Source organism: Cavia porcellus, unplaced genomic scaffold, assembly GCF_034190915.1.
Source record: "Cavia porcellus strain 051 isolate PalLab524CR breed Dunkin Hartley unplaced genomic scaffold, mCavPor4.1 scaffold_21, whole genome shotgun sequence".
NCBI classification, from domain to species: Eukaryota; Metazoa; Chordata; class Mammalia; order Rodentia; family Caviidae; genus Cavia; species Cavia porcellus.
Window position 1 is genome coordinate 1,330,108 of NW_026947504.1, and position 144,179 is coordinate 1,474,286.

The following is a 144,179-nucleotide window of genomic DNA, read 5'->3' on the forward strand; positions in this document are numbered from 1 at the left end:
TGAATGTAATGTAACACACACCCATACAATGCGCACCACGCCGTGATGATTTTCTCACTGCTACTAGTGAATCTAATGTAACACACACCCATACAATGCGCACCACCCCGCGATGTTTTTCAGAAACCTATCCTACATTGCCACTGCATGTTCCCTGACCTCCCCATGCTGACCACCCCCGGGGCTTTTCTCCATCCTACATTGCCACTCTCTGCCTATCCTAATTCAGACCCTCCGATTCACACCACCCCGTGATGTTTTTCTCACTCCTACTAGTGAATGTAATGTAATACACACCCATACAATGCGCACCACCCCGTGATGTTTTTCTCACTCCTACTAGTGAATGTAATGTAACACACACCCATACAATGCGCACCACCCCGTGATATTTTTGTCACTCCTACTAGTGAATCTAATGTAACACACACCCATACAATGCGCACCGCCCCGTGATGTTTTTCTCACTCCTACTAGTGAATGTAATGTAACACACACCCATACAATGCGCACCACCCCGTGATGTTTTTCTCACTCCTACTAGTGAATGTAATGTAACACCAATCCATACAATGCGCACTACCCCGTGATGTTTTTCTCACTCCTACTAGTGAATGTAATGTAACACACACCCATACAATGCGCACCACCCCGTGATGTTTTTCTCACTCCTACTAGTGAATGTAATGTAACACACACCCATACAATGCGCACCACCCCGTGATGTTTTTCTCACTCCTACTAGTGAATGTAATGTAACACACACCCATACAATGCGCACCACCCCGTGATGTTTTTCTCACTGCTACTAGTGAATGTAATGAAACACCAATCCATACAATGCGCACCACCCCGTGATGTTTTTCTCACTCCTACTAGTGAATGTAATGTAACACACACCCATACAATGCGCACCACCCCATGATGTTTTTCTCACTCCTACTAGTGAATGTAATGTAACACACACCCATACATTGCGCACCACCCCGTGATGTTTTTCTCACTCGTACTAGTGAATGTAATGTAACACACACCCATACAATGCGCACCACCCGGTGATGTTTTTCTCACTCCTACTCGTGAATGTAATGTAACACACACCCATACAATGCGCACCACCCCGTGATGTTTTTCTCACTCCTACTCGTGAATGTAATGTAACACACACCCATACAATGCGCACCACCCCGTGATGTTTTTCTCACTCCTACTAGTGAATGTAATGTAACACACACCCATACAATGCGCACCACCCCGTGATGTTTTTCGCACTCCTACTAGTGAATATAATGTAACACACACCCATAGAATGCGCACCACCCCGCGATGTTTTTCAGAAACCTATCCTACATTGCCACTGCATGTTCCCTGACCTCCCCATGTTGACCACCCCTCGGTGCTTTTCTCCATGATACATTGCCACTCAATGCCTATCCTAATTCAGACCCTCCGATTCACACCACCCCGTGATGTTTTTCTCACTCCTAGTAGTGAATGTAATGTAACACACACCCATACAATGCGCACCACCCCGTGATGTTTTTCTCACTCCTAGTAGTGAATGTAATGTAACACACATCCATACAATGCGCACCACCCCGTGATGTTTTTCTCACTCCTACTAGTGAATGTAATGTAACACACACCCATACAATGCGCACCACCCCGTGATGTTTTTCTCACTCCTAATAGTGAATGTAATGTAACACACACCCATACAATGCGCACCACCCCGTGATGTTTTTCTCACTCTTACTAGTGAATGTAATGTAACACACACCCATACAATGCGCACCACCCCATGATGATTTCTCACTCCTACTAGTGAATGTAATGTAACACACACCCATACAATGCGCACCACCGCATGATGTTTTACTCACTCATACTAGTGAATGTAATGTAACACACACCCATGCAATGCGCACCACCCCGTGATGTTTTTCTCACTCCTACTAGTGAATGTAATGTAACACACACCCATACAATGCGCACCACCCAGTGATGTTTTTCTCACTCCTACTAGTGAATGTAATGTAACACACACCCATACAATGCGCACCACCCCGTGATGTTTTTCTCACTCCTACTAGTGAATGTAATGTAACACCAATCCATACAATGCGCACCACCCCGTGATGTTTTTCTCACTCCTACTAGTGAATGTAATGTAACACACACCCATACAAAGCGCACCACCCCATGATGTTTTTCTCACTCCTACTAGTGAATGTAATGTAACACACACCCATACAATGCGCACCACCCCGTGATGTTTTTCTCACTCGTACTCGTGAATGTAATGTAACACACACCCATAGAATGCGCACCGCCCCGTGATGTTTTTCTCACTCCTACTAGTGAATGTAATGTAACACACACCCATACAATGCGCACCACCCCGTGATGTTTTTCTCACTCCTACTGGTGAATGTAATGTAACACACACCCATACAATGCGCACCACCCCGTGATGTTTTTCTCACTCCTACTAGTGAATATAATGTAACACACACCCATACAATGCGCACCACCCCGTGATGTTTTTCTCACTCCTACTTGTGAATGTAATGTAACACACACCCATACAATGCGCACCACCTCGTGATGTTTTTCTCACTCCTACTAGTGAATGTAATGTAACACACAGCCATACAATGAGGACCAACCCGTGATGTTTTTCTCACTCCTACTAGTGAATGTAATGTAACACACACCCATAAAATGCGCACCACCCCGTGATGTTTTTCTCACTCCTACTAGTGAATGTAATGTAACACACACCCATACAATGCGCACCACCCCGTGATGTTTTTCTCACTCCTACTAGTGAATGTAATGTAACACACACCCATACAATGCGCACCAGCCCGTGATGTTTTTCTCAATCCTACTACTGAATGTAATGTAACACACACCCTTACAATGCGCACCACCCCGTGATGTTTTTCTCACTCCTACTAGTGAATGTAATGTAGCACACACCCATACAATGCGCACCACCCCGTGATGTTTTTCTCACTCCTACTAGTGAATGTAATGTAACACACACCCATACAATGCGCACCACCCCGTGATGTTTTTCTCACTGCTACTAGTGAGTGTAATGTAACACACACCCATACAATGCGCACCACCCCGTGATGTTTTTCTCACTCCTACTAGTGAATGTAATGTAACACACACCCATACAATGCGCACCACCACGTGATGTTTTTCTCACTCCTACTAGTGAATGTAATGTAACACACACCCATACAATGCGCACCACCCCGTGATGTTTTTCTCACTCCTACTAGTGAATGTAATGTAACACACACCCATACAATGCGCACCACCCCGTGATATTTTTGTCACTCCTACTAGTGAATCTAATGTAACACAAACCCATACAATGCGCACCGCCCCGTGATGTTTTTCTCACTCCTACTAGTGAATGTAATGTAACACACACCCATACAATGCGCACCACCCCGTGATGTTTTTCTCATTCCTACTAGTGAATGTAATGTAACACACACCCATACAATGCGCACCACCCCGTGATGTTTTTCTCACTCCTACTAGTGAATGTAATGTAACACACACCCATACAATGCGCACCACCCCGTGATGTTTTTCTCACTCCTACTAGTGAATGTAATGTAACACACACCCATACAATGCGCACCACCTCGTGATGTTTTTCTCACTCCTACTAGTGAATGTAATGTAACACACAGCCATACAATGCGGACCACCCCGTGATGTTTTTCTCACTCCTACTAGTGAATTTAATGTAACACACACCCAAACAATGCGCACCACCCCGTGATGTTTTTCTCACTCCAACTAGTGAATGTAATGTAACACACACCCATACAATGCGCACCACCCCGTGATGTTTTTCTCACTCCTACTAGTGAATGTAATGTAACACTCACCCATATAATGCGCACCACCTCGTGATGTTTTTCTCACTCGTACTAGTGAATGTAATCTAACACACACACATACAATGCGCACCACCCCGTGATGTTTTTCTCACTCCTACTAGTGAATGTAATGTAACACACACCCATACAATGAGCACCACCCCGTGATGTTTTTCCCACTCCTACTAGTGAATCTAATGTAACACACACCCATACAATGCGAACCACCCCGTGATGTTTTTCTCAGTCCTACTAGTGAATGTAATGTAACACAAACCCATACAATGCGCACCACCCCGTGATGTTTTTCTCACTCCTACTACTGAATGTAATGTAACACACACCCATACAATGAGCACCAGCCCGTGATGTTTTTCTCACTCCTACTAGTGAATGTAATGTAACACACACCCATACAATGCGCACCACCCCGTGATGTTTTTCTCACTCCTACTAGTGAATGTAATGTAACACACACCCATACAATGCGCACCACCCCGTGATGTTTTTCTCACTCCTACTAGTGAATGTAATGTAACACACACGCATACAATGTGCACCACCCCGCGATGTTTTTCAGAAACCTATCCTACATTGCCACTGCATGTTCCCTGACCTCCCCATGCTGACCACCCCGCGGTGCTTTTCTCCATCCTACATTGCCACTCACTGCCTATCCTAATTCAGACCCTCCGATTCACACCACCCCGTGATGTTTCTCTCACTCCTAATAGTGAATGTAATGTAACACACACCCATACAATGCGCACCACCGCGTGATGTTTTTCTCACTCCTATTAGTGAATGTAATGTAACACACACCCATACAATGCGCACCACCCCGTGATGTTTTTCTCACTCCTCCTAGTGAATGTAATGTAACACACACCCATACAATTCGCACCACCCCTTGATGTTTTTCTCACTCCTACTAGTGAATGTAATGTAACACACACCCATACAATGCGCACCACCCCGTGATGATTTTCTCACTCCTAGTAGTGATTCTAATGTAACACACACCCATACAATGCGCACCACCCCGCGATGTTTTTCAGAAACCTATCTTGCATTGCCACTGCATGTTCCCTGACCTCCCCATGCTGACCACCCCGAGGTGCTTTACTCCATCCTACATTGCCACTCACTGCCTATGCTAATTCAGACCCTCCGATTCACACCACCCCGTGATGTTTTTCTCACTCCTACTAGTGAATGTAATGTAACACACACCCGTACAATGCGCACCACCCCGTGATGTTTTTCTCACTCCTACTAGTGAATGTAATGTAACACACACCCATACAATGCGCACCACCCCGTGATGTTTTTCTCACTCCTACTAGTGAATGTAATGTAACACACACCCATACAATGCGCATCAGCCCGTGATGTTTTTCTCACTCCTACTACTGAATGTAATGTAACAAACACCCTTACAATGCGCACCACCCCGTGATGTTTTTCTCACTCCTACTAGTGAATGTAATGTAGCACACACCCATACAATGCGCACCACCCCGTGATGTTTTTCTCACTCCTACTAGTGAATGTAATGTAACACACACCCATACAATGCGCACCACCCCGTGATGTTTTTGTCACTGCTTCTAGTGAATGTAATGTAACACACACCCATACAATGCGCACCACCCCGTGATGTTTTTCTCACTCCTACTAGTGAATGTAATGTAACACACACCCATACAATGCGCACCACCCCGTGATGTTTTTCTCACTCCTACTAGTGAATGTAATGTAACACACACCCATACAATGCGCACCACCCCGTGATGTTTTTCTCACTCCTACTAGTGAATGTAATGTAACACACACCCATACAATGCGCACCACGCCGTGATGTTTTTCTCACTGCTACTAGTGAATCTAATGTAACACACACCCATACAATGCGCACCACCCCGCGATGTTTTTCAGAAACCTATCCTACATTGCCACTGCATGTTCCCTGACCTCCCCATGCTGACCACCCCGCGGTGCTTTTCTCCATCCTACATTGCCACTCACTGCCTATCCTAATTCAGACCCTTCGATTCACACCACCCCGTGATGTTTTTCTCACTCCTACTAGTGAATGTAATGTAATACACACCCATACAATGCGCACCACCCCGTGATGTTTTTCTCACTCCTACTAGTGAATGTAATGTAACACACACCCATACAATGCGCACCACCCCGTGATATTTTTGTCACTCCTACTAGTGAATCTAATGTAACACACACCCATACAATGCGCACCGCCCCGTGATGTTTTTCTCACTCCTACTAGTGAATGTAATGTAACACACACCCATACAATGCGCACCACCCCGTGATGTTTTTCTCACTCCTACTAGTGAATGTAATGTAACACACACCCATACAATGCGCACCACCCCGTGATGTTTTTCTCACTCCTACTAGTGAATGTAATGTAACACACACCCATACAATGCGCACCACCCCGTGATGTTTTTCTCACTCCTACTAGTGAATGTAATGTAACACACACCCATACAATGCGCACCACCCCGTGATGTTTTTCTCACTCCTACTAGTGAATGTAATGTAACACAAACCCATACAATGCGCACCACCCCGTGATGTTTTTCTCACTCCTACTAGTGAATGTAATGTAACACACACCCATACAATGCGCACCACCCCGTGATGTTTTTCTCACTCCTACTAGTGAATGTAATGTAACACACACCCATACAATGCGCACCACCCTGTGATGTTTTTCTCACTCCTACTAGTGAATGTAATGTAACACACACCCATACAATGCGCACCACCCCGTGATGTTTTTCTCACTCCTACTAGTGAATGTAATGTAACACACACCCATACAATGCGCACCACCCCGTGATGTTTTTCTCACTCCTACTACTGAATGTAATGTAACACACACCCATACAATGCGCACCACCCCGTGATGTTTTTCGCACTCCTACTAGTGAATGTAATGTAACACACACCCATACAATGCGCACCACCCCGCGATGTTTTTCAGAAACCTATCCTACATTGCCACTGCATGTTCCCTGACCTCCCCATGTTGACCAACCCGCGGTGCTTTTCTCCATGCTACATTGCCACTCACTGCCTATCCTAATTCAGACCCTCCGATTCACACCACCCCGTGATGTTTTTCTCACTCCTAGTAGTGAATGTAATGTAACACACACCCATACAATGCGCACCACACCGTGATGTTTTTCTCAGTCCTACTAGTGAATGTAATGTAACACACACCCATCCAATGCGCACCACCCCGTGGTGTTTTTCTCACTCCTACTAGTGAATGTAATGTAACACACACCCATACAATGCGCACCACCCCGTGATGTTTTTCTCACTCCTACTAGTGAATGTAATGTAACACACACCCATAAAATGCGCACCACCCCGTGATGTTTTTCTCACTCTTACTAGTCAATGTAATGTAACACACACCCATACAATGCGCACCACCCCGTGATGATTTCTCACTCCTACTAGTGAATGTAATGTAACACACACCCATACAATGCGCACCACCGCATGATGTTTTACTCAATCATACTAGTGAATGTAATGTAACACACACCCATACAATGCGCACCACCCCGTGATGTTTTTCTCACTCGTACTCGTGAATGTAATGTAACACACACCCATAGAATGCGCACCACCCCGTGATGTTTTTCTCACTCCTACTAGTGAATGTAATGTAAAACACACCCATACAATGCGCACCACCCCGTGATGATTTTCTCACTCCTAGTAGTGATTCTAATGTAACACACACCCATACAATGCGCACCAACCCGCGATATTTTTCAGAAACCTATCCTGCATTGCCACTGCATGTTCCCTGACCTCCCCATGCTGACCACCCCGAGGTGCTTTTCTCCATCCTACATTGCCACTCACTGCCTATCCTAATTCAGACCCTCCGATTCACACCACCCCATGATGTTTTTCTCACTCCTACTAGTGAATGTAATGTAATACACACCCATACAATGCGCACCACCCCGTGGTGTTTTTCTCACTCCTACTAGTGAATGTAATGTAACACACACCCATACAATGCGCACCACCCCGTGATGTTTTTCTCACTCCTACTAGTGAATGTAATGTAACACACACCCATACAATGCGCACCACCCCGTGATGTTTTTCTCACTCCAACTAGTGAATGTAATGTAACACACACCCATACAATGCGCACCACCCCGTGATGTTTTTCTCACTCCTACTAGTGAATGTAATGTAACACACACCCATATAATGCGCACCACCTCGTGATGTTTTTCTCACTCCTACTAGTGAATGTAATGTAACACACACCCATACAATGCGCACCACCCCGTGATGTTTTTCTCACTCCTACTAGTGAATGTAATGTAACACACACCCATACAATGCGCACCACCCCGTGATGTTTTTCTCACTCCAACTAGTGAATGTAATCTAACACACACACATACAATGCGCACCACCCCGTGATGTTTTTCTCACTCCTACTAGTGAATGTAATGTAACACACACCCATACAATGAGCACCACCCCGTGATGTTTTTCCCACTCCTACTAGTGAATCTAATGTAACACACACCCATACAATGCGCACCACCCCGTGATGTTTTTCTCACTCCTACTAGTGAATGTAATGTAACACACACCCATACAATGCGCACCACCCCGTGATGTTTTTCTCACTCCTACTACTGAATGTAATGTAACACACACCCATACAATGAGCACCAGCCCGTGATGTTTTTCTCACTCCTACTAGTGAATGTAATGTAACACACACCCATACAATGCGCACCACCCCGTGATGTTTTTCTCACTCCTACTAGTGAATGTAATGTAACACACACCCTTACAATGCGCACCACCCCGTGATGTTTTTCTCACTCCTACTAGTGAATGTAATGTAACACACACGCATACAATGTGCACCACCCCGCGATGTTTTTCAGAATCCTATCCTACATTGCCACTGCATGTTCCCTGACCTCCCCATGCTGACCACCCCGCGGTGCTTTTCTCCATCCTACATTGCCACTCACTGCATATCCTAATTCAGACCCTCCGATTCACACCACCCCGTGATGTTTTTCTCACTCCTAATAGTGAATGTAATGTAACACACACCCATACAATGCGCACCACCCCGTGATGTTTTTCTCACTCCTATTAGTGAATGTAATGTAACACACACCCATACAATGCGCACCACCCCGTGATGTTTTTCTCACTCCTCCTAGTGAATGTAATGTAACACACACCCATACAATTCGCACCACCCCGTGATGTTTTTCTCACTCCTACTAGTGAATGTAATGTAACACACACCCATACAATGCGCACCACCCCGTGATGATTTTCTCACTCCTAGTAGTGATTCTAATGTAACACACACCCATACAATGCGCACCACCCCGCGATGTTTTTCAGAAACCTATCCTGCATTGCCACTGCATGTTCCCTGACCTCCCCATGCTGACCACCCCGAGGTGCTTTACTCCATCCTACATTGCCACTCACTGCCTATGCTAATTCAGACCCTCCGATTCACACCACCCCGTGATGTTTTTCTCACTCCTACTAGTGAATGTAATGTAACACACACCCGTACAATGCGCACCACCCCGTGATGTTTTTCTCACTCCTACTAGTGAATGTAATGTAACACACACCCATACAATGCGCACCACCCCGTGATGTTTTTCTCACTCCTACTAGTGAATGTAATGTAACACACACCCATACAATGCGCACCAGCCCGTGATGTTTTTCTCACTCCTACTACTGAATGTAATGTAACAAACACCCTTACAATGCGCACCACCCCGTGATGTTTTTCTCACTCCTACTAGTGAATGTAATGTAGCACACACCCATACAATGCGCACCACCCCGTGATGTTTTTCTCACTCCTACTAGTGAATGTAATGTAACACACACCCATACAATGCGCACCACCCCGTGATGTTTTTGTCACTGCTTCTAGTGAATGTAATGTAACACACACCCATACAATGCGCACCACCCCGTGATGTTTTTCTCACTCCTACTAGTGAATGTAATGTAACACACACCCATACAATGCGCACCACCCCGTGATGTTTTTCTCACTCCTACTAGTGAATGTAATGTAACACACACCCATACAATGCGCACCACCCCGTGATGTTTTTCTCACTCCTACTAGTGAATGTAATGTAACACACACCCATACAATGCGCACCACGCCGTGATGTTTTTCTCACTGCTACTAGTGAATCTAATGTAACACACACCCATACAATGCGCACCACCCCGCGATGTTTTTCAGAAACCTATCCTACATTGCCACTGCATGTTCCCTGACCTCCCCATGCTGACCACCCCGCGGTGCTTTTCTCCATCCTACATTGCCACTCACTGCCTATCCTAATTCAGACCCTTCGATTCACACCACCCCGTGATGTTTTTCTCACTCCTACTAGTGAATGTAATGTAATACACACCCATACAATGCGCACCACCCCGTGATGTTTTTCTCACTCCTACTAGTGAATGTAATGTAACACACACCCATACAATGCGCACCACCCCGTGATATTTTTGTCACTCCTACTAGTGAATCTAATGTAACACACACCCATACAATGCGCACCGCCCCGTGATGTTTTTCTCACTCCTACTAGTGAATGTAATGTAACACACACCCATACAATGCGCACCACCCCGTGATGTTTTTCTCACTCCTACTAGTGAATGTAATGTAACACACACCCATACAATGCGCACCACCCCGTGATGTTTTTCTCACTCCTACTAGTGAATGTAATGTAACACACACCCATACAATGCGCACCACCCCGTGATGTTTTTCTCACTCCTACTAGTGAATGTAATGTAACACACACCCATACAATGCGCACCACCCCGTGATGTTTTTCTCACTCCTACTAGTGAATGTAATGTAACACAAACCCATACAATGCGCACCACCCCGTGATGTTTTTCTCACTCCTACTAGTGAATGTAATGTAACACACACCCATACAATGCGCACCACCCCGTGATGTTTTTCTCACTCCTACTAGTGAATGTAATGTAACACACACCCATACAATGCGCACCACCCTGTGACGTTTTTCTCACTCCTACTAGTGAATGTAATGTAACACACACCCATACAATGCGCACCACCCCGTGATGTTTTTCTCACTCCTACTAGTGAATGTAATGTAACACACACCCATACAATGCGCACCACCCCGTGATGTTTTTCTCACTCCTACTACTGAATGTAATGTAACACACACCCATACAATGCGCACCACCCCGTGATGTTTTTCGCACTCCTACTAGTGAATGTAATGTAACACACACCCATACAATGCGCACCACCCCGCGATGTTTTTCAGAAACCTATCCTACATTGCCACTGCATGTTCCCTGACCTCCCCATGTTGACCAACCCGCGGTGCTTTTCTCCATGCTACATTGCCACTCACTGCCTATCCTAATTCAGACCCTCCGATTCACACCACCCCGTGATGTTTTTCTCACTCCTAGTAGTGAATGTAATGTAACACACACCCATACAATGCGCACCACCCCGTGATGTTTTTCTCAGTCCTACTAGTGAATGTAATGTAACACACACCCAACCAATGCGCACCACCCCGTGGTGTTTTTCTCACTCCTACTAGTGAATGTAATGTAACACACACCCATACAATGCGCACCACCCCGTGATGTTTTTCTCACTCCTACTAGTGAATGTAATGTAACACCCACCCATAAAATGCGCACCACCCCGTGATGTTTTTCTCACTCTTACTAGTGAATGTAATGTAACACACACCCATACAATGCGCACCACCCCGTGATGATTTCTCACTCCTACTAGTGAATGTAATGTAACACACACCCATACAATGCGCACCACCGCATGATGTTTTACTCACTCATACTAGTGAATGTAATGTAACACACACCCATACAATGCGCACCACCCCGTGATGTTTTTCTCACTCGTACTCGTGAATGTAATGTAACACACACCCATAGAATGCGCACCACCCCGTGATGTTTTTCTCACTCCTACTAGTGAATGTAATGTAAAACACACCCATACAATGCGCACCACCCCGTGATGATTTTCTCACTCCTAGTAGTGATTCTAATGTAACACACACCCATACAATGCGCACCAACCCGCGATATTTTTCAGAAACCTATCCTGCATTGCCACTGCATGTTCCCTGACCTCCCCATGCTGACCACCCCGAGGTGCTTTTCTCCATCCTACATTGCCACTCACTGCCTATCCTAATTCAGACCCTCCGATTCACACCACCCCATGATGTTTTTCTCACTCCTACTAGTGAATGTAATGTAATACACACCCATACAATGCGCACCACCCCGTGATGTTTTTCTCACTCCTACTAGTGAATGTAATGTAACACACACCCATACAATGCGCACCACCCCGTGATGTTTTTCTCACTCCTATTAGTGAATGTAATGTAACACACAACCATACAATGCGCACCACCCCGTGATGTTTTTCTCACTCCTACTAGTGAATGTAATGTAACACACACCCGTACAATGCGCACCAGCCCGTGATGTTTTTCTCACTCCTACTACTGAATGTAATGTAACACACACCCATACAATGCGCACCACCCCGTGATGTTTTTCTCACTCCTACTAGTGAATGTAATGTAGCACACACCCATACAATGCGCACCACCCCGTGATGTTTTTCTCACTCCTACTAGTGAATGTAATGTAACACACACCCATACAATGCGCACCACCCCGTGATGTTTTTCTCACTGCTACTAGTGAATGTAATGTAACACACACCCATACAATGCGCACCACCCCGTGATGTTTTTCTCACTCCTACTAGTGAATGTAATGTAACACACACCCATACAATGCGCACCACCCCGTGATGTTTTTCTCACTCCTACTAGTGAATGTAATGTAACACACACCCATACAATGCGCACCACCCCGTGATGTTTTTCTCACTCGTACTAGTGAATGTAATGTAACACACACCCATACAATGCGCACCACGCCGTGATGTTTTTCTCACTGCTACTAGTGAATCTAATGTAACACACACCCATACAATGCGCACCACCCCGTGATATTTTTCTCACTCCTACTAGTGAATCTAATGTAACACACACCCATACAATGCGCACCACCCCCCGATGTTTTTCAGAAACCTATCCTACATTGCCACTGCATGTTCCCTGACCTCCCCATGGTGACCACCCCGAGGTGCTTTTCTCCATCCTACATTGTCACTCACTGCCTATCCTAATTCAGACCTTCCGATTCACACCACCCCATGATGTTTTTCTCACTCCTACTAGTGAATGTAATGTAATACACAGCCATACAATGCGCACCACCCCGTGATGTTTTTCTCACTCCTACTAGTGAATGTAATGTAACACACAACCATACAATGCGCACCACCCCGTGATATTTTTGTCACTCCTACTAGTGAATCTAATGTAACACACACCCATACAATGCGCACCGCCCCGTGATGTTTTTCTCACTCCTACTAGTGAATGTAATGTAACACACACCCATACAATGCGCACCACCCCGTGATGTTTTTCTCACTCCTACTAGTAAATGTAATGTAACACACACCAATACAATGCGCACCACCCCGTGATGTTTTTCTCACTCCTACTAGTGAATGTAATGTAACACAAACCCATACAATGCGCACCACCCCGTGATGTTTTTCTCACTCCTACTAGTGAATGTAATGTAACACACACCCATACAATGCGCACCACCCCGTGATGTTTTTCTCACTCCTACTAGTGAATGTAATGTAACACACACCCATAGAATGCGCACCACCCCGTGATGTTTTTCTCACTCGTACTCGTGAATGTAATGTAACACACACCCATAGAATGCGCACCACCCCGTGATGTTTTTCTCACTCCTACTAGTGAATGTAATGTAACACACACCCATACAATGCGCACCACCCCGTGATGATTTTCTCACTCCTAGTAGTGATTCTAATGTAACACACACCCATACAATGCGCACCACCCCGCGATGTTTTTCAGAAACCTATCCTGCATTGCCACTGCATGTTCCCTGACCTCCCCATGCTGACCACCCCGAGGTGCTTTTCTCCATCCTACATTGCCACTCACTGCCTATCCTAATTCAGACCCTCCGATTCACACCACCCCGTGATGTTTTTCTCACTCCTACTAGTGAATGTAATCTAATACACACCCATACAATGCGCACCACCCCGTGATGTTTTTCTCACTCCTACTAGTGAATGTAATGTAACACACACCCATACAATGCGCACCACCCCGTGATGTTTTTCTCACTCCTATTAGTGAATGTAATGTAACACACAACCATACAATGCGCACCACCCCGTGATGTTTTTCTCACTCCTACTAGTGAATGTAATGTAACACACACCCATACAATGCGCACCAGCCCGTGATGTTTTTCTCACTCCTACTAGTGAATGTAATGTAACACACACCCTTACAATGCGCACCACCCCGTGATGTTTTTCTCACTCCTACTAGTGAATGTAATGTAGCACACACCCATACAATGCGCACCACCCCGTGATGTTTTTCTCACTCCTACTAGTGAATGTAATGTAACACACACCCTTACAATGCGCACCACCCCGTGATGTTTTTCTCACTCCTACTAGTGAATGTAATGTAGCACACACCCATACAATGCGCACCACCCCGTGATGTTTTTCTCACTCCTACTAGTGAATGTAATGTAACACACACCCATACAATGCGCACCACCCCGTGATGTTTTTCTCACTCGTACTAGTGAATGTAATGTAACACACACCCATACAATGCGCACCACGCCGTGATGTTTTTCTCACTGCTACTAGTGAATCTAATGTAACACACATCCATACAATGCGCACCACCCCCCGATGTTTTTCAGAAACCTATCCTACATTGCCACTGCATGTTCCCTGACCTCCCCATACTGACCACCCCGCGGTGCTTTTCTCCATCCTACATTGCCACTCACTGCCTATCCTAATTCAGACCTTCCGATTCACACCACCCCGTGATGTTTTTCTCACTCCTACTAGTGAATGTAATGTAATACACACCCATACAATGCGCACCACCCCGTGATGTTTTTCTCACTCCTACTAGTGAATGTAATGTAACACACAACCATACAATGCGCACCACCCCGTGATATTTTTGTCACTCCTACTAGTGAATCTAATGTAACACACACCCATACAATGCGCACCGCCCCGTGATGTTTTTCTCACTCCTACTAGTGAATGTAATGTAACACACACCCATACAATGCGCACCACCCCTTGATGTTTTTCTCACTCCTACTAGTGAATGTAATGTAACACACACACATACGATGCGCACCACAGCATGATGTTTTACTCACTCCTACTAGTGAATGTAATGTAACACACACCCATACAATGCGCACCACCCCGTGATGTTTTTCTCACTCCTACTAGTGAATGTAATGTAACACACACGCATACAATGTGCACCACCCCGCGATGTTTTTCAGAATCCTATCCTACATTGCCACTGCATGTTCCCTGACCTCCCCATGCTGACCACCCCGCGGTGCTTTTCTCCATCCTACATTGCCACTCACTGCATATCCTAATTCAGACCCTCCGATTCACACCACCCCGTGATGTTTTTCTCACTCCTAATAGTGAATGTAATGTAACACACACCCATACAATGCGCACCACCCCGTGATGTTTTTCTCACTCCTATTAGTGAATGTAATGTAACACACACCCATACAATGCGCACCACCCCGTGATGTTTTTCTCACTCCTCCTAGTGAATGTAATGTAACACACACCCATACAATTCGCACCACCCCGTGATGTTTTTCTCACTCCTACTAGTGAATGTAATGTAACACACACCCATACAATGCGCACCACCCCGTGATGATTTTCTCACTCCTAGTAGTGATTCTAATGTAACACACACCCATACAATGCGCACCACCCCGCGATGTTTTTCAGAAACCTATCCTGCATTGCCACTGCATGTTCCCTGACCTCCCCATGCTGACCACCCCGAGGTGCTTTACTCCATCCTACATTGCCACTCACTGCCTATGCTAATTCAGACCCTCCGATTCACACCACCCCGTGATGTTTTTCTCACTCCTACTAGTGAATGTAATGTAACACACACCCGTACAATGCGCACCACCCCGTGATGTTTTTCTCACTCCTACTAGTGAATGTAATGTAACACACACCCATACAATGCGCACCACCCCGTGATGTTTTTCTCACTCCTACTAGTGAATGTAATGTAACACACACCCATACAATGCGCACCAGCCCGTGATGTTTTTCTCACTCCTACTACTGAATGTAATGTAACAAACACCCTTACAATGCGCACCACCCCGTGATGTTTTTCTCACTCCTACTAGTGAATGTAATGTAGCACACACCCATACAATGCGCACCACCCCGTGATGTTTTTCTCACTCCTACTAGTGAATGTAATGTAACACACACCCATACAATGCGCACCACCCCGTGATGTTTTTGTCACTGCTTCTAGTGAATGTAATGTAACACACACCCATACAATGCGCACCACCCCGTGATGTTTTTCTCACTCCTACTAGTGAATGTAATGTAACACACACCCATACAATGCGCACCACCCCGTGATGTTTTTCTCACTCCTACTAGTGAATGTAATGTAACACACACCCATACAATGCGCACCACCCCGTGATGTTTTTCTCACTCCTACTAGTGAATGTAATGTAACACACACCCATACAATGCGCACCACGCCGTGATGTTTTTCTCACTGCTACTAGTGAATCTAATGTAACACACACCCATACAATGCGCACCACCCCGCGATGTTTTTCAGAAACCTATCCTACATTGCCACTGCATGTTCCCTGACCTCCCCATGCTGACCACCCCGCGGTGCTTTTCTCCATCCTACATTGCCACTCACTGCCTATCCTAATTCAGACCCTTCGATTCACACCACCCCGTGATGTTTTTCTCACTCCTACTAGTGAATGTAATGTAATACACACCCATACAATGCGCACCACCCCGTGATGTTTTTCTCACTCCTACTAGTGAATGTAATGTAACACACACCCATACAATGCGCACCACCCCGTGATATTTTTGTCACTCCTACTAGTGAATCTAATGTAACACACACCCATACAATGCGCACCGCCCCGTGATGTTTTTCTCACTCCTACTAGTGAATGTAATGTAACACACACCCATACAATGCGCACCACCCCGTGATGTTTTTCTCACTCCTACTAGTGAATGTAATGTAACACACACCCATACAATGCGCACCACCCCGTGATGTTTTTCTCACTCCTACTAGTGAATGTAATGTAACACACACCCATACAATGCGCACCACCCCGTGATGTTTTTCTCACTCCTACTAGTGAATGTAATGTAACACACACCCATACAATGCGCACCACCCCGTGATGTTTTTCTCACTCCTACTAGTGAATGTAATGTAACACAAACCCATACAATGCGCACCACCCCGTGATGTTTTTCTCACTCCTACTAGTGAATGTAATGTAACACACACCCATACAATGCGCACCACCCCGTGATGTTTTTCTCACTCCTACTAGTGAATGTAATGTAACACACACCCATACAATGCGCACCACCCTGTGACGTTTTTCTCACTCCTACTAGTGAATGTAATGTAACACACACCCATACAATGCGCACCACCCCGTGATGTTTTTCTCACTCCTACTAGTGAATGTAATGTAACACACACCCATACAATGCGCACCACCCCGTGATGTTTTTCTCACTCCTACTACTGAATGTAATGTAACACACACCCATACAATGCGCACCACCCCGTGATGTTTTTCGCACTCCTACTAGTGAATGTAATGTAACACACACCCATACAATGCGCACCACCCCGCGATGTTTTTCAGAAACCTATCCTACATTGCCACTGCATGTTCCCTGACCTCCCCATGTTGACCAACCCGCGGTGCTTTTCTCCATGCTACATTGCCACTCACTGCCTATCCTAATTCAGACCCTCCGATTCACACCACCCCGTGATGTTTTTCTCACTCCTAGTAGTGAATGTAATGTAACACACACCCATACAATGCGCACCACCCCGTGATGTTTTTCTCAGTCCTACTAGTGAATGTAATGTAACACACACCCAACCAATGCGCACCACCCCGTGGTGTTTTTCTCACTCCTACTAGTGAATGTAATGTAACACACACCCATACAATGCGCACCACCCCGTGATGTTTTTCTCACTCCTACTAGTGAATGTAATGTAACACCCACCCATAAAATGCGCACCACCCCGTGATGTTTTTCTCACTCTTACTAGTGAATGTAATGTAACACACACCCATACAATGCGCACCACCCCGTGATGATTTCTCACTCCTACTAGTGAATGTAATGTAACACACACCCATACAATGCGCACCACCGCATGATGTTTTACTCACTCATACTAGTGAATGTAATGTAACACACACCCATACAATGCGCACCACCCCGTGATGTTTTTCTCACTCGTACTCGTGAATGTAATGTAACACACACCCATAGAATGCGCACCACCCCGTGATGTTTTTCTCACTCCTACTAGTGAATGTAATGTAAAACACACCCATACAATGCGCACCACCCCGTGATGATTTTCTCACTCCTAGTAGTGATTCTAATGTAACACACACCCATACAATGCGCACCAACCCGCGATATTTTTCAGAAACCTATCCTGCATTGCCACTGCATGTTCCCTGACCTCCCCATGCTGACCACCCCGAGGTGCTTTTCTCCATCCTACATTGCCACTCACTGCCTATCCTAATTCAGACCCTCCGATTCACACCACCCCATGATGTTTTTCTCACTCCTACTAGTGAATGTAATGTAATACACACCCATACAATGCGCACCACCCCGTGATGTTTTTCTCACTCCTACTAGTGAATGTAATGTAACACACACCCATACAATGCGCACCACCCCGTGATGTTTTTCTCACTCCTATTAGTGAATGTAATGTAACACACAACCATACAATGCGCACCACCCCGTGATGTTTTTCTCACTCCTACTAGTGAATGTAATGTAACACACACCCGTACAATGCGCACCAGCCCGTGATGTTTTTCTCACTCCTACTACTGAATGTAATGTAACACACACCCATACAATGCGCACCACCCCGTGATGTTTTTCTCACTCCTACTAGTGAATGTAATGTAGCACACACCCATACAATGCGCACCACCCCGTGATGTTTTTCTCACTCCTACTAGTGAATGTAATGTAACACACACCCATACAATGCGCACCACCCCGTGATGTTTTTCTCACTGCTACTAGTGAATGTAATGTAACACACACCCATACAATGCGCACCACCCCGTGATGTTTTTCTCACTCCTACTAGTGAATGTAATGTAACACACACCCATACAATGCGCACCACCCCGTGATGTTTTTCTCACTCCTACTAGTGAATGTAATGTAACACACACCCATACAATGCGCACCACCCCGTGATGTTTTTCTCACTCGTACTAGTGAATGTAATGTAACACACACCCATACAATGCGCACCACGCCGTGATGTTTTTCTCACTGCTACTAGTGAATCTAATGTAACACACACCCATACAATGCGCACCACCCCGTGATATTTTTCTCACTCCTACTAGTGAATCTAATGTAACACACACCCATACAATGCGCACCACCCCCCGATGTTTTTCAGAAACCTATCCTACATTGCCACTGCATGTTCCCTGACCTCCCCATGGTGACCACCCCGAGGTGCTTTTCTCCATCCTACATTGTCACTCACTGCCTATCCTAATTCAGACCTTCCGATTCACACCACCCCATGATGTTTTTCTCACTCCTACTAGTGAATGTAATGTAATACACAGCCATACAATGCGCACCACCCCGTGATGTTTTTCTCACTCCTACTAGTGAATGTAATGTAACACACAACCATACAATGCGCACCACCCCGTGATATTTTTGTCACTCCTACTAGTGAATCTAATGTAACACACACCCATACAATGCGCACCGCCCCGTGATGTTTTTCTCACTCCTACTAGTGAATGTAATGTAACACACACCCATACAATGCGCACCACCCCGTGATGTTTTTCTCACTCCTACTAGTAAATGTAATGTAACACACACCAATACAATGCGCACCACCCCGTGATGTTTTTCTCACTCCTACTAGTGAATGTAATGTAACACAAACCCATACAATGCGCACCACCCCGTGATGTTTTTCTCACTCCTACTAGTGAATGTAATGTAACACACACCCATACAATGCGCACCACCCCGTGATGTTTTTCTCACTCCTACTAGTGAATGTAATGTAACACACACCCATAGAATGCGCACCACCCCGTGATGTTTTTCTCACTCGTACTCGTGAATGTAATGTAACACACACCCATAGAATGCGCACCACCCCGTGATGTTTTTCTCACTCCTACTAGTGAATGTAATGTAACACACACCCATACAATGCGCACCACCCCGTGATGATTTTCTCACTCCTAGTAGTGATTCTAATGTAACACACACCCATACAATGCGCACCACCCCGCGATGTTTTTCAGAAACCTATCCTGCATTGCCACTGCATGTTCCCTGACCTCCCCATGCTGACCACCCCGAGGTGCTTTTCTCCATCCTACATTGCCACTCACTGCCTATCCTAATTCAGACCCTCCGATTCACACCACCCCGTGATGTTTTTCTCACTCCTACTAGTGAATGTAATCTAATACACACCCATACAATGCGCACCACCCCGTGATGTTTTTCTCACTCCTACTAGTGAATGTAATGTAACACACACCCATACAATGCGCACCACCCCGTGATGTTTTTCTCACTCCTATTAGTGAATGTAATGTAACACACAACCATACAATGCGCACCACCCCGTGATGTTTTTCTCACTCCTACTAGTGAATGTAATGTAACACACACCCATACAATGCGCACCAGCCCGTGATGTTTTTCTCACTCCTACTAGTGAATGTAATGTAACACACACCCTTACAATGCGCACCACCCCGTGATGTTTTTCTCACTCCTACTAGTGAATGTAATGTAGCACACACCCATACAATGCGCACCACCCCGTGATGTTTTTCTCACTCCTACTAGTGAATGTAATGTAACACACACCCTTACAATGCGCACCACCCCGTGATGTTTTTCTCACTCCTACTAGTGAATGTAATGTAGCACACACCCATACAATGCGCACCACCCCGTGATGTTTTTCTCACTCCTACTAGTGAATGTAATGTAACACACACCCATACAATGCGCACCACCCCGTGATGTTTTTCTCACTCGTACTAGTGAATGTAATGTAACACACACCCATACAATGCGCACCACGCCGTGATGTTTTTCTCACTGCTACTAGTGAATCTAATGTAACACACATCCATACAATGCGCACCACCCCCCGATGTTTTTCAGAAACCTATCCTACATTGCCACTGCATGTTCCCTGACCTCCCCATACTGACCACCCCGCGGTGCTTTTCTCCATCCTACATTGCCACTCACTGCCTATCCTAATTCAGACCTTCCGATTCACACCACCCCGTGATGTTTTTCTCACTCCTACTAGTGAATGTAATGTAATACACACCCATACAATGCGCACCACCCCGTGATGTTTTTCTCACTCCTACTAGTGAATGTAATGTAACACACAACCATACAATGCGCACCACCCCGTGATATTTTTGTCACTCCTACTAGTGAATCTAATGTAACACACACCCATACAATGCGCACCGCCCCGTGATGTTTTTCTCACTCCTACTAGTGAATGTAATGTAACACACACCCATACAATGCGCACCACCCCTTGATGTTTTTCTCACTCCTACTAGTGAATGTAATGTAACACACACACATACGATGCGCACCACCGCATGATGTTTTACTCACTCCTACTAGTGAATGTAATGTAACACACACCCATACAATGCGCACCACCCCGTGATTTTTTTCGCACTCCTACTAGTGAATGTAATGTAACACACACCCATACAATGCGCACCACCCCGTGATGATTTCTCACTCCTACTAGTGAATGTAATGTAACACACACCCATACAATGCGCACCACCGCATGATGTTTTACTCACTCATACTAGTGAATGTAATGTAACACACACCCATACAATGCGCACCACCCCGTGATGTTTTTCTCACTCGTACTCGTGAATGTAATGTAACACACACCCATAGAATGCGCACCACCCCGTGATGTTTTTCTCACTCCTACTGGTGAATGTAATGTAACACACACCCATACAATGCGCACCACCCCGTGATGTTTTTCTCACTCCTACTGGTGAATGTAATGTAACACACACCCATACAATGCGCAGCACCCCGTGATGTTTTTCTCACTCCTACTGGTGAATGTAATGTAACACACACCCATACCATGCGCACCACCCCGTGATGTTTTTCTCACTCCTACTGGTGAATGTAATGTAACACACACCCATACAATGCGCACCACCCCGTGATGTTTTTCTCACTCCTACTGGTGAATGTAATGTAACACACACCCATACAATGCGCACCACCCCGTGATGTTTTTCTCACTCCTACTAGTGAATGTAATGTAACACACACCCATACAATGCGCACCACCTCGTGATATTTTTCTCACTCCTACTAGTGAATGTAATGTAACACACACCCATACAATGCGGACCACCCCGTGATGTTTTTCTCACTCCTGCTAGTGAATGTAATGTAACACACACCCATACAATGCGCACCACCCCATGATGTTTTTCTCACTCCAACTAGTGAATGTAATGTAACACACACCCATACAATGCGCACCACCCCGTGATGTATTTCTCACTCCTACTAGTGAATGTAATGTAACACACACCCATACAATGCGCACCACCTCGTGATGTTTTTCTCACTCGTACTAGTGAATGTAAAGTAACACACACACATACAATGCGCACCACCCCGTGATGTTTTTCTCACTCCTACTAGTGAAAGTAATGTAACACACACCCATACAATGCGCTCCACCCCGTGATGTTTTTCTCACTCCTACTAGTGAATGTAATGTAACACACACCCATACAATGCGCACCACCCCGTGATGTTTTTCTCACTCCTACTGGTGAATGTAATGTAACACACACCCATACAATGCGCACCACCCCGTGATGTTTTTCTCACTCCTACTAGTGAATGTAATGTAACACACACCCATACAATGCGCACCACCCCGTGATGTTTTTCTCACTCCTACTAGTGAATGTAATGTAACACACACCCATACAATGCGCACCACCTCGTGATATTCTTCTCACTCCTACTAGTGAATGTAATGTAACACACACCCATACAATGCGGACCACCCCGTGATGTTTTTCTCACTCCTACTAGTGAATGTAATGTAACACACACCCATACAATGCGCACCACCCCATGATGTTTTTCTCACTCCAACTAGTGAATGTAATGTAACACACACCCATACAATGCGCACCACCCCGTGATGTATTTCTCAATCCTACTAGTGAATGTAATGTAACACACACCCATACAATGCGCACCACCTCGTGATGTTTTTCTCACTCGTACTAGTGAATGTAAAGTAACACACACACATACAATGCGCACCACCCCGTGATGTTTTTCTCACTCCTACTAGTGAATGTAATGTAACACACACCCATACAATGCGCACCACCCCGTGATGTTTTTCTCACTCCTACTGGTGAATGTAATGTAACACACACCCATACAATGCGCACCACCCCGTGATGTTTTTCTCACTCCTACTAGTGAATGTAATGTAACACACACCCATACAATGCGCACCACCCCGTGATGTTTTTCTCACTCCTACTAGTGAATGTAATGTAACACACACCCATACAATGCGCACCACCTCGTGATATTTTTCTCACTCCTACTAGTGAATGTAATGTAACACACACCCATACAATGCGGACCACCCCGTGATGTTTTTCTCACTCCTACTAGTGAATGTAATGTAACACACACCCATACAATGCGCACCACCCCATGATGTTTTTCTCACTCCAACTAGTGAATGTAATGTAACACACACCAATACAATGCGCACCACCCCGTGATGTATTTCTCACTCCTACTAGTGAATGTAATGTAACACACACCCATACAATGCGCACCACCTCGTGATGTTTTTCTCACTCGTACTAGTGAATGTAAAGTAACACACACACACATACAATGCGCACCACCCCGTGATGTTTTTCTCACTCCTACTAGTGAATGTAATGTAACACACACCCATACAATGCGCACCACCCCGTGATGTTTTTCTCACTCCTACTAGTGAATGTAATGTAACACACACCCATACAATGCGCACCACCCCGTGATGTTTTTCTCACTCCTACTAGTGAATGTAATGTAACACATACCCATACAATGCGCACCACCCCGTGATGTTTTTCTCACTCCTACTAGTGAATGTAATGTAACACACACCCATACAATGCGCACCACCCCGTGATGTTTTCCTCACTCCTACTAGTGAATGTAATGTAACACACACCCATACAATGCGCACCACCTCGTGATATTTTTCTCACTCCTACTAGTGAATGTAATGTAACACACACCCATACAATGCGGACCACCCCGTGATGTTTTTCTCACTCCTACTAGTGAATGTAATGTAACACACACCCATACAATGCGCACCACCCCATGATGTTTTTCTCACTCCAACTAGTGAATGTAATGTAACACACACCCATACACTGCGCACCACCCCGTGATGTATTTCTCACTCCTACTAGTGAATGTAATGTAACACACACCCATACAATGCGCACCACCTCGTGATGTTTTTCTCACTCGTACTAGTGAATGTAAAGTAACACACGCACATACAATGCGCACCACCCCGTGATGTTTTTATCACTCCTACTAGTGAATGTAATGTAGCACACACCCTTACAATGCGCACCACCCCGTGATGTTTTTCTCACTCCTACTAGTGAATGTAATGTAGCACACATCCATACAATGCGCACCACCCCATGATGTTTTTCTCACTCCTACTAGTGAATGTAATGTAACACACACCAATACAATGCGCACCACCGCATGATGTTTTACTCACTCCTACTAGTGAATGTAATGTAACACACACCCATACAATGCGCACCACCCCGTGATGTTTTTCGCACTCCTACTAGTGAATGTAATGTAACACACACCCATACAATGCGCACCACCCCGTGATGATTTCTCACTCCTACTAGTGAATGTAATGTAACACACACCCATACAATGCGCACCACCGCATGATGTTTTACTCACTCATACTAGTGAATGTAATGTAACACACACCCATTCAATGCGCACCACCCCGTGATGTTTTTCTCACTCGTACTCGTGAATGTAATGTAACACACACCCATAGAATGCGCACCACCCCGTGATGTTTTTCTCACTCCTACTGGTGAATGTAATGTAACACACACCCATACAATGCGCACCACCCCGTGATGTTTTTCTCACTCCTACTGGTGAATGTAATGTAAAACACACCCATACAATGCGCACCACCCCGTGATGTTTTTCTCACTCCTACTGGTGAATGTAATGTAACACACACCCATACCATGCGCACCACCCCGTGATGTTTTTCTCACTCCTACTGGTGAATGTAATGTAACACACACCCATACAATGCGCACCACCCCGTGATGTTTTTCTCACTCCTACTAGTGAATGTAATGTAACACACACCCATACAATGCGCACCACCTCGTGATATTTTTCTCACTCCTACTAGTGAATGTAATGTAACACACTCCCATACAATGCGGACCACCCCGTGATGTTTTTCTCACTCCTACTAGTGAATGTAATGTAACACACACCCATACAATGCGCAATACCCCATGATGTTTTTCTCACTCCAACTAGTGAATGTAATGTAACACACACCCATACAATGCGCACCACCCCGTGATGTATTTCTCACTCCTACTAGTGAATGTAATGTAACACACACCCATACAATGCGCACCACCTCGTGATGTTTTTCTCACTCGTACTAGTGAATGTAAAGTAACATACACACATACAATGCGCACCACCCCGTGATGTTTTTCTCACTCCTACTAGTGAATGTAATGTAACACACACCCATACAATGCGCACCACCCCGTGATGTTTTTCTCACTCCTACTAGTGAATGTAATGTAACACACACCCATACAATGCGCACCACCCCGTGATGTTTTTCTCACTCCTACTAGTGAATGTAATGTAACACACACCCATACAATGCGCACCAGCCGTGATGTTTTTCTCACTCCTACTAGTGAATGTAATGTAACACACACCCATACAATGCGCACTACCCCGTGATGTTTTTCTCACTCCTACTAGTGAATGTAATGTAACACACACCCATACAATGCGCACCACCACGTGATGTTTTTCTCCCTCCTATTAGTGAATGTAATGTAACACACACCCATACAATGCGCACCACCCCGTGATGTTTTTCTCACTCCTACTAGTGAATGTAATATAACACACACCCATACAATGCGCACCACCCCGTGATGTTTTTCTCACTCCTACTAGTGAATGTAATGTAACACACACCCATACAATGCGCACCACCCCGTGATGTATTTCTCACTCCTACTAGTGAATGTAATGTAACACACACCCATACAATGCGCACCACCTCGTGATGTTTTTCTCACTCGTACTAGTGAATGTAAAGTAACACACACACATACAATGCGCACCACCCCGTGATGTTTTTCTCACTCCTACTAGTGAATGTAATGTAGCACACACCCTTACAATGCGCACCACCCCGTGATGTTTTTCTCACTCCTACTAGTGAATGTAATGTAGCACACATCCATACAATGCGCACCACCCCATGATGTTTTTCTCACTCCTACTAGTGAATGTAATGTAACACACACCAATACAATGCGCACCACCGCATGATGTTTTACTCACTCCTACTAGTGAATGTAATGTAACACACACCCATACAATGCGCACCACCCCGTGATGTTTTTCGCACTCCTACTAGTGAATGTAATGTAACACACACCCATACAATGCGCACCACCCCGTGATGTTTTTCTCACTCGTACTCGTGAATGTAATGTAACACACACCCATACAATGCGCACCACCCCGTGATGTTTTCCTCACTCCTACTAGTGAATGTAATGTAACACACACCCATACAATGCGCACCACCTCGTGATATTTTTCTCACTCCTACTAGTGAATGTAATGTAACACACACCCATACAATGCGGACCACCCCGTGATGTTTTTCTCACTCCTACTAGTGAATGTAATGTAACACACACCCATACAATGCGCACCACCCCATGATGTTTTTCTCACTCCAACTAGTGAATGTAATGTAACACACACCCATACACTGCGCACCACCCCGTGATGTATTTCTCACTCCTACTAGTGAATGTAATGTAACACACACCCATACAATGCGCACCACCTCGTGATGTTTTTCTCACTCGTACTAGTGAATGTAAAGTAACACACGCACATACAATGCGCACCACCCCGTGATGTTTTTATCACTCCTACTAGTGAATGTAATGTAGCACACACCCTTACAATGCGCACCACCCCGTGATGTTTTTCTCACTCCTACTAGTGAATGTAATGTAGCACACATCCATACAATGCGCACCACCCCATGATGTTTTTCTCACTCCTACTAGTGAATGTAATGTAACACACACCAATACAATGCGCACCACCGCATGATGTTTTACTCACTCCTACTAGTGAATGTAATGTAACACACACCCATACAATGCGCACCACCCCGTGATGTTTTTCGCACTCCTACTAGTGAATGTAATGTAACACACACCCATACAATGCGCACCACCCCGTGATGATTTCTCACTCCTACTAGTGAATGTAATGTAACACACACCCATACAATGCGCACCACCGCATGATGTTTTACTCACTCATACTAGTGAATGTAATGTAACACACACCCATTCAATGCGCACCACCCCGTGATGTTTTTCTCACTCGTACTCGTGAATGTAATGTAACACACACCCATAGAATGCGCACCACCCCGTGATGTTTTTCTCACTCCTACTGGTGAATGTAATGTAACACACACCCATACAATGCGCACCACCCCGTGATGTTTTTCTCACTCCTACTGGTGAATGTAATGTAAAACACACCCATACAATGCGAAGCACCCCGTGATGTTTTTCTCACTCCTACTGGTGAATGTAATGTAACACACACCCATACCATGCGCACCACCCCGTGATGTTTTTCTCACTCCTACTGGTGAATGTAATGTAACACACACCCATACAATGCGCACCACCCCGTGATGTTTTTCTCACTCCTACTAGTGAATGTAATGTAACACACACCCATACAATGCGCACCACCTCGTGATATTTTTCTCACTCCTACTAGTGAATGTAATGTAACACACTCCCATACAATGCGGACCACCCCGTGATGTTTTTCTCACTCCTACTAGTGAATGTAATGTAACACACACCCATACAATGCGCAATACCCCATGATGTTTTTCTCACTCCAACTAGTGAATGTAATGTAACACACACCCATACAATGCGCACCACCCCGTGATGTATTTCTCACTCCTACTAGTGAATGTAATGTAACACACACCCATACAATGCGCACCACCTCGTGATGTTTTTCTCACTCGTACTAGTGAATGTAAAGTAACATACACACATACAATGCGCACCACCCCGTGATGTTTTTCTCACTCCTACTAGTGAATGTAATGTAACACACACCCATACAATGCGCACCACCCCGTGATGTTTTTCTCACTCCTACTAGTGAATGTAATGTAACACACACCCATACAATGCGCACCACCCCGTGATGTTTTTCTCACTCCTACTAGTGAATGTAATGTAACACACACCCATACAATGCGCACCAGCCGTGATGTTTTTCTCACTCCTACTAGTGAATGTAATGTAACACACACCCATACAATGCGCACTACCCCGTGATGTTTTTCTCACTCCTACTAGTGAATGTAATGTAACACACACCCATACAATGCGCACCACCACGTGATGTTTTTCTCCCTCCTATTAGTGAATGTAATGTAACACACACCCATACAATGCGCACCACCCCGTGATGTTTTTCTCACTCCTACTAGTGAATGTAATATAACACACACCCATACAATGCGCACCACCCCGTGATGTTTTTCTCACTCCTACTAGTGAATGTAATGTAACACACACCCATACAATGCGCACCACCCCGTGATGTATTTCTCACTCCTACTAGTGAATGTAATGTAACACACACCCATACAATGCGCACCAGCCGTGATGTTTTTCTCACTCCTACTGGTGAATGTAATGTAACACACACCCATACCATGCGCACCACCCCGTGATGTTTTTCTCACTCCTACTGGTGAATGTAATGTAACACACACCCATACAATGCGCACCACCCCGTGATGTTTTTCTCACTCCTACTGGTGAATGTAATGTAACACACACCCATACAATGCGCACCACCCCGTGATGTTTTTCTCACTCCTACTAGTGAATGTAATGTAACACACACCCATACAATGCGCACCACCTCGTGATATTTTTCTCACTCCTACTAGTGAATGTAATGTAACACACACCCATACAATGCGGACCACCCCGTGATGTTTTTCTCACTCCTGCTAGTGAATGTAATGTAACACACACCCATACAATGCGCACCACCCCATGATGTTTTTCTCACTCCAACTAGTGAATGTAATGTAACACACACCCATACAATGCGCACCACCCCGTGATGTATTTCTCACTCCTACTAGTGAATGTAATGTAACACACACCCATACAATGCGCACCACCTCGTGATGTTTTTCTCACTCGTACTAGTGAATGTAAAGTAACACACACACATACAATGCGCACCACCCCGTGATGTTTTTCTCACTCCTACTAGTGAAAGTAATGTAACACACACCCATACAATGCGCACCACCCCGTGATGTTTTTCTCACTCCTACTAGTGAATGTAATGTAACACACACCCATACAATGCGCACCACCCCGTGATGTTTTTCTCACTCCTACTGGTGAATGTAATGTAACACACACCCATACAATGCGCACCACCCCGTGATGTTTTTCTCACTCCTACTAGTGAATGTAATGTAACACACACCCATACAATGCGCACCACCCCGTGATGTTTTTCTCACTCCTACTAGTGAATGTAATGTAACACACACCCATACAATGCGCACCACCTCGTGATATTCTTCTCACTCCTACTAGTGAATGTAATGTAACACACACCCATACAATGCGGACCACCCCGTGATGTTTTTCTCACTCCTACTAGTGAATGTAATGTAACACACACCCATACAATGCGCACCACCCCATGATGTTTTTCTCACTCCAACTAGTGAATGTAATGTAACACACACCCATACAATGCGCACCACCCCGTGATGTATTTCTCAATCCTACTAGTGAATGTAATGTAACACACACCCATACAATGCGCACCACCTCGTGATGTTTTTCTCACTCGTACTAGTGAATGTAAAGTAACACACACACATACAATGCGCACCACCCCGTGATGTTTTTCTCACTCCTACTAGTGAATGTAATGTAACACACACCCATACAATGCGCACCACCCCGTGATGTTTTTCTCACTCCTACTGGTGAATGTAATGTAACACACACCCATACAATGCGCACCACCCCGTGATGTTTTTCTCACTCCTACTAGTGAATGTAATGTAACACACACCCATACAATGCGCACCACCCCGTGATGTTTTTCTCACTCCTACTAGTGAATGTAATGTAACACACACCCATACAATGCGCACCACCTCGTGATATTTTTCTCACTCCTACTAGTGAATGTAATGTAACACACACCCATACAATGCGGACCACCCCGTGATGTTTTTCTCACTCCTACTAGTGAATGTAATGTAACACACACCCATAAAATGCGCACCACCCCATGATGTTTTTCTCACTCCAACTAGTGAATGTAATGTAACACACACCAATACAATGCGCACCACCCCGTGATGTATTTCTCACTCCTACTAGTGAATGTAATGTAACACACACCCATACAATGCGCACCACCTCGTGATGTTTTTCTCACTCGTACTAGTGAATGTAAAGTAACACACACACACATACAATGCGCACCACCCCGTGATGTTTTTCTCACTCCTACTAGTGAATGTAATGTAACACACACCCATACAATGCGCACCACCCCGTGATGTTTTTCTCACTCCTACTAGTGAATGTAATGTAACACACACCCATACAATGCGCACCACCCCGTGATGTTTTTCTCACTCCTACTAGTGAATGTAATGTAACACACACCCATACAATGCGCACCACCCCGTGATGTTTTTCTCACTCCTACTAGTGAATGTAATGTAACACACACCCATACAATGCGCACCACCCCGTGATGTTTTCCTCACTCCTACTAGTGAATGTAATGTAACACACACCCATACAATGCGCACCACCTCGTGATATTTTTCTCACTCCTACTAGTGAATGTAATGTAACACACACCCATACAATGCGGACCACCCCGTGATGTTTTTCTCACTCCTACTAGTGAATGTAATGTAACACACACCCATACAATGCGCACCACCCCATGATGTTTTTCTCACTCCAACTAGTGAATGTAATGTAACACACACCCATACACTGCGCACCACCCCGTGATGTATTTCTCACTCCTACTAGTGAATGTAATGTAACACACACCCATACAATGCGCACCACCTCGTGATGTTTTTCTCACTCGTACTAGTGAATGTAAAGTAACACACGCACATACAATGCGCACCACCCCGTGATGTTTTTATCACTCCTACTAGTGAATGTAATGTAGCACACACCCTTACAATGCGCACCACCCCGTGATGTTTTTCTCACTCCTACTAGTGAATGTAATGTAGCACACATCCATACAATGCGCACCACCCCATGATGTTTTTCTCACTCCTACTAGTGAATGTAATGTAACACACACCAATACAATGCGCACCACCGCATGATGTTTTACTCACTCCTACTAGTGAATGTAATGTAACACACACCCATACAATGCGCACCACCCCGTGATGTTTTTCGCACTCCTACTAGTGAATGTAATGTAACACACACCCATACAATGCGCACCACCCCGTGATGATTTCTCACTCCTACTAGTGAATGTAATGTAACACACACCCATACAATGCGCACCACCGCATGATGTTTTACTCACTCATACTAGTGAATGTAATGTAACACACACCCATTCAATGCGCACCACCCCGTGATGTTTTTCTCACTCGTACTCGTGAATGTAATGTAACACACACCCATAGAATGCGCACCACCCCGTGATGTTTTTCTCACTCCTACTGGTGAATGTAATGTAACACACACCCATACAATGCGCACCACCCCGTGATGTTTTTCTCACTCCTACTGGTGAATGTAATGTAAAACACACCCATACAATGCGCACCACCCCGTGATGTTTTTCTCACTCCTACTGGTGAATGTAATGTAACACACACCCATACCATGCGCACCACCCCGTGATGTTTTTCTCACTCCTACTGGTGAATGTAATGTAACACACACCCATACAATGCGCACCACCCCGTGATGTTTTTCTCACTCCTACTAGTGAATGTAATGTAACACACACCCATACAATGCGCACCACCTCGTGATATTTTTCTCACTCCTACTAGTGAATGTAATGTAACACACTCCCATACAATGCGGACCACCCCGTGATGTTTTTCTCACTCCTACTAGTGAATGTAATGTAACACACACCCATACAATGCGCAATACCCCATGATGTTTTTCTCACTCCAACTAGTGAATGTAATGTAACACACACCCATACAATGCGCACCACCCCGTGATGTATTTCTCACTCCTACTAGTGAATGTAATGTAACACACACCCATACAATGCGCACCACCTCGTGATGTTTTTCTCACTCGTACTAGTGAATGTAAAGTAACATACACACATACAATGCGCACCACCCCGTGATGTTTTTCTCACTCCTACTAGTGAATGTAATGTAACACACACCCATACAATGCGCACCACCCCGTGATGTTTTTCTCACTCCTACTAGTGAATGTAATGTAACACACACCCATACAATGCGCACCACCCCGTGATGTTTTTCTCACTCCTACTAGTGAATGTAATGTAACACACACCCATACAATGCGCACCAGCCGTGATGTTTTTCTCACTCCTACTAGTGAATGTAATGTAACACACACCCATACAATGCGCACTACCCCGTGATGTTTTTCTCACTCCTACTAGTGAATGTAATGTAACACACACCCATACAATGCGCACCACCACGTGATGTTTTTCTCCCTCCTATTAGTGAATGTAATGTAACACACACCCATACAATGCGCACCACCCCGTGATGTTTTTCTCACTCCTACTAGTGAATGTAATATAACACACACCCATACAATGCGCACCACCCCGTGATGTTTTTCTCACTCCTACTAGTGAATGTAATGTAACACACACCCATACAATGCGCACCACCCCGTGATGTATTTCTCACTCCTACTAGTGAATGTAATGTAACACACACCCATACAATGCGCACCACCTCGTGATGTTTTTCTCACTCGTACTAGTGAATGTAAAGTAACACACACACATACAATGCGCACCACCCCGTGATGTTTTTCTCACTCCTACTAGTGAATGTAATGTAGCACACACCCTTACAATGCGCACCACCCCGTGATGTTTTTCTCACTCCTACTAGTGAATGTAATGTAGCACACATCCATACAATGCGCACCACCCCATGATGTTTTTCTCACTCCTACTAGTGAATGTAATGTAACACACACCAATACAATGCGCACCACCGCATGATGTTTTACTCACTCCTACTAGTGAATGTAATGTAACACACACCCATACAATGCGCACCACCCCGTGATGTTTTTCGCACTCCTACTAGTGAATGTAATGTAACACACACCCATACAATGCGCACCACCCCGTGATGTTTTTCTCACTCGTACTCGTGAATGTAATGTAACACACACCCATACAATGCGCACCACCCCGTGATGTTTTCCTCACTCCTACTAGTGAATGTAATGTAACACACACCCATACAATGCGCACCACCTCGTGATATTTTTCTCACTCCTACTAGTGAATGTAATGTAACACACACCCATACAATGCGGACCACCCCGTGATGTTTTTCTCACTCCTACTAGTGAATGTAATGTAACACACACCCATACAATGCGCACCACCCCATGATGTTTTTCTCACTCCAACTAGTGAATGTAATGTAACACACACCCATACACTGCGCACCACCCCGTGATGTATTTCTCACTCCTACTAGTGAATGTAATGTAACACACACCCATACAATGCGCACCACCTCGTGATGTTTTTCTCACTCGTACTAGTGAATGTAAAGTAACACACGCACATACAATGCGCACCACCCCGTGATGTTTTTATCACTCCTACTAGTGAATGTAATGTAGCACACACCCTTACAATGCGCACCACCCCGTGATGTTTTTCTCACTCCTACTAGTGAATGTAATGTAGCACACATCCATACAATGCGCACCACCCCATGATGTTTTTCTCACTCCTACTAGTGAATGTAATGTAACACACACCAATACAATGCGCACCACCGCATGATGTTTTACTCACTCCTACTAGTGAATGTAATGTAACACACACCCATACAATGCGCACCACCCCGTGATGTTTTTCGCACTCCTACTAGTGAATGTAATGTAACACACACCCATACAATGCGCACCACCCCGTGATGATTTCTCACTCCTACTAGTGAATGTAATGTAACACACACCCATACAATGCGCACCACCGCATGATGTTTTACTCACTCATACTAGTGAATGTAATGTAACACACACCCATTCAATGCGCACCACCCCGTGATGTTTTTCTCACTCGTACTCGTGAATGTAATGTAACACACACCCATAGAATGCGCACCACCCCGTGATGTTTTTCTCACTCCTACTGGTGAATGTAATGTAACACACACCCATACAATGCGCACCACCCCGTGATGTTTTTCTCACTCCTACTGGTGAATGTAATGTAAAACACACCCATACAATGCGAAGCACCCCGTGATGTTTTTCTCACTCCTACTGGTGAATGTAATGTAACACACACCCATACCATGCGCACCACCCCGTGATGTTTTTCTCACTCCTACTGGTGAATGTAATGTAACACACACCCATACAATGCGCACCACCCCGTGATGTTTTTCTCACTCCTACTAGTGAATGTAATGTAACACACACCCATACAATGCGCACCACCTCGTGATATTTTTCTCACTCCTACTAGTGAATGTAATGTAACACACTCCCATACAATGCGGACCACCCCGTGATGTTTTTCTCACTCCTACTAGTGAATGTAATGTAACACACACCCATACAATGCGCAATACCCCATGATGTTTTTCTCACTCCAACTAGTGAATGTAATGTAACACACACCCATACAATGCGCACCACCCCGTGATGTATTTCTCACTCCTACTAGTGAATGTAATGTAACACACACCCATACAATGCGCACCACCTCGTGATGTTTTTCTCACTCGTACTAGTGAATGTAAAGTAACATACACACATACAATGCGCACCACCCCGTGATGTTTTTCTCACTCCTACTAGTGAATGTAATGTAACACACACCCATACAATGCGCACCACCCCGTGATGTTTTTCTCACTCCTACTAGTGAATGTAATGTAACACACACCCATACAATGCGCACCACCCCGTGATGTTTTTCTCACTCCTACTAGTGAATGTAATGTAACACACACCCATACAATGCGCACCAGCCGTGATGTTTTTCTCACTCCTACTAGTGAATGTAATGTAACACACACCCATACAATGCGCACTACCCCGTGATGTTTTTCTCACTCCTACTAGTGAATGTAATGTAACACACACCCATACAATGCGCACCACCACGTGATGTTTTTCTCCCTCCTATTAGTGAATGTAATGTAACACACACCCATACAATGCGCACCACCCCGTGATGTTTTTCTCACTCCTACTAGTGAATGTAATATAACACACACCCATACAATGCGCACCACCCCGTGATGTTTTTCTCACTCCTACTAGTGAATGTAATGTAACACACACCCATACAATGCGCACCACCCCGTGATGTATTTCTCACTCCTACTAGTGAATGTAATGTAACACACACCCATACAATGCGCACCACCTCGTGATGTTTTTCTCACTCGTACTAGTGAATGTAAAGTAACACACACACATACAATGCGCACCACCCCGTGATGTTTTTCTCACTCCTACTAGTGAATGTAATGTAGCACACACCCTTACAATGCGCACCACCCCGTGATGTTTTTCTCACTCCTACTAGTGAATGTAATGTAGCACACATCCATACAATGCGCACCACCCCATGATGTTTTTCTCACTCCTACTAGTGAATGTAATGTAACACACACCAATACAATGCGCACCACCGCATGATGTTTTACTCACTCCTACTAGTGAATGTAATGTAACACACACCCATACAATGCGCACCACCCCGTGATGTTTTTCGCACTCCTACTAGTGAATGTAATGTAACACACACCCATACAATGCGCACCACCCCGTGATGATTTCTCACTCCTACTAGTGAATGTAATGTAACACACACCCATACAATGCGCACCACCGCATGATGTGTTACTCACTCATACTAGTGAATGTAATGTAACACACACCCATACAATGCGCACCACCCCGTGATGTTTTTCTCACTCGTACTCGTGAATGTAATGTAACACACACCCATAGAATGCGCACCACCCCGTAATGTTTTTCTCACTCCTACTGGTGAATGTAATGTAACACACACCCATACAATGCGCACCACCCCGTGATGTTTTTCTCACTCCTACTGGTGAATGTAATGTAACACACACCCATACAATGCGCAGCACCCCGTGATGTTTTTCTCACTCCTACTGGTGAATGTAATGTAACACACACCCATACCATGCGCACCACCCCGTGATGTTTTTCTCACTCCTACTGGTGAATGTAATGTAACACACACCCATACAATGCGCACCCCCCCGTGATGTTTTTCTCACTCCTACTGGTGAATGTAATGTAACACACACCCATACAATGCGCACCACCCCGTGATGTTTTTCTCACTCCTACTAGTGAATGTAATGTAACACACACCCATACAATGCGCACCACCCCGTGATGTTTTTCTCACTCCTACTAGTGAATGTAATGTAACACACACCCATACAATGCGCACCACCTCGTGATATTTTTCTCACTCCTACTAGTGAATGTAATGTAACACACACCCATACAATGCGCACCACCCCGTGATGTTTTTCTCACTCCTGCTAGTGAATGTAATGTAACACACACCAATACAATGCGCACCACCCCGTGATGTTTTTCTCACTCCAACTAGTGAATGTAATGTAACACACACCCATACAATGCGCACCACCCCGTGATGTATTTCTCACTCCTACTAGTGAATGTAATGTAACACACACACATACAATGCGCACCACCTCGTGATGTTTTTCTCACTCGTACTAGTGAATGTAAAGTAACACACACACATACAGTGCGCACCACCCCGTGATGTTTTTCTCACTCCTACTAGTGAATGTAATGTAACACACACCCATACAATGCGCACCACCCCGTGATGTTTTTCTCACTCCTACTAGTGAATGTAATGTAACACACACCCATACAATGCGCACCACCCCGTGATGTTTTTCTCACTCCTACTGGTGAATGTAATGTAACACACACCCATACAATGCGCACCACCCCGTGATGTTTTTCTCACTCCTACTAGTGAATGTAATGTAACACACACCCATACAATGCGCACCACCCCGTGATGTTTTTCTCACTCCTACTAGTGAATGTAATGTAACACACACCCATACAATGCGCACCACCTCGTGATGTTTTTCTCACTCCTACTAGTGAATGTAATGTAACACACACCCATACAATGCGGACCACCCCGTGATATTTTTCTCACTCCTACTAGTGAATGTAATGTAACACACACCCATACAATGCGCACCACCCCATGATGTTTTTCTCACTCCAACTAGTGAATGTAATGTAACACACACCCATACAATGCGCACCACCCCGTGATGTATTTCTCACTCCTACTAGTGAATGTAATGTAACACACACCCATACAATGCGCACCACCTCGTGATGTTTTTCTCACTCGTACTAGTGAATGTAAAGTAACACACACACATACAATGCGCACCACCCCGTGATGTTTTTCTCACTCCTACTAGTGAATGTAATGTAACACACACCCATACAATGCGCACCACCTCGTGATATTTTTCTCACTCCTACTAGTGAATGTAATGTAACACACACCCATACAATGCGCACCAGCCGTGATGTTTTTCTCACTCCTACTAGTGAATGTAATGTAACACACACCCATACAATGCGCACTACCCCGTGATGTTTTTCTCACTCCTACTAGTGAATGTAATGTAACACACACCCATACAATGCGCACCACCACGTGATGTTTTTCTCCCTCCTATTAGTGAATGTAATGTAACACACACCCATACAATGCGCACCACCCCGTGATGTTTTTCTCACTCCTACTAGTGAATGTAATGTAACACACACCCATACAATGCGCACTACCCCGTGATGTTTTTCTCACTCCTACTAGTGAATGTAATGTAACACACACCCATACAATGCGCACCACCACGTGATGTTTTTCTCCCTCCTATTAGTGAATGTAATGTAACACACACCCATACAATGCGCACCAGCTGTGATGTTTTTCTCACTCCTACTAGTGAATGTAATGTAACACACACCCATACAATGCGCGCCAGCCGTGATGTTTTTCTCACTCCTACTAGTGAATGTAATGTAACACACACCCATACAATGCGCACTACCCCGTGATGTTTTCTCACTCCTACTAGTGAATGTAATGTAACACACACCCATACAATGCGCACCACCACGTGATGTTTTTCTCCCTCCTATTAGTGAATGTAATGTAAAAAACACCCATACAATGCGCACCACCCCGTGATGTTTTTCTCACTCCTACTAGTGAATGTAATGTTACACACACCCATACAATGCGCACCACCCCGTGATGTATTTCTCACTCCTACTAGTGAATGTAATGTAACACACACCCATACAATGCGCACCACCTCGTGATGTTTTTCTCACTCGTACTAGTGAATGTAAAGTAACACACACACATACAATGCGCACCACCCCGTGATGTTTTTCTCACTCCTACTAGTGAATGTAATGTAGCACACACCCTTACAATGCGCACCACCCCGTGATGTTTTTCTCACTCCTACTAGTGAATGTAATGTAGCACACATCCATACAATGCGCACCACCCCATGATGTTTTTCTCACTCCTACTAGTGAATGTAATGTAACACACACCAATACAATGCGCACCACCGCATGATGTTTTACTCACTCCTACTAGTGAATGTAATGTAACACACACCCATACAATGCGCACCACCCCGTGATGTTTTTCGCACTCCTACTAGTGAATGTAATGTAACACACACCCATACAATGCGCACCACCCCGTGATGATTTCTCACTCCTACTAGTGAATGTAATGTAACACACACCCATACAATGCGCACCACCGCATGATGTTTTACTCACTCATACTAGTGAATGTAATGTAACACACACCCATACAATGCGCACCACCCCGTGATGTTTTTCTCACTCGTACTCGTGAATGTAATGTAACACACACCCATAGAATGCGCACCACCCCGTGATGTTTTTCTCACTCCTACTGGTGAATGTAATGTAACACACACCCATACAATGCGCACCACCCCGTGATGTTTTTCTCACTCCTACTGGTGAATGTAATGTAACACACACCCATACAATGCGCAGCACCCCGTGATGTTTTTCTCACTCCTACTGGTGAATGTAATGTAACACACACCCATACCATGCGCACCACCCCGTGATGTTTTTCTCACTCCTACTGGTGAATGTAATGTAACACACACCCATACAATGCGCACCCCCCCGTGATGTTTTTCTCACTCCTACTGGTGAATGTAATGTAACACACACCCATACAATGCGCACCACCCCGTGATGTTTTTCTCACTCCTACTAGTGAATGTAATGTAACACACACCCATACAATGCGCACCACCCCGTGATGTTTTTCTCACTCCTACTAGTGAATGTAATGTAACACACACCCATACAATGCGCACCACCTCGTGATATTTTTCTCACTCCTACTAGTGAATGTAATGTAACACACACCCATACAATGCGCACCACCCCGTGATGTTTTTCTCACTCCTGCTAGTGAATGTAATGTAACACACACCCATACAATGCGCACCACCCCGTGATGTTTTTCTCACTCCAACTAGTGAATGTAATGTAACACACACCCATACAATGCGCACCACCCCGTGATGTATTTCTCACTCCTACTAGTGAATGTAATGTAACACACACACATACAATGCGCACCACCTCGTGATGTTTTTCTCACTCGTACTAGTGAATGTAAAGTAACACACACACATACAGTGCGCACCACCCCGTGATGTTTTTCTCACTCCTACTAGTGAATGTAATGTAACACACACCCATACAATGCGCACCACCCCGTGATGTTTTTCTCACTCCTACTAGTGAATGTAATGTAACACACACCCATACAATGCGCACCACCCCGTGATGTTTTTCTCACTCCTACTGGTGAATGTAATGTAACACACACCCATACAATGCGCACCACCCCGTGATGTTTTTCTCACTCCTACTAGTGAATGTAATGTAACACACACCCATACAATGCGCACCACCCCGTGATGTTTTTCTCACTCCTACTAGTGAATGTAATGTAACACACACCCATACAATGCGCACCACCTCGTGATGTTTTTCTCACTCCTACTAGTGAATGTAATGTAACACACACCCATACAATGCGGACCACCCCGTGATGTTTTTCTCACTCCTACTAGTGAATGTAATGTAACACACACCCATACAATGCGCACCACCCCGTGATGTTTTTCTCACTCCAACTAGTGAATGTAATGTAACACACACCCATACAATGCGCACCACCCCGTGATGTATTTCTCACTCCTACTAGTGAATGTAATGTAACACACACCCATACAATGCGCACCACCTCGTGATGTTTTTCTCACTCGTACTAGTGAATGTAAAGTAACACACACACATACAATGCGCACCACCCCGTGATGTTTTTCTCACTCCTACTAGTGAATGTAATGTAACACACACCCATACAATGCGCACCACCTCGTGATATTTTTCTCACTCCTACTAGTGAATGTAATGTAACACACACCCATACAATGCGCACCAGCCGTGATGTTTTTCTCACTCCTACTAGTGAATGTAATGTAACACACACCCATACAATGCGCACTACCCCGTGATGTTTTTCTCACTCCTACTAGTGAATGTAATGTAACACACACCCATACAATGCGCACCACCACGTGATGTTTTTCTCCCTCCTATTAGTGAATGTAATGTAACACACACCCATACAATGCGCACCACCCCGTGATGTTTTTCTCACTCCTACTAGTGAATGTAATGTAACACACACCCATACAATGCGCACTACCCCGTGATGTTTTTCTCACTCCTACTAGTGAATGTAATGTAACACACACCCATACAATGCGCACCACCACGTGATGTTTTTCTCTCTCCTATTAGTGAATGTAATGTAACACACACCCATACAATGCGCACCAGCCGTGATGTTTTTCTCACTCCTACTAGTGAATGTAATGTAACACACACCCATACAATGCGCACCACCCCGTGATGTTTTTCTCACTCCTACTAGTGAATGTAATGTAACACACACCCATACAATGCGCACCACCCCGTGATGTTTTTCGCACTCCTACTAGTGAATGTAATGTAACACACACCCATACAATGCGCACCACCCCGTGATGATTTCTCACTCCTACTAGTGAATGTAATGTAACACACACCCATACAATGCGCACCACCGCATGATGTTTTACTCACTCATACTAGTGAATGTAATGTAACACACACCCATACAATGCGCACCACCCCGTGATGTTTTTCTCACTCGTACTCGTGAATGTAATGTAACACACACCCATAGAATGCGCACCACCCCGTGATGTTTTTCTCACTCCTACTGGTGAATGTAATGTAACACACACCCATACAATGCGCACCACCCCGTGATGTTTTTCTCACTCCTACTGGTGAATGTAATGTAACACACACCCATACAATGCGCAGCACCCCGTGATGTTTTTCTCACTCCTACTGGTGAATGTAATGTAACACACACCCATACCATGCGCACCACCCCGTGATGTTTTTCTCACTCCTACTGGTGAATGTAATGTAACACACACCCATACAATGCGCACCCCCCCGTGATGTTTTTCTCACTCCTACTGGTGAATGTAATGTAACACACACCCATACAATGCGCACCACCCCGTGATGTTTTTCTCACTCCTACTAGTGAATGTAATGTAACACACACCCATACAATGCGCACCACCCCGTGATGTTTTTCTCACTCTTACTAGTGAATGTAATGTAACACACACCCATACAATGCGCACCACCTCGTGATATTTTTCTCACTCCTACTAGTGAATGTAATGTAACACACACCCATACAATGCGCACCACCCCGTGATGTTTTTCTCACTCCTGCTAGTGAATGTAATGTAACACACACCCATACAATGCGCACCACCCCGTGATGTTTTTCTCACTCCAACTAGTGAATGTAATGTAACACACACCCATACAATGCGCACCACCCCGTGATGTATTTCTCACTCCTACTAGTGAATGTAATGTAACACACACACATACAATGCGCACCACCTCGTGATGTTTTTCTCACTCGTACTAGTGAATGTAAAGTAACACACACACATACAGTGCGCACCACCCCGTGATGTTTTTCTCACTCCTACTAGTGAATGTAATGTAACACACACCCATACAATGCGCACCACCCCGTGATGTTTTTCTCACTCCTACTAGTGAATGTAATGTAACACACACCCATACAATGCGCACCACCCCGTGATGTTTTTCTCACTCCTACTGGTGAATGTAATGTAACACACACCCATACAATGCGCACCACCCCGTGATGTTTTTCTCACTCCTACTAGTGAATGTAATGTAACACACACCCATACAATGCGCACCACCCCGTGATGTTTTTCTCACTCCTACTAGTGAATGTAATGTAACACACACCCATACAATGCGCACCACCTCGTGATATTTTTCTCACTCCTACTAGTGAATGTAATGTAACACACACCCATACAATGCGGACCACCCCGTGATGTTTTTCTCACTCCTACTAGTGAATGTAATGTAACACACACCCATACAATGCGCACCACCCCATGATGTTTTTCTCACTCCAACTAGTGAATGTAATGTAACACACACCCATACAATGCGCACCACCCCATGATGTATTTCTCACTCCTACTAGTGAATGTAATGTAACACACACCCATACAATGCGCACCACCTCGTGATGTTTTTCTCACTCGTACTAGTGAATGTAAAGTAACACACACACATACAATGCGCACCACCCCGTGATGTTTTTCTCACTCCTACTAGTGAATGTAATGTAACACACACCCATACAATGCGCACCACCCCGTGATGTTTTTCTCACTCCTACTGGTGAATGTAATGTAACACACACCCATACAATGCGCACCACCCCGTGATGTTTTTCTCACTCCTACTAGTGAATGTAATGTGACACACACCCATACAATGCGCACCAAACCGTGATGTTTTTCTCACTCCTACTAGTGAATGTAATGTAACACACACCCATACAATGCGCACCACCTCGTGATATTTTTCTCACTCCTACTAGTGAATGTAATGTAACACACACCCATACAATGCGGACCACCCCGTGATGTTTTTCTCACTCCTACTAGTGAATGTAATGTAACACACACCCATACAATGCGCACCACCCCATGATGTTTTTCTCACTCCAACTAGTGAATGTAATGTAACACACACCCATACAATGCGCACCACCCCGTGATGTATTTCTCACTCCTACTAGTGAATGTAATGTAACACACACCCATACAATGCGCACCACCTCGTGATGTTTTTCTCACTCGTACTAGTGAATGTAAAGTAACACACACACATACAATGCGCACCACCCCGTGATGTTTTTCTCACTCCTACTAGTGAATGTAATGTAACACACACCCATACAATGCGCACCACCCCGTGATGTTTTTCTCACTCCTACTAGTGAATGTAATGTAACACACACCCATACAATGCGCACCACCCCGTGATGTTTTTCTCACTCCTACTAGTGAATGTAATGTAACACACACCCATACAATGCGCACCACCCCGTGATGTTTTTCTCACTCCTACTAGTGAATGTAATGTAACACACACCCATACAATGCGCACCACCTCGTGATATTTTTCTCACTCCTACTAGTGAATGTAATGTAACACACACCCATACAATGCGGACCACCCCGTGATGTTTTTCTCACTCCTACTAGTGAATGTAATGTAACACACACCCATACAATGCGCACCACCCCATGATGTTTTTCTCACTCCAACTAGTGAATGTAATGTAACACACACCCATACAATGCGCACCACCCCGTGATGTTTTTCTCACTCCTACTAGTGAATGTAATGTAACACACACCCATACAATGCGCACCACCCCGTGATGTATTTCTCACTCCTACTAGTGAATGTAATGTAACACACACCCATACAATGCGCACCACCTCGTGATGTTTTTCTCACTCGTACTAGTGAATGTAAAGTAACACACACACATACAATGCGCACCACCCCGTGATGTTTTTCTCACTCCTACTAGTGAATGTAATGTAGCACACACCCTTACAATGCGCACCACCCCGTGATGTTTTTCTCACTCCTACTAGTGAAAGTAATGTAGCACACATCCATACAATGCGCACCACCCCATGATGTTTTTCTCACTCCTACTAGTGAATGTAATGTAACACACACCAATACAATGCGCACCACCGCATGATGTTTTACTCACTCCTACTAGTGAATGTAATGTAACACACACCCATACAATGCGCACCACCCCGTGATGTTTTTCGCACTCCTACTAGTGAATGTAATGTAACACACACCCATACAATGCGCACCACCCCGTGATGATTTCTCACTCCTACTAGTGAATGTAATGTAACACACACCCATACAATGCGCACCACCGCATGATGTTTTACTCACTCATACTAGTGAATGTAATGTAACACACACCCATACAATGCGCACCACCCCGTGATGTTTTTCTCACTCGTACTCGTGAATGTAATGTAACACACACCCATAGAATGCGCACCACCCCGTGATGTTTTTCTCACTCCTACTGGTGAATGTAATGTAACACACACCCATACAATGCGCACCACCCCGTGATGTTTTTCTCACTCCTACTGGTGAATGTAATGTAACACACACCCATACAATGCACAGCACCCCGTGATGTTTTTCTCACTCCTACTGTTGAATGTAATGTAACACACACCCATACCATGCGCACCACCCCGTGATGTTTTTCTCACTCCTACTGGTGAATGTAATGTAACACACACCCATACAATGCGCACCCCCCCGTGATGTTTTTCTCACTCCTACTGGTGAATGTAATGTAACACACACCCATACAATGCGCAGCACCCCGTGATGTTTTTCTCACTCCTACTAGTGAATGTAATGTAACACACACCCATACAATGCGCACCACCCCGTGATGTTTTTCTCACTCCTACTAGTGAATGTAATGTAACACACACCCATACAATGCGCACCACCTCGTGATATTTTTCTCACTCCTACTAGTGAATGTAATGTAACACACACCCATACAATGCGCACCACCCCGTGATGTTTTTCTCACTCCTGCTAGTGAATGTAATGTAACACACACCCATACAATGCGCACCACCCCGTGATGTTTTTCTCACTCCAACTAGTGAATGTAATGTAACACACACCCATACAATGCGCACCACCCCGTGATGTATTTCTCACTCCTACTAGTGAATGTAATGTAACACACACACATACAATGCGCACCACCTCGTGATGTTTTTCTCACTCGTACTAGTGAATGTAAAGTAACACACACACATACAGTGCGCACCACCCCGTGATGTTTTTCTCACTCCTACTAGTGAATGTAATGTAACACACACCCATACAATGCGCACCACCCCGTGATGTTTTTCTCACTCCTACTATTGAATGTAATGTAACACACACCCATACAATGCGCACCACCCCGTGATGTTTTTCTCACTCCTACTGGTGAATGTAATGTAACACACACCCATACAATGCGCACCACCCCGTGATGTTTTTCTCACTCCTACTAGTGAATGTAATGTAACACACACCCATACAATGCGCACCACCCCGTGATGTTTTTCTCACTCCTACTAGTGAATGTAATGTAACACACACCCATACAATGCGCACCACCTCGTGATATTTTTCTCACTCCTACTAGTGAATGTAATGTAACACACACCGATACAATGCGGACCACCCCGTGATGTTTTTCTCACTCCTACTAGTGAATGTAATGTAACACACACCCATACAATGCGCACCACCCCATGATGTTTTTCTCACTCCAACTAGTGAATGTAATGTAACACACACCCATACAATGCGCACCACCCCGTGATGTATTTCTCACTCCTACTAGTGAATGTAATGTAACACACACCCATACAATGCGCACCACCTCGTGATGTTTTTCTCACTCGTACTAGTGAATGTAAAGTAACACACACACATACAATGCGCACCACCCCGTGATGTTTTTCTCACTCCTACTAGTGAATGTAATGTAACACACACCTATACAATGCGCACCACCCCGTGATGTTTTTCTCACTCCTACTGGTGAATGTAATGTAACACACACCCATACAATGCGCACCACCCCGTGATGTTTTTCTCACTCCTACTAGTGAATGTAATGTAACACACACCCATACAATGCGCACCAAACCGTGATGTTTTTCTCACTCCTACTAGTGAATGTAATGTAACACACACCCATACAATGCGCACCACCTCGTGATATTTTTCTCACTCCTACTAGTGAATGTAATGTAACACACACCCATACAATGCGGACCACCCCGTGATGTTTTTCTCACTCCTACTAGTGAATGTAATGTAACACACACCCATACAATGCGCACCACCCCATGATGTTTTTCTCACTCCAACTAGTGAATGTAATGTAACACACACCCATACAATGCGCACCACCCCGTGATGTATTTCTCACTCCTACTAGTGAATGTAATGTAACACACACCCATACAATGCGCACCACCTCGTGATGTTTTTCTCACTCGTACTAGTGAATGTAAAGTAACACACACACATACAATGCGCACCACCCCGTGATGTTTTTCTCACTCCTACTAGTGAATGTAATGTAACACACACCCATACAATGCGCACCACCGCGTGATGTTTTTCTCACTCCTACTAGTGAATGTAATGTAACACACACCCATACAATGCGCACCACCCCGTGATGTTTTTCTCACTCCTACTAGTGAATGTAATGTAACACACACCCATACAATGCGCACCACCCCGTGATGTTTTTCTCACTCCTACTAGTGAATGTAATGTAACACACACCCATACAATGCGCACCACCTCGTGATATTTTTCTCACTCCTACTAGTGAATGTCATGTAACACACACCCGTACAATGCGGACCACCCCGTGATGTTTTTCTCACTCCTACTAGTGAATGTAATGTAACACACACCCATACAATGCGCACCACCCCATGATGTTTTTCTCACTCCAACTAGTGAATGTAATGTAACACACACCCATACAATGCGCACCACCCCGTGATGTTTTTCTCACTCCTACTAGTGAATGTAATGTAACACACACCCATACAATGCGCACCACCTCGTGATATTTTTCTCACTCCTACTAGTGAATGTAATGTAACACACACCCATACAATGCGGACCACCCCGTGATGTTTTTCTCACTCCTACTAGTGAATGTAATGTAACACACACCCATACAATGCGCACCACCCCATGATGTTTTTCTCACTCCAACTAGTGAATGTAATGTAACACACACCCATACAATGCGCACCACCCCGTGATGTATTTCTCACTCCTACTAGTGAATGTAATGTAACACACACCCATACAATGCGCACCACCTCGTGATGTTTTTCTCACTCGTACTAGTGAATGTAAAGTAACACACACACATACAATGCGCACCACCCCGTGATGTTTTTATCACTCCTACTAGTGAATGTAATGTAGCACACACCCTTACAATGCGCACCACCCCGTGATGTTTTTCTCACTCCTACTAGTGAATGTAATGTAGCACACATCCATACAATGCGCACCACCCCATGATGTTTTTCTCACTCCTACTAGTGAATGTAATGTAACACACACCAATACAATGCGCACCACCGCATGATGTTTTACTCACTCCTACTAGTGAATGTAATGTAACACACACCCATACAATGCGCACCACCCCGTGATGTTTTTCGCACTCCTACTAGTGAATGTAATGTAACACACACCCATACAATGCGCACCACCCCGTGATGATTTCTCACTCCTACTAGTGAATGTAATGTAACACACACCCATACAATGCGCACCACCGCATGATGTTTTACTCACTCATACTAGTGAATGTAATGTAACACACACCCATACAATGCGCACCACCCCGTGATGTTTTTCTCACTCGTACTCGTGAATGTAATGTAACACACACCCATAGAATGCGCACCACCCCGTGATGTTTTTCTCACTCCTACTGGTGAATGTAATGTAACACACACCCATACAATGCGCACCACCCCGTGATGTTTTTCTCACTCCTACTGGTGAATGTAATGTAACACACACCCATACAATGCGCAGCACCCCGTGATGTTTTTCTCACTCCTACTGGTGAATGTAATGTAACACACACCCATACCATGCGCACCACCCCGTGATGTTTTTCTCACTCCTACTGGTGAATGTAATGTAACACACACCCATACAATGTGCACCCCCCCGTGATGTTTTTCTCACTCCTACTGGTGAATGTAATGTAACACACACCCATACAATGCGCACCACCCCGTGATGTTTTTCTCACTCCTACTAGTGAATGTAATGTAACACACACCCATACAATGCGCACCACCCCGTGATGTTTTTCTCACTCCTACTAGTGAATGTAATGTAACACACACCCATACAATGCGCACCACCTCGTGATATTTTTCTCACTCCTACTAGTGAATGTAATGTAACACACACCCATACAATGCGCACCACCCCGTGATGTTTTTCTCACTCCTGCTAGTGAATGTAATGTAACACACACCCATACAATGCGCACCACCCCGTGATGTTTTTCTCACTCCAACTAGTGAATGTAATGTAACACACACCCATACAATGCGCACCACCCCGTGATGTATTTCTCACTCCTACTAGTGAATGTAATGTAACACACACACATACAATGCGCACCACCTCGTGATGTTTTTCTCACTCGTACTAGTGAATGTAAAGTAACACACACACATACAGTGCGCACCACCCCGTGATGTTTTTCTCACTCCTACTAGTGAATGTAATGTAACACACACCCATACAATGCGCACCACCCCGTGATGTTTTTCTCACTCCTACTAGTGAATGTAATGTAACACACACCCATACAATGCGCACCACCCCGTGATGTTTTTCTCACTCCTACTGGTGAATGTAATGTAACACACACCCATACAATGCGCACCACCCCGTGATGTTTTTCTCACTCCTACTAGTGAATGTAATGTAACACACACCCATACAATGCGCACCACCCCGTGATGTTTTTCTCACTCCTACTAGTGAATGTAATGTAACACACACCCATACAATGCGCACCACCTCGTGATATTTTTCTCACTCCTACTAGTGAATGTAATGTAACACACACCGATACAATGCGGACCACCCCGTGATGTTTTTCTCACTCCTACTAGTGAATGTAATGTAACACACACCCATACAATGCGCACCACCCCATGATGTTTTTCTCACTCCAACTAGTGAATGTAATGTAACACACACCCATACAATGCGCACCACCCCGTGATGTATTTCTCACTCCTACTAGTGAATGTAATGTAACACACACCCATACAATGCGCACCACCTCGTGATGTTTTTCTCACTCGTACTAGTGAATGTAAAGTAACACACACACATACAATGCGCACCACCCCGTGATGTTTTTCTCACTCCTACTAGTGAATGTAATGTAACACACACCTATACAATGCGCACCACCCCGTGATGTTTTTCTCACTCCTACTGGTGAATGTAATGTAACACACACCCATACAATGCGCACCACCCCGTGATGTTTTTCTCACTCCTACTAGTGAATGTAATGTAACACACACCCATACAATGCGCACCAAACCGTGATGTTTTTCTCACTCCTACTAGTGAATGTAATGTAACACACACCCATACAATGCGCACCACCTCGTGATATTTTTCTCACTCCTACTAGTGAATGTAATGTAACACACACCCATACAATGCGGACCACCCCGTGATGTTTTTCTCACTCCTACTAGTGAATGTAATGTAACACACACCCATACAATGCGCACCACCCCATGATGTTTTTCTCACTCCAACTAGTGAATGTAATGTAACACACACCCATACAATGCGCACCACCCCGTGATGTATTTCTCACTCCTACTAGTGAATGTAATGTAACACACACCCATACAATGCGCACCACCTCGTGATGTTTTTCTCACTCGTACTAGTGAATGTAAAGTAACACACACACATACAATGCGCACCACCCCGTGATGTTTTTCTCACTCCTACTAGTGAATGTAATGTAACACACACCCATACAATGCGCACCACCCCGTGATGTTTTTCTCACTCCTACTAGTGAATGTAATGTAACACACACCCATACAATGCGCACCACCCCGTGATGTTTTTCTCACTCCTACTAGTGAATGTAATGTAACACACACCCATACAATGCGCACCACCCCGTGATGTTTTTCTCACTCCTACTAGTGAATGTAATGTAACACACACCCATACAATGCGCACCACCTCGTGATATTTTTCTCACTCCTACTAGTGAATGTCATGTAACACACACCCATACAATGCGGACCACCCCGTGATGTTTTTCTCACTCCTACTAGTGAATGTAATGTAACACACACCCATACAATGCGCACCACCCCATGATGTTTTTCTCACTCCAACTAGTGAATGTAATGTAACACACACCCATACAATGCGCACCACCCCGTGATGTTTTTCTCACTCCTACTAGTGAATGTAATGTAACACACACCCATACAATGCGCACCACCTCGTGATATTTTTCTCACTCCTACTAGTGAATGTAATGTAACACACACCCATACAATGCGGACCACCCCGTGATGTTTTTCTCACTCCTACTAGTGAATGTAATGTAACACACACCCATACAATGCGCACCACCCCATGATGTTTTTCTCACTCCAACTAGTGAATGTAATGTAACACACACCCATACAATGCGCACCACCCCGTGATGTATTTCTCACTCCTACTAGTGAATGTAATGTAACACACACCCATACAATGCGCACCACCTCGTGATGTTTTTCTCACTCGTACTAGTGAATGTAAAGTAACACACACACATACAATGCGCACCACCCCGTGATGTTTTTATCACTCCTACTAGTGAATGTAATGTAGCACACACCCTTACAATGCGCACCACCCCGTGATGTTTTTCTCACTCCTACTAGTGAATGTAATGTAGCACACATCCATACAATGCGCACCACCCCATGATGTTTTTCTCACTCCTACTAGTGAATGTAATGTAACACACACCAATACAATGCGCACCACCGCATGATGTTTTACTCACTCCTACTAGTGAATGTAATGTAACACACACCCATACAATGCGCACCACCCCGTGATGTTTTTCGCACTCCTACTAGTGAATGTAATGTAACACACACCCATACAATGCGCACCACCCCGTGATGATTTCTCACTCCTACTAGTGAATGTAATGTAACACACACCCATACAATGCGCACCACCGCATGATGTTTTACTCACTCATACTAGTGAATGTAATGTAACACACACCCATACAATGCGCACCACCCCGTGATGTTTTTCTCACTCGTACTCGTGAATGTAATGTAACACACACCCATAGAATGCGCACCACCCCGTGATGTTTTTCTCACTCCTACTGGTGAATGTAATGTAACACACACCCATACATTGCGCACCACCCCGTGATGTTTTTCTCACTCCTACTGGTGAATGTAATGTAAAACACACCCATACAATGCGAAGCACCCCGTGATGTTTTTCTCACTCCTACTGGTGAATGTAATGTAACACACACCCATACCATGCGCACCACCCCGTGATGTTTTTCTCACTCCTACTGGTGAATGTAATGTAACACACACCCATACAATGCGCACCACCCCGTGATGTTTTTCTCACTCCTACTAGTGAATGTAATGTAACACACACCCATACAATGCGCACCACCTCGTGATATTTTTCTCACTCCTACTAGTGAATGTAATGTAACACACTCCCATACAATGCGGACCACCCCGTGATGTTTTTCTCACTCCTACTAGTGAATGTAATGTAACACACACCCATACAATGCGCACCACCCCATGATGTTTTTCTCACTCCAACTAGTGAATGTAATGTAACACACACCCATACAATGCGCACCACCCCGTGATGTATTTCTCACTCCTACTAGTGAATGTAATGTAACACACACCCATACAATGCGCACCACCTCGTGATGTTTTTCTCACTCGTACTAGTGAATGTAAAGTAACACACACACATACAATGCGCACCACCCCGTGATGTTTTTCTCACTCCTACTAGTGAATGTAATGTAACACACACCCATACAATGCGCACCACCCCGTGATGTTTTTCTCACTCCTACTAGTGAATGTAATGTAACACACACCCATACAATGCGCACCAGCCCTGATGTTTTTCTCACTCCTACTAGTGAATGTAATGTAACACACACCCATACAATGCGCACTACCCCGTGATGTTTTTCTCACTCCTACTAGTGAATGTAATGTAACACACACCCATACAATGCGCACCACCACGTGATGTTTTTCTCCCTCCTATTAGTGAATGTAATGTAACACACACCCATACAATGCGCACCACCCCGTGATGTTTTTCGCACTCCTACTAGTGAATGTAATGTAACACACACCCATACAATGCGCACCACCCCGCGATGTTTTTCAGAAACCTATCCTACATTTCAACTGCATGTTCCCTGACCTCCCCATGTTGACCACCCCGCGGGGCTTTTCTCCATGCTACATTGCCACTCACTGCCTATCCTAATTCAGACCCTCCGATTCACACCACCCCGTGATGTTTTTCTCACTCCTAGTAGTGAATGTAATGTAACACACACCCATACAATGCGCACCACCCCGTGATGTTTTTCTCACTCCTACTAGTGAATGCAATGTAACACACACCCATCCAATGCGCACCACCCCGTGATGTTTTTCTCACTCCTACTAGTGAATGTAATGTAACACACACCCATACAATGCGCACCACCCCGTGATGTTTTTCTCACTCGTACTCGTGAATGTAATGTAACACACACCCATAGAATGCGCACCACCCCGTGATGTTTTTCTCACTCCTACTAGTGAATGTAATGTAACACACACCCATACAATGCGCACCACCCCGTGATGATTTCTCACTCCTACTAGTGAATGTAATGTAACACACACCCATACAATGCGCACCACCGCATGATGTTTTACTCACTCATACTAGTGAATGTAATGTAACACACACCCATACAATGCGCACCACCCCGTGATGTTTTTCTCACTCGTACTCGTGAATGTAATGTAACACACACCCATAGAATGCGCACCACCCCGTGATGTTTTTCTCACTCCTACTGGTGAATGTAATGTAACACACACCCATACAATGCGCACCACCCCGTGATGTTTTTCTCACTCCTACTGGTGAATGTAATGTAACACACACCCATACAATGCGCAGCACCCCGTGATGTTTTTCTCACTCCTACTGGTGAATGTAATGTAACACACACCCATACAATGCGCACCACCCCGTGATGTTTTTCTCACTCCTACTGGTGAATGTAATGTAACACACACCCATACAATGCGCACCACCCCGTGATGTTTTTCTCACTCCTACTAGTGAATGTAATGTAACACACACCCATACAATGCGCACCACCCCGTGATGTTTTTCTCACTCCTACTGGTGAATGTAATGTAACACACACCCATACAATGTGCACCACCCCGTGATGTTTTTCCACTCCTACTGGTGAATGTAATGTAACACACACCCATACAATGCGCACCACCCCGTGATGTTTTTCTCACTCCTACGGGTGAATGTAATGTAACACACTCCCATACAATGCGCAGCACCCCGTGATGTTTTTCTCACTCCTACTGGTGAATGTAATGTAACACACACCCATACAATGCGCACCACCCCGTGATGATTTCTCACTCCTACTAGTGAATGTAATGTAACACACACCCATACAATGCGCACCACCGCATGATGTTTTTCTCACTCGTACTAGTGAATGTAATGTAACACACACCCATACAATGCGCACCACCCCGTGATGTTTTTCTCACTCGTACTCGTGAATGTAATTTAACACACACCCATAGAATGCGCAATACCCCGTGATGTTTTTCTCACTCCTACTGGTGAATGTAATGTAACACACACCCATACAATGCGCACCACCCCGTTATGTTTTTCTCACTCCTACTGGTGAATGTAATGTAACACACACCCATACAATGCGCAGCACCCCATGATGTTTTTCTCACTCCTACTGGTGAATGTAATGTAACACACACCCATACCATGCGCACCACCCCGTGATGTTTTTCTCACTCCTACTGGTGAATGTAATGTAACACACACCCATACAATGCGCACCACCCCGTGATGTTTTTCTCACTCCTACTAGTGAATGTAATGTAACACACACCCATACAATGCGCACCACCCCGTGATGTTTTTCTCACTCCTACTAGTGAATGTAATGTAACACACACCCATACAATGCGCACCAGCCGTGATGTTTTTCTCACTCCTACTAGTGAATGTAATGTAACACACACCCATACAATGCGCACTACCCCGTGATGTTTTTCTCACTCCTAGTAGTGAATGTAATGTAACACACACCCATACAATGCGCACCACCACGTGATGTTTTTCTCCCTCCTACTAGTGAATGTAATGTAACACACACCCATACAATGCGCACCACCCCGTGATGTTTTTCTCACTCCTACTAGTGAATGTAATGTAACACACACCCATACAATGCGCACCACCGCATGATGTTTTACTCACTCATACTAGTGAATGTAATGTAACACACACCCATACAATGCGCACCACCCCGTGATGTTTTTCTCACTCGTACTCGTGAATGTAATGTAACACACACCCATAGAATGCGCAATACCCCGTGATGTTTTTCTCACTCCTACTGGTGAATGTAATGTAACACACACCTATACAATGCGCACCACCCCGTTATGTTTTTCTCACTCCTACTGGTGAATGTAATATAACACACACCCATACAATGCGCAGCACCCCGTGATGTTTTTCTCACTCTTACTGGTGAATGTAATGTAACACACACCCATACCATGCGCACCACCCCGTGATGTTTTTCTCACTCCTACTCGTGAATGTAATGTAACACACACCCATACAATGCGCACCACCCCGTGATGTTTTTCTCACTCCTACTGGTGAATGTAATGTAACACACACCCATACAATGCGCACCACCCCGTGATGTTTTTCTCACTCCTACTAGTGAATGTAATGTAACACACACCCATACAATGCGCACCACCCCGTGATGTTTTTCTCACTCCTACTAGTGAATGTAATGTAACACACACCCATACAATGCGCACCACCCCGTGATGTTTTTCTCACTCCTACTAGTGAATGTAATGTAACACACACCCATACAATGCGCACCACCTCGTGATGTTTTTCTCACTCCTACTAGTGAATGTAATGTAACACACACCCATACAATGCGCACCACCCCGTGATGTTTTTCTCACTCCAACTAGTGAATGTAATGTAACACACACCCATACAATGCGCACCACCCCGTGATGTATTTCTCACTCCTACTAGTGAATGTAATGTAACACACACCCATACAATGCGCACCACCTCGTGATGTTTTTCTCACTCGTACTAGTGAATGTAAAGTAACACACACACATACAATGCGCAGCACCCCGTGATGTTTTTCTCACTCCTACTAGTGAATGTAATGTAACACACACCCATACAATGCGCACCACCCCGTGATGTTTTTCTCACTCCTACTAGTGAATGTAATGTAACACACACCCATACAATGCGCACCACCCCGTGATGTTTTTCTCACTCCTACTAGTGAATGTAATGTAACACACACCCATACAATGCGCACCACCCCGTGATGTTTTTCTCACTCGTACTCGTGAATGTAATGTAACACACACCCATAGAATGCGCACCACCCCGTGATGTTTTTCTCACTCCTACTGGTGAATGTAATGTAACACACACCCATACAATGCGCACCACCCCGTGATGTTTTTCTCACTCCTACTGGTGAACGTAATGTAACACACACCCATACAATGCGCACCACCTCGTGATGTTTTTCTCACTCGTAGTAGTGAATGTAAAGTAACACACACACATACAATGCGCAGCACCCCGTGATGTTTTTCTCACTCCTACTAGTGAATGTAATGTAACACACACCCATACAATGCGCACCACCCCGTGATGTTTTTCTCACTCCTACTAGTGAATGTAATGTAACACACACCCATACAATGCGCACCACCCCGTGATGTTTTTCTCACTCCTACTAGTGAATGTAATGTAACACACACCCATACAATGCGCACCACCCCGTGATGTTTTTCTCACTCGTACTCGTGAATGTAATGTAACACACACCCATAGAATGCGCACCACCCCGTGATGTTTTTCTCACTCCTACTGGTGAATGTAATGTAACACACACCCATACAATGCGCACCACCCCGTGATGTTTTTCTCACTCCTACTGGTGAACGTAATGTAACACACACCCATACAATGCGCAGCACCCCGTGATGTTTTTCTCACTCCTACTGGTGAATGTAATGTAACACACACCCATACCATGCGCACCACCCCGTGATGTTTTTCTCACTCCTACTCGTGAATGTAATGTAACAAACACCCATACAATGCGCACCACCCCGTGATGTTTTTCTCACTCCTACTAGTGAATGTAATGTAACACACACCCATACAATGCGCACCACCCCGTGATGTTTTTCTCACTCCTACTGGTGAATGTAATGTAACACACACCCATACAATGCGCACCACCCCGTAATGTTTTTCTCACTCCTACTATTGAATGTAATGTAACACACACCCATACAATGCGCACCACCCCGTGATGTTTTTCGCACTCCTACTAGTGAATGTAATGTAACACACACCCATACAATGCGCACCACCCCGTGATGATTTCTCACTCCTACTAGTGAATGTAATGTAACACACACCCATACAATGCGCACCACCGCATGATGTTTTACTCACTCATACTAGTGAATGTAATGTAACACACACCCATACAATGCGCACCACCCCGTGATGTTTTTCTCACTCGTACTCGTGAATGTAATGTAACACACACCCATAGAATGCGCACCACCCCGTGATGTTTTTCTCACTCCTACTGGTGAATGTAATGTAACACACACCCATACAATGCGCACCACCCCGTGATGTTTTTCTCACTCCTACTGGTGAATGTAATGTAACACACACCCATACAATGCGCAGCACCCCGTGATGTTTTTCTCACTCCTACTGGTGAATGTAATGTAACACACACCCATACAATGCGCACCACCCCGTGATGTTTTTCTCACTCCTACTGGTGAATGTAATGTAACACACACCCATACAATGCGCACCACCCCGTGATGTTTTTCTCACTCCTACTAGTGAATGTAATGTAACACACACCCATACAATGCGCACCACACCGTGATGTTTTTCTCACTCCTACTGGTGAATGTAATGTAACACACACCCATACAATGTGCACCACCCCGTGATGTTTTTCTCACTCCTACTAGTGAATGTAATGTAACACACACCCATACAATGCGCACCACCCCGTGATGTTTTTCTCACTCCTACTAGTGAATGTAATGTAACAGACACCCATACAATGCGCACCACCCCGTGATATTTTTCTCACTCCTACTAGTGAATGTAATGTAACACACACCCATACAATGCGGACCACCCCGTGATGTTTTTCTCACTCCTACTAGTGAATGTAATGTAACACACACCCATACAATGCGCACCACCCCGTGATGTTTTTCTCACTCCAACTAGTGAATGTAATGTAACACACACCCATACAATGCGCACCACCCCGTGATGTATTTCTCACTCCTACTAGTGAATGTAATGTAACACACACCCATACAATGCGCACCACCTCGTGATGTTTTTCTCACTCGTACTAGTGAATGTAAAGTAACACACACACATACAATGCGCACCACCCCGTGATGTTTTTCTCACTCCTACTAGTGAATGTAATGTAACACACACCCATACAATGCGCACCACCCCGTGATGTTTTTCTCACTCCTACTAGTGAATGTAATGTAACACACACCCATACAATGCGCACCACCACGTGATGTTTTTCTCAGTCCTACTAGTGAATGTAATGTAACACACACCCATACAATGCACACCAGCCGTGATGTTTTTCTCACTCCTACTAGTGAATGTAATGTAACACACACCCATACAATGCGCACTACCCCGTGATGTTTTTCTCACTCCTACTAGTGAATGTAATGTAACACACACCCATACAATGCGCACCACCACGTGATGTTTTTCTCCCTCCTATTAGTGAATGTAATGTAACACACACCCATACAATGCGCACCACCCCGTGATGTTTTTCGCACTCCTACTAGTGAATGTAATGTAACACACACCCATACAATGCGCACCACCCCGCGATGTTTTTCAGAAACCTATCCTACATTGCCACTGCATGTTCCCTGACCTCCCCATGTTGACCAACGCGCGGTGCTTTTCTCCATGCTACATTGCCACTCACTGCCTATCCTAATTCAGACCCTCCGATTCACACCACCCCGTGATGTTTTTCTCACTCCTAGTAGTGAATGTAATGTAACACACACCCATACAATGCGCACCACCCCGTGATGTTTTTCTCACTCCTACTAGTGAATGCAATGTAACACACACCCATCCAATGCGCACCACCCCGTGATGTTTTTCTCACTCCTACTAGTGAATGTAATGTAACACACACCCATACAATGCGCACCACCCCGTGATGTTTTTCTCACTCCTACTAGTGAATGTAATGTAACACACATCCATACAATGAGCACCACCCCGTGATGTTTTTCTCACTCTTACTAGTGAATGTAATGTAACACACACCCATAGAATGCGCACCACCCCGTGATGATTTCTCACTCCTACTAGTGAATGTAATGTAACACACACCCATACAATGCGCACCACCGCATGATGTTTTACTCACTCATACTAGTGAATGTAATGTAACACACACCCATACAATGCGCACCACCCCGTGATGTTTTTCTCACTCGTACTCGTGAATGTAATGTAACACACACCCATAGAATGCGCAATACCCTGTGATGTTTTTCTCACTCCTACTGGTGAATGTAATGTAACACACACCCATACAATGCGCACCACCCCGTTATGTTTTTCTCACTCCTACTGGTGAATGTAATGTAACACACACCCATACCATGCGCACCACCCCGTGATGTTTTTCTCACTCCTACTCGTGAATGTAATGTAACACACACCCATACAATGCGCACCACCCCGTGATGTTTTTCTCACACCTACTAGTGAATGTAATGTAACACAGACCCATACAATGCGCACCACCCCGTGATGTTTTTCTCACTCCTACTAGTGAATGTAATGTAACACACACCCATACAATGCGCACCACCGCATGATGTTTTACTCACTCATACTAGTGAATGTAATGTAACACACACCCATACAATGCGCACCACCCCGTGATGTTTTTCTCACTCGTACTCGTGAATGTAATGTAACACACACCCATAGAATGCGCAATACCCCGTGATGTTTTTCTCACTCCTACTGGTGAATGTAATGTAACACACACCTATACAATGCGCACTACCCCGTTATGTTTTTCTCACTCCTACTGGTGAATGTAATGTAACACACACCCATACAATGCGCAGCACCCCGTGATGTTTTTCTCACTCCTACTGGTGAATGTAATGTAACACACACCCATACCATGCGCACCACCCCGTGATGTTTTTCTCACTCCTACTCGTGAATGTAATGTAACACACACCCATACAATGCGCACCACCCCGTGATGTTTTTCTCACTCCTACTAGTGAATGTAATGTAACACACACCCATACAATGCGCACCACCCCGTGATGTTTTTCTCACTCCTACTAGTGAATGTAATGTAACACACACCCATACAATGCGCACCACCTCGTGATGTTTTTCTCACTCCTACTAGTGAATGTAATGTAACACACACCCATACAATGCGCACCACCCCGTGATGTTTTTCTCACTCCAACTAGTGAATGTAATGTAACACACACCCATACAATGCGCACCACCCCGTGATGTATTTCTCACTCCTACTAGTGAATGCAATGTAACACACACCCATACAATGCGCACCACCTCGTGATGTTTTTCTCACTCGTACTAGTGAATGTAAAGTAACACACACACATACAATGCGCAGCACCCCGTGATGTTTTTCTCACTCCTACTAGTGAATGTAATGTAACACACACCCATACAATGCGCACCACCCCGTGATGTTTTTCTCACTCCTACTAGTGAATGTAATGTAACACACACCCATACAATGCGCACAACCCCGTGATGTTTTTCTCACTCCTACTAGTGAATGTAATGTAACACACACCCATACAATGCGCACCACCCCGTGATGTTTTTCGCACTCCTACTAGTGAATGTAATGTAATACACACCCATACAATGCGCACCACCCCGCGATGTTTTTCAGAAACCTATCCTACATTGCCACTGCATGTTCCCTGACCTCCCCATGTTGACCACCCCGCGGTGCTTTTCTCCATGCTAAATTGCCACTCACTGCCTATCCTAATTCAGACCCTCCGATTCACACCACCCCGTGATGTTTTTCTCACTCCTAGTAGTGAATGTAATGTAACACACACCCATACAATGCGCACCACCCCGTGATGTTTTTCTCAGTCCTACTAGTGAATGTAATGTAACACACACCCATCCAATGCGCACCACCCCGTGATGTTTTTCTCACTCCTACTAGTGAATGTAATGTAACACACCCCCATACAATGCGCACCACCCCGTGATGTTTTTCTCACTCCTACTAGTGAATGTAATGTAACACACACCCTTACAATGCGCACCACCCCGTGATGTTTTTCTCACTCTTACTAGTGAATGTAATGTAACACACACCCATACAATGCGCACCACCCCGTGATGATTTCTCACTCCTACTAGTGAATGTAATGTAACACACACCCATACAATGCGCACCACCGCATGATGTTTTACTCACTCATACTAGTGAATGTAATGTAACACACACCCATACAATGCGCACCACCCCGTGATGTTTTTCTCACTCGTACTAGTGAATGTAAAGTAACACACACACATACAATGCGCACCACCCCGTGATGTTTTTCTCACTCCTACTAGTGTATGTAATGTAACACACACCCATACAATGCGCACCACCCCGTGATGTTTTTCTCACTCCTACTAGTGAATGTAATGTAACACACACCTATACAATGCGCACCACCCCGTGATGTTTTTCTCACTCCTACTAGTGAATGTAATGTAACACACACCCATACAATGCGCACCACCCCGTGATGTTTTTCGCACTCCTACTAGTGAATGAAATGTAACACACACCCATGCAATGCGCACCACCCCGCGATGTTTTTCAGAAACCTATCCTACATTGCCACTGCATGTTCCCTGACCTCCCCATGTTGACCACCCCGCGGTGCTTTTCTCCATGCTAAATTGCCACTCACTGCCTATCCTAATTCAGACCCTCCGATTCACACCACACCGTGATGTTTTTCTCACTCCTAGTAGTGAATGTAATGTAACACACACCCACACAATGCGCACCACCCCGTGATGTTTTTCTCAGTCCTACTAGTGAATGTAATGTAACACACACCCATCCAATGGGCACCACCCCGTGATGTTTTTCTCACTCGTACTAGTGAATGTAATGTAACACACACCCATACAATGCGCACCACCCCGTGATGTTTTTCTCACTCCTACTAGTGAATGTAATGTAACACACACCCATACAATGCGCACCACCCCGTGATGTTTTTCTCACTCTTACTAGTGAATGTAATGTAACACAGAACCATACAATGCGCACCACCCCGTGATGATTTCTCACTCCTACTAGTGAATGTAATGTAACACACACCCATACAATTCGCACCACCGCATGATGTTTTACTCACTCATACTAGTGAATGTAATGTAACACACACCCATACAATGCGCACCACCCCGTGATGTTTTTCTCACTCGTACTCGTGAATGTAATGTAACACACACCCATAGAATGCGCACCACCCCGTGATGTTTTTCTCACTCCTACTAGTGAATGTATTGTAACACACACCCATACAATGCGCACCACCCCGTGATAATTTTCTCACTCCTAGTAGTGATTCTAATTTAACACACACCCATACAATGCGCACCACCCCGCGATGTTTTTCAGAAACCTATCCTGCATTGCCACTGCATGTTCCCTGACCTCCCCGTGCTGACCACTCCGAGGTGCTTTTCTCCATCCTACATTGCCACTCACTGCCTATCCTAATTCAGACCCTCTGATTCACACCACCCCGTGATGTTTTTCTCACTCCTACTAGTGAATGTAATGTAACACACACCCATACAATGCGCACCACCCCGTGATGTTTTTCTCACTCCTATTAGTGAATGTAATGTAACACACACCCATACAATGCGCACCACCCCGTGATGTTTTTCTCACTCCTACTAGTGAATGTAATGTAACACACACCCATACAATGTGCACCAGCCCGTGATGTTTTTCTCACTCCTACTACTGAATGTAATGTAACACACACCCTTAGAATGCGCACCACCCCGTGATGTTTTTCTCACTCCTACTAGTGAATGTAATGTAGCACACACCCATACAATGCGCACCACCCCGTGATGTTTTTCTCACTCCTACTAGTGAATGTAATGTAACACACACCCATACAATGCGCACCACCCCGTGATGTTTTTCTCACTCCTACTAGTGAATGTAATGTAACACACACCCATACAATGCGCACCACCCCGTGATGTTTTTCTCACTCCTACTAGTGAATGTAATGTAACACACACCCATACAATGCGCACCACACCGTGATGTTTTTCTCACTGCCACTAGTGAATCTAATGTAACACACACCCATACAATGCGCACCACCCCGCGATGTTTTTCAGAAACCTATCCTACATTGCCACTGCATGTTCCCTGACCTCCCCATGCTGACCACCCCGCGGTGCTTTTCTCCATCCTACATTGCCACTCACTGCCTATCCTAATTCAGACCTTCCGATTCACACCACCCCGTGATGTTTTTCTCACTCCTACTAGTGAATGTAATGTAATACACACCCATACAATGCGCACCACCCCGTGATGTTTTTCTCACTCCTACTAGTGAATGTAATGTAACACACAACCATACAATGCGCACCACCCTGTGATATTTTTGTCACTCCTACTAGTGAATCTAATGTAAAACACACCCATACAATGCGCACCGCCCCGTGATGTTTTTCTCACTCCTACTAGTGAATGTAATGTAACACACACCCATACAATGCGCACCACCCCGTGATGTTTTTCTCACTCCTACTAGTGAATGTAATGTAACACACACCCATACAATGCGCACCACCCCGTGATGTTTTTCTCACTCCTACTAGTGAATGTAATGTAACACACACCCATACAATGCGCACCACCCCGTGATGTTTTTCTCACTCCTACTAGTGAATGTAATGTAACACACACCCATACAATGCACACCACCCCGTGATGTTTTTCTCACTCCTACTAGTGAATGTAATGTAACACAAACCCATACAATGCGCACCACCCCGTGATGTTTTTCTCACTCCTACTAGTGAATGTAATGTAACACACACCCATACAATGCGCACCACCCCGTGATGTTTTTCTCACTCCTACTGGTGAATGTAATGTAACACACACCCATACAATGCGCACCACCCCGTGATGTTTTTCTCACTCCTACTAGTGAATGTAATGTAACACACACACATACAATGCGCACCACCCCGTGATGTTTTTCTCACTCCTACTAGTGAATGTAATGTAACACACACCCATACAATGCGCACCACCCCGTGATGTTTTTCTCACTCCTACTAGTGAATGTAATGTAACACACACCCATACAATGCGCATCACCCCGTGATGTTTTTCTCACTCCTACTAGTGAATGTAATGTAACACACACCCATACAATGCGCACCACCCCGTGATGTTTTTCGCACTCCTACTAGTGAATGTAATGTAACACAAACCCATACAATGCGCACCACCCCGCGATGTTTTTCAGAAACCTATCCTACATTGCCACTGCATGTTTCCTGACCTCCCCATGTTGACCACCCCGCGGTGCTTTTCTCCATGCTACATTGCCACTCACTGCCTATCCTAATTCAGACCCTCCGATTCACACCACCCCGTGATGTTTTTCTCACTCCTAGTAGTGAATGTAATGTAACACACACCCATACAATGCGCACCACCCCGTGATGTTTTTCTCAGTCCTACTAGTGAATGCAATGTAACACACACCCATCCAATGCGCACCACCCCGTGATGTTTTTCTCACTCCTACTAGTGAATGTAATGTAACACACCCCCATACAATGCGCACCACCCCGTGATGTTTTTCTCACTCCTACTAGTGAATGTAATGTAACACACACCCATACAATGCGCACCACCCCGTGATGTTTTTCTCACTCTTACTAGTGAATGTAATGTAACACACACCCATACAATGCGCACCACCCCGTGATGTTTTTCTCACTCTTACTAGTGAATGTAATGTAACACACACCCATACAATGCGCACCACCCCGTGATGTTTTTCTCACTCCTACTAGTGAATGTAATGTAACACACAACCATACAATGCGCACCACCCCGTGATATTTTTGTCACTCCTACTAGTGAATCTAATGTAAAACACACCCATACAATGCACACCGCCCCGTGATGTTTTTCTCACTCCTACTAGTGAATGTAATGTAACACACACCCATACAATGCGCACCACCCCGTGATGTTTTTCTCACTCCTACTAGTGAATGTAATGTAACACACACCCATACAATGCGCACCACCCCGTGATGTTTTTCTCACTCCTACTAGTGAATGTAATGTAACACACACCCATACAATGCGCACCACCCCGTGATGTTTTTCTCACTCCTACTAGTGAATGTAACACACACCCATACAATGCGCACCACCCCGTGATGTTTTTCTCACTCCTACTAGTGAATGTAATGTAACACACACCCATACAATGCGCACCACCCCGTGATGTTTTTCTCACTCCTACTAGTGAATGTAATGTAACACACACCCATACAATGCGCACCACCCCGTGATGTTTTTCTCACTCCTACTAGTGAATGTAATGTAACACACACCCATACAATGCGCACCACCCCGTGATGTTTTTCTCACTCCTACTAGTGAATGTAATGTAACACACACCCATACAATGCGCACCACCCCGTGATGTTTTTCTCACTCCTACTAGTGAATGTAATGTAACACACACCCATACAATGCGCACCACCCCGTGATGTTTTTCTCACTCCTACTAGTGAATGTAATGTAACACACACCCATACAATGCGCACCACCCCGTGATGTTTTTCTCACTCCTACTAGTGAATGTAATGTAACACACACCCATACAATGCGCACCACCCCGTGATGTTTTTCTCACTCCTACTAGTGAATGTAATGTAACACACACCCATACAATGCGCACCACCCCGTGATGTTTTTCTCACTCCTACTAGTGAATGTAATGTAACACACACCCATACAATGCGCACCACCCCGTGATGTTTTTCTCACTCCTACTAGTGAATGTAATGTAACACACACCCATACAATGCGCACCACCCCGTGATGTTTTTCTCACTCCTACTAGTGAATGTAATGTAACACACACCCATACAATGCGCACCACCCCGTGATGTTTTTCTCACTCCTACTAGTGAATGTAATGTAACACACACCCATACAATGCGCATCACCCCGTGATGTTTTTCTCACTCCTACTAGTGAATGTAATGTAACACACACCCATACAATGCGCACCACCCCGTGATGTTTTTCGCACTCCTACTAGTGAATGTAATGTAACACAAACCCATACAATGCGCACCACCCCGCGATGTTTTTCAGAAACCTATCCTACATTGCCACTGCATGTTTCCTGACCTCCCCATGTTGACCACCCCGCGGTGCTTTTCTCCATGCTACATTGCCACTCACTGCCTATCCTAATTCAGACCCTCCGATTCACACCACCCCGTGATGTTTTTCTCACTCCTAGTAGTGAATGTAATGTAACACACACCCATACAATGCGCACCACCCCGTGATGTTTTTCTCAGTCCTACTAGTGAATGCAATGTAACACCCACCCATCCAATGCGCACCACCCCGTGATGTTTTTCTCACTCCTACTAGTGAATGTAATGTAACACACCCCCATACAATGCGCACCACCCCGTGATGTTTTTCTCACTCCTACTAGTGAATGTAATGTAACACACACCCATACAATGCGCACCACCCCTTGATGTTTTTCTCACTCTTACTAGTGAATGTAATGTAACACACACCCATACAATGCGCACCACCCCGTGATGTTTTTCTCACTCTTACTAGTGAATGTAATGTAACACACACCCATACAATGCGCACCACCCCGTGATGTTTTTCTCACTCCTACTAGTGAATGTAATGTAACACACAACCATACAATGCGCACCACCCCGTGATATTTTTGTCACTCCTACTAGTGAATCTAATGTAAAACACACCCATACAATGCACACCGCCCCGTGATGTTTTTCTCACTCCTACTAGTGAATGTAATGTAACACACACCCATACAATGCGCACCACCCCGTGATGTTTTTCTCACTCCTACTAGTGAATGTAATGTAACACACACCCATACAATGCGCACCACCCCGTGATGTTTTTCTCACTCCTACTAGTGAATGTAATGTAACACACACCCATACAATGCGCACCACCCCGTGATGTTTTTCTCACTCCTACTAGTGAATGTAATGTAACACACACCCATACAATGCGCACCACCCCGTGATGTTTTTCTCACTCCTACTAGTGAATGTAATGTAACACAAACCCATACAATGCGCACCACCCCGTGATGTTTTTCTCACTCCTACTAGTGAATGTAATGTAACACACACCCATACAATGCGCACCACCCCGTGATGTTTTTCTCACTCCTACTAGTGAATGTAATGTAACACACACCCATACAATGCGCACCACCCCGTGATGTTTTTCTCACTCCTACTAGTGAATGTAATGTAACACACACCCATACAATGCGCACCACCCCGTGATGTTTTTCTCACTCCTACTAGTGAATGTAATGTAACACACACTCATACAATGCGCACCACCCCGTGATGTTTTTCTCACTCCTACTAGTGAATGTAATGTAACACACACCCATACAATGCGCACCACCCCGTGATGTTTTTCTCACTCCTACTAGTGAATGTAATGTAACACACACCCATACAATGCGCACCACCCCGTGATGTTTTTCGCACTCCTACTAGTGAATGTAATGTAACACAAACCCATACAATGCGCACCACCCCGCGATGTTTTTCAGAAACCTATCCTACATTGCCACTGCATGTTTCCTGACCTCCCCATGTTGACCACCCCGCGGTGCTTTTCTCCATGCTACATTGCCACTCACTGCCTATCCTAATTCAGACCCTCCGATTCACACCACCCCGTGATGTTTTTCTCACTCCTAGTAGTGAATGTAATGTAACACACACCCATACAATGCGCACCACCCCGTGATGTTTTTCTCAGTCCTACTAGTGAATGCAATGTAACACACACCCATCCAATGCGCACCACCCCGTGATGTTTTTCTCACTCCTACTAGTGAATGTAATGTAACACACACCCATACAATGCGCACCACCCCGTGATGTTTTTCTCACTCCTACTAGTGAATGCAATGTAACACACACCCATCCAATGCGCACCACCCCGTGATGTTTTTCTCACTCCTACTAGTGAATGTAATGTAACACACACCCATACAATGCGCACCACCCCGTGATGTTTTTCTCACTCCTACTAGTGAATGTAATGTAACACACACCCATACAATGCGCACCACCCCGTGATGTTTTTCTCACTCCTACTAGTGAATGTAATGTAACACACACCCATACAATGAACACCACCCCGTGATGTTTTTCTCACTCCTACTAGTGAATGTAATGTAACACACACCCATACAATGCGCACCACCCCGTGATGTTTTTCTCACCCCTACTAGTGAATGTAATGTAACACACACCCATAAAATGCGCACCACCCCGTGATGTTTTTCTCACCCCTACTAGTGAATGTAATGTAACACACACCCATACAATGCGCACCACCCCGTGATGTTTTTCTCACTCGTACTAGTGAATGTAATGTAACACACACCCATGCAATGCGCACCACCCCGTGATGTTTTTCTCACTCCTACTAGTGAATGTAATGTAACACACACCAATACAATGAACACCACCCCGTGATGTTTTTCCCACTCCTACTAGTGAATCTAATGTAACACACACCCATACAATGCGCACCGCCCCGTGATGTTTTTCTCACTCCTACTAGTGAATGTAATGTAACACACACCCATACAATGCGCACCACCCCGTGATGTTTTTCTCACTCCTACTAGTGAATGTAATGTAACACACACCCATACAATGAGCACCACCCGTGGTGTTTTTCTCACTCCTACTAGTGAATGTAATGTAACACACACCAATACAATGCGCACCACCCCGTGATGTTTTTCTCAGTCCTACTAGTGAATGTAATGTAACACACACCCATACAATGCGCACCACCCCATGATGTTTTTCTCACTCCTACTAGTGAATCTAATGTAACACAAACCCATACAATGCGCACCACCCCGTGATGTTTTTCTCACTCCTACTAGTGAATGTAATGTAACACACACCCATACAATGCGCACCACCCCATGATGTTTTTCTCACTCCTACTAGTGAATGTAATGTAACACACACCCATACAATGCGCACCACCCCGTGATGTTTTTCTCACTCCTACTAGTGAATGTAATGTAACACACACCCATACAATGCGCACCACCCCGTAATGTTTTTCTCACTCCTACTAGTGAATGTAATGTAACACACACCCATACAATGCGCACCACCCCGTGATGTTTTTCTCACTCCTACTGGTGAATCTAATGTAACACACACCCATACAATGCGCACCACCCCGCGTTGTTTTTCAGAAACATATCCTACATTGCCACTGCATGTTCCCTGACCTCCCCATGCTGACCACCCCACGGTGCTTTTCTCCATGCTACATTGCCACTCACTGCCTATCCTAATTCAGACCCTCCGATTCACACCACCCCGTGATGTATTTCTCACTCCTACTAGTGAATGTAATGTAACACACAGCCATACAATGCGCACCACCCCTTGATGTTTTTCTCACTCGTACTAGTGAATGTAATGTAACACACACCCATACAATGCGCACCACCCCGTGATGTTTTTCTCACTCCTACTAGTGAATGTAATGTAACACACACCCATACAATGCGCACCACCCCGTGATGATTTCTCACTCCTACTAGTGAATGTAATGTAACACACACCCATACAATGCGCACCACCCCATGATGTTTTTCTCACTCCTACTAGTGAATGTAATGTAACACACACCCATAAAATGCGCACCACCCCGTGATGTTTTTCTCACTCGTACTAGTGAATGTAATGTAACACACACCCATACAATGCGCACCACCCCGTGATGTTTTTCTCACTCCTACTAGTGAATGTAATGTAACACACACCCATACAATGCGCACCACCCCGTGATGTTTTTTGCACTCCTACTAGTGAATGTAATGTAACACACACCCATACAATGCGCACCACCCCGTGATGTTTTTCTCACTCCTACTAGTGAATGTAATGTAACACACACCCATACAATGCGCACCACCCCGTGATGTTTTTCTCACTTCTACTAGTGAATGTAATGTAACACACATGCATACAACGTGCACCACCCCGCGATGTTTTTCAGAAACCTATCCTACATTGCCACTGCATGTTCCCTGACCTCCCCATGCTGACCACCCCTCAGTGCTTTTCTCCATCGTACATTGCCACTCACTGCCTATCCTATTCAGACCCTCCGATTCACACCACCCCGTGATGTTTTTCTCACTCCTAATAGTGAATGTAATGCAACACACACCCATACAATGCGCACCACACCGTGATGTTTTTCTCACTCCTACTAGTGAATGTAATGTAACACACACCCATACAATGCGCACCACCGCGTGATGTTTTTCTCACTCCTACTAGGGAATGTAATGTAACACACACCCATACAATGCGCACCACCGCGTGATGTTTTTCTCACTCCTACTAGTGAATGTAATGTAACACACACCCATACAATGCCCACCACCCCGTGATGTTTTTCTCACTCCTACTAGTGAATGTAATGTAACACACACCCATACAATGCGCACCACCCCGTGATGTTTTTCTCACTCCTACTGGTGAATGTAATGTAACACACACCCATACAATGCGCACCACCCCGTGATGTTTTTCAGAAACCTATCCTACATTGCCACTGCATGTTCCCTGACATCCCCATGCTGACCACCCCGCGGTGCTTTTCTCCATCCTACATTGCCAATCACTGCCTATCCTTATTCAGACCCTCCGATTCACACCACCCCGTGATGTTTTTCTCACTCCTACCAGTGAATGTAATGTAACACACACCCATGCAATGCGCACCACCCCGTGATGTTTTTCTCACTCCTACTAGTGAATGTAATGTAACACACACCCATACAATGCGCACCACCCCATGATGTTTTTCTCACTCCTACTAGTGAATCTAATGTAACACAAACCCATACAATGCGCACCACCCCGTGATGTTTTTCTCACTCCTACTAGTGAATGTAATGTAACACACACCCATACAATGCGCACCACCCCATGATGTTTTTCTCACTCCTACTAGTGAATGTAATGTAACACACACCCATACAATGCGCACCACCCCGTGATGTTTTTCTCACTCCTACTAGTGAATGTAATGTAACACACACCCATACAATGCGCACCACCCCGTAATGTTTTTCTCACTCCTACTAGTGAATGTAATGTAACACACACCCATACAATGCGCACCACCCCGTGATGTTTTTCTCACTCCTACTGGTGAATCTAATGTAACACACACCCATACAATGCGCACCACCCCGCGTTGTTTTTCAGAAACATATCCTACATTGCCACTGCATGTTCCCTGACCTCCCCATGCTGACCACCCCACGGTGCTTTTCTCCATGCTACATTGCCACTCACTGCCTATCCTAATTCAGACCCTCCGATTCACACCACCCCGTGATGTATTTCTCACTCCTACTAGTGAATGTAATGTAACACACAGCCATACAATGCGCACCACCCCTTGATGTTTTTCTCACTCGTACTAGTGAATGTAATGTAACACACACCCATACAATGCGCACCACCCCGTGATGTTTTTCTCACTCCTACTAGTGAATGTAATGTAACACACACCCATACAATGCGCACCACCCCGTGATGATTTCTCACTCCTACTAGTGAATGTAATGTAACACACACCCATACAATGCGCACCACCCCATGATGTTTTTCTCACTCCTACTAGTGAATGTAATGTAACACACACCCATACAATGCGCACCACCCCGTGATGTTTTTCTCACTCGTACTAGTGAATGTAATGTAACACACACCCATACAATGCGCACCACCCCGTGATGTTTTTCTCACTCCTACTAGTGAATGTAATGTAACACACACCCATACAATGCGCACCACCCCGTGATGTTTTTCGCACTCCTACTAGTGAATGTAATGTAACACACACCCATACAATGCGCACCACCCCGTGATGTTTTTCTCACTCCTACTAGTGAATGTAATGTAACACACACCCATACAATGCGCACCACCCCGTGATGTTTTTCTCACTTCTACTAGTGAATGTAATGTAACACACATGCATACAACGTGCACCACCCCGCGATGTTTTTCAGAAACCTATCCTACATTGCCACTGCATGTTCCCTGACCTCCCCATGCTGACCACCCCTCAGTGCTTTTCTCCATCGTACATTGCCACTCACTGCCTATCCTAATTCAGACCCTCCGATTCACACCACCCCGTGATGTTTTTCTCACTCCTAATAGTGAATGTAATGCAACACACACCCATACAATGCGCACCACACCGTGATGTTTTTCTCACTCCTACTAGTGAATGTAATGTAACACACACCCATACAATGCGCACCACCGCGTGATGTTTTTCTCACTCCTACTAGGGAATGTAATGTAACACACACCCATACAATGCACACCACCGCGTGATGTTTTTCTCACTCCTACTAGTGAATGTAATGTAACACACACCCATACAATGCCCACCACCCCGTGATGTTTTTCTCACTCCTACTAGTGAATGTAATGTAACACACACCCATACAATGCGCACCACCCCGTGATGTTTTTCTCACTCCTACTGGAGAATGTAATGTAACACACACCCATACAATGCGCACCACCCCGTGATGTTTTTCAGAAACCTATCCTACATTGCCACTGCATGTTCCCTGACATCCCCATGCTGACCACCCCGCGGTGCTTTTCTCCATCCTACATTGCCAATCACTGCCTATCCTTATTCAGACCCTCCGATTCACACCACCCCGTGATGTTTTTCTCACTCCTACCAGTGAATGTAATGTAACACACACCCATGCAATGCGCACCACCCCGTGATGTTTTTCTCACTCCTACTAGTGAATGTAATGTAACACACACCCCTGCAATGCGCACCACCCCGTGATGTTTTTCTCACTCCTACTAGTGAATGTAATGTAACACACAGCCATGCAATGCGCACCACCCCGTGATGTTTTTCTCACTCCTACTGGTGAATGTAATGTAACACACATCCATACAATGCGCACCACCCCGTGATGTTTTTCTCACTCCTACTGGTGAATGTAATGTAACACACACCCATACAATGCGCACCACCCCGTGATGTTTTTCTCACTACTACTGGTGAATGTAATGTAACACACACCCATACAATGCGCACCACCCCGTGATGTTTTTCTCACTCCTACTGGTGAATGTAATGTAACACACACCCATACAATGCGCACCACCCCGTGATGTTTTTCTCACTCCTACTGGTGAATGTAATGTAACACACACCCATACAATGCGCACCACCCCGTGATGTTTTTCTCACTCCTACTAGTGAATGTAATGTAACACACACCCATACAATGCGCACCACCCCGTGATGTTTTTCTCACTCCTATTAGTGAATGTAATGTAACACACACCCATACAATGCGCACCACCCCGTGATGTTTTTACTCCTACTAGTGAATGTAATGTAACACACACCCATACAATGAACACCACCCCGTGATGTTTTTCTCACTCCTACTAGTGAATGTAATGTAACACACACCCATACAATGCGCACCACCCCGTGATGTTTTTCTCACTCCTACTAGTGAATGTAATGTAACACAAACCCATACAATGCGCACCACCCCGTGATGTTTTTCTCACTCCTACTAGTGAATGTAATGTAACACACATCCATACAATGCGCACCACCCCGTGATGTTTTTCTCACTCCTACTAGTGAATGTAATGTAACACACACCCATACAATGCGCACCACCCCGTGATGTTTTTCTCACTCCTACTAGTGAATGTAATGTAACACACACCCATACAATGCGCACCACCCCGTGATGTTTTTCTCACTCCTACTAGTGAATGTAATGTAACACACACCCATACAATGCGCACCACCCCGTGATGTTTTTCTCACTCTTACTAGTGAATGTAATGTAACACACACCCATACAATGCGCACCACCCCGTGATGTTTTTCTCACTCCTACTAGTGAATGTAATGTAACACACAACCATACAATGCGCACCACCCCGTGATATTTTTGTCACTCCTACTAGTGAATCTAATGTAAAACACACCCATACAATGCACACCGCCCCGTGATGTTTTTCTCACTCGTACTAGTGAATGTAATGTAACACACACCCATACAATGCGCACCACCCCGTGATGTTTTTCTCACTCCTACTAGTGAATGTAATGTAACACACACCCATACAATGCGCACCAGCCCGTGATGTTTTTCTCACTCCTACTAGTGAATGTAATGTAACACACACCCATACAATGCGCACCACCCCGTGATGTTTTTCTCACTCCTACTAGTGAATGTAATGTAACACACACCCATACAATGCGCACCACCCCGTGATGTTTTTCTCACTCCTACTAGTGAATGTAATGTAACACACACTCATACAATGCGCACCACCCCGTGATGTTTTTCTCACTCCTACTAGTGAATGTAATGTAACACACACCCATACAATGCGCACCACCCCGTGATGTTTTTCTCACTCCTACTAGTGAATGTAATGTAACACACACCCATACAATGCGCACCACCCCGTGATGTTTTTCTCACTCCTACTAGTGAATGTAATGTAACACACACCCATACAATGCGCACCACCCCGTGATGTTTTTCGCACTCCTACTAGTGAATGTAATGTAACACAAACCCATACAATGCGCACCACCCCGCGATGTTTTTCAGAAACCTATCCTACATTGCCACTGCATGTTTCCTGACCTCCCCATGTTGACCACCCCGCGGTGCTTTTCTCCATGCTACATTGCCACTCACTGCCTATCCTAATTCAGACCCTCCGATTCACACCACCCCGTGATGTTTTTCTCACTCCTAGTAGTGAATGTAATGTAACACACACCCATACAATGCGCACCACCCCGTGATGTTTTTCTCAGTCCTACTAGTGAATGCAATGTAACACACACCCATCCAATGCGCACCACCCCGTGATGTTTTTCTCACTCCTACTAGTGAATGTAATGTAACACACACCCATACAATGCGCACCACCCCGTGATGTTTTTCTCAGTCCTACTAGTGAATGCAATGTAACACACACCCATCCAATGCGCACCACCCCGTGATGTTTTTCTCACTCCTACTAGTGAATGTAATGTAACACACACCCATACAATGCGCACCACCCCGTGATGTTTTCTCACTCCTACTAGTGAATGTAATGTAACACACACCCATACAATGCGCACCACCCCGTGATGTTTTTCTCACTCCTACTAGTGAATGTAATGTAACACACACCCATACAATGAACACCACCCCGTGATGTTTTTCTCACTCCTACTAGTGAATGTAATGTAACACACACCCATACAATGCGCACCACCCCGTGATGTTTTTCTCACCCCTACTAGTGAATGTAATGTAACACACACCCATAAAATGCGCACCACCCCGTGATATTTTTCTCACCCCTACTAGTGAATGTAATGTAACACACACCCATACAATGCGCACCACCCCGTGATGTTTTTCTCACTCGTACTAGTGAATGTAATGTAACACACACCCATGCAATGCGCACCACCCCGTGATGTTTTTCTCACTCCTACTAGTGAATGTAATGTAACACACACCAATACAATGAACACGACCCCGTGATGTTTTTCCCACTCCTACTAGTGAATCTAATGTAACACACACCCATACAATGCGCACCGCCCCGTGATGTTTTTCTCACTCCTACTAGTGAATGTAATGTAACACACACCCATACAATGCGCACCACCCCGTGATGTTTTTCTCACTCCTACTAGTGAATGTAATGTAACACACACCCATACAATGAGCACCACCCCGTGATGTTTTTCTCACTCCTACTAGTGAATGTAATGTAACACACACCAATACAATGCGCACCACCCCGTGATGTTTTTCTCACTCCTACTAGTGAATGTAATGTAACACACACCCATACAATGCGCACCACCCCATGATGTTTTTCTCACTCCTACTAGTGAATCTAATGTAACACAAACCCATACAATGCGCACCACCCCGTGATGTTTTTCTCACTCCTACTAGTGAATGTAATGTAACACACACCCATACAATGCGCACCACCCCATGATGTTTTTCTCACTCCTACTAGTGAATGTAATGTAACACACACCCATACAATGCGCACCACCCCGTGATGTTTTTCTCACTCCTACTAGTGAATGTAATGTAACACACACCCATACAATGCGCACCACCCCGTAATGTTTTTCTCACTCCTACTAGTGAATGTAATGTAACACACACCCATACAATGCGCACCACCCCGTGATGTTTTTCTCACTCCTACTGGTGAATCTAATGTAACACACAGCCATACAATGCGCACCACCCCGCGTTGTTTTTCAGAAACATATCCTACATTGCCACTGCATGTTCCCTGACCTCCCCATGCTGACCACCCCACGGTGCTTTTCTCCATGCTACATTGCCACTCACTGCCTATCCTAATTCAGACCCTCCGATTCACACCACCCCGTGATGTATTTCTCACTCCTACTAGTGAATGTAATGTAACACACAGCCATACAATGCGCACCACACCTTGATGTTTTTCTCACTCGTACTAGTGAATGTAATGTAACACACACCCATACAATGCGCACCACCCTGTGATGTTTTTCTCACTCCTACTAGTGAATGTAATGTAACACACACCCATACAATGCGCACCACCCCGTGATGATTTCTCACTCCTACTAGTGAATGTAATGTAACACACACCCATACAATGCGCACCACCCCATGATGTTTTTCTCACTCCTACTAGTGAATGTAATGTAACACACACCCATACAATGCGCACCACCCCGTGATGTTTTTCTCACTCGTACTAGTGAATGTAAAGTAACACACACCCATACAATGCGCACCACCCCGTGATGTTTTTCTCACTCCTACTAGTGAATGTAATGTAACACACACCCATACAATGCGCACCACCCCATGATGTTTTTCGCACTCCTAATAGTGAATGTAATGTAACACACACCCATACAATGCGCACCACCCCGTGATGTTTTTCTCACTCCTACTAGTGAATGTAATGTAACACACACCCATACAATGCGCACCACCCCGTGATGTTTTTCTCACTTCTACTAGTGAATGTAATGTAACACACATGCATACAACGTGCACCACCCCGCGATGTTTTTCAGAAACCTATCCTACATTGCCACTGCATGTTCCCTGACCTCCCCATGCTGACCACCCCTCAGTGCTTTTCTCCATCCTACATTGCCACTCACTGCCTATCCTAATTCAGACCCTCCGATTCACACCACCCCGTGATGTTTTTCTCACTCCTAATAGTGAATGTAATGCAACACACACCCATACAATGCGCACCACCCCGTGATGTTTTTCTCACTCCTACTAGTGAATGTAATGTAACACACACCCATACAATGCGCACCACCCCGTGATGTTTTTCGCACTCCTACTAGTGAATGTAATGTAACACACACCCATACAATGCGCACCACCCCGTGATGTTTTTCTCACTCCTACTAGTGAATGTAATGTAACACACACCCATACAATGCGCACCACCCCGTGATGTTTTTCTCACTTCTACTAGTGAATGTAATGTAACACACATGCATACAACGTGCACCACCCCGCGATGTTTTTCAGAAACCTATCCTACATTGCCACTGCATGTTCCCTGACCTCCCCATGCTGACCACCCCTCAGTGCTTTTCTCCATCCTACATTGCCACTCACTGCCTATCCTAATTCAGACCCTCCGATTCACACCTCCCCGTGATGTTTTTCTCACTCCTAATAGTGAATGTAATGCAACACACACCCATACAATGCGCACCACACCGTGATGTTTTTCTCACTCCTACTAGTGAATGTAATGTAACACACACCCATACAATGCGCACCACCGCGTGATGTTTTTCTCACTCCTACTAGGGAATGTAATGTAACACACACCCATACAATGCGCACCACCGCGTGATGTTTTTCTCACTCCTACTAGTGAATGTAATGTAACACACACACATACAATGCCCACCACCCCGTGATGTTTTTCTCACTCCTACTAGTGAATGTAATGTAACACACACCCATACAATGCGCACCACCCCGTGATGTTTTTCTCACTCCTACTGGTGAATGTAATGTAACACACACCCATACAATGCGCACCACCCCGTGATGTTTTTCAGAAACCTATCCTACATTGCCACTGCATGTTCCCTGACATCCCCATGCTGACCACCCCTCAGTGCTTTTCTCCATCCTACATTGCCAATCACTGCCTATCCTTATTCAGACCCTCCGATTCACACAACCACGTGATGTTTTTCTCACTCCTACCAGTGAATGTAATGTAACACACACCCATGCAATGCGCACCACCCCGTGATGTTTTTCTCACTCCTACTAGTGAATGTAATGTAACACACACCCCTGCAATGCGCACCACCCCGTGATGTTTTTCTCACTCCTACTAGTGAATGTAATGTAACACACAGCCATGCAATGCGCACCACCCCGTGATGTTTTTCTCACTCCTACTGGTGAATGTAATGTAACACACACCCATACAATGCGCACCACCCCGTGATGTTTTTCTCACTCCTACTGGTGAATGTAATGTAACACACACCCATACAATGCGCACCACCCCGTGATGTTTTTCTCACTACTACTGGTGAATGTAATGTAACACACACCCATACAATGCGCACCACCCCGTGATGTTTTTCTCACTCCTACTGGTGAATGTAATGTAACACACACCCATACAATGCGCACCACCCCGTGATGTTTTTCTCACTCCTACTGGTGAATGTAATGTAACACACACCCATACAATGCGCACCACCCCGTGATGTTTTTCTCACTCCTACTAGTGAATGTAATGTAACACACACCCATACAATGCGCACCACCCCGTGATGTTTTTCTCACTCCTAGTAGTGAATGTAATGTAACACACACCCATACAATGCGCACCACCCCGTGATGTTTTTACTCCTACTAGTGAATGTAATGTAACACACACCCATACAATGAACACCACCCCGTGATGTTTTTCTCACTCCTACTAGTGAATGTAATGTAACACACACCCATACAATGCGCACCACCCCGTGATGTTTTTCTCACCCCTACTAGTGAATGTAATGTAACACACACCCATAAAATGCGCACTACCCCGTGATGTTTTTCTCACCCCTACTAGTGAATGTAATGTAACACACACCCATACAATGCGCACCACCCCGTGATGTTTTTCTCACTCGTACTAGTGAATGTAATGTAACACACACACATACAATGCGCACCACCCCGTGATGTTTTTCTCACTCCTACTAGTGAATGTAATGTAACACACACCAATACAATGAACACCACCCCGTGATGTTTTTCCCACTCCTACTAGTGAATCTAATGTAACACACACCCATACAATGCGCACCGCCCCGTGATGTTTTTCTCACTCCTACTAGTGAATGTAATGTAACACACACCCATACAATGCGCACCACCCCGTGATGTTTTTCTCACTCCTACTAGTGAATGTAATGTAACACACACCCATACAATGAGCAGCACCCCGTGATGTTTTTCTCACTCCTACTAGTGAATGTAATGTAACACACACCAATACAATGCGCACCACCCCGTGATGTTTTTCTCACTCCTACTAGTGAATGTAATGTAACACACACCCATACAATGCGCACCACCCCGTGATGTTTTTCTCACTCCTACTAGTGAATGTAATGTAACACACACCCATACAATGCGCACCACCCCATGATGTTTTTCTCACTCCTACTAGTGAATGTAATGTAACACACACCCATACAATGCGCACCACCCTGTGATGTTTTTCTCACTCCTACTAGTGAATGTAATGTAACACACACCCATACAATGCGCACCACCCCGTAATGTTTTTCTCACTCCTACTAGTGAATGTAATGTAACACACACCCATAAAATGCGCACCACCCTGTGATGTTTTTCTCACTCCTACTAGTGAATGTAATGTAACACACACCCATACAATCCACACCACCCCGTGATGTTTTTCTCACTCCTACTGGTGAATGTAATGTAACACACACCCATACAATGCGCACCACCCCTCGATGTTTTTCAGAAACCTATCCTACATTGCCACTGCATGTTCCCTGACCTCCCCATGCAGACCAACCCGCGGTGCTTTTCTCCATCCTACATTGCCAATCACTGCCTATTCTTATTCAGACCCTCCGATTCACACCACCCCGTGATGTTTTTCTCACTCCTACCAGTGAATGTAATGTAACACACACCCATGCAATGCGCACCACCCCGTGATGTTTTTCTCACTCCTACTAGTGAATGTAATGTAACACACACCCATGCAATGCGCACCACCCCGTGATGTTTTTCTCACTCCTACTAGTGAATATAATGTAACACACACCCATGCAATGCGCACCACCCCGTGATGTTTTTCTCACTCCTACTAGTGAATGTAATGTAACACACACCAATACAATGAACACCACCCCGTGATGTTTTTCCCACTCCTACTAGTGAATCTAATGTAACACACACCCATACAATGCGCACCGCCCCGTGATGTTTTTCTCACTCCTACTAGTGAATGTAATGTAACACACACCCATACAATGCGCACCACCCCGTGATGTTTTTCTCACTCCTACTAGTGAATGTAATGTAACACACACCCATACAATGAGCAGCACCCCGTGATGTTTTTCTCACTCCTACTAGTGAATGTAATGTAACACACACCAATACAATGCGCACCACCCCGTGATGTTTTTCTCACTCCTACTAGTGAATGTAATGTAACACACACCCATACAATGCGCACCACCCCGTGATGTTTTTCTCACTCCTACTAGTGAATGTAATGTAACACACACCCATACAATGCGCACCACCCCATGATGTTTTTCTCACTCCTACTAGTGAATGTAATGTAACACACACCCATACAATGCGCACCACCCTGTGATGTTTTTCTCACTCCTACTAGTGAATGTAATGTAACACACACCCATACAATGCGCACCACCCCGTAATGTTTTTCTCACTCCTACTAGTGAATGTAATGTAACACACACCCATAAAATGCGCACCACCCTGTGATGTTTTTCTCACTCCTACTAGTGAATGTAATGTAACACACACCCATACAATCCACACCACCCCGTGATGTTTTTCTCACTCCTACTGGTGAATGTAATGTAACACACACCCATACAATGCGCACCACCCCTCGATGTTTTTCAGAAACCTATCCTACATTGCCACTGCATGTTCCCTGACCTCCCCATGCAGACCAACCCGCGGTGCTTTTCTCCATCCTACATTGCCAATCACTGCCTATTCTTATTCAGACCCTCCGATTCACACCACCCCGTGATGTTTTTCTCACTCCTACCAGTGAATGTAATGTAACACACACCCATGCAATGCGCACCACCCCGTGATGTTTTTCTCACTCCTACTAGTGAATGTAATGTAACACACACCCATGCAATGCGCACCACCCCGTGATGTTTTTCTCACTCCTACTAGTGAATATAATGTAACACACACCCATGCAATGCGCACCACCCCGTGATGTTTTTCTCACTCCTACTAGTGAATGTAATGTAACACACACCCATGCAATGCGCACCACCCCGTGATGTTTTTCTCACTCCTACTAGTGAATATAATGTAACACACACCCATGCAATGCGCACCACCCCGTGATGTTTTTCTCACTCCTACTGGTGAATGTAATGTAACACACACCCATACAATGCGCACCACGCCGTGATGTTTTTCTCACTACTACTGGTGAATGTAATGTAACACACACCCATACAATGCGCACCACCCCGTGATGTTTTTCTCACTCCTACTGGTGAATGTAATGTAACACACACCCATACAATGCGCACCACCCCGTGATGTTTTTCTCACTCCTACTAGTGAATGTAATGTAACACACACCCATACAATGCGCACCTCCCGTGATGTTTTTCGCACTCCTACTAGTGAATGTAATGTAACACACACCCATACAATGCGCACAACACCGTGATGTTTTTCTCACTCCTACTAGTGAGTCTAATGTAACACACACCCATACAATGCGCACCACCTCGCGATGTTTTTCAGAAACCTATCCTACATTGCCACTGCATGTTCCCTGACCTCCCCATGCTGACCACCCCGCGGTGCTTTTCTCCATGCTACATTGCCACTCACTGCCTATCCTAATTCAGACCCTCCGATTCACACCAGACCGTGTTGTTTTTCTCACTCCTAGTAGTGAATGTAATGTAACACACACCCATACAATGCGCACCACCCCGTGATGTTTTTCTCACTCATACTAGTGAATGTAATGTAACACACACCCATCCAATGCGCACCACCCCGTGATGTTTTTCTCACTCCTACTAGTGAATGTAACGTAACACACACCCATACAATGGGCACCACCCCGTGATGTTTTTCTCACTCCTACTAGTGAATGTAACGTAACGCACACCCATACAATGCGCACCACCCCGTGATGTTTTTCTCACTCCTACTAGTGAGTCTAATGTAACACACACCCATACAATGCGCACCACCTCGCGATGTTTTTCAGAAACCTATCCTACATTGCCACTGCATGTTCCCTGACCTCCCCATGCTGACCACCCAGCGGTGCTTTTCTCCATGCTACATTGCCACTCACTGCCTATCCTAATTCTGACCCTCCGATTCACACCACCCCGTGATGTTTTTCTCACTCCTACTAGTGAATGTAATGTAACACACACCCATACAATGCGCACCACCCCGTGATGTTTTTCTCACTCCTACTAGTGAATGTAATGTAACACACACCCATACAATGCGCACCACCCCGTGATGTTTTTCTCACTTGTACTAGTGAATGTAATGTAACACACACACATAGAATGCGCACCACCCCGTGATGTTTTTCTCACTCCTACTAGTGAATGTAATGTAACACACACCAATACAATGAGCACCACCCCGTGATGTTTTTCCCACTCCTACTAGTGAATCTCATGTAACACACACCCATACAATGCGCACCGCCCCGTGATGTTTTTCTCACTCCTACTAGTGAATGTAATGTAACACACACCCATACAATGCGCACCACCCCGTGATGTTTTTCTCACTCCTACTAGTGAATGTAATGTAACACACACCCATACAATGAGCACCACCCCGTGATGTTTTTCTCACTCCTACTAGTGAATGTAATGTAACACACACCCATGCAATGCGCACCACCCCGTGATGTTTTTCTCACTCCTACTGGTGAATGTAATGTAACACACACCCATACAATGCGCACCACGCCGTGATGTTTTTCTCACTACTACTGGTGAATGTAATGTAACACACACCCATACAATGCGCACCACCCCGTGATGTTTTTCTCACTCCTACTGGTGAATGTAATGTAACACACACCCATACAATGCGCACCACCCCGTGATGTTTTTCTCACTCCTACTAGTGAATGTAATGTAACACACACCCATGCAATGCGCACCACCCCGTGATGTTTTTCTCACTCCTACTAGTGAATGTAATGTAACACACACCCATGCAATGCGCACCACCCCGTGATGTTTTTCTCACTCCTACTAGTGAATATAATGTAACACACACCCATGCAATGCGCACCACCCCGTGATGTTTTTCTCACTCCTACTGGTGAATGTAATGTAACACACACCCATACAATGCGCACCACGCCGTGATGTTTTTCTCACTACTACTGGTGAATGTAATGTAACACACACCCATACAATGCGCACCACCCCGTGATGTTTTTCTCACTCCTACTGGTGAATGTAATGTAACACACACCCATACAATGCGCACCACCCCGTGATGTTTTTCTCACTCCTACTAGTGAATGTAATGTAACACACACCCATACAATGCGCACCTCCCGTGATGTTTTTCGCACTCCTACTAGTGAATGTAATGTAACACACACCCATACAATGCGCACAACACCGTGATGTTTTTCTCACTCCTACTAGTGAGTCTAATGTAACACACACCCATACAATGCGCACCACCTCGCGATGTTTTTCAGAAACCTATCCTACATTGCCACTGCATGTTCCCTGACCTCCCCATGCTGACCACCCCGCGGTGCTTTTCTCCATGCTACATTGCCACTCACTGCCTATCCTAATTCAGACCCTCCGATTCACACCAGACCGTGTTGTTTTTCTCACTCCTAGTAGTGAATGTAATGTAACACACACCCATACAATGCGCACCACCCCGTGATGTTTTTCTCACTCATACTAGTGAATGTAATGTAACACACACCCATCCAATGCGCACCACCCCGTGATGTTTTTCTCACTCCTACTAGTGAATGTAACGTAACACACACCCATACAATGGGCACCACCCCGTGATGTTTTTCTCACTCCTACTAGTGAATGTAACGTAACGCACACCCATACAATGCGCACCACCCCGTGATGTTTTTCTCACTCCTACTAGTGAGTCTAATGTAACACACACCCATACAATGCGCACCACCTCGCGATGTTTTTCAGAAACCTATCCTACATTGCCACTGCATGTTCCCTGACCTCCCCATGCTGACCACCCCGCGGTGCTTTTCTCCATGCTACATTGCCACTCACTGCCTATCCTAATTCTGACCCTCCGATTCACACCACCCCGTGATGTTTTTCTCACTCCTACTAGTGAATGTAATGTAACACACACCCATACAATGCGCACCACCCCGTGATGTTTTTCTCACTCCTACTAGTGAATGTAATGTAACACACACCCATACAATGCGCACCACCCCGTGATGTTTTTCTCACTTGTACTAGTGAATGTAATGTAACACACACACATAGAATGCGCACCACCCCGTGATGTTTTTCTCACTCCTACTAGTGAATGTAATGTAACACACACCAATACAATGAGCACCACCCCGTGATGTTTTTCCCACTCCTACTAGTGAATCTCATGTAACACACACCCATACAATGCGCACCGCCCCGTGATGTTTTTCTCACTCCTACTAGTGAATGTAATGTAACACACACCCATACAATGCGCACCACCCCGTGATGTTTTTCTCACTCCTACTAGTGAATGTAATGTAACACACACCCATACAATGAGCACCACCCCGTGATGTTTTTCTCACTCCTACTAGTGAATGTAATGTAACACACAACAATACAATGCGCACCACCCCGTGATGTTTTTCTCACTCCTACTAGTGAATGTAATGTAACACACACCCATACAATGCGCACCACACCATGATGTTTTTCTCACTCCTACTAGTGAATGTAATGTAACACACACCCATACAATGCGCACCACCCCGTGATGTTTTTCTCACTCCTACTAGTGAATGTAATGTAACACACACCCATACAATGCGCACCACCCCGTGATGTTTTTCTCACTCCTACTGGTGAATGTAATGTAACACACACCCATACAATGCGCACCACCCCGTGATGTTTTTCTCACTCCTACTAGTGAATGTAATGTAACACACACCCATACAATGCGCACCACCCCGCGATGTTTTTCAGAAACCTATCCTACATTGCCACTGCATGTTCCCTGACCTCCCCATGTTGACCACCCCGCGGTGCTTTTCTCCATGCTATATTGCCACTCACTGCCTATCCTAATTCAGACCCTCCGATTCACACCACCCCGTGATGTTTTTCTCACTCCTAGTAGTGAATGAAATGTAACACACACCCATACAATGCGCACCACCCCGTGATGTTTTTCTCACTCCTACTAGTGAATGTAATGTAACACACACCCATACAATGCGCACCACCCCGTGATGTTTTTCTCACTCCTACTAGTGAATGTAAAGTAACACACACCCATACAATGGGCACCACCCCGTGATGTTTTTCTCACTCCTACTAGTGAATGTAATGTAACGCACACCCATACAATGCGCACCACCCCGTGATGTTTTTCTCACTCCTACTAGTGAGTCTAATGTAACACACACCCATACAATGCGCACCACCCCGCGATGTTTTTCAGAAACCTATCCTACATTTCCACTGCATGTTCCCTGACTTCCCCATGCTGACCACCCCGCGGTGCTTTTCTCCATGCTACATTGCCACTCACTGCCTATCCTAATTCAGACCCTCCGATTCACACCACGCCGTGATGTTTTTCTCACTCCTACTAGTGAATTTAATGTAACACACACCCATACAATGCGCACCACCCCGTGATGTTTTTCTCACTCCTACTAGTGAATGTAATGTAACACACACCCATACAATGCGCACCACCCCGTGATGTTTTTCTCACTCCTACTAGTGAATGTAATGTAACACACACCCATACATGCGCACCACCCCGTGATGTTTTTCTCACTCCTACTAGTGAATGTAATGTAACACAAACCCATACAATGCGCACCACCCCGTGATGTTTTTCTCACTCCTACTAGTGAATGTAATGTAACACACACCCATACAATGCGCACCACCCCATGATGTTTTTCTCACTCCTACTAGTGAATGTAATGTAACACACACCCATACAATGCGCACCACCCCGTGATGTTTTTCTCACTCCTATTAGTGAATGTAATGTAACACACACCCATACAATGCGCACCACCCCGTAATGTTTTTCTCACTCCTACTAGTGAATGTAATGTAACACACACCCATACAATGCGCACCACCCTGTGATGTTTTTCTCACTCCTACTAGTGAATGTAATGTAACACACACCCATACAATCCACACCACCCCGTGATGTTTTTCTCACTCCTACTGGTGAATGTAATGTAACACACACCCATACAATGCGCACCACCCCTCGATGTTTTTCAGAAACCTATCCTACATTGCCACTGCATGTTCCCTGACCTCCCCATGCTGACCAACCCGCGGTGCTTTTCTCCATCCTACATTGCCAATCACTGCCTATCCTTATTCAGACCCTCCGATTCACACAACCCCGTGATGTTTTTCTCACTCCTACTAGTGAATTTAATGTAACACACACCCATAAAATGCGCACCACCCCGTGATGTTTTTCTCACTCCTACTAGTGAATGTAATGTAACACACACCCATACAATGCGCACCACCCCGTGATGATTTTCTCACTGCTACTAGTGAATGTAATGTAACACACACCCATACAATGCGCACCACCCCGTGATGTTTTTCTCACTCCTACTAGTGAAGGTAATGTAACACACACCCATACAATGCGCACCACCCCGTGATGTTTTTCTCACTCCTACTAGTGAATGTAATGTAACACACACCCATACAATGCGCACCACCGCGTGGTGTTTTTCTCACTCTTACTAGTGAATGTAATGTAACACACACCCATACAATGCGCACCACCCCGTGATGTTTTTCTCACTCCTACTAGTGAATGTAACGTAACACACACCCATACAATGCGCACCACCCCGTGATGTTTTTCTCACTCCTACCAGTGAATCTAATGTAACACACACCCATACAATGCGCACCACCCCGTGATGTTTTTCTCACTCCTACTAGTGAATGTAATGTAACACACACCCATACAATGCGCACCACCCCGTGATGTTTTTCGCACTCCTACTAGTGAAAGTAATGTAACACACACCCATACAATGCGCACCACCCCGTGATGTTTTTCTCACTCCTACTAGTGAATGTAATGTAACACACACCCATACAATGCGCACCACCCCGTGATGTTTTTCTCAGTTCTACTAGTGAATGTAATGTAACACACATGCATACAACGTGCACCACCCCGCGATGTTTTTCAGAAACCTATCCTACATTGCCACTGCATGTTCCCTGACCTCCCCATGCTGACCACCCCTCAGTGCTTTTCTCCATCCTACATTGCCACTCACTGCCTATCCTAATTCAGACCCTCCGATTCACACCACCCCGTGATGTTTTTCTCACTCCTAATAGTGAATGTAATGCAACACACACCCATACAATGCGCACCACACCGTGATGTTTTTCTCACTCCTACTAGTGAATGTAATGTAACACACACCCATACAATGCGCACCACCGCGTGATGTTTTTCTCACTCCTACTAGGGAATGTAATGTAACACACACCCATACAATGCGCACCACCGCGTGATGTTTTTCTCACTCCTACTAGTGAATGTAATGTAACACACACCCATACAATGCCCACCACCCCGTGATGTTTTTCTCACTCCTACTAGTGAATGTAATGTAACACACACCCATACAATGCGCACCACCCCGTGATGTTTTTCTCACTCCTACTGGTGAATGTAATGTAACACACACCCATACAATGCGCACCACCCCGTGATGTTTTTCAGAAACCTATCCTACATTGCCACTGCATGTTCCCTGACATCCCCATGCTGACCACCCCGCGGTGCTTTTCTCCATCCTACATTGCCAATCACTGCCTATCCTTATTCAGACCCTCCGATTCACACCACCCCGTGATGTTTTTCTCACTCCTACCAGTGAATGTAATGTAACCCACACCCATGCAATGCGCACCACCCCGTGATGTTTTTCTCACTCCTACTAGTGAATGTAATGTAACACACACCCCTGCAATGCGCACCACCCCGTGATGTTTTTCTTACTCCTACTAGTGAATGTAATGTAACACACACCCATGCAATGCGCACCACCCCGTGATGTTTTTCTCACTCCTACTGGTGAATGTAATGTAACACACACCCATACAATGCGCACCACCCCGTGATGTTTTTCTCACTCCTACTGGTGAATTAATGTAACACACACCCATACAATGCGCACCACCCCGTGATGTTTTTCTCACTACTACTGGTGAATGTAATGTAACACACACCCATACAATGCGCACCACCCTGTGATGTTTTTGTCACTCCTACTGGTGAATGTAATGTAACACACACCCATACAATGCGCACCACCCCGTGATGTTTTTCTCACTCCTACTGGTGAATGTAATGTAACACACACCCATACAATGCGCACCACCCCGTGATGTTTTTCTCACTCCTACTAGTGAATGTAATGTAACACACACCCATACAATGCGCACCACCCCGTGATGTTTTTCTCACTCCTACTAGTGAATGTAATGTAACACACACCCATACAATGCGCACCACGCCGTGATGTTTTTACTCCTACTAGTGAATGTAATGTAACACACACCCATACAATGAACACCACCCCGTGATGTTTTTCTCACTCCTACTAGTGAATGTAATGTAACACACACCCATACAATGCGCACCACCCCGTGATGTTTTTCTCACCCCTACTAGTGAATGTAATGTAACACACACCCATAAAATGCGCACCACCCCGTGATGTTTTTCTCACCCCTACTAGTGAATGTAATGTAACACACACCAATACAATGAGCACCACCCCGTGATGTTTTTCTCACTCGTACTAGTGAATGTAATGTAACACACACACATACAATGCGCACCACCCCGTGATGTTTTTCTCACTCCTACTAGTGAATGTAATGTAACACACACCGATACAATGCGCACCACCCCTCGATGTTTTTCAGAAACCTATCCTACATTGCCACTGCATGTTCCCTGACCTCCCCATGCTGACCAACCCGCGGTGCTTTTCTCCATGCTACATTGCCACTCATTGCCTATCCTAATTCAGACCCTCCGATTCACACCACCCCGTGATGTTTTTCTCACTCCTAGTAGTGAATGTAATGTAACACACACCCATACAATGCGCACCACCCCGTGATGTTTTTCTCACTCCTACTAGTGAATGTAATGTAACACACACCCATACAATGCGCACCACCTCGTGATGTTTTTCTCACTCCTACTAGTGAATGTAATGTAACACACACACATACAATGCGCACCACCCCGTGATGTTTTTCTCACTCCTATTAGTGAATGTAATGTAACACACACCCATACAATGGGCACCAACCCATAATGTTTTTCTCACTCCTAATAGTGAATGTAATGTAACGCACACCCATACAATGCGCACCACCCCGTGATGTTTTTCTCACTCCTACTAGTGAGTCTAATGTAACACACACCCATACAATGCGCACCACCCCGCGATGTTTTTCAGAAACATATCCTACATTGCCACTGCATGTTCCCTGACCTCCCCATGCTGACCACCCCGCGGTGCTTTTCTCCATGCTACATTGCCACTCACTGCCTATCCTAATTCAGACCCTCCGATTCACACCACCCCGTGATGTTTTTCTCACTCCTACTAGTGAATTTAATGTAACACACACCCATACAATGCGCACCACCCCGTGATGTTTTTCTCACTCCTACTAGTGAATGTAATGTAACACACACCCATACAATGCGCACCACCCCGTGATGTTTTTCTCACTCCTACTAGTGAATGTAATGTAACACACACCCATACAATGCGCACCACCCCGTGATGTTTTTCTCACTCCTACTAGTGAATGTAATGTAACACAAACCCATACAATGCGCACCACCCCGTGATGTTTTTCTCACTCCTACTAGTGAATGTAATGTAACACACACCCATACAATGCGCACCACCCCATGATGTTTTTCTTACTCCTACTAGTGAATGTAATGTAACACACACCCATACAGTGCGCACCACCCCGTGATGTTTTTCTCACTCCTACTAGTGAATGTAATGTAACACACACCCATACAATGCGCACCACCCCGTAATGTTTTTCTCACTCCTACTAGTGAATGTAATGTAACACACACCCATACAATGCGCACCACCCTGTGATGTTTTTCTCACTCCTACTAGTGAATGTAATGTAACACACACCCATACAATCCACACCACCCCGTGATGTTTTTCTCACTCCTACTGGTGAATGTAATGTAACACACACCCATACAATGCGCACCACCTCTCGATGTTTTTCAGAAACCTATCCTACATTGCCACTGCATGTTCCCTGACCTCCCCATGCTGACCAACCCGCGGTGCTTTTCTCCATCCTACATTGCCAATCACTGCCTATCCTTATTCAGACCCTCCGATTCACACCACCCCGTGATGTTTTTCTCACTCCTACCAGTGAATGTAATGTAACACACACCCATGCAATGCGCAGCACCCCGTGATGTTTTTCTCACTCCTACTAGTGAATGTAATGTAACACACACCCATGCAATGCGCACCACCCCGTGATGTTTTTCTCACTCCTACTAGTGAATGTAATGTAACACACACCCATGCAATGCACACCACCCCGTGATGTTTTTCTCACTCCTACTGGTGAATGTAATGTAACACACACCCATACAATGCGCACCACCCCGTGATGTTTTTCTCACTCCTACTGGTGAATGTAATGTAACACACACCCATACAATGCGCACCACCCCGTGATGTTTTTCTCACTACTACTGGTGAATGTAATGTAACACACACCCATACAATGCGCACCACCCCGTGATGTTTTTCTCACTCCTACTGGTGAATGTAATGTAACACACACCCATACAATGCGCACCACCCCGTGATGTTTTTCTCACTCCTACTAGTGAATGTAATGTAACACACACCCATACAATGCGCACCACCCGTGAGGTTTTTCGCACTCCTACTAGTGAATGTAATGTAACACACACCCATGCCATGCACACCACCCCGTGATGTTTTTCTCACTCCTACTAGTGAGTCTAATGTAACACACACCCATACAATGCGCACCACCTCGCGATGTTTTTCAGAAACCTATCCTACATTGCAACTGCATGTTCCCTGACCTCCCCATGCTGACCACCCCGCGGTGCTTTTCTCCATGCTACATTGCCACTCACTGCCTATCCTAATTCAGACCCTCCGATTCACACCATCCAGTGTTGTTTTTCTCACTCCTAGTAGTGAATGTAATGTAACACACACCCATACAATGCGCACCACCCCGTGATGTTTTTCTCACTCCTACTAGTGAATGTAATGTAACACACACCCATACAATGCGCACCACCCCGTGATGTTTTTCTCACTCCTACTAGTGAATGTAACGTAACACACACCCATACAATGGGCACCACCCCGTGATGTTTTTCTCACTCCTACTAGTGAATGTAACGTAACGCACACCCATACAATGCGCACCACCCCGTGATGTTTTTCTCACTCCTACTAGTGAGTCTAATGTAACACACACCCATACAATGCGCACCACCTCGCGATGTTTTTCAGAAACCTATCCTACATTGCCACTGCATGTTCCCTGACCTCCCCATGCTGACCACCCCGCGGTGCTTTTCTCCATGCTACATTGCCACTCACTGCCTATCCTAATTCAGACCCTCCGATTCACACCACCCCGTGATGTTTTTCTCACTCCTACTAGTGAATGTAATGTAACACACACCCATACAATGCGCACCACCCCGTGATGTTTTTCTCACTCCTACTAGTGAATGTAATGTAACACACACCCATACAATGCGCACCACCCCGTGATGTTTTTCTCACTCCTACTAGTGAATGTAATGTAACACACACACATACAATGCGCACCACCCCGTGATGTTTTTCTCACTCCTACTAGTGAATGTAATGTAACACACACCAATACAATGAGCACCACCCCGTGATGTTTTTCCCACTCCTACTAGTGAATCTCATGTAACACACACCCATACAATGCGCACCGCCCCGTGATGTTTTTCTCACTGCTACTAGTGAATATAATGTAACACACACCCATACAATGCGCACCACCCCGTGATGTTTTTCTCACTCCTACTAGTGAATGTAATGTAACACACACCCATACAATGAGCACCACCCCGTGATGTTTTTCTCACTCCTACTAGTGAATGTAATGTAACACACAACAATACAATGCGCACCACCCCGTGATGTTTTTCTCACTCCTACTAGTGAATGTAATGTAACACACACCCATACAATGCGCACCACCCTGTGATGTTTTTCTCACTCCTACTAGGGAATGTTATGTAACACAAACCCATACAATGCGCACCACCCCGTGATGTTTTTCTCACTCCTACTAGTGAATGTAATGTAACACACACCCATACAATGCGCACCACCCCATGATGTTTTTCTCACTCCTACTAGTGAATGTAATGTAACACACACCCATACAATGCGCAGCACCACGTGATGTTTTTCTCACTCCTACTAGTGAATGTAATGTAACACACACCCATACAATGCGCATCACCCCTTGATGTTTTTCTCACTCCTACTAGTGAATGTAATGTAACACACACCCATACAATGCGCACCACCCCGTGATGTTTTTCTCACTCCTACTAGTGAATGTAATGTAACACACACCCATACAATGCGCACCACCCCGCGACGTTTTTCAGAAACCTATCCTACATTGCCACTGCATGTTCCCTGACCTCCCCATGTTGACCACCCCACGGTGCTTTTCTCCATGCTACATTGCCACTCACTGCCTATCCTAATTCAGACCCTCCGATTCACACCACCCCGTGATGTTTTTCTCACTCCTAGTAGTGAATGTAATGTAACACACACCCATACAATGCGCACCACCCCGTGATGTTTTTCTCACTCCTACTAGTGAATGTAATGTAACACACACCCATACAATGCGCACCACCACGTGATGTTTTTCTCACTCCTACTAGTGAATGTAACGTAACACACACCCATACAATGGGCACCACCCCGTGATGTTTTTCTCACTCCTACTAGTGAATGTAATGTAACGCACACCCATACAATGCGCACCACCCCGTGATGTTTTTCTCACTCCTACTAGTGAGTCTAATGTAACACACACCCATACAATGCGCACCACCCCGCGATGTTTTTCAGAAACCTATCCTACATTGCCACTGCATGTTCCCTGACCTCCCCATGCTGACCACCCCGCGGTGCTTTTCTCCATGCTACATTGCCACTCACTGCCTATCCTAATTCAGACCCTCCGATTCACACCACCCCGTGATGTTTTTCTCACTCCTACTAGTGAATTTAATGTAACACACACCCATACAATGCGCACCACCCTGTGATGTTTTTCTCACTCCTACTTGTGAATGTAATGTAACACACACCCATACAATGCGCACCACCCCGTGATGTTTTTCTCACTCCTACTAGTGAATGTAATGTAACACACACCCATACAATGCGCACCACCCCGTGATGTTTTTCTCACTCCTACTAGTGAATGTAATGTAACACAAACCCATACAATGCGCACCACCCCGTGATGTTTTTCTCACTCCTACTAGTGAATGTAATGTAACACACACCCATACAATGCGCACCACCCCATGATGTTTTTCTCACTCCTACTAGTGAATGTAATGTAACACACACCCATACAATGCGAACCACCCCGTAATGTTTTTCTCACTCCTACTAGTGAATGTAATGTAACACACACCCATACAATGCGCACCACCCCGTGATGTTTTTCTCACTCCTACTAGTGAATGTAATGTAACACACACCCATACAATCCACACCACCCCGTGATGTTTTTCTCACTCCTACTGGTGAATGTAATGTAACACACACCCATACAATGCACACCACCCCTCGATGTTTTTCAGAAACCTATCCAACATTGCCACTGCATGTTCCCTGACCTCCCCTGGCTGACCACCCCGCGGTGCTTTTCTCCATCCTACATTGCCAATCACTGCCTATCCTTATTCAGACCCTCCGATTCACACAACCCCGTGATGTTTTTCACACTCCTACCAGTGAATGTAATGTAACACACACCCATGCAATGCGCACCACCCCGTGATGTTTTTCTCACTCCTACTAGTGAATGTAATGTAACACACACCCATGCAATGCGCACCACCCCGTGATGTTTTTCTCACTCCTACTAGTGAATGTAACGTAACGCACACCCATACAATGCGCACCACCCCGTGATGTTTTTCTCACTCCTACTAGTGAGTCTAATGTAACACACACCCATACAATGCGCACCACCTCGCGATGTTTTTCAGAAACCTATCCTACATTGCCACTGCATGTTCCCTGACCTCCCCATGGTGACCACCCCGCGGTGCTTTTCTCCATGCTACATTGCCACTCACTGCCTATCCTAATTCAGACCCTCCAATTCACACCACCCCGTGATGTTTTTCTCACTCCTACTAGTGAATGTAATGTAACACACACCCATACAATGCGCACCACCCCGTGATGTTTTTCTCACTCCTACTAGTGAATGTAATGTAACACACACCCATACAATGCGCACCACCCCGTGATGTTTTTCTCACTTGTACTAGTGAATGTAATGTAACACACACACATACAATGCGCACCACCCCGTGATGTTTTTCTCACTCTTACTAGTGAATGTAATGTAACACACACCAATACAATGAGCACCACCCCGTGATGTTTTTCCCACTCCTACTAGTGAATCTCATGTAACACACACCCATACAATGCGCACCGCCCCGTGATGTTTTTCTCACTGCTACTAGTGAATGTAATGTAACACACACCCATACAATGCGCACCACCCCGTGATGTTTTTCTCACTCCTACTAGTGAATGTAATGTAACACACACCCATACAATGAGCACCACCCCGTGATGTTTTTCTCACTCCTACTAGTGAATGTAATGTAACACACAACAATACAATGCGCACCACCCCGTGATGTTTTTCTCACTCCTACTAGTGAATGTAATGTAACACACACCCATACAATGCGCACCACCCTGTGATGTTTTTCTCACTCCTACTAGTGAATGTAATGTAACACAAACCCATACAATGCGCACCACCCCGTGATGTTTTTCTCACTCCTACTAGTGAATGTAATGTAACACACACCCATACAATGCGCACCACCCCGTGATGTTTTTCTCACTCCTACTAGTGAATGTAATGTAACACACACCCATACAATGCGCACCACCCCATGATGTTTTTCTCACTCCTACTAGTGAATGTAATGTAACACACACCCATACAATGCGCACCACCACGTGATGTTTTTCTCACTCCTACTAGTGAATGTAATGTAACACACACCCATACAATGCGCATCACCCCGTGATGTTTTTCTCACTCCTACTAGTGAATGTAATGTAACACACACCCATACAATGCGCACCACCCCGTGATGTTTTTCTCACTCCTACTAGTGAATGTAATGTAACACACACCCATACAATGCGCACCACCCCGCGATGTTTTTCAGAAACCTATCCTACATTGCCACTGCATGTTCCTTGACCTCCCCATGTTGACCACCCCGCGGTGCTTTTCTCCATGCTACATTGCCACTCACTGCCTATCCTAATTCAGACCCTCCGATTCACACCACCCCGTGATGTTTTTCTCACCCCTAGTAGTGAATGTAATGTAACACACACCCATACAATGCGCACCACCCCGTGATGTTTTTCTCACTCCTACTAGTGAATGTAATGTAACACACACCCATACAATGCGCACCACCCCGTGATGTTTTTCTCACTCCTACTAGTGAATGTAATGTAACACACACCCATACAATGCGCACCACCCGTGATGTATTTCGCACTCCTACTAGTGAATGTAATGTAACACACACCCATACAATGCGCACCACCCCGTGATGTTTTTCTCACTCCTACTAGTGAATGTAATGTAACACACACCCATACAATGCGCACCACCCCGCGATGTTTTTCAGAAACCTATCCTACATTGCCACTGCATGTTCCCTGACCTCCCCATGCTGACCACCCCGCGGTGCTTTTCTCCATGCTACATTGCCACTCACTGCCTATCCTAATTCAGACCCTCCGATTCACACCACCCCGTGATGTTTTTCTCACTCCTACTAGTGAATTTAATGTAACGCACACCCATACAATGCGCACCACCCTGTGATGTTTTTCTCATTCCTACTTGTGAATGTAATGTAACACACACCCATACAATGCGCACCACCCCGTGATGTTTTTCTCACTCCTACTAGTGAATGTAATGTAACACACACCCATACAATGCACACCACCCCGTGATGTTTTTCTCACTCCTACTAGTGAATGTAATGTAACACAAACCCATACAATGCGCACCACCCCGTGATGTTTTTCTCACTCCTACTAGTGAATGTAATGTAACACACACCCATACAATGCGCACCACCCCATGATGTTTTTCTCACTCCTACTAGTGAATGTAATGTAACACACACCCATACAATGCGCACCACCCCGTAATGTTTTTCTCACTCCTACTAGTGAATGTAATGTAACACACACCCATACAATGCGCACCACCCCGTGATGTTTTTCTCACTCCTACTAGTGAATGTAATGTAACACACACCCATACAATCCACACCACCCCGTGATGTTTTTCTCACTCTTACTGGTGAATGTAATGTAACACACACCCATACAATGCACACCACCCCTCGATGTTTTTCAGAAACCTATCCAACATTGCCACTGCATGTTCCCTGACCTCCCCTGGCTGACCACCCCGCGGTGCTTTTCTCCATCCTACATTGCCAATCACTGCCTATCCTTATTCAGACCCTCCGATTCACACCACCCCGTGATGATTTTCACACTCCTACCAGTGAATGTAATGTAACACACACCCATGCAATGCGCACCACCCCGTGATGTTTTTCTCACTCCTACTAGTGAATGTAATGTAACACACACCCATGCAATGCGCACCACCCCGTGATGTTTTTCTCACTCCTACTAGTGAATGTAACGTAACGCACACCCATACAATGCGCACCACCCCGTGATGTTTTTCTCACTCCTACTAGTGAGTCTAATGTAACACACACCCATACAATGCGCACCACCTCGCGATGTTTTTCAGAAACCTATCCTACATTGCCACTGCATGTTCCCTGACCTCCCCATGGTGACCACCCCGCGGTGCTTTTCTCCATGCTACATTGCCACTCACTGCCTATCCTAATTCAGACCCTCCGATTCACACCACCCCGTGATGTTTTTCTCACTCCTACTAGTGAATGTAATGTAACACACACCCATACAATGCGCACCACCCCGTGATGTTTTTCTCACTCCTACTAGTGAATGTAATGTAACACACACCCATACAATGCGCACCACCCCGTGATGTTTTTCTCACTTGTACTAGTGAATGTAATGTAACACACACACATACAATGCGCACCACCCCGTGATGTTTTTCTCACTCCTACTAGTGAATGTAATGTAACACACACCAATACAATGAGCACCACCCCGTGATGTTTTTCCCACTCCTACTAGTGAATCTCATGTAACACACACCCATACAATGCGCACCGCCCCGTGATGTTTTTCTCACTGCTACTAGTGAATGTAATGTAACACACACCCATACAATGCGCACCACCCCGTGATGTTTTTCTCACTCCTACTAGTGAATGTAATGTAACACACACCCATAAAATGAGCACCACCCCGTGATGTTTTTCTCACTCCTACTAGTGAATGTAATGTAACACACAACAATACAATGCGCACCACCCCGTGATGTTTTTCTCACTCCTACTAGTGAATGTAATATAACACACACCCATACAATGCGCACCACCCTGTGATGTTTTTCTCACTCCTACTAGTGAATGTAATGTAACACAAACCCATACAATGCGCACCACCCCGTGATGTTTTTCTCACTCCTACTAGTGAATGTAATGTAACACACACCCATACAATGCGCACCACCCCATGATGTTTTTCTCACTCCTACTAGTGAATGTAATGTAACACACACCCATACAATGCGCACCACCACGTGATGTTTTTCTCACTCCTACTAGTGAATGTAATGTAACACACACCCATACAATGCGCGTCACCCCGTGATGTTTTTCTCACTCCTACTAGTGAATGTAATGTAACACACACCCATACAATGTGCACCACCCCGTGATGTTTTTCTCACTCCTACTAGTGAATGTAATGTAACACACACCCATACAATGCGCACCACCCCGCGATGTTTTTCAGAAACCTATCCTACATTGCCACTGCATGTTCCCTGACCTCCCCATGTTGACCACCCCGCGGTGCTTTTCTCCATGCTACATTGCCACTCACTGCCTATCCTAATTCAGACCCTCCGATTCACACCACCCCGTGATGTTTTTCTCACTCCTACTAGTGAATGTAATGTAACACACACCCATACAATGCGCACCACCCCGTGATGTTTTTCTCACTCCTACTAGTGAATGTAATGTAACACACACCCATACAATGCGCACCACCCCGTGATGTTTTTCTCACTTGTACTAGTGAATGTAATGTAACACACACACATACAATGCGCACCACCCCGTGATGTTTTTCTCACTCCTACTAGTGAATGTAATGTAACACACACCAATACAATGAGCACCACCCCGTGATGTTTTTCCCACTCCTACTAGTGAATCTCATGTAACACACACCCATACAATGCGCACCGCCCCGTGATGTTTTTCTCACTGCTACTAGTGAATGTAATGTAACACACACCCATACAATGCGCACCACCCCGTGATGTTTTTCTCACTCCTACTAGTGAATGTAATGTAACACACACCCATAAAATGAGCACCACCCCGTGATGTTTTTCTCACTCCTACTAGTGAATGTAATGTAACACACAACAATACAATGCGCACCACCCCGTGATGTTTTTCTCACTCCTACTAGTGAATGTAATATAACACACACCCATACAATGCGCACCACCCTGTGATGTTTTTCTCACTCCTACTAGTGAATGTAATGTAACACAAACCCATACAATGCGCACCACCCCGTGATGTTTTTCTCACTCCTACTAGTGAATGTAATGTAACACACACCCATACAATGCGCACCACCCCATGATGTTTTTCTCACTCCTACTAGTGAATGTAATGTAACACACACCCATACAATGCGCACCACCACGTGATGTTTTTCTCACTCCTACTAGTGAATGTAATGTAACACACACCCATACAATGCGCGTCACCCCGTGATGTTTTTCTCACTCCTACTAGTGAATGTAATGTAACACACACCCATACAATGTGCACCACCCCGTGATGTTTTTCTCACTCCTACTAGTGAATGTAATGTAACACACACCCATACAATGCGCACCACCCCGCGATGTTTTTCAGAAACCTATCCTACATTGCCACTGCATGTTCCCTGACCTCCCCATGTTGACCACCCCGCGGTGCTTTTCTCCATGCTACATTGCCACTCACTGCCTATCCTAATTCAGACCCTCCGATTCACACCACCCCGTGATGTTTTTCCAACCCTAGTAGTGAATGTAATGTAACACACACCCATACAATGCGCACCACCCTGTGATGTTTTTCTCACTCCTACTAGTGAATGTAATGTAACACACACCCATACAATGCGCACCACCCAGTGATGTTTTTCTCACTCCTACTAGTGAATGTAACGTAACACACACCCATACAATGGGCACCACCCCGTGATGTTTTTCTCACTCCTACTAGTGAATGTAATGTAACGCACACCCATACAATGCGCACCACCCCGTGATGTTTTTCTCACTCCTACTAGTGAGTCTAATGTAACACACACCCATACAATGCGCACCACCCCGCGATGTTTTTCAGAAACCTATCCTACATTGCCACTGCATGTTCCCTGACCTCCCCATGCTGACCACCCCGCGGTGCTTTTCTCCATGCTACATTGCCACTCACTGCCTATCCTAATTCAGACCCTCCGATTCACACCACCCCGTGATGTTTTTCTCACTCCTACTAGTGAATTTAATGTAACACACACCCATACAATGCGCACCACCCTGTGATGTTTTTCTCACTCCTACTTGTGAATGTAATGTAACACACACCCATACAATGCGCACCACCCCGTGATGTTTTTCTCACTCCTACTAGTGAATGTAATGTAACACACACCCATACAATGCGCACCACCCCGTGATGTTTTTCTCACTCCTACTAGTGAATGTAATGTAACACAAACCCATACAATGCGCACCACCCCGTGATGTTTTTCTCACTCCTACTAGTGAATGTAATGTAACACACACCCATACAATGTGCACCACCCCATGATGTTTTTCTCACTCCTACTAGTGAATGTAATGTAACACACACCCATACAATGCGCACCACCCCGTGATGTTTTTCTCACTCCTACTAGTGAATGTAATGTAACACACACCCATACAATGCGCACCACCCCGTAATGTTTTTCTCACTCCTACTAGTGAATGTAATGTAACACACACCCATACAATGCGCACCACCCCGTGATGTTTTTCTCACTCCTACTTGTGAATGTAATGTAACACACACCCATACAATCCACACCACCCCGTGATGTTTTTCTCACTCCTACTGGTGAATGTAATGTAACACACACCCATACAATGCACACCACCCCTCGATGTTTTTCAGAAACCTATCCAACATTGCCACTGCATGTTCCCTGACCTCCCCTTGCTGACCACCCCGCGGTGCTTTTCTCCATCCTACATTGCCAATCACTGCCTATCCTTATTCAGACCCTCCGATTCACACCACCCCGTGATGTTTTTCACACTCCTACCAGTGAATGTAATGTAACACACACCCATGCAATGGGCACCACCCCGTGATGTTTTCTCACTCCTACTAGTGAATGTAATGTAACACACACCCATGCAATGCGCACCACCCCGTGATGTTTTTCTCACTCCTACTAGTGAATGTAATGTAACACAAACCCATACAATGCGCACCACCCCGTGATGTTTTTCTCACTCCTACTGGTGAATGTAATGTAACACACACCCATACAATGCGCACCACCCCGTGATGTTTTTCTCACTACTACTGGTGAATGTAATGTAACACACACCCATACAATGCGCACCACCCCGTGATGTTTTTCTCACTCCTACTGGTGAATGTAATGTAACACACACCCATACAATGCGCACCACCCCGTGATGTTTTTCTCACTCCTACTGGTGAATGTAATGTAACACACACCCATACAATGCGCACCACCCCGTGATGTTTTTCTCACTCCTACTAGTGAATGTAATGTAACACACACCCATACAATGCGCACCACCCCGTGATGTTTTTCTCACTCCTACTAGTGAATGTAATGTAACACACACCCATACAATGCGCACCACCCCGTGATGTTTTTCTAACTCCTACTAGTGAATGTAATGTAACACACACCCATACAATGAACACCACCCCGTGATGTTTTTCTCACTCCTACTAGTGAATGTAATGTAACACACACCCATACAATGCGCACCACCCCGTGATGTTTTTCTCACCCCTACTAGTGAATGTAATGTAACACACACCCATAAAATGCGCACCACCCCGTGATGTTTTTCTCACTCCTACTAGTGAATGTAATGTAACACACACCCATACAATGCGCACCACCCCGTGATGTTTTTCTCACTCCTACTAGTGAATGTAATGTAACACACACCCATACAATGCGCACCACCCCGTGATGTTTTTCTCACTTGTACTAGTGAATGTAATGTAACACACACACATACAATGCGCACCACCCCGTGATGTTTTTCTCACTCCTACTAGTGAATGTAATGTAACACACACTAATACAATGAGCACCACCCCGTGATGTTTTTCCCACTCCTACTAGTGAATCTCATGTAACACACACCCATACAATGCGGACCGCCCCGTGATGTTTTTCTCACTCCTACTAGTGAATGTAATGTAACACACACCCATACAATGCGCACCACCCCATGATGTTTTTCTCACTCCTACTAGTGAATGTAATGTAACACACACCCATACAATGAGCACCACCACGTGATGTTTTTCTCACTCCTACTAGTGAATGTAATGTAAAACACACCAATACAATGCGCACCACCCCGTGATGTTTTTCTCACTCCTACTAGTGAATGTAATGTAACACACACCCATACAATGCGCACCACCCTGTGATGTTTTTCTCACTCCTACTAGTGAATGTAATGTAACACAAACCCATACAATGCGCACCACCCCGTGATGTTTTTCTCACTCCTACTAGTGAATGTAATGTAACACACACCCATACAATGCGCACCAGCCCGTGATGTTTTTCTCACTCCTATTAGTGAATGTAATGTAACACACACCCATACAATGCGCACCACCCCGTGATGTTTTTCTCACTCCTACTAGTGAATGTAATGTAACACACACCCATACAATGCGCACCACCCCGTGATGTTTTTCTCACTCCTACTAGTGAATGTAATGTAACACACACCCATACAATGCGCACCACCCCGCGATGTTTTTCAGAAACCTATTCTACATTGCCACTGCATGTTCCATGACCTCCCCATGTTGACCACCCCGCGGTGCTTTTCTCCATGCTACATTGCCAATCACTGCCTATCCTAATTCAGACCCTCCGATTCACACCACCCCGTGATGTTTTTCTCACTCCTAGTAGTGAATGTAATGTAACACACACCCATACAATGCTCACCACCCCGTGATGTTTTTCTCACTCCTACTAGTGAATGTAATGTAACACACACCCATACAATGCTCACCACCCCGTGATGTTTTTCTCACTCCTACTAGTGAATGTAATGTAAGACACACCCATACAATGCGCACCACCCCGTGATGTTTTTCTCACTCCTACTAGTGAATGTAACGTGACACACACCCATACAATGGGCACCACCCCGTGATGTTTTTCTCACTCCTACTAGTGAATGTAATGTAACACACACCCATACAATGCGCACCACCACGTGATGTTTTTCTCACTCCTACTAGTGAATGTAATGTAACACACACCCATACAATGCGCATCACCCCGTGATGTTTTTCTCACTCCTACTAGTGAATGTAATGTAACACACACCCATACAATGCGCACCACCCCGTGATGTTTTTCTCACTCCTACTAGTGAATGTAATGTAACACACACCCATACAATGCGCACCACCCCGCGATGTTTTTCAGAAACCTATCCTACATTGCCACTGCATGTTCCTTGAACTCCCCATGTTGACCACCCCGCGGTGCTTTTCTCCATGCTACATTGCCACTCACTGCCTATCCTAATTCAGACCCTCCAATTCACACCACCCCGTGATGTTTTTCTCACCCCTAGTAGTGAATGTAATGTAACACACACCCATACAATGGGCACCACCCCGTGATGTTTTTCTCACTCCTACTAGTGAATGTAATGTAACACACACCCATACAATGCGCACCACCCCGTGATGTTTTTCTCACTCCTACTAGTGAATGTAATGTAACACACACCCATACAATGCGCACCACCCCGTGATGTTTTTCTCACTCCTACTAGTGAATGTAATGTAACACACACCCATACAATGCGCACCACCCCGTGATGTTTTTCTCACTCCTACTAGTGAATGTAATGTAACACACACCCATACAATGCGCACCACCCGTGATATATTTCGCACTCCTACTAGTGAATGTAATGTAACACACACCCATACAATGCGCACCACCCCGTGATGTTTTTCTCACTCCTACTAGTGAATGTAATGTAACACACACCCATACAATGCGCACCACCCCGCGATGTTTTTCAGAAACCTATCCTACATTGCCACTGCATGTTCCCTGACCTCCCCATGCTGACCACCCCGCGGTGCTTTTCTCCATGCTACATTGCCACTCACTGCCTATCCTAATTCAGACCCTCCGATTCACACCACCCCGTGATGTTTTTCTCACTCCTACTAGTGAATTTAATGTAACGCACACCCATACAATGCGCACCACCCTGTGATGTTTTTCTCACTCCTACTTGTGAATGTAATGTAACACACACCCATACAATGCGCACCACCCCGTGATGTTTTTCTCACTCCTACTAGTGAATGTAATGTAACACACACCCATACAATGCGCACCACCCCGTGATGTTTTTCTCACTCCTACTAGTGAATGTAATGTAACACAAACCCATACAATGCGCACCACCCCGTGATGTTTTTCTCACTCCTACTAGTGAATGTAATGTAACACACACCCATACAATGCGCACCACCCCATGATGTTTTTCTCACTCCTACTAGTGAATGTAATGTAACACACACCCATACAATGCGCACCACCCCGTAATGTTTTTCTCACTCCTACTAGTGAATGTAATGTAACACACACCCATACAATGCGCACCACCCCGTGATGTTTTTCTCACTCCTACTAGTGAATGTAATGTAACACACACCCATACAATCCACACCACCCCGTGATGTTTTTCTCACTCCTACTGGTGAATGTAATGTAACACACACCCATACAATGCACACCACCCCTCGATGTTTTTCAGAAACCTATCGAACATTGCCACTGCATGTTCCCTGACCTCCCCTGGCTGACCACCCCGCGGTGCTTTTCTCCATCCTACATTGCCAATCACTGCCTATCCTTATTCAGACCCTCCGATTCACACCACCCCGTGATGTTTTTCACACTCCTACCAGTGAATGTAATGTAACACACACCCATGCAATGCGCACCACCCCGTGATGTTTTTCTCACTCCTACTAGTGAATGTAATGTAACACACACCCATGCAATGCGCACCACCCCGTGATGTTTTTCTCACTCCTACTAGTGAATGTAACGTAACGCACACCCATACAATGCGCACCACCCCGTGATGTTTTTCTCACTCCTACTAGTGAGTCTAATGTAACACACACCCATACAATGCGCACCACCTCGCGATGTTTTTCAGAAACCTATCCTACATTGCCACTGCATGTTCCCTGACCTCCCCATGGTGACCACTCCGCGGTGCTTTTCTCCATGCTACATTGCCACTCACTGCCTATCCTAATTCAGACCCTCCGATTCACACCACCCCGTGATGTTTTTCTCACTCCTACTAGTGAATGTAATGTAACACACACCCATACAATGCGCACCACCCCGTGATGTTTTTCTTACTCCTACTAGTGAATGTAATGTAACACACACCCATACAATGCACACCACCCCGTGATGTTTTTCTCACTTGTACTAGTGAATGTAATGTAACACACACACATACAATGCGCACCACCCCGTGATGTTTTTCTCACTCCTACTAGTGAATGTAATGTAACACACACCAATACAATGAGCACCACCCCGTGATGTTTTTCCCACTCCTACTAGTGAATCTCATGTAACACACACCCATACAATGCGCACCGCCCCGTGATGTTTTTCTCACTGCTACTAGTGAATGTAATGTAACACACACCCATACAATGCGCACCACCCCGTGATGTTTTCTCACTCCTACTAGTGAATGTAATGTAACACACACCCATACAATGAGCACCACCCCGTGATGTTTTTCTCACTCCTACTAGTGAATGTAATGTAACACACAACAATACAATGCGCACCACCCCGTGATGTTTTTCTCACTCCTACTAGTGAATGTAATATAACACACACCCATACAATGCGCACCACCCTGTGATGTTTTTCTCACTCCTACTAGTGAATGTAATGTAACACAAACCCATACAATGCGCACCACCCCGTGATGTTTTTCTCACTCCTACTAGTGAATGTAATGTAACACACACCCATAAAATGCGCACCACCCTGTGATGTTTTTCTCACTCCTACTAGTGAATGTAATGTAACACACACCCATACAATGCACACCACCGCGTGATGTCTTTCTCACTCCTACTAGTGAATGTAATGTAACACACACCCATACAATGCGCACCACCCCGTGATGTTTTTCTCACTCCTACTAGTGAATGTAATGTAACACACACCCATACAATGCGCACCACCCCGCGATGTTTTTCAGAAACCTATTCTACATTGCCACTGCATGTTCCATGACCTCCCCATGTTGACCACCCCGCGGTGCTTTTCTCCATGCTACATTGCCACTCACTGCCTATCCTAATTCAGACCCTCCGATTCACACCACCCCGTGATGTTTTTCTCACTCCTAGTAGTGAATGTAATGTAACACACACCCATACAATGCTCACCACCCCGTGATGTTTTTCTCACTCCTACTAGTGAATGTAATGTAACACACACCCATACAATGCTCACCACCCCGTGATGTTTTTCTCACTCCTACTAGTGAATGTAATGTAAGACACACCCATACAATGCGCACCACCCCGTGATGTTTTTCTCACTCCTACTAGTGAATGTAACGTGACACACACCCATACAATGGGCACCACCCCGTGATGTTTTTCTCACTCCTACTAGTGAATGTAATGTAACACACACCCATACAATGCGCACCACCACGTGATGTTTTTCTCACTCCTACTAGTGAATGTAATGTAACACACACCCATACAATGCGCATCACCCCGTGATGTTTTTCTCACTCCTACTAGTGAATGTAATGTAACACACACCCATACAATGCGCACCACCCCGTGATGTTTTTCTCACTCCTACTAGTGAATGTAATGTAACACACACCCATACAATGCGCACCACCCCGCGATGTTTTTCAGAAACCTATCCTACATTGCCACTGCATGTTCCTTGACCTCCCCATGTTGACCACCCCGCGGTGCTTTTCTCCATGCTACATTGCCACTCACTGCCTATCCTAATTCAGACCCTCCAATTCACACCACCCCGTGATGTTTTTCTCACCCCTAGTAGTGAATGTAATGTAACACACACCCATACAATGGGCACCACCCCGTGATGTTTTTCTCACTCCTACTAGTGAATGTAATGTAACACACACCCATACAATGCGCACCACCCCGTGATGTTTTTCTCACTCCTACTAGTGAATGTAATGTAACACACACCCATACAATGCGCACCACCCCGTGATGTTTTTCTCACTCCTACTAGTGAATGTAATGTAACACACACCCATACAATGCGCACCACCCCGTGATGTTTTTCTCACTCCTACTAGTGAATGTAATGTAACACACACCCATACAATGCGCACCACCCGTGATGTATTTCGCACTCCTACTAGTGAATGTAATGTAACACACACCCATACAATGCGCACCACCCCGTGATGTTTTTCTCACTCCTACTAGTGAATGTAATGTAACACACACCCATACAATGCGCACCACCCCGCGATGTTTTTCAGAAACCTATCCAACATTGCCACTGCATGTTCCCTGACCTCCCCTGGCTGACCACCCCGCGGTGCTTTTCTCCATCCTACATTGCCAATCACTGCCTATCCTTATTCAGACCCTCCGATTCACACCACCCCGTGATGTTTTTCACACTCCTACCAGTGAATGTAATGTAACACACACCCATGCAATGCGCACCACCCCGTGATGTTTTTCTCACTCCTACTAGTGAATGTAATGTAACACACACCCATGCAATGCGCACCACCCCGTGATGTTTTTCTCACTCCTACTAGTGAATGTAACGTAACGCACACCCATACAACGCGCACCACCCCGTGATGTTTTTCTCACTCCTACTAGTGAGTCTAATGTAACACACACCCATACAATGCGCACCACCTCGCGATGTTTTTCAGAAACCTATCCTACATTGCCACTGCATGTTCCCTGACCTCCCCATGGTGACCACTCCGCGGTGCTTTTCTCCATGCTACATTGCCACTCACTGCCTATCCTAATTCAGACCCTCCGATTCACACCACCCCGTGATGTTTTTCTCACTCCTACTAGTGAATGTAATGTAACACACACCCATACAATGCGCACCACCCCGTGATGTTTTTCTTACTCCTACTAGTGAATGTAATGTAACACACACCCATACAATGCACACCACCCCGTGATGTTTTTCTCACTTGTACTAGTGAATGTAATGTAACACAAACCCATACAATGCGCACCACCGCGTGATGTTTTTCTCACTCCTACTAGTGAATGTAATGTAACACACACCCATACAATGTGCACCACCCCATGATGTTTTTCTCACTCCTACTAGTGAATGTAATGTAACACACACCCATACAATGCGCACCACCCCGCGATGTTTTTCAGAAACCTATCCTACATTGCCACTGCATGTTCCCTGACCTCCCCATGTTGACCACCCCGCGGTGCTTTTCTCCATGCTACATTGCCACTCACTGCCTATCCTAATTCAGACCCTCCGATTCACACCACCCCGTGATGTTTTTCTCACCCCTAGTAGTGAATGTAATGTAACACACACCCATACAATGCGCACCACCCCGTGATGTTTTTCTCACTCCTACTAGTGAATGTAATGTAACACACACCCATACAATGCGCACCACCCCGTGATGTTTTTCTCACTCCTACTAGTGAATGTAACGTAACACACACCCATACAATGGGCACCACCCCGTGATGTTTTTCTCACTCCTACTAGTGAATGTAATGTAACGCACACCCATACAATGCGCACCACCCCGTGATGTTTTTCTCACTCCTACTAGTGAGTCTAATGTAACACACACCCATACAATGCGCACCACCCCGCGATGTTTTTCAGAAACCTATCCTACATTGCCACTGCATGTTCCCTGACCTCCCCATGCTGACCACCCCGCGGTGCTTTTCTCCATGCTACATTGCCACTCACTGCCTATCCTAATTCAGACCCTCCGATTCACACCACCCCGTGATGTTTTTCTCACTCCTACTAGTGAATTTAATGTAACACACACCCATACAATGCGCACCACCCTGTGATGTTTTTCTCACTCCTACTTGTGAATGTAATGTAACACACACCCATACAATGCGCACCACCCCGTGATGTTTTTCTCACTCCTACTAGTGAATGTAATGTAACACACACCCATACAATGCGCACCACCCCGTGATGTTTTTCTCACTCCTACTAGTGAATGTAATGTAACACACACCCATACAATGTGCACCACCGTGATGTTTTTCTCACTCCTACTAGTGAATGTAATGTAACACACACCTATACAATGCGCACCACTCCGTGATGTTTTTCTCACTCCTACTAGCGAATGTAATGTAACACACACCCATACAATGCGCACCACCCCGTGATGTTTTTCTCACTCCTACTAGTGAATGTAATGTAACACACACAGATAAAATGCGCACCACCCCGTGATGTTTTTCTCACTCCTACTAGTGAATGTAATGTAACACACACCCATACAATGCGCACCACCCCGTGATGTTTTTCTCACTCGTACTAGTGAATGTAATGTAACACACACCCATACAATGCGCACCACCCCGTGATGATTTTCTCACTCGTACTAAAGAATGTAATGTAACACACACACACATACAATGCGCACCACCCCGTGATGTTTTTCTCACTCCTACTAGTGAATGTAATGTAACACACACCCATACAATGAGCACCACCCCGTGATGTTTTTCCCACACCTACTAGTGAATCTAATGTAACACACACCCATACAATGCGCACGACCCCGTGATGTTTTCCTCACTCCTACTAGTGAAGGTAATGTAACACACACCCATACAATGCCCACCACACTGATGTTTTTCTCACTCCTACTAGCGAATGTAATGTAACACACACCCATACAATGCGCACCACACCGTGATGTTTTTCTCACTCCTACTGGTGAATGTAATGTAACACACACCCATACAATGCGCACCACCCCGCGATGTTTTTCAGAAACCTATCCTACATTGCCACTGCATGTTCCCTGACCTGCCCATGCTGACCACCCCGCGGTGCTTTTCTCCATCCTACATTGCCAATCACTGCCTATCCTTATTCAGACCCTCCCATTCACACCACCCCGTGATGTTTTTCTCACTCCTACTAGTGAATGTAATGTAACACACACCCATGCAATGCGCACCACCCCGTGATGTTTTTCTCACTCCTACTAGTGAATGTAATGTAACACACACCCATACAATGCGCACCACCCCGTGATGTTTTTCTCACTCTTACTGGTGAATGTAATGTAACACACACCCATACAATGCGCACCACCCTGTGATATTTTTCTCACTCCTACTGGTGAATGTAATGTAACACACACCCATACAATGCGCCCCACCCCGTGATGTTTTTCTCACTCCTACTAGTGAATGTAATGTAACACACACCCATACAATGCGCCCCACCCCGTGATGTTTTTCTCACTCCTACTAGTGAATGTAATGTAACACACACCCATACAATGCGCCCCACCCCGTGATGTTTTTCTCACTCCTACTAGTGAATGTAATGTAACACACAATCATACAATGCGCACCACTCCGCAATGTTTTTCAGAAACCTATCCTACATTGCCACTGTATGTTCCCTGACCTCCCCATGCTGACCACCCCGTGGTGCTTTTCTCCATCCTACATTGCCAATCACTGCCTATCCTAATTCAGACAATCCTATTCACACCACCCCATGATATCTTTCTCACTCCTACTAGTGAATGTAATGTAACACACACCCATACAATGCGCACCACCCCGTGATGTTTTTCTCACTCCTACTAGTGAATGTAATGTAACACACACCCATACAATGCGCACCACCGCGTGATGTTTTTATCACTCCTACTAGTGAATGTAGTGTAACACACACCCATACAATGCGCACCACCCCGTGATGTTTTTCTCACTCCTACTGGTGAATGTAATGTAACACACACCCTTACAATGCGCACCACCCCGTGATATTTTTCTCACTCCTACTGGTGAATGTAATGTAACAAACACCCATACAGTGCGCACCACCCCGTGATGTTTTTATCACTCCTACTAGTGAATGTAGTGTAACACACACCCATACAATGCGCACCACCCCGTGATGTTTTTCTCACTCCTACTAGTGAATGTAATGTAACACACACCCATACAATGCGCACCACCCCGTGATATTTTTCTCACTCCTACTAGTGAATGTAATGTAACAAACACCCATACAATGCGCACCACCCCGTGATGTTTTTCTCACTCCTACTAGTGAATGTAATGTAACACACACACATACAATGCGCACCACCCCGTGATGTTTTTCTCACTCCTACTAGTGAATGTAATGTAACACACACCCATACAATGCGCACCACCCCGTGATGTTTTTCTCACTCCTACTAGTGAATGTAATGTAACACACACCCATACAATGCGCACCACCCCGCGATGTTTTCAGAAACCTATCCTACATTGCCACTGCATGTTCCCTGACCTCCCCATGCTGACCACCCCGTGGTGCTTTTCTCCATCCTACATTGCCAATCACTGCCTATCCTAATTCAGACCCTCCTATTCACACCACCCCGTGATGTCTTTCTCACTCCTACTAGTGAATGTAATGTAACACACACCCATACAATGCGCACCACCCCGTGATGTTTTTCTCACTCCTACTAGTGAATGTAATGTAACACACACCCATACAATGCGCACCACACCGTGATATTTTTCTCACTCCTATTAGTGAATGTAATGTAACACACACCCATACAATGCGCACCACCCCGTGATGTTTTTCTCACTCCTACTAGTGAATCTAATGTAACACACACCCATACAATGCACACCATCCCGTGATGTTTTTCTCACTCCTACTGGTGAATGTAATGTAACACACACCCATACAATGCGCACCACCCCGTGATGTTTTTCTCACTCTTACTGGTGAATGTAATGTAACACACACCCATACAATGCGCACCACCCTGTGATGTTTTTCTCACTCCTACTGGTGAATGTAGTGTAACACACACCCATACAATGCGCACCACCCCGTGATGTTTTTCTCACTCCTACTAGTGAATGTAATGTAACACACACCCATACAATGCGCCCCACCCCGTGATGTTTTTCTCACTCCTACTAGTGAATGTAATGTAACACACACCCATACAATGCGCCCCACCCCGTGATGTTTTTCTCACTCCTACTAGTGAATGTAATGTAACACACAATCATACAATGCGCACCACTCCGCAATGTTTTTCAGAAACCTATCCTACATTGCCACTGCATGTTCCCTGACCTCCCCATGCTGACCACCCCGTGGTGCTTTTCTCCATCCTACATTGCCAATCACTGCCTATCCTAATTCAGACAATCCTATTCACACCACCCCATGATGTCTTTCTCACTCCTACTAGTGAATGTAATGTAACACACACCCATACAATGCGCACCACCCCGTGATGTTTTTCTCACTCCTACTAGTGAATGTAATGTAACACACACCCATACAATGCGCACCACCCCGTGATGTTTTTATCACTCCTACTAGTGAATGTAGTGTAACACACACCCATACAATGCACACCACCCCGTGATGTTTTTCTCACTCCTACTGGTGAATGTAATGTAACACACACCCATACAATGCGCACCACCCCGTGATATTTTTCTCACTCCTACTGGTGAATGTAATGTAACAAACACCCATACAGTGCGCACCACCCCGTGATGTTTTTATCACTCCTACTAGTGAATGTAGTGTAACACACACCCATACAATGCGCACCACCCCGTGATGTTTTTCTCACTCCTACTAGTGAATGTAATGTAACACACACCCATACAATGCGCACCACCCCGTGATGTTTTTCTCACTCCTACTAGTGAATGTAATGTAACAAACACCCATACAATGCGCACCACCCCGTGATGTTTTTCTCACTCCTACTAGTGAATGTAATGTAACACACACCCATACAATGCGCACCACCCCGTGATGTTTTTCTCACTCCTACTAGTGAATGTAATGTAACACACACCCATACAATGCGCACCACCCCGTGATGTTTTTCTCACTCCTACTAGTGAATGTAATGTAACACACACCCATACAATGCGCACCACCCCGTGATGTTTTTCTCACTCGTACTAGTGAATGTAATGTAACACACACCCATACAATGCGCACCACCCCGTGATGTTTTTCTCACTCGTACTAGTGAATGTAATGTAACACAAACACATACAATGCGCACCACCCCGTGATGTTTTTCTCACTCGTACTAGTGAATGTAATGTAACACACACCCATACAATGCGCTCCACCCCGTGATGTTTTTCTCACTCGTACTAGTGAATGTAATGTAACACAAACACATACAATGCGCACCACCCCGTGATGTTTTTCTCACTCCTACTGGTGAATGTAATGTAACACACACCCATACAATGCGCACCACCCCGTGATGTTTTTCTCACTCTTACTGGTGAATGTAATGTAACACACACCCATACAATGCGCACCACCCTGTGATATTTTTCTCACTCCTACTGGTGAATGTAATGTAACACACACCCATAGAATGCGCACCACCCCGTGATGTTTTTCTCACTCCTACTAGTGAATGTAATGTAACACACACCCATACAATGCGCCCCACCCCGTGATGTTTTTCTCACTCCTACTAGTGAATGTAATGTAACACACACCCATACAATGCGCCCCACCCCGTGATGTTTTTCTCACTCCTACTAGTGAATGTAATGTAACACACAATCATACAATGCGCACCACTCCGCAATGTTTTTCAGAAACCTATCCTACATTGCCACTGCATGTTCCCTGACCTCCCCATGCTGACCACCCCGTGGTGCTTTTCTCCATCCTACATTGCCAATCACTGCCTATCCTAATTCAGACAATCCTATTCACACCACCTCATGATGTCTTTCTCACTCCTACTAGTGAATGTAATGTAACACACACCCATACAATGCGCACCACCCCGTGATGTTTTTCTCACTCCTACTAGTGAATGTAATGTAACACACACCCATACAATGCGCACCACCCCGTGATGTTTTTATCACTCCTACTAGTGAATGTAGTGTAACACACACCCATACAATGCACACCACCCCGTGATGTTTTTCTCACTCCTACTGGTGAATGTAATGTAACACACACCCATACAATGCGCACCACCCCGTGATATTTTTCTCACTCCTACTGGTGAATGTAATGTAACAAACACCCATACAGTGCGCACCACCCCGTGATGTTTTTATCACTCCTACTAGTGAATGTAGTGTAACACACACCCATACAATGCGCACCACCCCGTGATGTTTTTCTCACTCCTACTAGTGAATGTAATGTAACACACACCCATACAATGCGCACCACCCCGTGATGTTTTTCTCACTCCTACTAGTGAATGTAATGTAACAAACACCCATACAATGCGCACCACCCCGTGATGTTTTTCTCACTCCTACTAGTGAATGTAATGTAACACACACCCATACAATGCGCACCACCCCGTGATGTTTTTCTCACTCCTACTAGTGAATGTAATGTAACACACACCCATACAATGCGCACCACCCCGTGATGTTTTTCTCACTCCTACTAGTGAATGTAATGTAACACACACCCATACAATGCGCACCACCCCGTGATGTTTTTCTCACTCGTACTAGTGAATGTAATGTAACACACACCCATACAATGCGCACCACCCCGTGATGTTTTTCTCACTCGTACTAGTGAATGTAATGTAACACAAACACATACAATGCGCACCACCCCGTGATGTTTTTCTCACTCGTACTAGTGAATGTAATGTAACACACACCCATACAATGCGCACCACCCCGTGATGTTTTTCTCACTCGTACTAGTGAATGTAATGTAACACAAACACATACAATGCGCACCACCCCGTGATGTTTTTCTCACTCCTACTGGTGAATGTAATGTAACACACACCCATACAATGCGCACCACCCCGCGATGTTTTTCAGAAACCTATCCTACATTGCCACTGCATGTTCCCTGACCTCCCCATGCTGACCACCCCGTGGTGCTTTTCTCCATCCTACATTGCCAATCACTGCCTATCCTAATTCAGACCCTCCTATTCACACCACCCCGTGATGTCTTTCTCACTCCTACTAGTGAATGTAATGTAACACACACCCATACAATGCGCACCACCCCGTGATGTTTTTCTCACTCCTACTAGTGAATGTAATGTAACACACACCCATACAATGCGCACCACACCGTGATATTTTTCTCACTCCTATTAGTGAATGTAATGTAACACACACCCATACAATGCGCACCACCCCGTGATGTTTTTCTCACTACTACTAGTGAATCTAATGTAACACACACCCATACAATGCACACCACCCCGTGATGTTTTTCTCACTCCTACTAGTGAATGTAATGTAACACACACCCATACAATTCGCACCATGGCGTGATGTTTTTCTCACTCCTACTAGTGAATGTAATGTAACACACACCCATACAATGCCCACCACCCCATGATGTTTTTCTCACTCCTAATAGTGAATGTAATGTAACACACACCCGTACAATGCGCACCACCCCGTGATGTTTTTCTCACTCCTACTAGTGAATCTAATGTAACACACACCCATACAATGCGCACCACCCCGTGATGTTTTTCTCACTCCTACTAGTGAATGTAATGTAACACACACCCATACAATGCGCACCACCCCGTGATGTTTTTCTCACTCCTACTAGTGAATGTAATGTAACACACACCCATACAATGCGCACCACCCCGTGATGTTTTTCTCACTCCTACTAGTGAATGTAATGTAACACACACCCATACAATGCGCACCACCCCGAGATGTTTTTCTCACTCGTACTAGTGAATGTAATGTAACACACACACATACAATGTGCACCACCCCGTGATGTTTTTCTCACTCCTACTAGTGAATGTAATGTAACACACACCCATACAATGCCCACCACACTGATGTTTTTCTCACTCCTACTAGCGAATGTAATGTAACACACACCCATACAATGCGCACCACCCCGTGATGTTTTTCTCACTCCTACTGGTGAATGTAATGTAACACACACCCATACAATGCGCACCACCCCGTGATATTTTTCTCACTCCTACTAGTGAATGTAATGTAACAAACACCCATACAATGCGCACCACCCCGTGATGTTTTTCTCACTCCTACTAGTGAATGTAATGTAACACACACCCATACAATGCGCACCACCCCGTGATATTTTTCTCACTGCTACTAGTGAATGTAATGTAACAAACACCCATACAATGCGCACCACCCCGTGATGTTTTTCTCACTCCTACTAGTGAATGTAATGTAACACACACCCATACAATGCGCACCACCCCGTGATGTTTTTCTCACTCCTACTAGTGAATGTAATGTAACACACACCCATACAATGCGCACCACCCCGTGATGTTTTTCTCACTCCTACTAGTGAATGTAATGTAACACACACCCATACAATGCGCACCACCCCGTGATGTTTTTCTCACTCGTACTAGTGAATGTAATGTAACACACACCCATACAATGCGCACCACCCCGTGATATTTTTCTCACTCGTACTAGTGAATGTAATGTAACACACACACATACAATGCGCACCACCCCGTGATGTTTTTCTCACTCCTACTAGTGAATGTAATGTAACACACACCCATACAATGAGCACCACCCCGTGATGTTTTTCCCACACCTACTAGTGAATTTAATGTAACACACACCCATACAATGCGCACCACCCCGTGATATTTTCCTCACTCCTACTAGTGAATGTAATGTAACACACACCCATACAATGCGCACCACCCCGTGATGTTTTTCTCACTCCTACTAGTGAATGTAATGTAACACACACCCATACAATGCCCACCACACTGATGTTTTTCTCACTCCTACTAGCGAATGTAATGTAACACACACCCATACAATGCGCACCACCCCGTGATGTTTTTCTCACTCCTACTGATGAATGTAATGTAACACACACCCATACATTGCGCACCACCCCGCGATGTTTTCAGAAACCTATCCTACATTGCCACTGCATGTTCCCTGACCTCCCCATGCTGACCACCCCGTGGTGCTTTTCTCCATCCTACATTGCCAATCACTGCCTATCCTAATTCAGACCCTCCTATTCACACCACCCCGTGATGTCTTTCTCACTCCTACTAGTGAATGTAATGTAACACACACCCATACAATGCGCACCACCCCGTGATGTTTTTCTCACTCCTACTAGTGAATGTAATGTAACACACACCCATACAATGCGCACCACACCGTGATATTTTTCTCACTCCTATTAGTGAATGTAATGTAACACACACCCATACAATGCGCACCACCCCGTGATGTTTTTCTCACTCCTACTAGTGAATCTAATGTAACACACACCCATACAATGCACACCATCCCGTGATGTTTTTCTCACTCCTACTAGTGAATGTAATGTAACACACACCCATACAATGCGCACCACCCCGTGATGTTTTTCTCACTCTTACTGGTGAATGTAATGTAACACACACCCATACAATGCGCACCACCCTGTGATATTTTTCTCACTCCTACTGGTGAATGTAATGTAACACACACCCATACAATGCGCACCACCCCGTGATGTTTTTCTCACTCCTACTAGTGAATGTAATGTAACACACACCCATACAATGCGCCCCACCCCGTGATGTTTTTCTCACTCCTACTAGTGAATGTAATGTAACACACACCCATACAATGCGCCCCACCCCGTGATGTTTTTCTCACTCCTACTAGTGAATGTAATGTAACACACAATCATACAATGCGCACCACTCCGCAATGTTTTTCAGAAACCTATCCTACATTGCCACTGCATGTTCCCTGACCTCCCCATGCTGACCACCCCGTGGTGCTTTTCTCCATCCTACATTGCCAATCACTGCCTATCCTAATTCAGACAATCCTATTCACACCACCCCATGATGTCTTTCTCACTCCTACTAGTGAATGTAATGTAACACACACCCATACAATGCGCACCACCCCGTGATGTTTTTCTCACTCCTACTAGTGAATGTAATGTAACACACACCCATACAATGCGCACCACCCCGTGATGTTTTTATCACTCCTACTAGTGAATGTAGTGTAACACACACCCATACAATGCGCACCACCCCGTGATGTTTTTCTCACTCCTACTGGTGAATGTAATGTAACACACACCCATACAATGCGCACCACCCCGTGATATTTTTCTCACTCCTACTGGTGAATGTAATGTAACAAACACCCATACAGTGCGCACCACCCCGTGATGTTTTTATCACTCCTACTAGTGAATGTAGTGTAACACACACCCATACAATGCGCACCACCCCGTGATGTTTTTCTCACTCCTACTAGTGAATGTAATGTAACACACACCCATACAATGCGCACCACCCCGTGATGTTTTTCTCACTCCTACTAGTGAATGTAATGTAACAAACACCCATACAATGCGCACCACCCCGTGATGTTTTTCTCACTCCTACTAGTGAATGTAATGTAACACACACCCATACAATGCGCACCACCCCGTGATGTTTTTCTCACTCCTACTAGTGAATGTAATGTAACACACACCCATACAATGCGCACCACCCCGTGATGTTTTTCTCACTCCTACTAGTGAATGTAATGTAACACACACCCATACAATGCGCACCACCCCGTGATGTTTTTCTCACTCCTACTACTGAATGTAATGTAACACACACCCATACAATGCGCACCACCCCGTGATGTTTTTCTCACTCGTACTAGTGAATGTAATGTAACACACACACATACAATGCGCACCACCCCGTGATGTTTTTCTCACTCCTACTAGTGAATGTAATGTAACACACACCCATACAATGAGCACCACCCCGTGATGTTTTTCCCACACTTACTAGTGAATCTAATGTAACACACACCCATACAATGCGCACCACCCCGTGATATTTTCCTCACTCCTACTAGTGAATGTAATGTAACACACACCCATACAATGCGCACCACCCCGTGATGTTTTTCTCACTCCTACTAGTGAATGTAATGTAACACACACCCATACAATGCCCACCACACTGATGTTTTTCTCACTCCTACTAGCGAATGTAATGTAACACACACCCATACAATGCGCACCACCCCGTGATGTTTTTCTCACTCCTACTGGTGAATGTAATGTAACACACACCCATACAATGCGCACCACCCCGCGATGTTTTTCAGAAACCTATCCTACATTGCCACTGCATGTTCCCTGACCTCCCCATGCTGACCACCCCGTGGTGCTTTTCTCCATCCTACATTGCCAATCACTGCCTATCCTAATTCAGACCCTCCTATTCACACCACCCCGTGATGTCTTTCTCACTCCTACTAGTGAATGTAATGTAACACACACCCATACAATGAGCACCACCCCGTGATGTTTTTCCCACACCTACTAGTGAATTTAATGTAACACACACCCATACAATGCGCACCACCCCGTGATATTTTCCTCACTCCTACTAGTGAATGTAATGTAACACACACCCATACAATGCGCACCACCCCGTGATGTTTTTCTCACTCCTACTAGTGAATGTAATGTAACACACACCCATACAATGCCCACCACACTGATGTTTTTCTCACTCCTACTAGCGAATGTAATGTAACACACACCCATACAATGCGCACCACCCCGTGATGTTTTTCTCACTCCTACTGATGAATGTAATGTAACACACACCCATACATTGCGCACCACCCCGCGATGTTTTCAGAAACCTATCCTACATTGCCACTGCATGTTCCCTGACCTCCCCATGCTGACCACCCCGTGGTGCTTTTCTCCATCCTACATTGCCAATCACTGCCTATCCTAATTCAGACCCTCCTATTCACACCACCCCGTGATGTCTTTCTCACTCCTACTAGTGAATGTAATGTAACACACACCCATACAATGCGCACCACCCCGTGATGTTTTTCTCACTCCTACTAGTGTATGTAATGTAACACACACCCATACAATGCGCACCACACCGTGATATTTTTCTCACTCCTATTAGTGAATGTAATGTAACACACACCCATACAATGCGCACCACCCCGTGATGTTTTTCTCACTCCTACTAGTGAATCTAATGTAACACACACCCATACAATGCACACCATCCCGTGATGTTTTTCTCACTCCTACTAGTGAATGTAATGTAACACACACCCATACAATGCGCACCACCCCGTGATGTTTTTCTCACTCTTACTGGTGAATGTAATGTAACACACACCCATACAATGCGCACCACCCTGTGATATTTTTCTCACTCCTACTGGTGAATGTAATGTAACACACACCCATACAATGCGCACCACCCCGTGATGTTTTTCTCACTCCTACTAGTGAATGTAATGTAACACACACCCATACAATGCGCCCCACCCCGTGATGTTTTTCTCACTCCTACTAGTGAATGTAATGTAACACACACCCATACAATGCGCCCCACCCCGTGATGTTTTTCTCACTCCTACTAGTGAATGTAATGTAACACACAATCATACAATGCGCACCACTCCGCAATGTTTTTCAGAAACCTATCCTACATTGCCACTGCATGTTCCCTGACCTCCCCATGCTGACCACCCCGTGGTGCTTTTCTCCATCCTACATTGCCAATCACTGCCTATCCTAATTCAGACAATCCTATTCACACCACCCCATGATGTCTTTCTCACTCCTACTAGTGAATGTAATGTAACACACACCCATACAATGCGCACCACCCCGTGATGTTTTTCTCACTCCTACTAGTGAATGTAATGTAACACACACCCATACAATGCGCACCACCCCGTGATGTTTTTATCACTCCTACTAGTGATTGTAGTGTAACACACACCCATACAATGCGCACCACCCCGTGATGTTTTTCTCACTCCTACTGGTGAATGTAATGTAACACACACCCATACAATGCGCACCACCCCGTGATATTTTTCTCACTCCTACTGGTGAATGTAATGTAACAAACACCCATACAGTGCGCACCACCCCGTGATGTTTTTATCACTCCTACTAGTGAATGTAGTGTAACACACACCCATACAATGCGCACCACCCCGTGATGTTTTTCTCACTCCTACTAGTGAATGTAATGTAACACACACCCATACAATGCGCACCACCCCGTGATGTTTTTCTCACTCCTACTAGTGAATGTAATGTAACAAACACCCATACAATGCGCACCACCCCGTGATGTTTTTCTCACTCCTACTAGTGAATGTAATGTAACACACACCCATACAATGCGCACCACCCCGTGATGTTTTTCTCACTCCTACTAGTGAATGTAATGTAACACACACCCATACAATGCGCACCACCCCGTGATGTTTTTCTCACTCCTACTAGTGAATGTAATGTAACACACACCCATACAATGCGCACCACCCCGTGATGTTTTTCTCACTCCTACTACTGAATGTAATGTAACACACACCCATACAATGCGCACCACCCCGTGATGTTTTTCTCACTCGTACTAGTGAATGTAATGTAACACACACACATACAATGCGCACCACCCCGTGATGTTTTTCTCACTCCTACTAGTGAATGTAATGTAACACACACCCATACAATGAGCACCACCCCGTGATGTTTTTCCCACACTTACTAGTGAATCTAATGTAACACACACCCATACAATGCGCACCACCCCGTGATATTTTCCTCACTCCTACTAGTGAATGTAATGTAACACACACCCATACAATGCGCACCACCCCGTGATGTTTTTCTCACTCCTACTAGTGAATGTAATGTAACACACACCCATACAATGCCCACCACACTGATGTTTTTCTCACTCCTACTAGCGAATGTAATGTAACACACACCCATACAATGCGCACCACCCCGTGATGTTTTTCTCACTCCTACTGGTGAATGTAATGTAACACACACCCATACAATGCGCACCACCCCGCGATGTTTTTCAGAAACCTATCCTACATTGCCACTGCATGTTCCCTGACCTCCCCATGCTGACCACCCCGTGGTGCTTTTCTCCATCCTACATTGCCAATCACTGCCTATCCTAATTCAGACCCTCCTATTCACACCACCCCGTGATGTCTTTCTCACTCCTACTAGTGAATGTAATGTAACACACACCCATACAATGCGCACCACCCCGTGATGTTTTTCTCACTCCTACTAGTGAATGTAATGTAACACACACCCATACAATGCGCACCACACCGTGATATTTTTCTCAATCCTATTAGTGAATGTAATGTAACACACACCCATACAATGGGCACCACCCCGTGATGTTTTTCTCACTCCTACTAGTGAATCTAATGTAACACACACCCATACAATGCACACCACCCCGTGATGTTTTTCTCACTCCTACTAGTGAATGTAATGTAACACACACCCATACAATTCGCACCATGGCGTGATGTTTTTCTCACTCCTACTAGTGAATGTAATGTAACACACACCCATACAATGCCCACCACCCCGTGATGTTTTTCTCACTCCTAATAGTGAATGTAATATAACACACGCCCGTACAATGCGCACCACCCCGTGATGTTTTTCTCACTCCTACTAGTGAATCTAATGTAACACACACCCATACAATGCGCACCACACCGTGATGTTTTTCTCACTCCTACTATTGAATGTAATGTAACACACACCCATGCAATGCGCACCACCCCGTGATGTTTTTCTCACTCCTACCAGTGAATGTAATGTAACACACACCCATGCAATGCGCACCACCCAGTGATGTTTTTCTCACTCCTACTAGTGTATGTAATGTAACACACACCCACGCAATTCGCACCACCCCGTGATGTTTTTCTCACTCCTACTAGTGAATGTAATGTAACATACACCCATGCAATGCGCACCACCCCGTGATGTTTTTCTCACTCATACTTGTGAATGTAATGTAACACACACCCATACAATGCGCACCACCCCGTGATGTTTTTCTCACTCCTACTGGTGAATGTAATGAAACACACAACCATACAATGCGCACCACCCCGTGATGTTTTTCTCACTCCTACTGGTGAATGTAATGTAACACACACCCATACAATGCGCACCACCCCGCGATGTTTTTCAGAAACCTATCCTACATTGCCACTGCATGTTCCCTGACCTCCCCATGCTGACCACCCCGTGGTGCTTTTCTCCATCCTACATTGCCAATCACTGCCTATCCTAATTCAGACCCTCCTATTCACACCACCCCGTGATGTCTTTCTCACTCCTACTAGTGAATGTAATGTAACACACACCCATACAATGCGCACCACCCCGTGATGTTTTTCTCACTCCTACTAGTGAATGTAATGTAACACACACCCATACAATGCGCACCACACCGTGATATTTTTCTCACTCCTATTAGTGAATGTAATGTAACACACACCCATACAATGCGCACCACCCCGTGATGTTTTTCTCACTCCTACTAGTGAATCTAATGTAACACACACGCATACAATGCACACCACCCCGTGATGTTTTTCTCACTCCTACTAGTGAATGTAATGTAACACACACCCATACAATTCGCACCATGGCGTGATGTTTTTCTCACTCCTACTAGTGAATGTAATGTAACACACACCCATACAATGCCCACCACCCCATGATGTTTTTCTCACTCCTAATAGTGAATGTAATGTAACACACACCCGTACAATGCGCACCACCCCGTGATGTTTTTCTCACTCCTACTAGTGAATCTAATGTAACACACACCTATACAATGCGCACCACCCCGTGATGTTTTTCTCACTCCTACTAGTGAATGTAATGTAACACACACCCATACAATGCGCACCACCCCGTGATGTTTTTCTCACTCCTACTAGTGAATGTAATGTAACACACACCCATACAATGCGCACCACCCCGTGATGTTTTTCTCACTCCTACTAGTGAATGTAATGTAACACACACCCATACAATGCGCACCACCCCGAGATGTTTTTCTCACTCGTACTAGTGAATGTAATGTAACACACACACATACAATGCGCACCACCCCGTGATGTTTTTCTCACTCCTACTAGTGAATGTAATGTAACACACACCCATACAATGCCCACCACACTGATGTTTTTCTCACTCCTACTAGCGAATGTAATGTAACACACACCCATACAATGCGCACCACCCCGTGATGTTTTTCTCACTCCTACTGGTGAATGTAATGTAACACACACCCATACAATGCGCACCACCCCGCGATGTTTTTCAGAAACCTATCCTACATTGCCACTGCATGTTCCCTGACCTCCCCATGCTGACCACCCCGTGGTGCTTTTCTCCATCCTACATTGCCAATCACTGCCTATCCTAATTCAGACCCTCCTATTCACACCACCCCGTGATGTCTTTCTCACTCCTACTAGTGAATGTAATGTAACACACACCCATACAATGAGCACCACCCCGTGATGTTTTTCCCACACCTACTAGTGAATTTAATGTAACACACACCCATACAATGCGCACCACCCCGTGATATTTTCCTCACTCCTACTAGTGAATGTAATGTAACACACACCCATACAATGCGCACCACCCCGTGATGTTTTTCTCACTCCTACTAGTGAATGTAATGTAACACACACCCATACAATGCCCACCACACTGATGTTTTTCTCACTCCTACTAGCGAATGTAATGTAACACACACCCATACAATGCGCACCACCCCGTGATGTTTTTCTCACTCCTACTGATGAATGTAATGTAACACACACCCATACATTGCGCACCACCCCGCGATGTTTTCAGAAACCTATCCTACATTGCCACTGCATGTTCCCTGACCTCCCCATGCTGACCACCCCGTGGTGCTTTTCTCCATCCTACATTGCCAATCACTGCCTATCCTAATTCAGACCCTCCTATTCACACCACCCCGTGATGTCTTTCTCACTCCTACTAGTGAATGTAATGTAACACACACCCATACAATGCGCACCACCCCGTGATGTTTTTCTCACTCCTACTAGTGTATGTAATGTAACACACACCCATACAATGCGCACCACACCGTGATATTTTTCTCACTCCTATTAGTGAATGTAATGTAACACACACCCATACAATGCGCACCACCCCGTGATGTTTTTCTCACTCCTACTAGTGAATCTAATGTAACACACACCCATACAATGCACACCATCCCGTGATGTTTTTCTCACTCCTACTAGTGAATGTAATGTAACACACACCCATACAATGCGCACCACCCCGTGATGTTTTTCTCACTCTTACTGGTGAATGTAATGTAACACACACCCATACAATGCGCACCACCCTGTGATATTTTTCTCACTCCTACTGGTGAATGTAATGTAACACACACCCATACAATGCGCACCACCCCGTGATGTTTTTCTCACTCCTACTAGTGAATGTAATGTAACACACACCCATACAATGCGCCCCACCCCGTGATGTTTTTCTCACTCCTACTAGTGAATGTAATGTAACACACACCCATACAATGCGCCCCACCCCGTGATGTTTTTCTCACTCCTACTAGTGAATGTAATGTAACACACAATCATACAATGCGCACCACTCCGCAATGTTTTTCAGAAACCTATCCTACATTGCCACTGCATGTTCCCTGACCTCCCCATGCTGACCACCCCGTGGTGCTTTTCTCCATCCTACATTGCCAATCACTGCCTATCCTAATTCAGACAATCCTATTCACACCACCCCATGATGTCTTTCTCACTCCTACTAGTGAATGTAATGTAACACACACCCATACAATGCGCACCACCCCGTGATGTTTTTCTCACTCCTACTAGTGAATGTAATGTAACACACACCCATACAATGCGCACCACCCCGTGATGTTTTTATCACTCCTACTAGTGATTGTAGTGTAACACACACCCATACAATGCGCACCACCCCGTGATGTTTTTCTCACTCCTACTGGTGAATGTAATGTAACACACACCCATACAATGCGCACCACCCCGTGATATTTTTCTCACTCCTACTGGTGAATGTAATGTAACAAACACCCATACAGTGCGCACCACCCCGTGATGTTTTTATCACTCCTACTAGTGAATGTAGTGTAACACACACCCATACAATGCGCACCACCCCGTGATGTTTTTCTCACTCCTACTAGTGAATGTAATGTAACACACACCCATACAATGCGCACCACCCCGTGATGTTTTTCTCACTCCTACTAGTGAATGTAATGTAACAAACACCCATACAATGCGCACCACCCCGTGATGTTTTTCTCACTCCTACTAGTGAATGTAATGTAACACACACCCATACAATGCGCACCACCCCGTGATGTTTTTCTCACTCCTACTAGTGAATGTAATGTAACACACACCCATACAATGCGCACCACCCCGTGATGTTTTTCTCACTCCTACTAGTGAATGTAATGTAACACACACCCATACAATGCGCACCACCCCGTGATGTTTTTCTCACTCCTACTACTGAATGTAATGTAACACACACCCATACAATGCGCACCACCCCGTGATGTTTTTCTCACTCGTACTAGTGAATGTAATGTAACACACACACATACAATGCGCACCACCCCGTGATGTTTTTCTCACTCCTACTAGTGAATGTAATGTAACACACACCCATACAATGAGCACCACCCCGTGATGTTTTTCCCACACTTACTAGTGAATCTAATGTAACACACACCCATACAATGCGCACCACCCCGTGATATTTTCCTCACTCCTACTAGTGAATGTAATGTAACACACACCCATACAATGCGCACCACCCCGTGATGTTTTTCTCACTCCTACTAGTGAATGTAATGTAACACACACCCATACAATGCCCACCACACTGATGTTTTTCTCACTCCTACTAGCGAATGTAATGTAACACACACCCATACAATGCGCACCACCCCGTGATGTTTTTCTCACTCCTACTGGTGAATGTAATGTAACACACACCCATACAATGCGCACCACCCCGCGATGTTTTTCAGAAACCTATCCTACATTGCCACTGCATGTTCCCTGACCTCCCCATGCTGACCACCCCGTGGTGCTTTTCTCCATCCTACATTGCCAATCACTGCCTATCCTAATTCAGACCCTCCTATTCACACCACCCCGTGATGTCTTTCTCACTCCTACTAGTGAATGTAATGTAACACACACCCATACAATGCGCACCACCCCGTGATGTTTTTCTCACTCCTACTAGTGAATGTAATGTAACACACACCCATACAATGCGCACCACACCGTGATATTTTTCTCAATCCTATTAGTGAATGTAATGTAACACACACCCATACAATGGGCACCACCCCGTGATGTTTTTCTCACTCCTACTAGTGAATCTAATGTAACACACACCCATACAATGCACACCACCCCGTGATGTTTTTCTCACTCCTACTAGTGAATGTAATGTAACACACACCCATACAATTCGCACCATGGCGTGATGTTTTTCTCACTCCTACTAGTGAATGTAATGTAACACACACCCATACAATGCCCACCACCCCGTGATGTTTTTCTCACTCCTAATAGTGAATGTAATATAACACACGCCCGTACAATGCGCACCACCCCGTGATGTTTTTCTCACTCCTACTAGTGAATCTAATGTAACACACACCCATACAATGCGCACCACACCGTGATGTTTTTCTCACTCCTACTATTGAATGTAATGTAACACACACCCATGCAATGCGCACCACCCCGTGATGTTTTTCTCACTCCTACCAGTGAATGTAATGTAACACACACCCATGCAATGCGCACCACCCAGTGATGTTTTTCTCACTCCTACTAGTGTATGTAATGTAACACACACCCACGCAATTCGCACCACCCCGTGATGTTTTTCTCACTCCTACTAGTGAATGTAATGTAACATACACCCATGCAATGCGCACCACCCCGTGATGTTTTTCTCACTCATACTTGTGAATGTAATGTAACACACACCCATACAATGCGCACCACCCCGTGATGTTTTTCTCACTCCTACTGGTGAATGTAATGAAACACACAACCATACAATGCGCACCACCCCGTGATGTTTTTCTCACTCCTACTGGTGAATGTAATGTAACACACACCCATACAATGCGCACCACCCCGCGATGTTTTTCAGAAACCTATCCTACATTGCCACTGCATGTTCCCTGACCTCCCCATGCTGACCACCCCGTGGTGCTTTTCTCCATCCTACATTGCCAATCACTGCCTATCCTAATTCAGACCCTCCTATTCACACCACCCCGTGATGTCTTTCTCACTCCTACTAGTGAATGTAATGTAACACACACCCATACAATGCGCACCACCCCGTGATGTTTTTCTCACTCCTACTAGTGAATGTAATGTAACACACACCCATACAATGCGCACCACACCGTGATATTTTTCTCACTCCTATTAGTGAATGTAATGTAACACACACCCATACAATGCGCACCACCCCGTGATGTTTTTCTCACTCCTACTAGTGAATCTAATGTAACACACACGCATACAATGCACACCACCCCGTGATGTTTTTCTCACTCCTACTAGTGAATGTAATGTAACACACACCCATACAATTCGCACCATGGCGTGATGTTTTTCTCACTCCTACTAGTGAATGTAATGTAACACACACCCATACAATGCCCACCACCCCATGATGTTTTTCTCACTCCTAATAGTGAATGTAATGTAACACACACCCGTACAATGCGCACCACCCCGTGATGTTTTTCTCACTCCTACTAGTGAATCTAATGTAACACACACCTATACAATGCGCACCACCCCGTGATGTTTTTCTCACTCCTACTAGTGAATGTAATGTAACACACACCCATACAATGCGCACCACCCCGTGATGTTTTTCTCACTCCTACTAGTGAATGTAATGTAACACACACCCATACAATGCGCACCACCCCGTGATGTTTTTCTCACTCCTACTAGTGAATGTAATGTAACACACACCCATACAATGCGCACCACCCCGAGATGTTTTTCTCACTCGTACTAGTGAATGTAATGTAACACACACACATACAATGCGCACCACCCCGTGATGTTTTTCTCACTCCTACTAGTGAATGTAATGTAACACACACCCATACAATGCCCACCACACTGATGTTTTTCTCACTCCTACTAGCGAATGTAATGTAACACACACCCATACAATGCGCACCACCCCGTGATGTTTTTCTCACTCCTACTGGTGAATGTAATGTAACACACACCCATACAATGCGCACCACCCCGCGATGTTTTTCAGAAACCTATCCTACATTGCCACTGCATGTTCCCTGACCTCCCCATGCTGACCACCCCGTGGTGCTTTTCTCCATCCTACATTGCCAATCACTGCCTATCCTAATTCAGACCCTCCTATTCACACCACCCCGTGATGTCTTTCTCACTCCTACTAGTGAATGTAATGTAACACACACCCATACAATGCGCACCACCCCGTGATGTTTTTCTCACTCCTACTAGTGAATGTAATGTAACACACACCCATACAATGCGCACCACACCGTGATATTTTTCTCACTCCTATTAGTGAATGTAATGTAACACACACCCATACAATGCGCACCACCCCGTGATGTTTTTCTCACTCCTACTAGTGAATCTAATGTAACACACACCCATACAATGCACACCACCCCGTGATGTTTTTCTCACTCCTACTAGTGAATGTAATGTAACACACACCCATACAATTCGCACCATGGCGTGATGTTTTTCTCACTCCTACTAGTGAATGTAATGTAACACACACCCATGCAATGCGCACCACCCCGTGATGTTTTTCTCACTCCTAATAGTGAATGTAATATAACACACGCCCGTACAATGCGCACCACCCCGTGATGTTTTTCTCACTCCTACTAGTGAATCTAATGTAACACACACCCATACAATGCGCACCACCCCGTGATGTTTTTCTCACTCCTACCAGTGAATGTAATGTAACACACACCCATGCAATGCGCACCACCCAGTGATGTTTTTCTCACTCCTACTAGTGTATGTAATGTAACACACACCCACGCAATTCGCACCACCCCGTGATGTTTTTCTCACTCCTACTAGTGAATGTAATGTAACATACACCCATGCAATGCGCACCACCCCGTGATGTTTTTCTCACTCATACTTGTGAATGTAATGTAACACACACCCATACAATGCGCACCACCCCGTGATGTTTTTCTCACTCCTACTGGTGAATGTAATGAAACACACAACCATACAATGCGCACCACCCCGTGATGTTTTTCTCACTCCTACTGGTGAATGTAATGTAACACACACCCATACAATGCGCACCACCCCGCGATGTTTTTCAGAAACCTATCCTACATTGCCACTGCATGTTCCCTGACCTCCCCATGCTGACCACCCCGTGGTGCTTTTCTCCATCCTACATTGCCAATCACTGCCTATCCTAATTCAGACCCTCCTATTCACACCACCCCGTGATGTCTTTCTCACTCCTACTAGTGAATGTAATGTAACACACACCCATACAATGCGCACCACCCCGTGATGTTTTTCTCACTCCTACTAGTGAATGTAATGTAACACACACCCATACAATGCGCACCACACCGTGATATTTTTCTCACTCCTATTAGTGAATGTAATGTAACACACACCCATACAATGCGCACCACCCCGTGATGTTTTTCTCACTCCTACTAGTGAATCTAATGTAACACACACCCATACAATGCACACCACCCCGTGATGTTTTTCTCACTCCTACTAGTGAATGTAATGTAACACACACCCATACAATTCGCACCATGGCGTGATGTTTTTCTCACTCCTACTAGTGAATGTAATGTAACACACACCCATACAATGCCCACCACCCCGTGATGTTTTTCTCACTCCTAATAGTGAATGTAATGTAACACACACCCGTACAATGCGCACCACCCCGTGATGTTTTTCTCACTCCTACTAGTGAATCTAATGTAACACACACCCATACAATGCGCACCACCCCGTGATGTTTTTCTCACTCCTACTAGTGAATGTAATGTAACACACACCCATACAATGCGCACCACCCCGTGATGTTTTTCTCACTCCTACTAGTGAATGTAATGTAACACACACCCATACAATGCGCACCACCCCGTGATGTTTTTCTCACTCCTACTAGTGAATGTAATGTAACACACACCCATACAATGCGCACCACCCCGAGATGTTTTTCTCACTCGTACTAGTGAATGTAATGTAACACACACACATACAATGCGCACCACCCCGTGATGTTTTTCTCACTCCTACTAGTGAATGTAATGTAACACACACCCATACAATGCGCACCACCCCGTGATGTTTTTCTCACTCCTAATAGTGTATCTAATGTAACACACACCCATACAATGCGCACCACCCCGTGATGTTTTTCTCACTCCTACTAGTGAATATAATGTAACACACACCCATACAATGCGCACCAACCCGCGATGTTTTTCAGAAACCTATCCTACATTGCCACTGCATGTTCCCTGACCTCGCCATGCTGACCACCCCGTGGTGCTTTTCTCCATCCTACATTGCCAATCACTGCCTATCCTAATTCAGACCCTCCTATTCACACCACCCCGTGATGTCTTTCTCACTCCTACTAGTGAATGTAATGTAACACACACATATACAATGCGCACCACCCCGTGATGTTTTTCTCACTCCTACTAGTGAATGTAATGTAACACACACCCATACAATGCGCACCACCCCGTGATATTTTTCTCCCTCCTATTAGTGAATGTAATGTAACACACACCCATACAATGCGCACCACCCCGTGATGTTTTTCTCACTCCTACTAGTGAATCTAATGTAACACACACCCATACAATGCGCGGACCCCGCGATGTTCTTCATAAACCTATCGTACATTGCCACTGCATGTTCCCTGACCTCCCCATGCTGACCACCCCGCGGTGCTTTTCTCCATCCTACATTGCCACTCACTGCCTATCCTAATTCAGACCCTCCGATTCACACCACCCAGTGATGTTTTTCTCACTCCTACTAGTGAATGTAATGTAACACACACCCATACAATGCGCACCACCCCGTGATGTTTTTCTCATTCCTACTAGTGAATGTAATGTAACACACACCCCTACAATGCACACCACCCCGTGATGTTTTTCTCAATCCTACTAGTGAATGTAATGTAACACACACCCATACAATTCGCACCACGGCGTGATGTTTTTCTCACTCCTACTAGTGAATGTAATGTAACACACACCCATACAATGCCCACCACCCCGTGATGTTTTTCTCACTCCTACTAGTGAATGTAATGTAACACACACCCATACAATGCGCACCACCCTGTGATGTTTTTCTCACTCCTACTAGTGAATCTAATGTAACACACACCCATACAATGCGCACCACCCCGTGATGTTTTTCTCACTCCTACTATTGAATGTAATGTAACACACACCCATGCAATGCGCACCACCCCGTGATGTTTTTCTCACTCCTACTAGTGAATGTAATGTAACACACACCCATGCAATGCGCACCACCCCGTGATATTTTTCTCACTCCTACTGGTGAATGTAATGTAACAAACACCCATACAGTGCGCACTACCCCGTGATGTTTTTATCACTCCTACTAGTGAATGTAGTGTAACACACACCCATACAATGCGCACCACCCCGTGATGTTTTTCTCAGTCCTACTAGTGAATGTAATGCAACACACACCCATACAATGCGCACCACCCCGTGATGTTTTTCTCACTCCTACTAGTGAATGTAATGTAACACACACCCATACAATGCGCACCACCCCGTGATGTTTTTCTCACTCCTACTAGTGAATGTAATGTAACACACACCCATACAATGCGCACCACCCCGTGATGTTTTTCTCACTCCTACTAGTGAATGTAATGTAACACACACCCATACAATGCGCACCACCCCGTGATGTTTTTCTCACTCCTACTAGTGAATGTAATGTAACACACACCCATACAATGCGCACCACCCCGTGATGTTTTTCTCACTCCTACTAGTGAATGTAATGTAACACACACCCATACAATGCGCACCACCCCGTGATGTTTTTCTCACTCGTACTAGTGAATGTAATGTAACACACACCCATACAATGCGCACCACCCCGTGATGTTTTTCTCACTCCTACTAGTGAATGTAATGTAACACACAATCATACAATGCGCACCACTCCGCAATGTTTTTCAGAAACCTATCCTACATTGCCACTGCATGTTCCCTGACCTCCCCATGCTGACCACCCCGTGGTGCTTTTCTCCATCCTACATTGCCAATCACTGCCTATCCTAATTCAGACCCTCCTATTCACACCACCCTATGATGTCTTTCTCACTCCTACTAGTGAATGTAATGTAACACACACCCATACAATGCGCACCACCCCGTGATGTTTTTCTCACTCCTACTAGTGAATGTAATGTAACACACACCCATACAATGCGCACCACCCCGTGATGTTTTTCTCACTTGTACTAGTGAATGTAATGTAACACACACACATACAATGCGCACCACCCCGTGATGTTTTTCTCACTCCTACTAGTGAATGTAATGTAACACACACCCATACAATGCGCACCACACCGTGATATTTTTCTCACTCCTATTAGTGAATGTAATGTAACACACACCCATACAATGCGCACCACCCCGTGATGTTTTTCTCACTCCTACTAGTGAATCTAATGTAACACACACCCATACAATGCACACCACCCCGTGATGTTTTTCTCACTCCTACTAGTGAATGTAATGTAACACACACCCATACAATTCGCACCATGGCGTGATGTTTTTCTCACTCCTACTAGTGAATGTAATGTAACACACACCCATACAATGCCCACCACCCCGTGATGTTTTTCTCACTCCTAATAGTGAATGTAATGTAACACACACCCGTACAATGCGCACCACCCCGTGATGTTTTTCTCACTCCTACTAGTGAATCTAATGTAACACACACCCATACAATGCGCACCACCCCGTGATGTTTTTCTCACTCCTACTAGTGAATGTAATGTAACACACACCCATACAATGCGCACCACCCCGTGATGTTTTTCTCACTCCTACTAGTGAATGTAATGTAACACACACCCATACAATGCGCACCACCCCGTGATGTTTTTCTCACTCCTACTAGTGAATGTAATGTAACACACACCCATACAATGCGCACCACCCCGAGATGTTTTTCTCACTCGTACTAGTGAATGTAATGTAACACACACACATACAATGCGCACCACCCCGTGATGTTTTTCTCACTCCTACTAGTGAATGTAATGTAACACACACCCATACAATGCGCACCACCCCGTGATGTTTTTCTCACTCCTAATAGTGTATCTAATGTAACACACACCCATACAATGCGCACCACCCCGTGATGTTTTTCTCACTCCTACTAGTGAATATAATGTAACACACACCCATACAATGCGCACCAACCCGCGATGTTTTTCAGAAACCTATCCTACATTGCCACTGCATGTTCCCTGACCTCGCCATGCTGACCACCCCGTGGTGCTTTTCTCCATCCTACATTGCCAATCACTGCCTATCCTAATTCAGACCCTCCTATTCACACCACCCCGTGATGTCTTTCTCACTCCTACTAGTGAATGTAATGTAACACACACATATACAATGCGCACCACCCCGTGATGTTTTTCTCACTCCTACTAGTGAATGTAATGTAACACACACCCATACAATGCGCACCACCCCGTGATATTTTTCTCCCTCCTATTAGTGAATGTAATGTAACACACACCCATACAATGCGCACCAACCCGTGATGTTTTTCTCACTCCTACTAGTGAATCTAATGTAACACACACCCATACAATGCGCGGACCCCGCGATGTTCTTCATAAACCTATCGTACATTGCCACTGCATGTTCCCTGACCTCCCCATGCTGACCACCCCGCGGTGCTTTTCTCCATCCTACATTGCCACTCACTGCCTATCCTAATTCAGACCCTCCGATTCACACCACCCCGTGATGTTTTTCTCACTCCTACTAGTGAATGTAATGTAACACACACCCATACAATGCGCACCACCCCGTGATGTTTTTCTCATTCCTACTAGTGAATGTAATGTAACACACACCCCTACAATGCACACCACCCCGTGATGTTTTTCTCAATCCTACTAGTGAATGTAATGTAATACACACCCATACAATTCGCACCACGGCGTGATGTTTTTCTCACTCCTACTAGTGAATGTAATGTAACACACACCCATACAATGCCCACCACCCCGTGATGTTTTTCTCACTCCTACTAGTGAATGTAATGTAACACACACCCATACAATGCGCACCACGCTGTGATGTTTTTCTCACTCCTACTAGTGAATCTAATGTAACACACACCCATACAATGCGCACCACCCCGTGATGTTTTTCTCACTCCTACTATTGAATGTAATGTAACACACACCCCTGCAATGCGCACCACCCCGTGATGTTTTTCTCACTCCTACTAGTGAATGTAATGTAACACACACCCATGCAATGCGCACCACCCCGTGATATTTTTCTCACTCCTACTGGTGAATGTAATGTAACAAACACCCATACAGTGCGCACTACCCCGTGATGTTTTTATCACTCCTACTAGTGAATGTAGTGTAACACACACCCATACAATGCGCACCACCCCGTGATGTTTTTCTCAGTCCTACTAGTGAATGTAATGCAACACACACCCATACAATGCGCACCACCCCGTGATGTTTTTCTCACTCCTACTAGTGAATGTAATGTAACACACACCCATACAATGCGCACCACCCCGTGATGTTTTTCTCACTCCTACTAGTGAATGTAATGTAACACACACCCATACAATGCGCACCACCCCGTGATGTTTTTCTCACTCCTACTAGTGAATGTAATGTAACACACACCCATACAATGCGCACCACCCCGTGATGTTTTTCTCACTCCTACTAGTGAATGTAATGTAACACACACCCATACAATGCGCACCACCCCGTGATGTTTTTCTCACTCCTACTAGTGAATGTAATGTAACACACACCCATACAATGCGCACCACCCCGTGATGTTTTTCTCACTCGTACTAGTGAATGTAATGTAACACACACCCATACAATGCGCACCACCCCGTGATGTTTTTCTCACTCCTACTAGTGAATGTAATGTAACACACAATCATACAATGCGCAGCACTCCGCAATGTTTTTCAGAAACCTATCCTACATTGCCACTGCATGTTCCCTGACCTCCCCATGCTGACCACCCCGTGGTGCTTTTCTCCATCCTACATTGCCAATCACTGCCTATCCTAATTCAGACCCTCCTATTCACACCACCCCATGATGTCTTTCTCACTCCTACTAGTGAATGTAATGTAACACACACCCATACAATGCGCACCACCCCGTGATGTTTTTCTCACTCCTACTAGTGAATGTAATGTAACACACACCCATACAATGCGCACCACCCCGTGATGTTTTTATCACTCCTACTAGTGAATGTAGTGTAACACACACCCATACAATGCGCACCACCCCGTGATGTTTTTCTCACTCCTACTGGTGAATGTAATGTACCACACACCCATACAATGCGCACCACCCCGTGATATTTTTCTCACTCCTACTGGTGAATGTAATGTAACAAACACCCATACAGTGCGCACCACCCCGTTTTTTTTTTTCACTCCTACTAGTGAATGTAGTGTAACACACACCCATACAATGCGCACCACCCCGTGATGTTTTTCTCACTCCTACTAGTGAATGTAATGTAACACACACCCATACAATGTGCACCACCCCGTGATGTTTTTCTCACTCCTACTAGTGAATGTAATGTAACACACACCCATACAATGCGCACCACCCCGTGATGTTTTTCTCACACCTACTAGTGAATGTAATGTAACACACACCCATACAATGCGCACCACCCCGTGATGTTTTTCTCACTCCTACTAGTGAATGTAATGTAACACACACCCATACAATGCGCACCACCCCGTGATGTTTTTCTCACTCCTACTAGTGAATGTAATGTAACACACACCCATACAATGCGCACCACCCCGTGATGTTTTTCTCACTCCTACTAGTGAATGTAATGTAACACACACCCATACAATGCGCACCACACCGTGATATTTTTCTCACTCCTATTAGTGAATGTAATGTAACACACACCCATACAATGCGCACCACCCCGTGATGTTTTTCTCACTCCTACTAGTGAATCTAATGTAACACACACCCATACAATGCACACCACCCCGTGATGTTTTTCTCACTCCTACTAGTGAATGTAATGTAACACACACCCATACAATTCGCACCATGGCGTGATGTTTTTCTCACTCCTACTAGTGAATGTAATGTAACACACACCCATACAATGCCCACCACCCCGTGATGTTTTTCTCACTCCTAATAGTGAATGTAATATAACACACACCCGTACAATGCGCACCACCCCGTGATGTTTTTCTCACTCCTACTAGTGAATCTAATGTAACACACACCCATACAATGCGCACCACACCGTGATGTTTTTCTCACTCCTACTATTGAATGTAATGTAACACACACCCATGCAATGCGCACCACCCCGTGATGTTTTTCTCACTCCTACCAGTGAATGTAATGTAACACACACCCATGCAATGCGCACCACCCAGTGATGTTTTTCTCACTCCTACTAGTGTATGTAATGTAACACACACCCACGCAATTCGCACCACCCCGTGATGTTTTTCTCACTCCTACTAGTGAATGTAATGTAACATACACCCATGCAATGCGCACCACCCCGTGATGTTTTTCTCACTCATACTTGTGAATGTAATGTACCACACACCCATACAATGCGCACCACCCCGTGATGTTTTTCTCACTCCTACTGGTGAATGTAATGAAACACACACCCATACAATGCGCACCACCCCGTGATGTTTTTCTCACTCCTACTGGTGAATGTAATGTAACACACACCCATACAATGCGCACCACCCCGCGATGTTTTTCAGAAACCTATCCTACATTGCCACTGCATGTTCCCTGACCTCCCCATGCTGACCACCCCGTGGTGCTTTTCTCCATCCTACATTGCCAATCACTGCCTATCCTAATTCAGACCCTCCTATTCACACCACCCCGTGATGTCTTTCTCACTCCTACTAGTGAATGTAATGTAACACACACCCATACAATGCGCACCACCCCGTGATGTTTTTCTCACTCCTACTAGTGAATGTAATGTAACACACACCCATACAATGCGCACCACACCGTGATATTTTTCTCACTCCTATTAGTGAATGTAATGTAACACACACCCATACAATGCGCACCACCCCGTGATGTTTTTCTCACTCCTACTAGTGAATCTAATGTAACACACACCCATACAATGCACACCACCCCGTGATGTTTTTCTCACTCCTACTAGTGAATGTAATGTAACACACACCCATACAATTCGCACCATGGCGTGATGTTTTTCTCACTCCTACTAGTGAATGTAATGTAACACACACCCATACAATGCCCACCACCCCGTGATGTTTTTCTCACTCCTAATAGTGAATGTAATGTAACACACACCCGTACAATGCGCACCACCCCGTGATGTTTTTCTCACTCCTACTAGTGAATCTAATGTAACACACACCCATACAATGCGCACCACCCCGTGATGTTTTTCTCACTCCTACTAGTGAATGTAATGTAACACACACCCATACAATGCGCACCACCCAGTGATGTTTTTCTCACTCCTACTAGTGAATGTAATGTAACACACACCCATACAATGCGCACCACCCCGTGATGTTTTTCTCACTCCTACTAGTGAATGTAATGTAACACACACCCATACAATGCGCACCACCCCGAGATGTTTTTCTCACTCGTACTAGTGAATGTAATGTAACACACACACATACAATGCGCACCACCCCGTGATGTTTTTCTCACTCCTACTAGTGAATGTAATGTAACACACACCCATACAATGCGCACCACCCCGTGATGTTTTTCTCACTCCTAATAGTGTATCTAATGTAACACACACCCATACAATGCGCACCACCCCGTGATGTTTTTCTCACTCCTACTAGTGAATATAATGTAACACACACCCATACAATGCGCACCAACCCGCGATGTTTTTCAGAAACCTATCCTACATTGCCACTGCATGTTCCCTGACCTCGCCATGCTGACCACCCCGTGGTGCTTTTCTCCATCCTACATTGCCAATCACTGCCTATCCTAATTCAGACCCTCCTATTCACACCACCCCGTGATGTCTTTCTCACTCCTACTAGTGAATGTAATGTAACACACACATATACAATGCGCACCACCCCGTGATGTTTTTCTCACTCCTACTAGTGAATGTAATGTAACACACACCCATACAATGCGCACCACCCCGTGATATTTTTCTCCCTCCTATTAGTGAATGTAATGTAACACACACCCATACAATGCGCACCACCCCGTGATGTTTTTCTCACTCCTACTAGTGAATCTAATGTAACACACACCCATACAATGCGCGGACCCCGCGATGTTCTTCATAAACCTATTGTACATTGCCACTGCATGTTCCCTGACCTCCCCATGCTGACCACCCCGCGGTGCTTTTCTCCATCCTACATTGCCACTCACTGCCTATCCTAATTCAGACCCTCCGATTCACACCACCCCGTGATGTTTTTCTCACTCCTACTAGTGAATGTAATGTAACACACACCCATACAATGCGCACCACCCCGTGATGTTTTTCTCATTCCTACTAGTGAATGTAATGTAACACACACCCCTACAATGCACACCACCCCGTGATGTTTTTCTCAATCCTACTAGTGAATGTAATGTAACACACACCCATACAATTCGCACCACGGCGTGATGTTTTTCTCACTCCTACTAGTGAATGTAATGTAACACACACCCATACAATGCCCACCACCCCGTGATGATTTTCTCACTCCTACTAGTGAATGTAATGTAACACACACCCATACAATGCGCACCACCCTGTGATGTTTTTCTCACTCCTACTAGTGAATCTAATGTAACACACACCCATACAATGCGCACCACCCCGTGATGTTTTTCTCACTCCTACTATTGAATGTAATGTAACACACACCCATGCAATGCGCACCACCCCGTGATGTTTTTCTCACTCCTACTAGTGAATGTAATGTAACACACACCCATGCAATGCGCACCACCCCGTGATATTTTTCTCACTCCTACTGGTGAATGTAATGTAACAAACACCCATACAGTGCGCACCACCCCGTGATGTTTTTATCACTCCTACTAGTGAATGTAGTGTAACACACACCCATACAATGCGCACCACCCCGTGATGTTTTTCTCAGTCCTACTAGTGAATGTAATGCAACACACACCCATACAATGCGCACCACCCCGTGATGTTTTTCTCACTCCTACTAGTGAATGTAATGTAACACACACCCATACAATGCGCACCACCCCGTGATGTTTTTCTCACTCCTACTAGTGAATGTAATGTAACACACACCCATACAATGCGCACCACCCCGTGATGTTTTTCTCACTCCTACTAGTGAATGTAATGTAACACACACCCATACAATGCGCACCACCCCGTGATGTTTTTCTCACTCCTACTAGTGAATGTAATGTAACACACACCCATACAATGCGCACCACCCCGTGATGTTTTTCTCACTCCTACTAGTGAATGTAATGTAACACACACCCATACAATGCGCACCACCCCGTGATGTTTTTCTCACTCGTACTAGTGAATGTAATGTAACACACACCCATACAATGCGCACCACCCCGTGATGTTTTTCTCACTCCTACTAGTGAATGTAATGTAACACACAATCATACAATGCGCACCACTCCGCAATGTTTTTCAGAAACCTATCCTACATTGCCACTGCATGTTCCCTGACCTCCCCATGCTGACCACCCCGTGGTGCTTTTCTCCATCCTACATTGCCAATCACTGCCTATCCTAATTCAGACCCTCCTATTCACACCACCCCATGATGTCTTTCTCACTCCTACTAGTGAATGTAATGTAACACACACCCATACAATGCGCACCACCCCGTGATGTTTTTCTCACTCCTAATAGTGAATGTAATGTAACACACACCCATACAATGCGCACCACCCCGTGATGTTTTTATCACTCCTACTAGTGAATGTAGTGTAACACACACCCATACAATGCGCACCACCCCGTGATGTTTTTCTCACTCCTACTGGTGAATGTAATGTAACACACACCCATACAATGCGCACCACCCCGTGATATTTTTCTCACTCCTACTGGTGAATGTAATGTAACAAACACCCATACAGTGCGCACCACCCCGTGATGTTTTTATCACTCCTACTAGTGAATGTAGTGTAACACACACCCATACAATGCGCACCACCCCGTGATGTTTTTCTCACTCCTACTAGTGAATGTAATGTAACACACACCCATACAATGTGCACCACCCCGTGATGTTTTTCTCACTCCTACTAGTGAATGTAATGTAACACACACCCATACAATGCGCACCACCCCGTGATGTTTTTCTCACACCTACTAGTGAATGTAATGTAACACACACCCATACAATGCGCACCACCCCGTGATGTTTTTCTCACTCCTACTAGTGAATGTAATGTAACACACACCCATACAATGCGCACCACCCCGTGATGTTTTTCTCACTCCTACTAGTGAATGTAATGTAACAC